The following is a 140,754-nucleotide window of genomic DNA, read 5'->3' on the forward strand; positions in this document are numbered from 1 at the left end:
CACAGCACACGTGTCACAGCACACACGTCACAGCACACACGTCACGACACACACATCACGCCACACATCATGACACACATATCACAGCACACACGTCACAGCACACATGTCATGACACACATGTCACGGCACACACGTCACAGCACACATGTCACGACACACATGTCACGGCACACACGCCATGGCACACACGTCACGGCTCACATGTCACGGCACACATGTCACAGCACACATGTCACAGCTCACATGTCACAGCACACATGTCACAGCTCACATGTCACAGCACACATGTCACGGCACACATGTCACGGCACACATGTCACGGCACACATGTCACGGCACACATGTCACGGCTCACATGTCACAGCACACATGTCACAGCACACATGTCACAGCACACATGTCACAGCACACACGTCACGGCACACATGTCACAGCACACGTCACAGCACACATGTCACAGCACACATGTCACGGCACACATGTCACGGCACACATGTCACAGCTCACATGTCACGGCACACATGTCACGGCACACATGTCACAGCTCACATGTCACAGCACACATGTCACGGCTCACATGTCACGGCACACATGTCACGGCACACATGTCACGGCACACATGTCACGGCTCACATGTCACGGCACACATGTCACAGCTCACATGTCACAGCACACACGTCACAGCACACACACATGTCACGGCTCACATGTCACGGCACACATGTCACGGCACACATGTCACGGCACACATGTCACGCCACACATGTCACAGCTCACATGTCACAGCACACATGTCACGGCACACATGTCACGGCTCACATGTCACGGCACACATGTCACGGCACACATGTCACGGCACACATGTCACGGCACACACGTCACGGCACACATGTCACGGCACACATGTCACGGCTCACATGTCACGGCACACATGTCACGGCACACATGTCACGGCACACATGTCACGGCATACACGCCATGGCACACACGCCATGGCACACACGTCACAGCACACACGTCACGGCACACATGTCACGGCACACATGTCACGGCACACATGTCACGGCACACATGTCACAGCACACATGTCACAGCACACATGCCATGGCACACATGACACACAGCACGCACGTCACAACACAATGTCACAACACACACAGCATGGCAAAACACCATAGCACACAAGTCATACCATACATTACAGCACACACGTCACAGCTCACATGTCACAGCTCACATGTCACAGCACACATGTCATGACACACATGTCACAGCTCACATGTCATGACACACATGTCACGGCACACACGTCATGGCACACATGTCACAGCACACACGTCACAGCACATATGTGATGACACACATGTCACAGCGCACACATCACAGCTCACATGTCATGACACGCATGTCACGGCACACACGTCATGGCACACATGTCACAGCACACACGTCACAGCACACACGTCACAGCACACACATCACAGCACACACGTCACAGCACACATGTCATGGCACACATGTCACAGCTCACATGTCACGGCACACACGTCACGCCACACACATCACGCCACACATCATGACACACATATCATAGCACACAGCACACATGTCATGGCACACACAGCACAGCACACAAAAGTAAAACTACATGCTAGTAACAGCACAAAGAAGTCAGGGTGATGACAGCAAGTTCAACTGCTTTTCCAAGACAAGGAATCCTGGCTCCCCAGCTGATTGCCTATCTTCCTCCCTCCTGTTTTCTCTTTTCTCATTTACACCGGATTAAGTTAAAAGGTCAGCATATCTGTGGCATCAACAGTGTTGAAAATAACGGAATATATTAACAAGCTTCCAAGACTGACAATTTTTGGAAGTAGAGAAGGATCGCCAGCTTACTCCTTCACGAAAATTCAAATTTGTGGGCGATTTTATTATTTGTTCACCTGTTTCTCCAAAAGGTTTTTCCAGAAGTCTTTCCACACCCAGTCAATCACAACTTTTCCTGACCTTCAATTCTATTATCTCAATAAACTTTATCGAATGCTTCATTCACCCAGTTACTCAGGCTAAAGTCTAGCCACCCCAGTCTTCTCTCTCCCATACCTCTATCCACTCACAGGTCCTATGAGTCGGCTTTGGGTTAGCATCACGGCTCCGTGGGTGAAGGTACGAGCTGTGGAATCCTCATGCCTTGACTTTTAATCCTGGAACCCACAGTGGAAGAAGAGAACTGACTCCTGACATTTATCCTCTGACCGCCACACATGTGCCATGGCACACACCTGCCCATACTCAAAATACACACGTCACACACACACAATGAATCACACACACAAATGATAATAAGATTTCTAAATGTCAGCTTTGCTTTCTTAAGATTAGAATGTTTAGAATCTAAACCACTACGCCTTGATTCAAGTGTGTCCAAAATTTTAGCACACTTTAAATTTATCATCTTCAGCCAAGCTTAGTGGTCCATACCTGTAATCCCAGCACACAGGAGGTGGGGACAGGAGGGTCAGTAGCTTAAAGACATGTCGACCACATAAAAAGCTTGAGGTCAGCCTGAGCTACATGAAATTCTGTTTTTAGATTTTACAAAATTAATAAAAATTTATCATCTTTAGTATAAATACTGCTTAACATAAGAAAACTCTTATACACTAGTCATGGGAATGCAAATTGGTGCAGTCATTATAAAAATTTCATAAGAAAGCCTAAAACACAGGCTCACCATACAAAGTACCCAACTATATTACTCCCGGGTACAGACTGGAAAGACTCTAAGTCAACACACCACAGCGATGCCTGCACATGCATTTTTTGAAGGATTATTCACCATATCCAAGCCAAGGAGTCAGTCTTGGTGTCCATCCACAGATAGAGGACACATATTATACATACACAGTGGAATTAGCAAGGAAGAACAATTAGCCGCAAAGAACAGTATTATGTTGTTTGTAACAAAAGGGTCGGGAGGCTGCAAAGATGGCGCAGCAGGTAAGAGCACTCACTGTTCTTGCAGAGAGGACGCTAGTTCAGTTCCCAGCGCCCACATGGTGGCTCACAGCCACCTGCAACTCCAGTACCAGGGGACCCAAGACCCTCTTCTGACATCTATGGGCACCAGGCATGCACATGATGCATGAACACACATGTGAAACACTCATACACATGGAATAAGACAATAAATCTTTAAAATGTCACAATGTTTGCTAGAAAATTTGATGAAACTGGAGACATTATATTAGTGAAAAAAAGCCAGGTTCAAAAAGAGAAATATGTTTTCTCTCACTTGTGGGCTCCAGATTGTATATAGATATATAACTTTCCCATCTCTCTCTCCTTCTGCTCCCTCTCCTTTTCCTTCCTCTTCTTCTCCTCCCTCTCCCTCTCCTTCTCCCTCTCCCTCCCTCCCCCTCTCTCTCTTTCTCTCTCTCTCTCTCTCCATGCCTAATACATAATAGTTAATCAAGCTGTAACTAGAGCCCTGGTGGATGAATTAGCCTCCATGTTCAGCTTAGTCCATCCTGCACCGTTGATGTGTGGCCTCACAGAGATCTGAACAACTCTAGCTGTTGCTGCCAGAAACCTTAATGCCCTAGAGATAAGCAGTAGTTACTTCCTTTTGTTTACTGTGTGCAAAAGCAGCTGGGTTAACATGCCTGTCTGTCAGAACCCCAGGGTCATACCCGTACAGATGCCTGAACACTAACAGACGTGGTGGCCAGCTTTGGGAGACCTTGAGCAATACCATGCAGAAGGGCATGACAGCAAGGCTGCAGCTACCTAGTTATCTTGTGGAAAGAGAAGACAAGTTGAGTAGACCCAGGACCCGCCACATGAATTTGGGCATCTGGAACAGCCCCTCGGGAGGGGAACAAGAGTCACGTGATGAGACACAAGCCCGATCTGTTGGGCAAATGAATGGAAGGCTTGCGTACAGTACAGCACTGTGTTTTACAAGAGCCTCCTCCACAATCCCCCATTCAGATCAGGCCGAGGGTCTGAATGACACCACTGAGGGCATCTCTCCTCTCACAGCAGCGAGCCAGCACAACACTCTGCGTTAGTCAACACGAAGCAGGGCACAGTTCATGGCTAAGCTTTAGAAGTTGCTTTTATAAGGCCACTTCCTGACCAGGAAGCTTTCACAACTGTACAAACATTTCCTTCTGGCCTATGGAATGGAGAAGGTCCTAGTGTGTGGGGCTTCTAGAACCTTCCCACAGTGTGTCCACCATAGCCTGGTGCCACATGTGCCCGGCCACTTTTCCGCTTGTAGTTTTTCCTAATAAATATGATTTCTGCTCCATGGTGGGTACCTGTGTTGATGGGTGGCCCATGTCCTGGCAGAATGGTGTCCTTGGCAACTGACTCCATTCTGGCTCTCCTTGAACCCAGAGGACAAGCTGAAGACAGCTATCTTGAAGACAGCTCCCAAGGCCACGGGGGAGTTGAGGCAAGAAGAGAGAGAAATATAAAGAAGGCAAAGAACAAAGGAGGAAAGGCAAGGCACAGAGGAGCGAGAGCCTAGTATTCTGGAAAGGGTGCGGTTTAGAATTAATTTTTAATCATTGCTAGTTCTCTCATGGGTCAGTGTGATCCAAAAATAGGAAAGGGGGAATGAGGGGAAGTGGGGAAGAGGAGAAGGGTAAGAGAAGACTCCCCGCATTGTTCACAGCAAGGGGTTCAGCAGAATGCACGGGGAAAGTTTATTTAGCAAGATGTTGGAGTAGCTGAGATGCTAAATGGGAGGCATGTCGTGGGAGTAACCCAGAGTCTCAGCAGCAACGTGATCCCTAGTAGGAAGGATAAGGCAGGTTGCTGGGTAAGATCAGGAAGCGCAGAACTGGAGTGTGGGTTGCTGGGTAAGAACAGGAAGTGTTCTAGTGAGATGGGCTGGCGTGGGGAAGCAGTGTCCAGAGGGAGCTGAGATGAAAGAGATGGGCTTCCTGAGACAGTCTGTATGTTTTGAAGTTTCTGGTCACACAAACACCCTTGAAATGATCACCTGAACAAAGGCAAGCAGAGCCTCTTCTCATAAGAGATACTGAAAGACCTCTGGATAGGGGAGACTCTCACTCAAGTCTAGGGATAACATGACCGCCCCCTCTCCAGGAACTCACAGGAGACCGTTTTTCCTGCAATCACACGAGGTTTATTGACAGAACAGGAACCAGTGCACTGGGGCCGAAACTCATTTCCCACGCAGGGTTAGAGTTCGGCCCAGAGTAGCTGGGAGAAGGGGTATTTAAGGGAAGAAACCATAACCCAATAACCTAAAGGGGGTAGGGAGGGCGTCATTGGAAAATTCCGAAAATACTAGAGATAATCACAAGAGGGTAACTCCCTGTTTCTCAAGATTATTCTCAAGATTACAATCTAACTTTATGGTCAGCTAGTTTATGGAACAGAGTCACTGAACTCGCTAACCTAGATTTTTTATTCTTCTCTCCCTGCTAGATTTTTTTGGCTCTACTCTTTCTGCTAGAGGGGTCTGAATTTATCTTGGTCTTTTAATACAGAACTGGAGGCCAACATGGGGGGTGTGGCGGGGAAAAGGACCACACAACTGTCTCCCTACCATTACCACCCCTTGTTTCTGTACTGTCTTGGCCTCTGGTGAATTTCCCCTGAGGTCATTCTGATATATGACTGACAAATGTCAGTACCGGATTTATTAAGGTTGATGCATGCGTCATTTAACTGAGTCAACTGTACACACTTCAAGCACTAAAGACAACAACCAGGGACCAGAATAGACCCCACCAGTTTTCAAGGTCCTGTGACTCAACCTCTGCCTTGACAGTTCTCCTGGTCAGAGATCAACCTGAGAAATTCTGCAGAACCCTACCGCAGAACTTGGTCAGGGAATTAGACCACTCTGAATATCTTCCAGAACTAGGGACAAATTCCATTCTGCTGGTAAATATCATTTCATTTGATCTCATTAATTATTATAATTCATGCATTTTCCCAAACAAATTTGATGTATACATTTGCTGTGATTATCCAACTATTGTACTATTCAACATTTACTATCCTGTGGTTACTCTTTTTTCCTTTTATTCTGGTTGTTTGAGACAAACTCTTTTTTTTTTAAATATTTATTTATTTATTTTATTACGTATATAGTATTCTGTCTGTGTGTATGCCTGCAGGCCAGAAGAGGGCACCAGACCTCATTACAGATGGTTGTGAGCCACCATGTGGTTGCTAGGAATTGAACTCAGGACCTTTGGAAGAGCAGGCAATGCTCTTAACCGCTGAGCCATCTCTCCAGCCCTTGAGACAAACTCTTAATGTATAGCCCAGTCCAGTCTCAAACTCAGGACTTCTCTGCCTCAGTCTCCTGAGTGCTAGGGTTAATGGTATCATACTTGGCTCTTATGTTTCTCTTAATTTGTTTAATTAATTTATTATTATTATTATTTTTGAAACAGGGTCTCACTTTGTAATCTTGGTTGGCCTGGAACTTACTATTGTAGATCAGGCTGACCTCCCAAGTGCTGGGACTAAAGGTGTTTACCAGCGTATCTGTCTCCACACCTTTATTTTTAATCAGACCAGGGAGAACATATTTGGAGCCTTCCTGAACCTGTATACTTCATTCTCACCAGGGCATTTGACAAGAACACAGTAGTTACTGTCAATTCAGTAATATCATGATTTGATAATTGCATTGCCTTCGAGTATTAAATTCTGTCCAAAGAAATAATCCTTAAATTCATTGGTAGATACTTACCTCCAGTGACATATATCTATGCAGATAGAAAGACAAACTGTGTATGTGTCTTGTGTTGTGTGTATGTGTGTGTGTTTCAGCCTTGATATTGTCCATTGAATGGGTCAACAGAAACACCCTTCTGCTATCTAACATGTCCCTAGGGCTTCAATCCTACCATTCCAACCACAAGATGAGAACTTCCCTACAGGGGAACAGGAGGCCTGGCCCTGTGGAAGTGGAGGAGTAGTATTCCAACTGTGGTGAAGATTCAAAGAAGGTTCAGCAGGTGGACTATATGAGACCCTGTCTCGACACCTCCATATAGATAGCGGTAGCCCACGTTGTGACACCATCTGTCATAGCCACACGTTGGGGTGACATCTGTCAGGGTGCAGCCTCAATGGGTTCATATGTTTCAGGGTAGGGGTGTGTGGATTAGAAATGTTAGACAAGAGGAACAGAAATAAGAAAGAAACACAGAGACACAGGATAGTACCGGAAGGGCAACCCAGTGAATACGGAATCTGCCTGTATTTATTTCTTACGATTTTTAAATACCCCAATCTACAAGAGAAGGAGAAAGCAAAAGATTTTTTTTTTTATCATGATTCAAGGAGCAAAAAAAGTGATTGCTGTCTTAATACCCAAAATATCAAGTAATCACACCCTAGGTCAAGATATCCTGTTAGTAGCCACACCTTAAGATAAATGAAGGAGCAAGACTAGACCTGAACTCTCTGACCTTTAGTCAAGGTGGAACAGATCCAATTCTATGGGCCATCTTAATACCCAAAACACCAAATAACCATACCCTAGCTCAAGATATCTTTGTTAGCAGCCATACCTTAAATCAAATCTCCTGTTGATAACCTTGAAGGAGCAAGAATAGGTTTAAACTCTCTGACCTTTAGTCAAGGTAGAACGGATCCACTTCTGTGCGCCCCCACAGATAGATAGATAGATGTAGGCAGACTTTCTCTGTCCTGCCAGTCAGCTCTATCCTGCCATCCGCTCCTAAATAATCACACATTATTATTATTATCATTATTATTGTTATTATTATTATTATTATTATAGCTCAGCCAATAGCTTAGGCTTATTACTAACTGGCTCTTACATCTTAACCCATATTTCTTATCTATGCTCTACCATGTGGTGGTACCTTTTTTTCAGTAAGGCATATTAATCTCCTGATTCCTCTGCATCCAGCTGGTAACTCCCTGTGACCCCACCCTTCTTCTCAGCATCCTCTCAGTCTGGCTCTCTCACCTAACCTCATCTTACCTAAATATTGGCCAGTCAACCCTCATTAACAATAAGAGTAGTACACCTTCACATTATACAAAAGGATTATTCTACAGCAGATAGACAGACAGACAGACACACACACGGGGAGAGAGAGAGAGAGAGAGAGAGAGAGAGAGAGAGAGAGAGAGAGAGAGAGAGAGGGAGGGAGGGAGAGAGAGAGAGAGAGAGAGAGAGAGAGAGAGAGAGAGAGAGAGGAGTAGTTCAGTAGTGCTATAGATAAGAGGTCCTGCACCCTCCAACCCTGAAGGGACAGTCTAGGAGTGTATTCCAGGCTCTCCCTAGCAAGACCCAGTTCAAAAGGATCTTACAGCCACTCAGTTAACCAAGCCACTTGTATTTGGAGGCTTGGCAAGGCTTAATGTGTAAGTCCTAGCTCATTTCCATTCATCTGTTGTTAATGTACATGTCCCTAAGTATACTTGTTGTCTAGAACTGTGCACTAGTTAAACTGGGATGAAATACACAATGGTTAACAGAGTCCTGTGTTGAAGTCCACAGACAGAGGTACTGCAAACACTCTTCTGTCTGCAGAAAAGACACAAACTGGTGATGTGTGCATCTGGCTGCAATTACATTCTTTGGTTTTTGATAATGAGCCTAGATCAGTTGCATGAACAGGAGGATATTAAAGATCCCTGATAGTTGCTGGGTGTTGGTGGTACATGTCTCTAATCCCAGCATTCAGGAAGCAGAGGCAGGTGAATCTCTGTGCATTTGAGGCCAGTCTGGTCTACAGAGTGAGTTCTAGGACAGCCAGAGTTATTACACACAGAAACCCTGTCTCAAAAAATCACACTCACAAAGAAAATCCCTGATACCAATAAACAGCAGCTCCCAATGGCCAAGGCACCTCTTTCGTACCTCAAGGGCCCTCTTCTCTTCCCTTCTCCAACCCTGTCTTTAGAAGACCATGATAAGCCTGAATTACTGCAATTTTGTGGTTAGGAAGACCTTGCCCTGGAGGGCAGACCTAGGAGCAACAAGGCAAGGGTCTGGGTAAGAGGTAGCAGGACTGAAGTCTTCCCACTGGGGGTATTTGCTCCCCCATGGACCTGATTCCAGTGTTTTCTCTGCACCAGGTAGTATGTTTTTGTCAGGCCTGCCAGCCTATAAATAACAATAGGGAAACTTATTATTAACTATGAAAGCTTGCCTTTAGCTTAGGCTTGTCTTAACTAGCTCTTATAACTTAAACTAACTCATTTAAAAGATTAGTCTATGTTCTGCCATGTGGCATTACCTCATCTCCAGACTGCCCATCCTGCTTCCTCTGAGTCTGACTGGTAACTCTGCCCTTCTTCCCAGCATATTTCTCTGACTGGAAGTCCCACCTATACCTCCTGCCTAACTATTGGGCATTCAACTTTTTATTGCACCAATCACAGCAGTACATCTCCACACAGTGGGCAAATATCCCACAACACTCCCCTTGTTTTCTAATTAAGGAAATGATTTAACTCTAATATATTGTATATTATAAGAACAATTATCAAGCAAGAATTACATTCAAAATATCCAGTTCATTTGTATTTGGCAAATTTGGAGAAATTACTCTATTATCTTGATGAGTCCAAAGTTTTATACCTAAACCATTTTCTATCATAACTTATATTACCATCCTAAAAATATCTTTTTGGACCTTAAAACATCATCTAAGATAAACAACCTAAGCTTCTATATTTCTCAACCTTATAAACTTTACATCTTTCATGTAAGGTTTTTTTTTCTGAATTTGGTAAGAAGGAAAACTGCAACTGTAACTACTTAGTCTTCAACCCCATCAGAGGCCTGAGAAGAATATAATATTACCTGAGTAAACAAGAAGTGTAGGGTAAACAATGTCCCAATCTATAGAAAAGACAGAGACAGCTGGCTACCTGGAAGTCACCCAAGGTTGCTCTGCGACATTGGGGCATTCATCTCCAGCCTACAGGACTAGAATATCTAATAAATTTTTCTCTGAAGCTAGAATTTTGAAGGTCTGTCCTACCTTGTCTTGGCAAAGTTCAGTGGTCACTTACTTTTGTGTTCTGCTTGTCCAATTTAAACAACATATTGTCAGCAGTCAAGGCAAGGGAAGTTTCTTGCCCAGTGGCTAACTTTGCCACAAATAAAAGCAAACTCCATATGGATGGTCTTTGATGCTCATCATCCTTTTTTGAAGTAGAATGGTGCTGTCAGGAGCAGATGTGTCTCATTGTCATGAAAAGCCTTATATTATTAAATATCTTAAATACAATATTCTGTAGGTCTCTGAAGTGTTTGAAGACAACCTAGCTATCTAAAATATATCTCTTTGACCTTGAAAACATACCTAACCTGGTCACAAATTTTATTGTTGTAGATGGCTAACTACTAAACTGCATTTCTTTATTATCCTAAGGATAATAACTCTCAAGGACTAGATCTTTACATTACATTTTTAAAGGAGCTGCATAGGCACAATACCTTAAACAAGAGTAGAAGCATATATACAGTATAATAAAAATAGCCTTAAATTTGTATCAATATACAAAAATCCATACCAATGTAAAACATTTGAGACTAGCAGTTGCTTTTTATTCTAAAAGTAGAGTCAGTAATCTATCCTTTTATTCTATCATTCCATATTCCTTCTTCTCTTCAGAGTGAGATTCCTGAATCCAATGTCCTTTGCTTAGTTCCCTCCCTAACCATGACCAATAACAAACTTGCAACTAACTCCCCTAAATGACGACAAACATCCACCCTACCTCTTGGGAATGTGGGCATCATATTCTCTAAACCGTTTTCTATTGTCTGCAGGTGATAGCATCTTTAGGGGACCCTGAGAAAAATGGGATAGTCAAGTCCTGTAGCTATATCATTTGTTGTCTAGTCTCTATGTAATGGGAAAGTACAGTTAAGACGTTTTTAAAAGATATAAGTTGATTTAATTTAGTAGTTTCCATAATTTGATGTCTTAGCAGCTATTGGTTTTTGTTCATTAGCATTTTAAAAACTTAAAGTTAACAAAGCAACCTGGGGATTCCTGTGGGGTTTTTTGTTTGTTTGTTTGTTTTGTTTGTTTGTTTTGTTTTTCTGTGGATTTCTCTGTGTAATAGCTCTGGCTATCCTAGAACTCACTCTGTAGACCAAGCTGGCCTCAAACTCACAGAGATCCACCTGCCTCCCAAGTGCTGGGATTAAAGGCATCTGCCACTGCCCAGCTTTATTTCCCGTCTTTATGTAGCTTATTCTTTTTACATTACTCTCTCTCTTTAAAGACTTTATTATTTTTAAACTATTATTTTTCTATGACTCTATACCTGTTTTCCTTTTTTCTTTCTTTAGCATCTAGGTATATTTTAAGACACACTGTAGGGCTGGAGAGATGGCTCTGCGTAAGAGCACCGGCTGCTCTTCCAGAGGTCCTGAGTTCAATTCCCAGCAACCACATGGTGGCTCACAACCATCTGTAATGAGATCTGGTGCCCTCCTCTGGCGTGTGAGCATACATGGAGGCAGAATGTTGTATACATAATAAATAAATAAATAAATAAATAAATAAATAAATAAATAAATAAATAGATAAATAGTTTTTAAAAATTAAAACACACTGTAACCTGTTCAGAGGGGTTTTTTTTGTTTTTTGTTGTTTTTTTTTTTTTGCCTGACCCTGGCTCTCTGTGTGTGTTTGTACATGAGGGAACATGTGCACACTCTCATCTGCTGCCATGTCTGACCATGTGAGCCAAATCTTAAACTGCTAGACTACCTCCATGCAGCTCCACTTAGCACACATGGCGCACTGGCAGCTGGCTCTGCCTCCCTTGGTTCCATGAGAGCCAAACCTCATGCTGGCAGATACCAGCCCTGGAGCCCTATTTACCTGCCCAGCTCTGGGGGTTTTTTGTGTCCTCTTTGAAGCAGGTTTTTGTACCCAGTGCTGGATGCTCAAGTACCTGGCTGTACAGCAGGGCCTCTTCCAAGCCACACCGCTGTTGCTGAGCCTACCCGAGAGCCCACTTTCTCAGGCCCTGTGTGGATATCTGAGCCTCCACCTTGTACATCATGGTAGTCGGACTGTTCTTTGGCTGCCAGTTCATAAATAACATAGAGGCTTATTAATTAGGAAAGCTTGTCCTTAGCTTAGGCTTTTAAAAACTAGTTCTTATAACTTAATTAACCTGTTTCTATTAGTATATTTTCTATCACATGGCTTAGTTATCTTTCCGCTGTCCCGTATATCCACTTGTCTTGTGTCTCACGGCATCTCCTCTTTTACTTTGGCTCTGCCCAGAAATCCCACCTATTCTCTCCTGCCTAGATACTGGCCATTCAGCTCTTTATTACACCAATCACAGCAAAATAGCTTCACACAGTGTACAAATATCCTACACCACCACCCAACCAGACCACAGGGTTGTTCTGAAACTGGGGGCTGAGGGAGGCAGCCAGGCTCACACAGCCTTGTTGCTGGGTTCCCCTTTGCCCAGACTGTGGCTTCTCTCCCCTCTAGAAAAAGCTACAAAGGGGCAGGAGAGATGGCTCAGCGGTTGAGAGCACTGACTGCTCTTCCAGAGGTCTTGAGTTCAATTCCCAGCAACCACATGGTGGCTCACAACATCTGTAATGAGATATGGTGCCCTCTTCTGGCCTGCAGGTATACATGCAGACAGAACACTGTATACATAATAAATAAATAAATCTTTGGCCGGGGCGATGGTGGCGCACGCCTTTAATCCCAGCACTCGGGAGGCAGAGGCAGGAAGATCTCTGTGAGTTCGAGACCAGCCTGGTCTACAGAGCTAGTTCCAGGACAGGCTTCAAAGCCACAGAGAAACCATGTCTCGAAAAACCAAAAAAAAAGAAAGAAAGAAAACAAAAACAAAAACAAAAAACAGAAAAGAAAAAGCTACACACCCCTGGCCCACTTCTGTTTGGCTTCCTCCCATCCAGTCGTGGGTTGAGGGATATCCCTCTCAGCAAATTCAGCCATGGATGTGAGGAAAGTGACGGCATTCCAGACTCCCCTTGTCTTCCTCTCAAATGGGCACCAGAGTAAAAGAATCTGAAACTCATTTCCAGCCTCCACTGCCCTGCCCACCCCTCAATTCCATGGAAACCAGATCTGAAATTCTATGGGGAGATGGATTGGAATCCTTGTCGTTACCCTTTCCTGCCCTCTCTCATTGACTGTACACCACTCTAAGCTAAGGAGGAAGGTTCTTGAAGAATCAGAGACAGTGCTTCCAACCTTGGTCTCCAGTAGTCCTCTCAACTGTCTGAGCCTCCTCTTGGAGCACACAGATCCCTCCCTGTAGCCCCAGACAAGCACCACATTGTGCAGCCCTGGCCACTTTGAGCACTTTTGTTGTTACTGGTCTGCATGAAAGAGGAAGGAGGTAGATGGAGGAACACAGAGAGGCTGGGAGCTGCAGTTTTACTGTCATCAGGGCTTCGTGAGATGGATTTGCAAATCCCTGGGATGAGGTACTGACTGAGAGAGAGAAGAGCCTCCCCTGGCCCCTCCAGCAAAGGGCAGGAAATTGAGATGCACTAGTAAAGACAAACACACACGACAGGATGCAGGCAGGGGCAGATGCACCAGTAAAGACAAACACACACGACAGGATGCAGGCAGGGGCAGATGCACCAGTAAAGACAAACACACACGACAGGATGCAGGCAGGGGCAGATGCACCAGTAAAGACAAACACACACGACAGGATGCAGGCAGGGGCAGATGCAGCAGACCCTGGGGGAGCAGGCTTTTGCAGGAAGTGCTATGGAATCAGGAAACCTGCAGGAGCATGGGTCGGGGTGGAGGAAGGGCACCAGGGACTGCAGAGCTACTAAAACAGATGGTAAATGTAGCCAGAAGGAAAGAAGGCAGAAGTCGTGACGAGTGGGCAGAGATTCAGGGCAGCCACGTGGACCGAGGTAAAGGGACTGGATTTGATTCCCGGTGCTCTGGGAAAGCTGCTGGAGGGCTTCTCAAAGCTCCCTCCTGCTGCTGTGTGGACAGCAGAGGCACAGGAGGAGCTAAGTCTAGGGTCTATTTGAGAGTGACCATAGCCTGGATAAGGATGCCTTCTGGAATAGAGAGAAGCAGATGTACTCAAGACTGGGTGGATGAGGACAGAACAGAGTTGGGGAGGGCGGAAGGAAGCACAGAGCACTCAGGACTTCTGGGAGCACTTTCTGGGCCTGTCGGGGATGAAGGGATGCTGGATTCTCAAGTAGAATAGGGAATGATATGCAAACTCTCTTTGCAAACTCAGAGTGGAGAATGGGCTCTGACTCTTTGTGACACCCCGGGAACCTTGCATATCTCCACACAGACCACTTAGGCAAGGCTCCCTGGCAGTCTGGCATGCGTTGGTGCAGTGCTCTACAGCGGCCCCTGGAATGAGAAGACAGAAGCTGGGAAGGAGACACTATGAGGCCTTAGAGTCCACCTTCATAGTTCCAGCTGATGGCAGACCTTTCTAATATATATACCATTACCACCACCAACATCTCCACCGTCACCACAACCACCACCATCATCTCCACCATCACCACAGCCACCACCATCATCTCCACCATCACCACAACCACCACCATCATCTCCACCATCACCACAACCACCACCATCATCTCCACCATCGCAACCACCACCATCATCTCCACCATCGCAACCACCACCATCATCTCCACCATCACCACAACCACCACCATCATCTCCACCATCACCACAACCACCACCATCATCTCCACCGTCACCACAGCCACCACCATCATCTCCACCATCACAACCACCACCATCATCTCCACCATCACCACAGCCACCACCATCATCTCCACCATCACCACAACCATCACCATCATATCCACCATCACAACCACCACCATCATCTCCACCATCACCACAGCCACCACCATCATCTCCATCATCACCACAGCCACCACCATCATCTCCACCATCACCACAGCCACCACCATCATCTCCATCATCACCACAACCATCACCATCATCTCCACCATCACAACCACCACCATCATCTCCACCATCACCACAGCCACCACCATCATCTCCACCATCACCACAACCATCACCATCATCTCCACCATCGCAACCACCACCATCATCTCCACCATCACCACAGCCACCACCATCATCTCCACCATCACCACAACCATCACCATCATCTCCACCATCGCAACCACCACCATCATCTCCATCATCACAACAACTACCATCATCTCCACCATCACCACAACCACCACCATCATCTCCACCATCACCACAACCATCACCATCATCTCCACCATCGCAACCACCACCATCATCTCCACCATCACCACAGCCACCACCATCATCTCCACCACCATCATCTCCACCATCACAACCACCACCATCATCTCCACCGTCACCACAACCACCACCATCATCTCCACCATCACCACAGCCACCACCATCATCTCCACCATCACCACAACCACCACCATCATCTCCACCATCACCACAGCCACCACCATCATCTCCACCATCACCACAACCACCACCATCATCTCCACCATCACCACAACCACCACCTTCATCTCCACCATAGCAACCACCACCATCATCTCCACCATCGCAACCACCACCATCATCTCCACCATCACCACAGCCACCACCATCATCTCCATCATCACCACAACCATCACCATCATCTCCACCATCACAACCACCACCATCATCTCCACCATCACCACAGCCACCACCATCATCTCCACCATCACCACAACCATCACCATCATATCCACCATCACAACCACCACCATCATCTCCACCATCACCACAGCCACCACCATCATCTCCATCATCACCACAGCCACCACCATCATCTCCACCATCACCACAGCCACCACCATCATCTCCATCATCACCACAACCATCACCATCATCTCCACCATCACAACCACCACCATCATCTCCACCATCACCACAGCCACCACCATCATCTCCACCATCACCACAACCATCACCATCATCTCCACCATCGCAACCACCACCATCATCTCCACCATCACCACAGCCACCACCATCATCTCCACCATCACCACAACCATCACCATCATCTCCACCATCGCAACCACCACCATCATCTCCATCATCACAACAACTACCATCATCTCCACCATCACCACAACCACCACCATCATCTCCACCATCACCACAACCATCACCATCATCTCCACCATCGCAACCACCACCATCATCTCCACCATCACCACAGCCACCACCATCATCTCCACCACCATCATCTCCACCATCACAACCACCACCATCATCTCCACCGTCACCACAACCACCACCATCATCTCCACCATCACCACAGCCACCACCATCATCTCCACCATCACCACAACCACCACCATCATCTCCACCATCACCACAGCCACCACCATCATCTCCACCATCACCACAACCACCACCATCATCTCCACCATCACCACAACCACCACCTTCATCTCCACCATAGCAACCACCACCATCATCTCCACCTTCGCAACCACCACCATCATCTCCACCATCACCACAGCCACCACCATCATCTCCATCATCACCACAACCATCACCATCATCTCCACCATCGCAACCACCACCATCATCTCCATCATCACAACCACCACCATCATCTCCACCATCACCACAGCCACCACCATCATCTCCACCATCACCACAACCATCACCATCATCTCCACCATCGCAACCACCACCATCATCTCCATCATCACAACCACCACCATCATCTCCACCATCACCACAGCCACCACCATCATCTCCACCATCACCACAGCCACCACCATCATCTCCACCATCACCACAGCCACCACCATCATCTCCACCATCACCACAGCCACCACCATCATCTCCACCATCACCACAGCCACCACCATCATCTCCACCATCATCATCTCCACCATCGCAACCACCACCATCATCTCCACCGTCACCACAGCCACCACCATCATCTCCACCATCATCATCTCCACCATCGCAACCACCACCATCATCTCCACCGTCACCACAACCACCACCATCATCTCCACCATCATCATCTCCACCATCGCAACCACCACCATCATCTCCACCATCACAACCACCACCATCATCTCCACCATCACCACAACCACCACCATCATCTCCACCATCACAACCACCACCATCATCTCCACCGTCACCACAACCACCACCATCATCTCCACCATCACCACAGCCACCACCATCATCTCCACCATCGCAACCACCACCATCATCTCCACCATCACCACAACCACCACCATCATCTCCACCATCATCATCTCCACCATCGCAACCACCACCATCATCTCCACCATCGCAACCACCACCATCATCTCCACCATCACCACAACCACCACCATCATCTCCACCATCACCACAACCACCACCATGGCCACAGTTACCACAACCCCCCCCATAATCTATAACCATTATCATCATCATCACCATTCCCACCACAATCACCACCGTCAGGTTTTGCTACAGGCTTCAATTGCCTGGCTATAATCTGGAAGTAGCCCTACAGTGGTTAGATAGCCCACTGCCTGTGCTATGGCCCTGGTTGCTCAATTTGTGTCACACAGTGGGACCGGGGCCTTGGGAGCTGACATTGTGCTTGCCACACTTCTGCTATCCTTGTGAAAGACAAACTGAACCCATGTGGGTCTTGTGTTAGTCAATGTCTCCTTGCTGCGGAAAGACACCGTGACCCGACATTTCATTGGGCTGGTTTACAGTTTCAGAGGGTTAGTTCATTCTCAGCACAGCGGCAGGCAGACATGGTGCTGGAGAAGGAGCTGAAGGAGCTAAGAGTTCCTACATTCGGATCTCAGGCGGCAGGAAGAGAGAGAGCCACCTGGCTGGCTTGGGCTTTTGAAAACCTCAAAGCCACCTCCAATGACACACTTCTTCCAACAAGGTCATCCCTACTAATCATTTCAAATAATGTCACTCCCTGGTGAGCAAGCATTCAGATCTGTGAGCCTATAGGGACCACCACGTGCACCATACTTGACACAATGACATCAGTGAAAGTATGCCTGCTGGAGAAAAGACACAAGATGTACTTCCTGCCTGGCTACTTGGCGTTTTATTGAAATGCAATTGACAGGGTACAGACCATTGTCCCACAGTAAGAAGAGGTCACAGCATCAGCAGAGTTGACAGCCAGGAGAGGAGGAAAGCAGGGCTCTCCCCAATCCCACCAATGGAGGAGTGTTTATAGGCTCACCACAGAGCCTAACTGGAACTGCTCCTCCCGAGAGCCAGGGCATCCCTGAGATCATCCCTAAAAGCTGCCCAGGCTCAGCAGCCAGAGGGATCATCCAGGGCTGGAGGAGACAGTCTCTCTTCCCAGTGGCACTCTGATTAGTGTGGCTCCAAGCAGCGGCTAGCTCTACACTATGGGGAGTGCTCCCAGTGAGGAGCACCTTACATGAGGAGGATATGACTATGAGACCAGTTGGTGACTGGGAGGGCACTGTGCTCCCTCGGCCCAGCCACATGATAGCAGGCATCACCTGTTGGTCTTCGTAGACCATCTCTTTCCTCACTGCAGGGGAACTGTATACAGTACAAGGTGGGATTAGGGACCACTCCACCTAAAGGGGCAGACATGCTGAAGGAAAATGGCCAAGAAGCTGCAGACAGCACTCCCTCTCAGGCCGCGGTATCTTCTGGAGCCTTCAGAATCGCGAGGGTCTGTGGTCATTCTGCAAATTGCGATCCCATGCAGGCAGCTGGCAGAACTCAGCAAACTCCCTGTTCAGTATCCCTAATTTGGGCACCTGACACAGGAGGACACTTCCTGTAGGAATTTCTACCGCCAGTAGCCTTTAAGTTACCCGCCCACTTGGGCGTGGCCTCATACACTATTTATGCCCATGTAAAGTGCCCATCCAGCCTCTTTTCCAGCGGTGAGATTTGGTTTTTGTTTCCTGTTCCAGCAGAGGATTGTGATCTGTGAGTCTACCTCTAAATAAATAACCCTCTATTATACTCAATTCTGAGCTAGTGTGGGATTTCTTTTAAGTGTCCTTCTTCAGACACTGAGAGATCAATCTTCTGAATTGATTGTTACCCTCAGCATCCTTGAGGTGAGTCTGTAGGGGGAATCCCAATAAGGTGGGCTGTGCCAGGCAAAAATTTGTCTTCAAATGAAAATAGAGCTAATTTGATCTTCATTGGGATATCCCACTTGTAAGAAAAGCCCCCCCACACACACACACACACTCCTACCTTCCACATACAGCCATTCCACAGTAGGTCTGTACAGCACCTTAGGCTCGTTGCAAACCCCAAGGTCCCCGAGAAAGCCTGGGCCTGACGTAGATGAGCTAGATTAAAAGGCCTACTAGGACTGTAGTTACAAACCAGAACTATACCAAGAAGAACTACCTTATGAGTAGAGGTCCGGTTGGCAATGTTTGCCCTGGAAAGGATCCTTCCAGAAAACACGCCATGTTCATTTTCACCAAGGGACAGCCAATAGCCAGTGGGCTGCCCAGTGTCAGCTGGTACCTGTCAGTGGAAGCCAGATGATGCAGGCCCAAACCATGCAAAGACAGACATTATGGCCCTAGCTAGCACAGGCCCACTCTCTGTTCATACCTCACACAGAGCCTATAGAGAAGGAGCCCCTGGCAATGAGTATCAGTGGAAGCATCAAGATGCCTGATTAGCTGGGTGGTGGTGGCGCACACCTTTAATCCCAGCACTTGGGAGGCAGAGGCAAGCGAATCTCTGCAAGTTCGAGGCCAGCCTGGTCTACAAAGTGAGTTCCAGGACAGCCAAAGATACACAGAGAAACCTTGTCTTGAAAAACAAATAAACAAGATGCCTGATTATGTAAGCCCAGGCAAGGACCACAGCCACCCAAACACAATGTCACGCAGGCATGGCAATATTTTGGTGTTCAAGACTGGACCAAAACCCAACACATAAAGTCCAGGGACCCTGACAAATGTGCCCAAACACCAGATTCACAGCTGAGTGATAAAAGAACACTAGATGCATAGTTCAACTCTACCAAGCTCTGGCAAACACTCTGTGGACCCTCTGACCTCCCGGAAGTACCCCTGAACACAGCACACAATACATACCCTTTGTGGGAAGGACACAATCCCCACTTACAGAGCGAAAGCAAGCTCTCTATTTCCAACATTACTGTTTCTGAACACGGCCCTTGCCTCTCTTATGTCTAAAAGTTCCACCAGGGGGCAGCTATCTGGACATTTGTGAGCATTGCATGCTCCCTGCCCCTCCCCACAGGCAGGAGTGTGCCATGAAAGGTGAAATGGAGGGTGGGGGACGCGAGGTGGCTCAGTCAGTAACGCACTTATGCAAGCATGGTGACCTGACTTCTGTTCCCAGCACCCAGTGGGCACAGAGGTAGGCACCTGCAGCCGCAGACCTGCGGTGGGTGGCAAAGAAACGACAGCCCCTTTGGCTCGCTGGTGAGCCAGTCTATGTGAATCAGTGAGCCCCGGGCTCAAGGTGAGACCCTACCCCCAAAAATAAGGTAGAGAATGATCAAGGAAGACGCTTTATATTAGCTCTTACTTTTATACACGCACACACATGTGCACACATACATACACACAAAGATGAAATGGATTTATTAAAAATCCCAAATAAGTAGACTGTAACTGTGACCATCCCCCAGAGGGGCAGCTAGCAAAATATCAAACCATTATGAGGCAGGGGGGAAATGGAGGCTGGCATAGATGTAAGAGACGCTAACCACACCATGTCCCATCTTTCAGTCTTCCCTCCGGACTCCAGGTCTACTTTCTAGGAAGTCACAAAGTGAGGTGGAGTGACATCTGGCCTACGGATTGGGTTCTCTTATGGCAGTGAGGGTACTGATGACAGCAAGCAACCGTGACCTCCCAAGACTGCCCTCTTGAGTGGCTCACATGTCAAAAGCCAGGAGGTGTTCTAGGCTGGACAGTTAAAGGCTATAAAAGAATCCATCACCGAAATGGCCCCGCCAGCCTCCGGATGCACCAGATGTGGATGACTGGTACCCACTTGCACTGTCGGTCAGTTTTCCTCCTGCATCCTCCTCCACGCTGATTTTATCCTAAGGGTCTGCTACAGCCCTGGCTGCTCCTGGAACCTCCCATGACACTGTGGAAACCCCGTGGACCCACAAGGACCAGAGGCCCAGGTTCAGTTAGTGTTGGAAGCAGAAGAGTGAGTGGCAGGGTTTTGTCAACAGCTGGACCGAGTCACAGGCACTTGGGGCTGCCTTTGAGGGAGGGGCCTCCATCAACGTGACCTTTCCAAGGACCTTCCTGGGGACACAAGTTCCTGGCAGAACTCAAGCCCAGGCCCTATGTTCACGCTGGAACATTTGGTGGATCCAGTCGGAGACGGCAGTGAAGGAGAACAACAGCCTCTCTTCACACAGTGCTCACACTTTCTGAGAGGCTCTGGAGGTGATCCTCCCTGAGGAGTGCTCACACTTTCTGAGAGGCTCTGGAGGTGATCCTCCCTGAGGAGTGCTCACACTTTCTGACGGGCTCTGAAGGTGGTCCTCCCTGAGGAGTGTTCACACTTTCTGAGAGGCTCTGGAGGTGGTCCTCCCTGAGGAGTGCTCACACTTTCTGAGAGGCTCTGGAGGTGATCCTCCCTGAGGAGTGCTCACACTTTCTGACGGGCTCTGAAGGTGATCCTCCCTGAGGAGTGTTCACACTTTCTGAGAGGCTCTGGAGGTGGTCCTCCCTGAGGAGTGTTCACACTTTCTGACGGGCTCTGAAGGTGGTCCTCCCTGAATAGTGCTCACTTTCTGACGGGCTCTGAAGGTGGTCCTCCCTGAGTAGTGCTCACACTTTCTGAGAGGCTCTGGAGGTGGTCCTCCCTGAATAGTGCTCACACTTTCTGACGGGCTCTGAAGGTGGTCCTCCCTGAATAGTGCTCACACTTTCTGACGGGCTCTGAAGGTGGTCCTCCCTGAGTAGTGCTCACACTTTCTGAGAGGCTCTGGAGGTGGTCCTCCCTGAATAGTGCTCACACTTTCTGACGGGCTCTGAAGGTGGTCCTCCCTGAGTAGTGCTCACACTTTCTGAGAGGCTCTGGAGGTGGTCCTCCCTGAGGAGTGTTCACACTTTCTGAGAGGCTCTGAAGGTGGTCCTCCCTGATGCTCCCAGGGGCCTCAGCCCTGGCCTCGGGTGTGTACCTTCCTTTCTCAATGTCTCCCTTGCCTCTTCCCACTCAGGCTGAATTCCCAGAGCTAGACACAATGACCCAGAGCCCAGCACTGTGCCCAGCCTGGCCTATGGTCCTGAGCCAGAGATGTTCATGTCAGGGCACTAGCAAGTCTAACATCCCTGCTGTTCCTGCTACAGAGAGGCCACAGTGTCTCAGGTATGTCATTTATGGTCACCTGCAGTCTGCTGGCAAGCCAGGCCAGGTGAGTGACTGCTGACGTCTACGTCCCATGCCTTTGCCAAGAGCAGGGCCTGACAGAGGCAACTAGGCAGCCTGTCACAGAGCTGAGGTGTTCCTGCCACAGGGTCCTCCTGTGAGGCCAGCTGAAGCCTGAAGCCCAGCAGAGGAGGAAGCAGGTCCCCAGGCCCTGGGAACTCATGGGAAAAGGAACGAACAGACAGCCTTCTGCTGCTTGGGACCTTCTAGCCAGGAGCAGAGAAACAGAAATGAGATGAACAGTAACGTGAGAATTTCCATTTCAGTCCAAAGAACGGGATGAAGCCAGACCTTGGGGAACGGCTGCAGCGCTCAGTGAACTGGCCTGGCAGAATGCTGGAATCATCTCCACCATCACAGGCACGCAGTCCAGACACTGACAGCTACTGAGCAAGGGCGGAGGCAGGGTGAAGCTGGGGCTCTCACCCAAGATGGTGCTACATCCAGGGACAAGATAATCAAAGCCCAGACCAGAGGCCAACAGAGAGCTATCAGCTATGGGGTCATACTGCAGCAGCTGAGTGTGTCCCTGTAGGAAGCAAAACACCATCTCTACAGCCTGCCTCGACACAGGCAATGGGAGGCAGGTGGGTAGTGCTTGCTCCACCAAAGTCCACGGCAGCCATGTGGCCCCTAGCTTTGCACTTGACCCAGAGTGGCCATGTCACCAGAGTTCCCTAGAGTTCCAGTGGCCAGGCAGGCGGTGAAGCCTCACGTCTTCCTTCCGGATGTGCTCGTAACAGGACTGGGGGAGAGATAAGCAAGGTTGGAACTTGCTGGCAGACCTGCTCCCCACTATACACATGGCCTTGGGCCCCCAAGAGCCATCGCCCCCACCCCCTTGTGCGCACACTGTTCCAGTTAGGCCCAGCTGTCAGCCGGATTCTGCAGAGGCTTTTCCTCTGCACGCTGCTCGGAGCTGCAGCCTGAAGGGCTGTACAGCCCATCTGCCCTGTGAACAGCACCAGAGACCCCCTCCCATGGAGACACATACAGTGGAGCTTTGAACCCTTTCTACCACGGTGTTGGGGGGCAGGGAGACATTTCCTTGGGCTCCCAGCCCTGGTCCCTCACCTCCAAGGCTGTGAGCAGGAAGTCATGGAGGCCCCCTGTGTGGATGGGGTCCATCATGTCACGGATCAGGTGGATCTCAGCTCCCAGATGCTGAATTCTAGAGAAAGTACCATGACAACAAGGGAGAGAAGAGGGGCATTACAGATACCCCACAGCTGGGGGAGCAGCCCTGGCCTAGAGGGCCAGACACCTCTGGAATGGCCCCAGCTCTGTCCTGTGTTTGGTGTAGACGGGGTGGGAACGAGTCTCACTTCCATCCACCCCGCTTCCCACTCACCGGGCTCGTGACACCACATAGATGAGCAGAGGCAGGAGGTCATCCATGGGGAGTTTGTATTCCCGGCCCAGCACCCGCGACACCGTGGTCTCAATTTCCCCATAGGTCTTCTCCAGCACCTCCAGCTTCTCGCGAGGGTCCACTGTGGTGCTGTAAGGAGGGTGTAGCTGGTCAGGGGGAGAAGGGACAGCACTCCCGTGCCCTTACATACCGCCACCACCACCACCATACACACACACCCCACACCCCCAAACCTGGGCAGACACTCACATGATCTTCTGCAGACACTCCGTGGCTGACAGGAAACACTTGTCCCGGACAAGAGAATATCTCTGTAAAGGTGAATAGGAGGGTAAAACAGGGATCCAGCGTGGCATGCTCATCCCCAGGGTCCCTTGCCACCCACACCTGCCCCACTGCTGACTTAAGTACAGCCCTGCACTATGGCTAAGTGGTCCAGGGCAGGCCCACGGCTTCACTGTGAGCTTCACTTTACACAGCTATAAAACCAGGGGACGAGGCTCCAAGAGGTTGAGAGGACCAAGATGGACAGAAAAAAACAATCATTCGAACAGCCAAGGTCACTTGGTGACACACAGCTCCAAAGCTGATGTCAATGGTCCCCAGACCCAAGGACTTGCTGAAACTCAGATTTCTGAGTTGACCCCTGTTTTTTGCCTTTATGGACATAAGGTAAGACCGTGAATATGAGTAGCTGGTAGATTTTGTCTAGCATTGCAAAAACTGTGGAGTGGAGCCCAAGAATCTCCTTCCCTAGGAGGCTCCAGAGAGTCCTGAGACAGCCAGGGGCCTCATGTGCCCTTGACCTGTCTTATGAGGTGGGTCTGGTGGAACTCTATTTACACAGGAAAAAACTGGCACTCAGAGCTAAGGTAAGCTACCTACAGTCCCAGCCAAAAGGAAGAGCCTGCAGTATGGGAGTCACTTGGGACAGGAAGGAAGCCTAGGGTCTCCTCCCTCACCTGCCTCTCCCCAGGCAATCCTGACTCAGAAGCTCCAGGCTCCTCCTCCCAGGCAAGCAGAGCCCTGCCCTCTCACCTGATTGCTCGTCAGCCAGAGGTCCTTGAGGGGCCACAGGTGCCTGAAATTGGGAGACAGATGGGAGACTTTGCAAGTCTGAGCTCAGAGGATGTGCCCTATTTCTGTGTCCCTCCCAGGAAGGCTAAACTCGCAATAGGAAGGAACCTCAGGTAAATACACACAGCCTGAGGCCAGGGGAAGCCATATGGTCCTGAAGGAAGTGATCCACTGCTGTGTGACAAAGGGGCCCTGGGCTTTGGAGGAGAGTGGGAGATCCCAGCAGGGCCAACCAAGCACCTGGGACATGCACGTGTCAGGGGGCACTGAGGAAAAAGGATGTGTTAGAGGCAGTAGGGGTGGGGGAGAGCAAGGGAGGCACCATACTCTAGCGACTGAAAGCATCGAAAGTAAGATATTCAAAAGGAAAGAAAGGTAAAAAGGCCACAAGGCAAAATGTAGATGAACAGAAAAAGATTAAGTTATAAGAGCTAGCAAGAAACAAGTCCAAGCTACGGCTGAGTGTTTATAACTAACAATAAGTCTCCGTGTCGTGAGTTGGGAGCTGGTTGGTGGCCCTGGTCCACCTCACAGTTGAGGCTGGGTAGAACTGCCTGCTCCCCTAGATCTCTGGCTGAGCGAGCAAGCAAGGGAGCGAGCGAGAGCTTACTTCTGCACATCCAGGAACTCCAGCAGCTTTGTGTCGGGAAACAGGCTGAGGTTGGCGATACCCTGGCTGTACAAGCCGTCCTCTCTCTCATGAAGAAGCAGGTAGAGTGTGAAGAGTTCTGAGTAGAAGCTGGGCAAGATGAGGGGCAGCAACAGCCCATGCACCTGCAAGTCCCTGAGGGGCCAGAATGGGTAGGAGACACTGCTGCCAGGGCCACCTCTGCATCTGCAGAACCAGCCGGGGTCTGTCCTGGGGACAGCTAACTCCTGCTCTATGTGCCTTTAGGTTTATCTCCTCCACACCTCAGCCTTGCAGTGCAAAGGAAGGAGGAAGCCACTGGCAACTGTTTCCCCCTCTGCCCAACTCAAAGATGAGGCTGGAAGGGCACATTTAAGACAAAGATCCCAGGACCAAGGTCATGGGTCCCTGTGATGTATAACAGTGTACCATGCCTGGTGAATAGCACACACGCCCAGTGCTTTCCAAAGAAGCACCGCCACCCAGACGGAGGCCCCAGATACAAAGGCCTGGCCAGGTACCTTGTCTCCACGTCCTCCTCCTGCAAGGTCTGGCCCTGGCGCTGTAAGGCAACCTTCAGCAGACCCCTGCAAGCCAATTAGGAGAGCGTAATGGGCTGATGCTCACAGAAACAGAATTCCACCCTCCCAGTCATCAAAACGGAGAGCAGAGTTCTCCCAGAACTGGCCACCTCGATCTGGATGGGATGCCTTCCGAGTCTAGCCTTTCCTGCCACTGGGAGTCCAAGGCTGGAGCTTCAGTGTAAGCGCTGGAGGGCGCTGGCACTCTAGTGGCAGCTGAAGCCCTATAGCTAATGCTCATAGGATCTAGTCTCTAGCTGGGACAGGATAGACAGATCTTGAAACCACCCTCAGCCTACAGCAGGAGTAGAGTTCTTATGGGGTCAGGGGTGTGCCCGGACTAGACAGGAATTGGCCCCTGGCCAGGAGCTGTTGGAAGCCCTTGCTGACATCTCTGGTCACCGTTGACACACTGACCAACCCCTGGTCCTGTACTGAGCAAGCCTTTGGAAAGGACAATCCTGGCCAGTGCTGAGGCCGTGCGTGTCACCCTGTGCACAGGCTCACCTGTAGGCAGCCCAAAGCTCCTGGGCATGCTGCTTCACCTCCTCCTGGGCCATCCCCTGTAGGTGTTTGTTGGCTCCTATGCCTGAATATGTAGCCTGGAAGGTCAGCATCAGGGTACGGAGTAACTTCCCCAGCGGGTGTCGGGGATTGCTCAGAGCCTAGGCCCGGGGAAGACAACAGGGATGCTCAGAGCCAGGATGTGGAGTCCAGGGAGCCCGGACCAGCCTCCCAGACCAGGAACACTGAAGCCCTCTGAGGACCAGGAGCACCATGGGCTTGTCCCCTCCAGTTAGCACCATGCCCCAGCCTGGACCCTCACCTTCCTGAGGTACTGCTGCAGGGCCTGGGGCTCGCGGTGCTGCAGCAGCTCCTTCAGGATATCTTCCATGCTGCCCGCACAGTCCTTGGGGTGGCTCCTGGGGCACCATGCACAGTGTCCCTCACCCAGCCCTGAGCCAGCACCCATCCCCAGCAGCTTCCCTGACCCCTCTCTGACCTGCAGGAACACCCAGAGGGCCAAGCTCACCTGTCACAGCACAGGTACTCCTGGGGTTCACGGAGCTCCCTGGAGCTCTGCACGTGGAAGCCCAGCAGGGCTTCCTGCAGTTCCCCAGGACAGCCTGACCGCACGAAGTCCTGGAAGGGTCTGTAGACTCCTTGCCAGCGGCTCTCCACAGGGAAGGCACCTAGCCCCAGCTGTCTGTGATTGGGGAACAGCAAGAGATGTGGAAGACAGGGGCAAGTCAGCAAGCCCCTGGGGCAGGCAGGGTTGGTGGGACCAGCCTGGCCTGGAGTCAGGTCCCAGGAAGGGGGCAGGATGGAGAATGCAGACAGAGTTGACCTCCAAGGCAAGTGGAAGAGAGAAACGAGGCAGAGGGTCACGGGGGTGTGTTGAGACAGAGGAGAGACAGGGTACCTTGTCTGCAAAAGGCCTCGGGAGCTGGAGGCCAAATCCAGACAGTAGGTCTTGGATCAAGACAGACCAGTGCCTGAAAGTCCAGGATTTCCCTGTTTTTCGCTCCGTCCTGCCCTCTCCCATCGCCTCCCTGCGGAGGGTCCTGCCTTGCCCACAGGCTGAGTGAGACCCAACTCTAAGTCTAACAGGCAGCGTCTCACAAGGGGAGCCCTGTCGTGCCGTCACCTCACAGGTACCACACCTGCACCCAGGACCATCGCCTCTACCAGCTCCTACTATGAGAAGCCACATGCAGGGACGATAGGTAAATGAGTTCGCTGGACCCCTTCCCGACCTCTGAAACTCCATCTGGGACCATTTTCCATTATTCTTCCTTTGACACACCCAGATTCTCAACAAATATGGCAAGAGTGACTTTGAGAACTATGAGTTTCCAATAGGGGCTTCTGCTTTCGTGGGAAAATAATCGTCTCCTCCTTGTGGAGGAGAGAGTTTCTTTCCTTCTTCATTTTGGCCGCCCGGGAAGTCAGAGCCAGGAAGAGGTACTATCTGTAACTGCGTGTCTATCTCTTTCTTTTAAGATCCACTCACAATTTTATTTTCCATTTTTTTCCTTGTGTGTTTGACTTAGAAGCTATCTTGAAGAGAAATGTATAGCTCAATGAAAACAATAAAAAAGAAAAGAAAAGCTAAAACCAGGATCAAAGTGAGACTTACAAATCCTATTTTTCTTCCAGTTTATGTATGGCAGTACATTCACCTAGCCCTAGACTTCAAGAGTCTCTGGCTGGAAGACCTGGGGTTCTGGACTCTGGTAAAAGGCCTCCACTGAGCCCTGGGGCCTTAGGTGGGAAGAGACACACACTGCCGAATAGGCTGGGCTCTTACCTCTTGCGTGTGCTGCTTGGGTTGGGCGGGAGAGCGGCTGTGTCCAGCACTCCCTGTGTGTACAGTCCTTTATCTGTCCCACCGCTGAAGGAACCATCCAAGGTGAAACCATTGGGGAAGGTGACCTTGCCCTGGGAGCAAAAAGGGAAGACAGGTATAACTGTGTGCCCAGCGAGCTGTGCCAGCCAAGTGTGTCAATGTTGACCCACTTGGGTCAGATGGAAATGTCCAACCATGAGTTCCACCTATCCATTCAAGGTGCTGGAATATTCTAGAAGTCTCACCCACCTCTGATGAGAGGCTAGGGATCTAGAGGGGCAATTTCTTGCTGTGCGGAGTTGCTCCATCCTTCTACATCCAAACTATCCCCCAGGTTCCCAAAGGACCCAACATGGACCCAACTGCCTTTTGCCACATCAACTTGAGCAGGAAGAAAGAAAGAACTGTTACCCCAGGGATAGCTGCCAAAGGCTCGGGTGGTGACGGCTGTGTAAGGGCACAGCATGGACACAGCCAGCCTGTGCCCTCTGGGCACGAGGCAAATCCTCCAGTCCCGTGTCACCTTGTTCTGCTAAGTCAGTACCGCACACAGCATGGCAAGGACATGGGACCCCTTGGACACCATGGAGGCGGGAGGGGTGTTCTCCAGCTGTCCATTCTTTACCTTCATCCTCAGCTCTGAGCCCTGGCTTTATGGGGTGGGATGGGAGATGCGGACGGCTCTCACCTTCCCTAGGAGCGTCAGGTCCCTGGTGAAAGTACCCTCGTACAGAGAGTCATCTTCACACAGCAGGATGCCTGGGCCCTTGAAAGGAAGTGAGAAAAGAGAAAGGGAGGTGAGTTTGGACAGAAAACCAGGATGGGTGGGCACTGACCCACAAGACCAAGAGCATCCAAGCTCTGTCACCGCCCTCCCCAGATGTGCTGAGTCCCACGAACCCCACCCCTTGTGTCCCCTAGTTAGCCCTCAGATGAGATTCCTCCACAGGAAGCACTGGCTGCCTCTGCTTCCCTGTTACTGCCCTGGATCCTCAGGGCCAATCACGTCCCCTTTCTACTGCACCTGCCAGGAAACCCAGACAAGTTCATTTTCAACTTGTTTCTGACTCTAGTTTGTGGGCCTGTGCTTGCCTTTCCTTCCCCTTGAGGTCTCCTTCGGTTCCTTACAGAACAAGGTGGGTTCTAAACAAACAACCCACAAAACCGTGCATAGCTTTTGGCCAGAGCCCCACCAGGCGTCAAGCCCCTGGCCAGCAGGGAGGCAGAAGGTAAGAGCTGGGGGACTAGGGTTTGATCTCGGTCTCAGCAGGATGTGAAGTTGGGCAGGTTCTCTGATGCCGTTAATAAACATGCCATTCATATGCTAAGAACAATGGCACCAATGGCAGGAGTCACACAAGGACCCCAGAGGGATGATGGAGATTCCGTGAGGGCCAGTGAGGAGGTCTATGGATGCCACTAGCTCACCAATGACACCCTTGGTTCTTCCTAGCTGATGAGTACAATAAGCATGGTTGACCTGAGCTGAACATAAGGGAAGCAGGGCTAAAAGGCCTGGATCCTGCCAAAGTCAGGGTAGACGGGTGGAGGAGCTGAGCGTCCCTTGCCATCCACTCTGCTTGTCTTTAGTTCAGCTACAGACTGCCCAGGGAAGGGGCTACCACTCACGGCCATCTTGTCCCCTTGGAATGTGCCTTGATAGCAGACGCCTGCCTGGGTGACCACGACCCCAGGGCCTTGATGCTGGTCAGCCTGCCACATGCCAATGTAGCGCTCACCCCTAAGGGAAGAGGGCATGAGAGGGGGCTCAGATCGGTTCCCTTGTGCCCTCTGGATGTTCTGCTGGCAGGGACTTCGGGGAGGCAGGGGGTGACAGGAGAAAATGAAGTCAGAAACCCAAGGAGAACAGAACAGAGAAGGGAATCCTCCTTAGGAGAAGGCATGGTGGGTGGAGCCCCCTAGAGGTAGAGGGAAGTACCACGGAGGCAGGCACCTGGGACAGAACAAGGGGAAAGGCTGAGGGGTCTCTCTGCCAGCACTCACCTCTCGTTGTTGTCCTCAACGCCATAGCCACTCCTCTGGCCTCTCTCCCAGTGGCCCGTGTACCTGAAGGGCCGGGAGGCCTGCGGGGTACTATCAAGGACACCAAATCCATGCCGAAGGCCAGCCTGAAAATAGCCCTTGTACACCTCGTCAGTGCCGTACCTGGAGAGATTCGCCAACAGTTGGCTCCACCTCGAGGAGCGCAGTCTAGAGGATGTCCCTCCCCGCTCCGCTTCCCCACAGGTCAAAGGTCACTTACTCACAGATGCCATAGCCACACATGCTGCCTTCCCTCCAGTGGCACTTGTAACAGTCAAACTTGTCCTCAGAGGCCTGGGGCACCAGGCAGATGCCAAAGCTGACCGTGTGGTTGGGTGGGATCAGAGGTGAGTATCCAGGCCACTTGCCCAATCAGAAGCCCCTGCCACATCCCTCCATGCTACCGAGTTGTCCTTGTCCCCCAGGAGTCCCTCAGAAAGCACAGATCTCAGAGTCCCCTTGCAGAAACCCTCAGGACAGCGCTCCCCACTCCTATGGGAAGCCAGTCTCAGGCCGAGACCCACATTCCTACTCTAGCCAGGTCTCCCTTCTCTGGGGAGAGGAGCTGAGCTACCTGCCCACTCCTGTTTGAGGTCTGGGGATTTGGGGCAACCCAATGTACGACAGCTCCTCTGATTACCCCATATGCCAGCATCTGCCCAGTCAGTCTTACCCATGCTCCAGGCCCTGGCAAAAATCCCCCACGTGGTTCCGCCCATCTGGCCACTTCAGGGTTCCCCTGGAACGCAGGTGAGGTCTACATCAGGCCATTAGACCCATCCCAGACAGCTGCACCCCCAGACTCTCGCCGTCCTCCCTCCCTCCCTCTACCCTAGGGTCTTCCAACTAGACTTTCTGCTCACCTAGTCCTCACTTGAGCACTGAAATCCCTCACAGAACCCCCCACCTCCTGCGCCAGCAGCCTTGCGGGGCCTTGGGGTACTCTCGGCACCTCCCATGGGGAGAACCCTGGAAACATCTACGTTCCTCTTTCCCCTTGAGCCACAAGAGGTAAATGCCAAGCTTGAGAAAACTCCTAGTCGATGGAGTGTCTAGTCTACTCCCTTCTGATGACCCGCTGGAAGTGCACACAGGAACGGTGACTCACTTGCCGTGGGGCTTGGCCCGACACCAATCACCCTCATAGGTAGCCTGGTAGAGCCGGCCCTCGCGGTGGAAAGTGTAGGCCACACAGCGGCAGTCAGGGGGTACAGCTGACTCCGGGCCTGACCCCAGCACAGGGAAGTCCTTCTTGCCACGCAGGGCCTGGCACACAGCATGGGTCACTTTCCACCGCCAGACAACCTGGTGGGGACAGGAAGGCAGTGAACATGTCATTGTTGCCACAGGTAACTCTGTCCCCAAGTACACTGCCCCTCTCTGGTGTGGCATCAGACCTGAGATCCTGTGCACAGTCCAGGGACTAGACAACCCAGAACGCTGCACAGGAGGGTGGGCACAGGCATGACTTGGGCAGCTACTTCAGTTAGGGAAATTCCTTTTCCTCTAACATCCTGACACTAAACCCCAGACATACCCCTGCTGCCCTCTTGAGTCCTGTAGGGCTGGCCCTCCGCCCTCCCCGGCTTCTGACTTCATCCCCACCATTCATGCTTCAGCCTCACTCACCTGGCCCTGGGGGTCTCTGGTGCAAAAGGAGAACTCTTCTTCGGGTGTGAGGATGCGAAGCACACACCTAGGAAGATGGAGATGACCAGTGAGCCCCAGTCCTGTCTAGGGTTGGCAGTGGGGCTCAGGTGAGAGCCTGGGGGTGTGAGCAGGTACCATGGGGCAGGCACAGGGAGGGAAGTCCGGGGACACTGGCAGAGGAAGTCACTCACTTGTCTTGGCCAGGATCTACCCACACCAACTTCAGGTCAAAAGTGTGGCTATTGTGGCCCTGGAAGGAGATGAGTGTTATCCAGAGCTGTGCCTACAGACACCTACCCTGGGGACCCCCCTCCCATGCCAGGGACGAGCATCAGCCCGATCCCCTTCAGCGGCAGCTTTTGTACCTTGGGAGCTGGCAAGGCACCTGGACAGGCCTCCCTTACCCCGTGTGTTTGCCAGGGTTTTCTTAGAAACACAGTCGGCCCCTGGTAGCCCCTCGCACCTGGGGACCAAGGCCGCCTGTAGAGCCTGCCCCGTGTCCAGGTTCATGCGCCTGTCTTCACATTCTCCATGCCGGAGCTGTCAGCTGTCCCTCCGTCACAGCCTCCTGAGCCTGCCCCAAGCTCTCCCCACTCTACCTTTCCTCATGGTGGTCCTCCTACCCTATGCTGAGCCTGACGGGACGTCCCATCTGGAGCGTCACCATCTCCCATTGGCCCAGCAGATCCTCACTTGACCAGGAAGTAGAAAGGCCACAAGGCCACAAGGGAATGGAGAGTTTATAAGACAGCAGAGCATCCCACAAAACGACAGCATGAGCAAAGGCCCAGCTAAAACCAAATCCTCCCTCCCTTCCTCCTCCTTCCATCTCTTCCTCGGGTTGTTTGTGTTAGACATTTTGTAGCAGCAACAAGAAAAGGAACTCATACAAGCAGGGAAGGACTAGAAACATCTCCAATGAACAAACTGTGATGTCAGGAGAGGAGGGCACGGGAACAATCAGAGGAGGCACAGACACAATCAGAGGAGGCACAGGCACAATCAGAGGTGGACACACCCCCCCAAACCAAGCCACCATGCTGAGGCAGGGGAGACATTGCTATGAGCCCAAGCGCCAGGTGAGTTTGGTCAAAGTTGCTGGCTGTGGGACAAACCCTAAAGCCCACATCAGTCTTCCACTTGACTTGTAAGCCTTGGCCTTTCAGCCACCACTCCCCCTCTCCCAGTCTCTAAGCCTGCGGCCTGTTCAGTTTCTCACCTGATCCCAGAGCCCCACCTCACGATAACCCTTCTAACCTGTAGCAGAACAAGGGCATCATCAAAGAGCAGCACACGTTCAGCCCGTAGTGGGGTGACCACCACAGGGATGTCCCGGCTGTCCTGTAGGAGTCGGTGGGCAGGGGTACACAGCACATCCTGGTGGGATGAAGAGAGAGGCAGAGAGGCAAGAGTTAGGTGTCTAGTGTGTTTACACTGGAGGCTGATGGAAGCCCTACAGGCCCTCCTGCGCCCCAGACACCTCCCAGAGACTATCCCAGCAGGCCTGGGGTAGTCCCCAGCTCGCTCGCTCGCTCTCTTCTCTCTTCTCTTCTCTTCTCTTCTCTTCTCTTCTCTTCTCTTCTCTTCTCTTCTCTTCTCTTCTCTTCTCTTCTCTTCTCTCTCTCTCTCTCTCTCTCTCTCTCTCTCTTTCTCTCTCTCACACACACACACACACTCCAAGATGGGGGGGGGGGTCATCCTTGGGCTAGCCCAGAAGGGCAGCACAGCTTCTCTCTCTGGGGCTTTCCTGGGTGTCTCCATACTGCATCCCTGTCACAGCCAGAGGTTCCTGTTACCCTCACAACCAGTATACTATCCCCTCTGTCTCCCATGGTTATTCTGGTCCTCCCTACTCCCGGTCCAAGCCTGCTATGTCTTCTGTGGACACGAGGACTCTCTTTCCTGAAGGGGCATTATATGTTGTGCTAGACAGTGTCAGGAATATGTAATTCATGACACCACCAGAAAGAAAGTCAGTTCTGCTGACCCAGCAGATGGCTACGGGTGACAGACAGCCACCAGGTTATATATAAGTCTTCTGTTGTTGAACGGGTGTGGGTTCAAGGTGGAAGAAGACTCGGAGGTACCTTAAGAAGGAAATAGCAAAAAAAGAAAAAGAAAAAAAAACATAAAAAAAGCCGGGCGGTGGTGGCACACACCTTTAATCCCAGCACTTGAGAGGCAGAGGCAGGTGAATCTCTGTGAGTTCGAGGCCAGCCTGGTCTACAAGAGCTAGTTCCAGGGCAGGCACCAAAGTTGTCTTGAAAACAAAACAAAACAAAAAAAGAAGGAAATAGCTTTTCCAGCTGCAGGAGGATTCAGCCTCCCAGGGACTGAGATTGCCTGGCCGCTTTCCCTTAGCTAATGGCTTCTTTATTGTTTTCCAATTTACACCTTAGCCAGTTGATTTCCATATCCCCAAACATCTTAATTAAGTTTCCAAAGGGACAATGACAAACGCAAATTCTTGATAAGGAATACTGGGATTTTCCCAGCCAAGTTTTACATAGGCTTTGCACCTTTAGGGAATTTTCAGATTTGCATTTGTTAAACAGAAGGTGCTGAAGACAAAGGGCAGATTAAGGCTGTGTGCCAACCTTCCGGAGCCAGCTGCAGCTGTGTAGGAATTCCCCCCAACAGTCTTCCTTCCAGATGGGGAAACTGAGGCAGGAGCTGCTCACCCAGCACAGCCTCACAGCCAATGTGAAACCCCCTTCCTAGGCTGCCCCAGAGCCCCAGACTCACCCTCACCCGGCTGCTGAGACTATGCCACAGGGCCTGTGTGGTCACAGCCTGGTCCACGGCCTGCCTCATGAAGGACTCCAGGTTCCCAAACAGAGTGACTGCATGCATCACCCTCTCCTGGGCTGGGTGGTGCTGTGGGAGGACAAGACAGGTGGGGAGGCTCTGAAGGTCTCGGCACCAGCCCTCATCCCCGTGGTGGCCATGAGGGCCCCAGCCTGGCCTAAGTTTAAACCACAGCTCACTTTTTCTCCCTGACTACTTTTTGGGGACAGGGACATTTCAGTGACACCAATAGCAAGGCCCTGGGTCATATGTCCTCACACCCAGTAGAAAGTCTATGTCTGCCCTTTGAGTGTCAACTGCCCCCATCAAGGAAGACGCGTGTGCCCAAAATTCCACAGGGCAGATGCATGCCCCCAGAACCCTCCGCAGAGCAAGGCTATGTTCTCTTGGGGCCCCTCCCTACTGTTTAACCTGGTCTCCCTGAGCCACGCTTCTCTCCACCAGCTCCTCCTTTACACACACCCATCCTACCAACCTCGTCAAGGGTGTCCCTGAGGCTCAGTAGGAGGAGCACATATTTCTGCACGTGCTGGGTGAGTGGCTGGCTGAGGGCCTGGCTCAGCATGGTGCCCATCGAGCCCTCAGAGCTGGCCCAGGACAGCAGCTGCCGCAGGGTCTTCCGCTGGCTCCTCCAGTAGTCGCTGCATTTAGGAAGGGTCACATACTACCTCCACCCCTTCCAGGCCCGCACCCACCTATCCCACCCTGTTCTAACCACGCTCTGGGCTCCCAGACCCAGGACCCCAGCCCTGTACCCCATTAGTCCAGCAAAACTTTGAGCTCTCTTTCTGGAGGTGTTGCAGCCACACCTTAGAGGAGACAGGGACACTGGCTGCAGACACCAGAGTGGCAGGTGGACATGACACCTGCTCCTTTGGGGTGGGCTTCTTAAAATCCCCCTCTTCTAGACAGCCACACACACATAGGGAACTACCATGGCAGCCCCAGGCTCACCTCCTCCTCTTTGAAACCTTCTGAAAGGCCTGCATCACCACACAGTCGGTATAGGACTTGATGTACCTATGGGGAACCCAAGATCACCTTGAAAGCCCAGCTCCCAACACACTCAGCCCCTGCCCTTTTGAAGTCCCAGATCCCACCCACAGAACCCTATGGCCCAAGCAATTCCTTGACACCCTCAAGCCCTGACTCAACAGTTGTATCTTATAGGCCTGATCCAGCTCTGACCCTGCTGCCAAGCCAACACCCAACCCAGGAACCCCACTCCAGGTGACGGTGACCCTTGACGGACCAAGTAGCGGAGGTAACACTTTGGCAGTGTGGCCAAGCCACAGACTGCCCCAGGGGGTCTTACTCCATGTGGGCCTGTAGGACATGGTCAGCATTCTTCAGCAACAGCAGGGCCTCCAGACCCATGGAGGGTGGGTGGTACAGCCTCTGCCGCAGCGAATGCAGGCTTTGTTCCGTCACCTCCCATAACCGCTGGGTACTTTCATGCAGCTGCTGCAGAAGTCGAAGGCACTCTCTGCCACAGGGGTCTGAGGGTTCGGGGTCTGTGGAAAGCACACCCTCCTTGAGCTGACATTGAGGAAAGATCCTGTAGCCCTGAGGTGCTCAAGATAGTACCAGAACCCCTAGACCCTAGGGCCTAGGGCTCCTCAGGGACAGGGCATGCTGGGGTAAAGGGCTGAACTCTGGAGTAAGCCTGGTTGTGCATATGCCTCCTACTTAACAGGACAACTCTAATTATCTTGGGGGAGCCAAGTTTCCTGGCTCCCCGATTCTCTGCCTCTTCTCTCTAGACCCAGAAGCAAACTGTGGAGTCTTCAGGGTCGGTCCCCAGCCACCTTACAGATACACAGTGAGAAGAAGGCGCTTGCCCAAGGTCACATGACAAGAGAGATGCCCCAGTGAAAGCCTTGTGTTCTGCCTTCTAGTCAGGCCTCCCCAAAGCACCACCAGGAGCCCTGAGTGGAAGCAAGAATTGAGGCAAGCAGTATAGCTAGGCCTGTGGTCTTCAGAGGCCATTTGGGAAGGGACCCACCAGTTCCCTGTGACCAAGGCTTCAGCTCCATCAAGAGATGGCAGTATCAAGTGCCACCACTCCCACGTGAGGCTGAGAAAGCTGCCTCAGGATGTCTAACAAGGCAGGACTCTAATCCCTGGGGGCCACCGAGGGCCTGACTCACCAGCTAAGAGCAATGGCTGGAGAATGAGACTGTTGGTACGGGCAAGGGTAGTTGAGAAGACCTCCTCCAGCCGAAGCAGGTCTGCCTCCTCAGAACTACACATAGCCAGGGTGTGAGGCAGGGGGCCTATTGGAGAGAAAGGACACGGGACACAAGACAGGGTCACAAATATCCTCCCTAGTTCCCAGGAGCAAGTCCCATAACCATCCACATCAGACTCTCTTAGTCCAGCTTCTCTCAAAGAGGAGACCTCTTCTGGCCACTGACCTCTGTCCTGCTCCCTCATGGGGCCCTGGAATAGGAGAGCTGAAAACTACCAAGGAAGCATCCCTTTCCACCCAAGAGCACGTCTTCTTCAGCTCAGTTTGGTCTGTTCAAACACTACCATGGGTCCCTGCACCCAGGGAGATGACTATCTAGTCATTCTTTGCCCTGGCCATCTTTCCACTGAAAGCTACTACCACTTGGGGACTGCGCAGTCATCGGGGAACCGGGACATGCATGCTATCGGAAGAGTTTAACAATATCATGATGGCCAGGCCCGGGCTCCTTGTCACTAGACAGAGCTGAGTAAGCCAGGAAGGACTTGAGGCAAGAGCCTCTGGAGGCTTCCTGCTGAAGCCACAATGGGGCGACAAAGATGAGCAGCATATCATGGTGGCAACCGCCTGAGGACCCAGCACTGGGGAGGCTGAGGCAGCAGGATCTTGCTGTAAATTTGAGGGCAGCCTGGGACCTTATCAGAAAGGAGGAGAGAGATGAGGAAAGACGGGAAGAGGAGGACAGCATAGTAGTGGGGAGACATAAAAGCCAAGGTGCATTGGAGTGTCGGTCCAGCCTGGGAGGACGGCCCACCTTCACTGGCCAGAGGACAAGCTTGAATTGGCCCCAGTCAACCTTGAAGACATGGAGGGCTTCAGAGCAAGGTAACAGCAGACCGAACGTCAGACTCCGCAGGACAAACCTGATGATAGGTGGCAGATAGAGCCAGGAAATGAACACGGGCAGGAGCCCATACTTTATATGTCTACCTTCCCCGACCAGACTAAGCTGGTACCACTCAGGAACAGGGTCAGTGGGGCAGGCGGGCAGGCAGGTCAGCTGGAGCCTTGAACGGTTTTGCTCTAAATGAGGGATCTTCTAAGAAAGCAGCGATGCAGCATCCTGACATGAGGCAAGGGTAGTGAGGGAGCATGCTTGACCCCCCTCCATAGTGGGGCTCTCTGTGACCCTGGGCCCAGGCAAAGCCTCACCCAGCAACCCCTGCTGCCCTCATTTGGCATGGATAATCATCTGTCCAAATGGCTGATCTGACAGATGCCTCAGGGTGGAGTTAAAGTGTCTTCACTCTGCCTAGCCCTTACACTCTGAAACACTTAGATTAGCAGACCTGGGTAAGGCAAGAGATGCCCTCAGGACAGTTGAGGATGGGCAGGGGACACCAGGCAGATCCCAGTAAATAGGAAGGGGATCAGTCTTCCTGAATCCACCCCAAAGATGCTACAGGGGCATCACAGATCTCTGGGAGAACCCAGGACTCCCAGAGAATTGGCTCCAGAAGAGAGGAGGGCGGGAACCTCAGGACTCTGGCCCTGATCCTGGGCCAAGGCATTCCTGCCCCACCTTTCCTGCTGCCGTCTGTGTGGGGAGGGTGAGGCTGTGGGAAGGAGAGTCAGGAAAAGGAAACCATGGGACACCCAGCTGCACCCATCTTTGTTGACCGTTATCGGAGTCCCCTGCACACAAGTGGAAGGAGAGGAGAACAGATACAGAGCCTCTGGTTCAGTTCCCACTGACCAGGAGAGCCCAGCTGAGGGGTTACAGTGAGCCACATTGCCCGGACCTCTCTGGCCCTCAACCATGCTTCCAGAAATTGACAGACTAGAAAGTCTATCACTGCAACCTTGAACTACCCTGGTACCCAGCCCACAACCTCGCCTGCTCACCAGAAGTGAGCATCTCGATCTGTTACATCACAGCGCACCCTCGTCCCTGGTCCTTTCTGAAATGGAGATCTAACTAGATACAAACACTTCAGACTACCATGGTTGCCCCTCAGAAGAACAAACTGTAGAAAGAAGCGTCTTTTGGCATAGAACCTGGGCGTTAAGCTTCACATCCCCAGACATCCCAAAGCATAGACTAGACCTGAGCTGATCCTACGTACCCAGGTTAATAGTATAGTGACTAACTCCACAGTGCTTTCCAGGCCAGTGGTCAGGGAAGGATTTCCACCCCCAGGAAATCTCATCACCCAGAGGAAAAGGGAGAAATTAAGCAAAGACAGTGAGAGAGTCTCAGAAAACTGCACTTGGGCCTGGGAGTCCAATGCAGAAGGTCTGGGCTGGGAGTGTTTGCGAGTTGAGTTTGCAGGGAAGGGCAGTGTGGAATAACAGAGAACTCTCCCCCTAATCCTGGGCCCACCGCCCATCCCATTCCCCTCTAATCGAGGACAGGACACGGCCTCCTTAGAGTCTCCCTCTTGCCAACTCTGGGTTCCTTAGTGGCAGGCTATGTGAAGGGAGAAACAGAGGCACAGACAGTCCAGGAAGCCAGAAGGAAGTGGTTCTGAGATGCTGGGTGACTCACTGAGGTAGGTACGCAGTGCATTCCCAAGGGCCCAGCCTCCTGTCTCACTCGAGGTAGACTGGATGCTGACAGATAGGGTGAGGCCAGACAAGTAAGTTGGGTCGTGCACAGGTGAGTCAGCTATTGTCCTTGTGGTCATCTGAACAGTAGTCTGACCTGCTCCCTTTAATCTGCATTCCTGGCCTCTGTCCACACCAGACTTCCCCTGAGCAGGGTCACTGGAGCCTTCTCCGCCCTCATCCAACCCTGACCCCTCAGGCCCCTCAGCCGCACCCTAGTATGGCACTCACTCTGGTATTTCCTGGTCTGGACTGGCATGGACCTTATTTTTGCTGGGAGGCCTTTTCCTAGACCACACTGGGGGCCCATTAATCAACCTACATACCAAGTGGGCTGTGGAGAGTGTCTGCCCCAAGGAAACAAGTGGGTAGAACAGTCGCACCTGCCCCTCCAGGTTTCAGGCCCAGCTCTGCCTCTCTAAGGGTCCAAGATTCTGGTCCTAGACACCTCCCAGTCTCTGCAGTAGTGTCTGTCCCAGCTTCCCCTTCCTCTGCCTTCCCTGGCGCAGTCCCGGGAGTTGTCCAAACTACTCTGCTCCAACCTTTGGGCATTTGTCTACGCTCCTCCCAGGCAAACAGCACCACCTTCTCGACTTCTCTGTCAGCCCTTCCGCCCTGACCAGCCAGGTCACCTCCTCCTGGCAGTCCCTCCCTCTGGGTGGTACACTGGCACACCGGTCCTGGCTAGCGCTCCTCACTGCTGCAGGGGTTAGGACCCCGCGCGGCGTTCAAACAGGAGCCGGGTGGCCGAGGGAGAGGGAGGAGGAAGCTAAGATCTCCGCAGAGACCGCAGATGGAGGGATCCTGACCGTGGCAGCGAGAGCAGGCGAGAGCCCCCACCCGCCGCCGAGCTCGTGGGGCAGCGGACCCCGCCCACCGAAGCGCGCCCTTACCTGCGCCACGCGCCGCTGTGTCCCGACTGGCCGCGCAGCTCCGTGCCCCGCCGCCCTCCCTCTCCGCGCCCCGCCCCGGGGTGTTGCTCGCACGGGGGCGCCTCCGAGGAGGCGGGGCGCGGCCTCGGATAGTCCCCGCGCCAGTAACACTCTTCAAGCGCGTCTCCTGCCACCGCCGGACTGGAAAAGTTCTGCTCCGGCCGGCGTGCACCCCAGGAGCGCACCCTGGCTGTCAGTCGCCTCTTATCTTCCCCTCCCAGATCCGAGGACGGCGGGCGGAGGCCATCCGATTTTCTTGCCCATCGACTCTGACCGGACTGCAGCCTTGGGACCTTGCCGACCCCTTTTGGGTCACCGAGCCCCCATCCTCACTCCCACACCCCCGCGAAGGAGTCCTTAGTATATTTGGGAAACTTGTTGCTTAGACCAATCGGCCATGATGACCCGCAGCCCCTAAGCTGGGCGTCCTTCGGTAGCAGCTACTGGCTGTGTGTGACCTTGAAGGAGGCCCCCTGCATCCATTCCGGGTACAGCCTGAAGCTGGCCAGTTTCCTGTGCCAAAGCCTTCGACCTTGGAAAAAGCGGCGCAGTTCCAGACCAAACTCTTGGAAGAAGGGATCATGGTCCAAACCTGTAACAAAGAGGGCTGCTGTCTGGCTGCCGGGCTCCCTTTTTGGCCGGCAAGTGAGTCACCCCTGCACCTGCAGGGGCACCTGGCCTCCAGGGGCTGACTAGCCTGGCTGAGTTGGTTCTGACCCTTTCAAGTTTGAGCACAGAGGGAAGAAGCCTGGGAAAGAAACAGCTGTGAAAGAGAGTAAGGATGGCCCACCTGCCCCCGACCCAAGTCTTGGACGGCCTCCATCCATCTTGCCGGGAAATAGAGGGACGTCCAAGAAGAGACAACTCCAGGAAGGGGCCTGCCAACTTTAGCAGCCCTGACTCCCTTCGGTTGTTTTTTGGTGAGAACTTAAGTTCTGCCAAGCTGCCCTACAGTGCCAGGCTCAGTTTGTTGCCCTGGGCCCCTACCACACAGGTGACACTCTCATTCACACCCCCCCTTTCCCACAATGCTCTACTCTCGGGTCTCCACCTCAGAACCCCTCCTCCAACCTCTTCTTCCCTCCCCATCTAGCCAAGACCTCTCCCTCTTTCCAGCCTTTGCTTTCTTTTTTTTTCTTTGAAATACTTTTAAAAAGGTAAATACATTACAGGTTTCTCTTTTGTGTGTGTGTAAGATGTGTGTGTATATGCAGATGCACATGTGTGGATGTGTGTACATGTGGCTGGATTTCCTCCGGTTCTGTCCCTTTTATTTCTGAGACAATCTCTCATTGGCCTTGACCTACCGCATTGGCTAGATTGACTGGCCAGCGAGTTTGGAGGCTCTGCCTGTCTCTGCTTCCCGGGTGACAGGATTACAAATGTTCACCACACACGGCTTTTTCACATGGGTTTTGGGGATGAAACTCAGGTCCTCATTCCTGCAAACAAGTACTTACTGTGCTTTCTGTCTTTCATATTTTTTTATGATTTATTTATTTGCTTTATGTATGAGCGCTCTATCTACAGGCACGACTTTATGCCAGAAGAGAGCATCAGATCCCACTGTAGATGGTTGTGAGCCACGTGTGGGTGCTGGGAATTGAATTCAGGACTCTGGGACAGCAGTCATCTCTCTTAGCCGCTGAGCTATCTCTCCAGTCCCTTACCCCGAGTTTTGCCTTCTGCACCCTCTCCTGTGCCCCCGAGGGAGCCTCGTTCCCCAGAGCTCTACGTCTTTACCTCTGCCTTCTGCCTGCCTCTTTTTAGCAGGCAGGGCAGCAGGCCATGAGCTAGAAAGAACCGGTCTGTGCCAGGTACCTCTAGGTCAGCCCTTTCCTTCTCTGGCCTCAGTTTCCCCATCTGCACAAGTGTTTGAAGAGAGGCCATACTGCCTGGGCTCCTGGCAGAAAGAAAGGAAGGACTGTCCCAGTCTTCTTCACCAGATATGACTTCCTGGTCACAAACTTGCCCCTGCGTGTGGAAGGCTACTGAGCTCTGGCTACCTCACAGGTATCAGCGCTCCCTGTTTTCTGCCATATGTGGCAAGACCTGGCCAGCATCTCTGCCAGTTAGTCCTTGACTGCAGATCCAGTTCTGCCCCCTTGGTCTTTCTACCAAATCACAAGGATCTTGCTTCAGCTCCCCACAGACATAAACACGTCCTGTACATACATGCAGTTCCACAGGTGAGAAATGAGCCAGTGAGCCTACTCAACTGGGCCATATGGAAAGGTGGGGCCCCATTCCGCGCAGCTCCTCGATGGCAGCCCCATTTGTACATCCATCTCCAAGGACACAGACTGACCAGACACACAGAGAGCAGCACGCGGAGTGCAATGCACTTCCCTGCATACCAGTGTCTTGGTACACAAGCTCCAGTAGTTCATGTACACACAAGTCTGTCCCAAGCTGGGCTCAGCCCTGAGCTATTCTGGGCAAGGCCCAGGGCCAACAACTTCAGGGACAGCCAGCTCCCAGCACACCCCAGCTGCTGTGTCACTGGCCCAGGCCTGCTGATTCCCACCCCCACCCCAGGCTAAGTCCATGGTGGCCTGGATCCTAGCCTGGCTCTATGATTGGGCGGGTGGAGGGTTTTCCGTTCACTCCCCCTCAGCTTCTACAAAGCTAAGCCTTGAGTTCCATTGTCTCAAACTCCAGGAGAGAAATGGCCACACGGTCTCCTGGCCACTGCTCAGCTCCCTGCCCATAAGCTTCCAGCCCGGAGACCCTGGAGGCTGGACTGAGTCCCCACAGGAAACCCATAAGATATAAAAATAGTTCAGGAAGGACAAGGAATTGTCTGCCTGCCAGCACTTGTGCCACCACACAGGAAGGGGATTCTGTTTTCCAGGGAGCCAGAACTCCCCCACCCCAGCCTTCATGGGCCCAGCTGAGGGGCAGCTACCCGGGCATGTTGGAGGAAGGCTAGAAGAAGCTGCAGCGATACCAGAGAGTGGAGAGAGTCCTGGATCAGAGGCAGAGGACCAACGCCTACGGACACAGCTTCTCCCTAGGACTCCTCCCTCACGACAGAACCGGGTAGATCTGGCAAGATGACTTAGCCAGAAAGGGAAAGTGCTGTACATACTGGCAACCTGAGTTCAGTCCCAGGAACCCATATAAAACTGCAAAGGGAAAACCACGGCACAAAATTGACTTCTGACCTCCACAGGCACGCCCTGGCACTCGGCATTCTCGCCACCCACCCACACATGCCCACACTAATAAACTCAGGGCTGGAGGGCATGGTGGCACAGTCCTTTAACCTAGCACTCTGGAGGCAGAGGAAGGTAAATCTCTTTGAGTTTGAGGCCAGCCTGGTCTGCACAGCAAGCATCACGTCCGTGTCACGTGGCAAGACTATGTCTCACAGATATAAAAAAAAAGAGAGAGAGAGAGAGAAAGGAAGGAAAGAAGGAAGAAAACAGGAGACAGTCAAAGCAAAGGCCAGCATTCTGGTAAGAATGTAAGTTTTATTTTCAGTGAAAAACTGGAAACACACCAAATGCTAATGGTAAGGCACTGGTCAAGAGAGATACATGGTTTCGTTCTTACTCAATACACTGTATTATATAACCTTCAGCAATGACAATACAAATAAAGACTAGCATTTAGAGATGGTTTGTCAGGTCCCTATTTTACATAGAAGGACTTAAGGTTAGGTAAGCAGCTGGAGGGCTCCCAGTGACAGTATCCTAAACTTTTTGTGGTATTGTTTTTTGCAACAGGTCTTATGGATTTCAGACTGGACTTGAACTTCTGATCCTCTCTCCACTTCCTAAGGGCTGTGTTTAAGCTTTTAAATATGTCAGATATTATATAAAAAATAAAGCAATAATAAATATAAATATATTCATATATGAAATATATTATATATAAATTAAACCCATTTTTATATAAAAATAAAGCAAGAAATATAATTTGAAAGCTTAATTATTTAAATTCTCTTATATTAACTATGTTTTGTGAATTTGGACTAACTTATCCCTTTTTGCCAACTTTTGCCAACTTCAGGGGGGAAAAATAAGAAAGAAAGACATAAATAAGCTTCCAAATGCTATCTCTTTTGTACTTCTGTGTGGACCTGGTTGGCCCAGAACTCACCATGTAGACCACAAACTTGCATGTTCCTCCTGCCTCTGCCTCCTGAGTGCTGGATTATAGGTGTGTGGGCACGGCAGTCACCAGGTGGTATTTATTATCAGTTCATAGCTTTATAATTCTCTGGTTATTAAAACTTAAAACTACCATACTAAGACGTTTGAGATACCCTGTTATTCTAAGTCAATTAATTGGACTTTGAAATCATTATGACAGGTGTGTGTGTGTGTGTGTGTGTGTGTGTGTGTGTGTGTGATGGGAGGAAGAATCTAGGGGGCACCGGATAAAAAGGCTTGGATTCAGAGGCCTGTGAGATTAACAGGGATTCATCAGCTCTGTTCAAGACCCTATCTGAGGTCAGCCTGGGCTACAGAGTGGAGAGACCCTGCAGAGATGTAGCCTGCTTTTCTCCTCCCTCCATTTACTTTATTTTTAATTTTTGCAGGGCTGGTGATCGGACTTTGTGAACGGTGCTTTGTGTACGCCAGGCAAGTGCCCCGCCCCTGAGGTATAATGCTGGCTGACCCTACTTCTTGGTGGACAAACAAGACAATGGACTTTAATTTTTTTAATTTATTTACTTTCTTTTATGTATGTGAATGTTTTGCCTGTATGTCCGCCACAGGCTTGTCGAGTTCCAGAGGGCGTATCAAGTCTCCCAGAACTGGAGTTACTGATGGTTGTGAGCCACCGTGTGAGTGCTAGGAATCGAACATGGGTCCACTGTAAGAGCGACAAATGCCCTTAACTGCTGAGCAGTCTCTCCACCTCTCAGACAATGAGCTTGGAGCAGCAGGTGGCAGGCCTATAGGGAGCAGTCCTCTGTGTGCTGCTAAGGTGGCTCAGCTTTCCAAGCCCACAGCCACAGTATCCTCCCCTCCCCACCCCCATTAGTCCTGTGATAGCCTCTGGCTACTAGTTCCATATCCAGTTCACCGGATCAAAACCCAGTCCTGCCTCTCTAAGCACCTGCCGTGAGGGTGATTATCCCCACCTCCCCAACCCCACCCCACCCCATCCCTGCCGTCAAAGCAGCTTTCTGTGGCCCTTCCGCTTGGCCTGTGGCTGAGGCCTGAAAAAGTCGGAGGCAGAGACCTGTTGCTAGTGCTTTGGTTTTAGAAGCATTCCTGGGGGGAGGGGTTATCCTGTTGTGTTGGTTTGGGATTTTCTTTTGCTTCTTGCTTGCTTTGGAAGAAGTGAGCCCTAGATTTTGCCATCTACTTACTGTTGAGACTCTCTTTAATAGACCTCGCCTGAGCCTGTAGTCTTTTCCAAACAGCAGCCATTTTCCTGCCTGCCCTGTCACCGGCAGCCCCTGAAGGACAGCTGGCCTTCTGCTCCACTTTGAGGCCTAACTCAGTTCTTATCTGTCAGTGATACAGCCAGGATAGCACCCTCTGAGACTCAGTTGTGAGGTCCTTGCTAGGGTGTCTCCCCCACCCCCACCCCTTACACAGCCTGGACCGGCCTCCAGCCTCCGCTGCAGTTCTTGGTGAGAGGAAGATGCTGGGTCCTGCTTCTGCTAGCACTCAGGAGGCGGAGGACAGCGGAAGAAGGAAGGAAAAGGGAGGAGTGAAGTGGGCCATAGGCTTCTCCAACCTCCAACTGCCCCACTCCCCCTCGGGCTCCCGCCCCTGCCTCGGGTCTTCGCAGCTACTCAGAAATTCCATCCCCGAGTAATTATGTTCCCACAGTGTAGGGGACCAACTTCAAAGACTTGCTAGAGTCAAGACCCAGGCTCTAGGACAGTCAGCAGGGTCAGAAAATGGCCCTCTAGGGGTAGCTGACTTTATCCTGTGGAGCAGAAGCTACTGGATCCTTCCACAATGCCAACATCTGGCCATCCCTGGTTATCCATACGCCTCCCTCTCCCGCTCTGGTGTCCAGGGCGACCAGAGCTGCCTCTGGGCAGGATGCCAGTCCAGAAAGGCCAGGATATCCCTCAGTGCCTGTCACCATGGTAACATGCCCGCTCTGCCCCCTCCCAAGTCCGGTACCATTTCCCCCCTAAACTCAGGACGTCAGAATGGGAAGGGCCTTCTAGATCAGTCGATTCCAGCCCCGCCCCTTGTCCCAAGTGGAGAAACTGAGGCCCAAGAGGGAAGGGACTGGGGTGGGGGTGGGGTCTTGTTGATCAAGGGCCTACCCCCAACCGGTCCCTTTCTCCTGGCTTTCCTTACTTCAGTGTCCTTGGAGTGGAGTGGGAGGTCCAAAAGTCCGATAGCCTGCGGGGGGAGGCGGTGCCACCCACACCTACCCTCACCCCAGCAGAGATGGCGCAGGTGGCGTCCCAGGAACCTGACACTCATGATGAATAAATGATGCGGGCTCAACCGCCCTCGGCCAGAACTCCCTGCCGCCGCCACCACTACCGCCAGCGCCTGCCGGTGGCCAGGGGCAGTCACCTGGCAGCTCTGTGCAGCCCTCTGCTCCCAGGACCTGCACCGGAGCGCGCGCGGCGGGAGAACATGGCCGGGAGGCAGAGAGGCACGGGGCGGCTCTGGGCTCTGGGCGGCGCCGCCCTGGGGGCTTGCCTGGCTGGGGTTGCTACGCAGCTGGTGGAGGTGAGGTACCGCATCACGGAGGGCACAGTCCAGGCAGGGGGCTGAGGGTGCGGGGAGCTGGCTCTATCCCCTCATCTTGCCTGGTGGGGTGGGTGACACCATCCCTTGCCCTTCACGCTTAGAGTCCCTGGTCTGTTGGCAGAGCCCAGTCTCTGACATCAGGGACACAAGTAGTGTCTCCCTCCCTGTGTGGAGGGAAACAGCCTTGCCATATGGTCTTTGTTTTCCTAGGGGATGGGGAGAAGGACTTTGAGCCCTTAGTTTTTCTTGACTCCTAGTCTAATAGGGGATATTTGAACCCTGGATTTAGGGTATGCTGGGGGAACTACTCTTCCTCTACACAAATTTTTCAGGGCCCCTACCGGACCCAGGGACTGGAAGATGCAAATAGGTCCTAGTGATTACAGGAGCTGGAGACGGTTTCTGAGCAGACACATCCGTGAACAGTTCCTGTTTGGAAGGAAGAGGATGAATGAGGAGGGGGTGCAGAGTGGGAGAGCTGAGAGGAGACAGCCCAGAGAGGAGGTGAAGAGGAGGGGTGGAGCAAGCTGGCCAGGAGCCGGGCAGGGGCCACCTGCAACCTCTTCAGTAGAAGGTAGCAGAACAGGCTTAGAAGTCAGCAGCTGGAGGCAAAAGGCCCAAGAGCCAGGGTCAAAGAGAGGCTGAGGGTGGAGCCTGGGTGACAGGAAAGCATGGAGGCCTGAGAGGCAGTTGCTAAGGGACAGGGAGGGATGGGGACACAGCACCAGTCACACTCAGAGGGTCTAAGGGGACATAGCTTTGAACTGAAGAGGCCGAGGGTGACATCTCATGGTATAGAGACCTGTACCCCTGTGTAGCATGTTCCGTCTGCAACTGACTAATGGAAGAGGCCATTAGAGTCAGGTGTCAGCTTCAGGCCCCTGTAAGGGAAGCCACTCTGGCTTGAGCCCCATGGAGCACACCAAGGCCTCTCACCAACTGCCCCGAGGCCCCTGTGCAGAAACTGAGCTGTCCTCAGAGCAAAGGCTGGGACAACAGGCAAGTCGGTTCTGAGGCAAGGAGCCCCCCCACTCCCAGGAGCTCATCTTCTTCCAGCTCAGCAGAGGAAATCTCATTTGGAGTCCATCTGCCTACATCTCAGGAAACAGGAGCGATGCCGGCAGGGCTGGGAACCACGTCACTTCTCAGTCCAGCCCTGCGGCGTCCCCTCTCCACCAGGCTGTGCCTCTGAAGGAGGCAGGGCCAAGTTTCAGAATTTCTACCTTTATCAGGGCCCACCATAAGATGCCTGGCTGTTGCCCATTACCTCCACCCAAGAGCCTGGTCAGGGTTTCCCAGTTAGACAGCCCGTCAACACACCAGGCCTGGGAGATAGGGGATGGTAACTGCCAAGTCCCCAGCTCCGATGATGCAGTCATAAACTTAAGCATAAACACACTGCTCCAACCACACATATGTCCTCTGCCCATTTGTGTCCAATCCAGCACATGTCATGTATCCACATACTTGCCTGCCTGCACAAGGGTCCCCCAATCCACCAAGGGGTGTTACAGATTTAGTGGGGTGTTATTGCCAATTTTGCCACCGGATAGGAGAGTTCTCAGAGGCAGTTGACATTACCACTCTGATTACATGGAGAGAAACTGAGGTCCAGAATAAAGGAAGGAGTCCCCATCCTCGTCCCTCTAAGTGAGGAGCAAAGAACTGGGAATTGTGTACTGGTGAATGGCTCAGAGATTCTGGGGTGCCTAGCACAGGTCAGTGATCCCCTCTGAGTTCCACCTGCCATATGGGTGGCAGTTGAGAAAGCACCTGGCTCCTGGCAAGTGTCTACACATGTTTACGAACCACAGTGGGGGTGTGGGAACTGCAGGCAGGTTGAGTAGCAGGTGGCTTCTCTTTCTCAGAGAGCCACAAGGAACTCTTAAAGCCTGTCCTTACAGATCATTTTGGAGATGTTGTATTACACAAACGCCTGGTCCCACCTCTTTCCCTGACCCTTAGCCAAACTTGCTGACAGAGACAGGATCATATCTTTGGTCAAAATTAGCCTCTCATATTCCACAAGGCATAGCTATATCCCATAGACACTCAGGACAAAGTCATGTACCCTCGAAACACCCAGGACAGGCTGAGGATGAAACTGAGTTGGCAGAGTGTTGGCCTAGCACACACAAATCCCTGGCTTCAACACTCAGCACAGCATCTATAAAAACGAACACACTCAGGGCGAGGCCACATCTCCAAAACACTCAGATCAGAGATGTGTCCACTCATTCCCCCAGAGAAGACCATTTTCTAGAAACTCACGGCAAGATGCTATTTTTAATACCCTGGGGCAAGTCCCCTTAGACCTGGGGGGTCACTATGTCTTCTAGAATACACAGACATGATAGTGTCCCTAAGCAAGGAGCCCGCAGATCCTCAAAGCAATGTGTTGTCCTCCTTAACCACACTTACATTTTCAGCCACTTGGTGGCGCTACATTACTATTTTTCTATGCCTAGCCCCGCTGGTCTAGCCTGCTGGTGATTCTGGCTTTTCAGTGTGTGAACACCTGTAGGAGGAGCCTCTTACCATGTAGCCCAGCAGTAGAGTTCTGCTGGGAGGTGAGAACAAAGCCAATCTACCTGTCCCATGAAACAGGCCTTGCCCTGTCTCTTGGCCTTGGTCCTGAGACCCCATCAGAGTTGGCTGGGCCGGGCTGTCCACATTTGCTCCTTTGATTCTTGCTTCACCAAGCACCAACCCCTCTTCTAGTCCAAGTGCCTGGTGCCACGGTCTGGGACTCTGATCACTGCTTTTAGTCTAAATCTGGAACTTTCTGAGGTCTAGGGTGTTGGTTGTGAATGTCTGAACCATTTTGGGGATTCGAAAATGTGTGGGCTGAGTCCTTGCTGACCCCGTCCCTGCCTGCTGGCCTGTGCCTGGCTCACTGCTTTCTCTCTCGACCCACAGCCCAGCACGGCCCCGCCCAAGCCCAAGCCGCCTCCACTGACCAAGGAGACCGTGGTGTTCTGGGACATGCGTCTGTGGCACGTGGTGGGCATCTTTTCGCTCTTCGTGCTATCCATCAGTGAGTAGCCACGCCCTGGTCTCTCCACCCACCACAGGAGGATCACAGCCCCTCTAGCACCCCTGACCCCTACAGTGCCCCTTGAGTTCAGAACAGCAGTCCCGGGCAGTTCAAGTAGGCCAGGCACTCACAGGAGGTTCACCATGGTCTCTGGCACCTCTTCAGTCACACAAAGTCCCTGCGGAGGGCTGACGGACCAGTGGTGACCCAAAGATTTCTGCTGGACCCGGGGAAGCAGCCACATGGCAATTATGTTAATTATAGGGGACTCCTCCGAATCCAGGACATGTCATCTTTCCCTTATGGCTGGCCTCCTGATGCTTTTCTTGCAGTTGGGCCAATTCAGAGAGCCCACACCCAGGGGCCCCAGCAAGGCCAACCTCCACCAGAGGCTCCCCAGACGCCCAGCAGATGTGGCTTCCAGGCCCTGCATCCTACTTCCTCCAGTGCCATTTTCCAGAAATGATTCATACCTGCTTCCTTCCAAAGCAGGGGGTCTATTCCTCTCCTCCAGTCTGGGTTCTTACGGATGCAAAGATGTAGCCGTGGGGGCCTTGGCATGCATCCGTCCGCCCCTTTCTCCATGAGAATTGAGGAGGGGGGACAGAAAGTTACATGAAAGGCAGGCCAGGTGGGAGAGAATACTGGGCACGAGGCAAGTGCAAGACAGAGGGTTGGGGAGAGACCCACTCTGCCTACAAAGGCCCCCGGAGGACGGGTCTTCTGAGCTGTGGACCAGAGGAAGGCTGCCTGGGAAGGACTCTGGAAGGGTGGTATAGGCAGAGGCTAGGAGGAAACTGGCCTCTATGCCAGGTCTCAGATACCTGTGGGATATCACCAAAATGCACCCAACATGGAGGCTAATGTGACATTTGAGATCTAGTGGCAGCTTTCCCATGAGGTTCCTCAGAGTGCTGGGTGGCCACAGAGAAGTCCGGTTGTGAGGGGCTCTCAAAACATGACATCTGATTTGCACATGCTTCTCCTGGCACCCAAAATGTCTTCCAGAGAGAATACCCCCTCCTGCCAAATCTGGGGGACTGTGTTCCAGCTAAGACCTAGAAAGAGTCAGGCAACTCAGTAAAGATCCCAGAGAAAGGTGTGGCAGAGCCTCTGCATCCTGAGGGAGACCAGCCTTGTTATCAAAAGGCAGGGTTGGGAGGAACTGACCCTAGGAAGCCAAGAACAGTGAGGGTAATAGCTCTGGGAAATCCCTGAGGGTAACAGCTGGGAACCTGAGGTCACCCCCAGGCTCCACTCTGGGTGAATGGTGGAGGGACCTGGAGCCACACCAGAAAATTGCAGTCAGATTGAAGAGGCCCATGGACATCAGTCACACAGAACTTCCCCACCCCTAACTTCATCTAGAATAGGAACAGGCAGGAACAGACGGTCCCTGGACAGCAGGTCAGCAGTGGCTACCTTCCATAGCTGCTGGGAGTGATGCTGGGAAAGCAGCTTCTCTGCTGGGACCTAGGCAGCCATCAGTGGAATACCCCCCTCCCCACATACACATAAAATCCCTCAGGGAGAAAGTGCCCTAGGGGGGTATCCTGCACCCCCAGATCTTTCACAACTTAGCCCCAAATTCCTTGCTTTTCATTTTATTTGAAGAAAAAATAATCAGGTCAGGCAAGGGAGAGCAGGCTTGGAGGGGTAGGCATATGTCAGCCTGTGATCCCTACTTTGCCTGTTCAGCATCTGAAGTCCTGAGCTGTGGGGACCCGGCACTGACCACATGGAGCCTGAACAGGTGGGGTCCTGAGGGTGTCAGTGGGGTGACAAGGGAAAGATGACCCAAGGAAGTCCAAGGCACCCACACAGGGGTCTGGGAAAGACCAAAGCACAGCACTTTGAGTAATAAAAGTCCATTGTCACCTCAGGTCTAACCCCAAGAACCATATGCTGGGGCCCTGGTGCAGGCAGCCCCGACCCACTCTCAGTGCATTCCTGAATGCCGTTCAGGAACCCAATCTGTTCCCAGCCGTGGAGGCTTTTGACCCATCCCTCCCATCTGTCTCTCTGCCAGTCCATCCATCCATCCATCCATCCATCCATTCCATTGCTTCTCCCATCTTGAAAGTCTGGGTGAGACACGTGGAACCAAAATATTTGGCTCAAGAGATACTTTGTTAAACAAGATGATCCCAGACTACCTAGCTATGATCCATTTCCTCAAAATAGACCTGGCTTGTCTTGCCTGGGCCCTTCTGCACCTCAGGAGCCTGCCAGGAAGCTCTGTCTGGCCATATTATTTATAATAGGAACCAGCCCCACGTCCTCCCCAGGGGCCGGGGCCACAGTGGTCAGATTGTGGGAGCCTTAGAAAAATAAACTCAGCCCAGCCAGCCAGGTCCTGGCAGCCCTGCCCAGCGCATCACTAGACAGGCCAGCTCTATGCTCTGTCCCAGCTGATGTGGGCACAGCTGCCCTTAACCAGAAAAACACTCCTAGGATCACATTCTCAGAAGTAAATATCCAGGACAGAGTTCTGGGCCTTCTCATCAGCCAGGCCCAGGCTTGTCCTCCAGGATGCTGGGGAGGAAGAGGATGCTGGGGATGCTGGGGAGGCTGGGGGGGATGGGAATGCTGGGGAGGAAGGGGATGCTGGGGAGGATGGGGAGGATAGGGATGCTGGGGAGGCTGGGGAGGATGTAGCCACATGCTTATGTGCTTAAGGTACCTCTGCCTCTGCAGTAAGGAGGCTGGAGAAGGAAACCCAGAGCATTTTAGGAGCACCCAGAAAGGCCTCGTCCTAAGTCAGAAGCACAGGGTGACTCTGGGTAGTTTGAGCCAGACCTAAGGCCTTCACTTTACCTTCCTCCAGTACCAGTGTGACCAGAAAGACTATCAGACTGAGAGTGGCTATAGAATTTGTGGGGCTAGTACAGTTGAAAATACCAGGATTCATGTCCAAGTTACTAAGAAGTTGACAGTGAAGTATTACACTGAGCATGCATGGGCCATACGCAACCGCAGAAAGTCAGCTTCACGCAGGAGGTCACCTCAGGCTTTTGCAGGAGTCTCTTATGAGAGACACGCCTAAGCAAACAGAGTCAGGCCTAATAGTTGGGTACCACACAAGCTGGCTGAGACCCTTCCCTAGCCAAACCTGCTCTGACATCCATGCAGTCATAACGCTGTGCTGTGTCTTCAACTGCCGTGTGCCACGGACACGGAAGGAGATTGAGGCCCGGTATCTACAGCGAAAGGCCGCCAAGATGTACACAGACAAGCTGGAGACCGTGCCTCCACTCAACGAACTCACAGAAATCCCTGGAGGTAAGTAGATTCCAGACCCACGGTAGCCAGCAATGAGTCCTGCAGCCGGCCAATTCCTCAGCCCCACTATCCTAAATCACCCTGTCTGTCCCTGCAGCTGGTTCAGAGAAGGGACTGGGCACAACCCCAAGAGACCAAAATGCAGAAACTAGTCACAGCTAGGCAACTAAAATAAGAAGCCCATTTTGTAGCAGAAAAATTTGGAGGGGAGGGTGCTGGGGAGGCTGCGGGATGGGTGCAGGGGCTGGGGCAGCCGCTCCATCAGTAAGATCTTTGCCATACAAGCACAAGGACCTAACTTTGCATCTCCAACATCCACAACAAAACAAAACAAAACGAAACCAGGCATGATCATGCACCTGTAAATCTCAGTGCTGGGGAAAGGGTGACAGAGGTTTCCTTACGCTCACCGGCTGGCTAGTCTTGCCAAATCGGTAAGCTCCAGACTTGTCAAATAAATAGATAATAAGGTAGAGAGTAGAGGAAGACACTCAACACCAACCTCTGCTCTCTATGGACATGCCCACACGTGCACACTCACTGACACAAACAGGCATGCAGACACACGCACCTCAGATAAAAAATACCTGAGAGGGAGGGGTGGGAAGAGCGGGTGAGGCAAGCTTCGGGGCTTCCTCCCATCTCACCACGGTGGCTTTGCCCCCTACCCACAGAGGATAAGAAGAAGAAGAAGAAGGACAGTGTGGACACAGTGGCTATCAAGGTAGAAGAAGAGGAAAAGAATGAGGCGAAGAAGAAGAAAGGAGAGAAATGAGCAGAGTCTCCTGGAGGTGGCAGTTAGGCCTGGCAGGCCTTGAAGTCCAAGTTCAGACCAGGATCCAGGCACCAGGACTCCGTGTTCAGACATGGACCACAGGCTCTTGTCTGAGAAGCCAAGGCCATGGCCATGACCTCATAGCCCAAAAGACGTAGGGATTAAGACTTCACGAGTGTCCATCCTGGACTCTGCTCCATTCACATCATTAGCCTGGCCACTTCTCTTGGGTCACTGTCCTCTGCAGATATAGAGTGGCCTCAAACTACCCCCCCGCATCCAGACAGGCTTCTGTCCCACCCTTTTTGCCAGGGGCAGAGGTACCTATGGAGGAGTCTGGGATTGGTGGTTTCAGATGCAGGATTGAACAAGTTCTGTGTGAACCCCATAAGTACGGAGGGAGGGCTGATAGAGGCATCTGTGACATGAGATTCTCTGACACAGCTAGATAGCAGCCCTGATAGCAAGGAAATCGCCCCAAACTTGGCAGGAATCTGATTCTGGCTGCCAAAGTGGCCCCATTATCAGGAGAGTTTCTGACCTGGCAAACGCCAAGTTCTGAAAACAGAGTGACAGTGTGTGGAGCTGGGGCCGCAGAGGGGCTGGCATGAGGCCCAGAGCCTACGGGCTTCTGGTTCAGGGGTGGGGTCTGAAAACTGAAGAGGGCTGAGGCCAGGGACTGAGCGAGCAAGCCTGGGTCTCCCCATCCACCTGCTGAGCACAGACAGCCATGGGCTACTCCTCTTCTGCCATGTCTACTAAAGGAAGTGTCTGCCAAAAAGACTATTCGAACAGCATTGAGAGGCTGAGTCTGGACAAGAGTCTTTCAACGTCAAAATGAGGAGCTCTGACCAGAGCTGGGGACAGGGACTGTGGGAAGACCAGGGGGGAAGCCCTGCTAGAAAGGTGTCCCAAAGAGATCTCTCAATCAAACTGAGTGCCTGCTCAGCCTCAGAATACAACTCCACCCTTGACATGTGCTTTGCCAAGCCCTGGAGGATTCCTGTAGAAGGTAACACAGTAATTCATAATAATAGGTGCCTCCGACAAGCCTCACGTTCTCTCCCTGACCCAGATTCAGACCAAAAGAGGGGGGATGGGGGAAGCTGGAGAGATGGCTGAGGAGTTAAGAGCACTGCTTTTCTAGAGGACCTGGGTTCAATTCCTAGCACCCACATGGCGGCTCACAACTGTCAGTAACTCCAGTTCCAGGAGATCCAACACCCTCACACATACATGCAGGCAAAACACCAATGCACATAAAATAAAAATAAATCTTTTTTTAAAGGCCCAGAGGCTGGAGAGCAGCTCCAGCCACTCCACCCCAGCAGGTGAACTCGGGTTGGGGAGGGAAACTGGGGAGGCTCACTGGAGCTCCCCTCCACTCTCCCTCCTGCTCTCAATGGGTCTCTAATGTCTTGAGCCTGGTGCGGCACTCAGGGGAATCATCCCATTCCTGACATGGTCCCACATCAGCATCCTACAAGGAAAAGCCTGCCAGGATGATGTGAGGAGGTAGTATTGAGGGGCAGAGGGGTCACAGAAGGCTCCATCATGGAAGTAGAGAAGTACCCTGACTAGTCAGGTACGGTTGGCTGATCTCTACCTTCAGGCTCCACAGTATGGGCTTCTCATTCATAGTGTTGACTGGGGTCCCTCTCCCCAGACAGACCAGAACCCCTTTGTGTGGCCAGGCATGGACGTCCAGGGGGCGGAGGTCACTCAAGGTCACTCAGAGCAGCAGCTGGTGCAGTCTGGGAGAAGTATATCAGTCCTACCAGGTCCATTTTGTATCTGCGTTCCCAGGCTGCAAGCAGGGCTAGAGGGTCAAAGTAGTGTATGGAACTTCAGGGAAGATATTCTGACGAGTTTCTGCCCCTGGCCAGAAGGCAGTCGAGACCAGGAAGGGAGCAGGGCGGGTGGTGCACAAATTTAATCCCAGCACTGGGGAGGCAGAGGCAGGCGGATCTCTGAGTTTGAGGCCAGCCTGGTCTATATAGCGAGTTCCAGGACAGCAAAGGCTCCACAGAGAAACCCTGTCTTCAAAAGAACAAATGGAATCTGTCATTCTCCATTTAGGGACTTGGGAAGGAGGTGCCAGCAGCCCCAGCTTTAGCCTGGGTAGTACAACCCAGTCGTCCTGCTGCCCCTTCACACACCCCTCTACTTTCTGCAGGAGTCACCCCAAATCTTTAGAGGCCTACACTTTTCAGTATAAGCAGCCAGAGTCCCTCACCCACACTTCTGTGTACGCCTGCTTCCCACTAGAGCGGGTTCAGAAAGAGGAGACATGGGGGAAAAAAGTGTTTAATTTCTGCTAGTCCTTGCCGATTGCCACACCCACAGCAGTGCTCAGCAGGAAGGGAAGGAGACCTGGCAGTGTCACAGAGTGCCAAGAAGGCTGAGGAGCAGAAGAAAAGCCAGGAGCAAGGTTCTGGAAGCTGGAAGGGCCAGGGCCTTCCCGCTAAGGCGGTTCCAGATCCAGGACTGGAAGGAGGAGACCTGCAGAAAGATGGGTGGGGCCTCGTTCTTCTTGCAACCTGGGCCCCAGCTCATCATCCCCACCAGGTACCATGTGCCATCAGAAGAGCAGACCAAGGGCTCGCCAGTTAGCTCCTGTAAGGAGGGAGGAAGTTAAAAGGGTCAGGGAGGGGAAGCTACGCCTGAGAGGGGCACAACTCGAGGAGCCAGCCCAGGGTATTTCCAGATCCTCCCAGTCTGAACATAAGTGATGAGTGTTCCTGACCCGTTATTTTCTTCTCAAAGGACACTCCTCAGCTTCAGCTCCACGTCTCTCATTTCCATCTGATCCAGTTCACCCCTTTCCAGCCGAACACCCCTGCCCTCACCTGCCCTCTCCAGCCTCCCCCACTCCCTCTCCACCCCTGCTTGTCTCCCATCCTCCCTCCCTCCCCTCTCCACAGCCTTCAGTTCTGCCTCCTGCACCCCTCAACCCTGGCCCTCGGGATAGATGAACAGGGGCAGAGGTCCTCACGTAGCAGAACTTCTCCCTGTCGTTGTCCGAGGCACAGATCATCTGAGAGGTGATGATCCGAACCAGAGAGGAGATTCTGGAGAACCTGTGGTAGAACCGCTCACACTTCCGGCTGTTCACGATGGAGACTTCCTTCTCCTGAAGGGATTGGAACTGGGGCCACCTGCCTGTGGGACAGGTCCCCATTCAGGTTTAGTCACTGGCTGTGACCCACAGCCACCAGCTGTCTCTTTTGCACTGTGGCCATAGAGATGTCTCCACGTTAGGGGTATTTCCCCCTCCGGCCAGTAGGTCCCAAGGATGCCCCCATACAGAGGTGCTGGAACAGACAGTCCACACCGATGGGCTCTGCGGGTCCTCTTCCCAGGGCCTGCCAGCACTCTCAGGACCAAAGCCTTTCTTTTCAAACCAGGCCCTAGAGCCACCTCCTCACTAAGCTTACCCCACCACACCCCCAGCCCTCAGCACCATCTTCCATCCCACCCAAAATGTGTCTGAGCTTCTGGGGGACAGGAGACTTCTGCTCATTCCCAGAGAGGTCACAGAACAGACTGTCTAGAGGGCAAATTGGATCCTCAAGCATACAGAGATGGGCATCTCTCTTATGCATTGGTGGCTCCATGAAGGGTGCAGACATTCCTAGAACCCACCAGGAAAATGATCCCTTGACACAGCTGCATCTGTTCTGAGAAGCCTTTTTGCAGCATCGAAAACCCATTCTCATGTACTCTGCTTGCGAGTGCCCTAGGGTTGTGTGGGGATGCCAAGACCTCCTTGCTTTCAAGAAAGTTCTGTTTACATATCCTGGCTCTATCCTGAGACTTCACGGGCAATAATGGCTATGATAAGTTCACTGACAAGCCCCTCAAAGGGGGAGGAGACTTCAGAGATGAGAAACCAACAAAAGGTTCCTGGCTCAGGGAGCTCCTTAAAGAAGGAACTCCAGAGATGTCCATCCATGGGGCACCCCAGCCACACCCAAGTCCTTCCTCCCACCATGCACCCTGGGCTGGGGGGTGCGGCTATGACTCACCATTAACCTTGGGAGATCCCCAGCCTGTCACAGTGCAGAGAGAATTGTCTGCTACTACATATTCCAGGCCAGGCAGGCAGATGGGCCACACATATTTGCTGTACTTGAGCCCCCACTGGAGTTTGAGGAGGCTGATGTCATTGGCCCGGCCGACCCAGGACCAGTACCGTTTGGCTTGGTAGTCGCTGTTTACGATGATCTGATGTACTGGCACATCGGTGCTGGTTTTGGTCGTCTGGTTAATCCATGGGCTCCCCACCCTCACTGTATACTTAACATCCTGCCTATGGGAACAGGGAGGGGGTGGGAACAGAGGGGGTGTGCCTTCCATCAGCTCTAGGCTCCTGCCTCAGTCCCCAGTCCTGCCCTCTACACCACTGTGGTCCTCCAAGCCAATCCAGGTAGGCCACCCTGGGCTTCATGGCCCTCTGAGCCTATTCCTCAGGCAGAGGCCTGCACACATTGTGTGGTTCTTTTCATTTTGTGCAGGAGGCAAATGGAGATTCAAAGTAGTGCCGTAGCCTGCTCAGGGATGCACACTTAGGAAGTGGTACAGCTGGGATGTGGACTCCATTTCCACTAGTCGAACTCTGGGGTTTTTCCCTGTGTGATGACCATGGCCTAGATCTCAAGCTACCTTCCCTGGGATACCTCTTGAAGTCACTGTGTTGATCCTTACGTCAACCCGGAACCTGTCCTCACTGGTCAGTCCCAAGGTAAACATCAGACACTACTCTTGGGAGTTCCCAGGCCCCGGAACATGGGCACACCTACCCTTTTATCTCTCCACACAATTTATGTCTGTCTTCTTGTCCCTAACCACTTTGAGAGGTTCTAAGTCAGGGCCTCTCTCAGAGAAAAACCAGAAACCATTGATTGACAGGAGGCAAGTGGGAGGGACTGGGAGCAAAGAGGGTGGAATGAAAGGCCCTCCTTACCTGTGGATGACCGCACAGGACTGTAGGGTAGGTAAAGGGGCAAAGGGTGGGTACATGCCAAAAGCCAAGTCCCAGGAAGGCATCTGTGAGGCTCAACCTTCCCTTGCTCAGAGTGAGGATGAGACCAGGGCTGGCGCTGTGGGCTCCACACAGGACCCAACTGCTACTTGATGGGTCACCTGGAAGAGCGCCTGGGTCTCCAGCATTTCGGAGGCCTTTCCACCCACCCACCTGGGCCCCAACTCACTGCGTCAAGCAGTGGGCCACGGTCAGCACCCACTGGGAAGCAATAAGGGTGCCGGCACAGACGTGGGTGCCGTTAGCCTGCACACTGACCATCCATGGCCACCGCCGAGTCATGGCTTCTGGATCCCTGAGGGTCGGGTCTGGCTCATGGGAGGAGCCACAGACTGGGAGGAAGAAAAGAGCTTGATGAAGCCATAAGCTCACCTGGCCACGTCTTATGGCTCTGTCCCTGTCCTCCCCGCCCTCCAGCCTCTCCAGCCACTCACCTGAAGCTACCCAACCTTCTCTGCCTGTCACTATGGAACCACAGCAACCAACTAGGGACATCTCCAGCTTTAGAGAAGCCTCGACACTATCCAGATACCTATCTCCTTGTTCCTACCGCTCGGGCTGCAGATTGGTCCCCCTCCTTGAGCCAGTGTGGACCCTGCCCCTTCTCTGGGAGTCCCCTCTTGGGATTCATGGAGATAAAGATAGATGACCCAACAGTAAGACAGACTGTATGAGGGAGCAGGGACATCCCAAAGGGGAGAGCAAATTGGCACAAGTCACAGAAGCTTGTTCTCTTTGGGACTAGGGAGGATTCAGCCCTAAGCTATATCACACGCCCATCTAACAAAAGCTAAGTCTGAACACCAAATGCTGGTGTGGATTCTAAGCCGTGAAGAGGCACCTCCTGAAGATGGGAGTGTCAACTGCTGAGGACACTTCGGGAAGGATTTTGAAATTGAAGATGGGGTTTAGAGAGATGGCTCAGCTGTTAAGGGCACTGGCTGCGGCAGCGGGTGGTGGTGCATGCCTTGAATCCCAGCACTCGGGAGGCGGAGGATCTCTGTGAGTTTGAGGCCAGACTGGTCTACAGAGTGAGTTCCAAGATAGCCAAAGCTACAGAGACCCTGTTTCTAAAAATCTGAAAGAAAGAAAAAAAAAAAGCACAGAAGATAGAAATTGGGTTCCCAGCATGCACATGTGGCCCACAACCATCTGTAGCTCCGGTGTGTGTGTGTGTGTGTGTGTGGTGGGGGCGGGGAGGTCTGGTGTTCTCTTCTGGCCTCCAGAGGCATCAGGCACACAAACAGTGCACAAACATACATGCAGGCAAAACACTACATGCATAAAAAATAAAACAAAGGAAATTGAAGATGCCCAAGTTTGGCTTCCACTCAAGTGTTTTCTAAACAAATTGGTGGATTGTGAAACCAAGTAAATGTGCTACAGCCAGCATATTTATATATTTGTTTATATATTTATTTATTCACTTGTAGTGCTGGGATGGTATTCCTGTGTTGTACGTTATCTACGTGCTTGTGTGGATGGGTGGAGACACACACTCGTGTGAACATGTGGAGGCCAGAGGAGGGGTCCGAGTGTCCTCATCACTCTCTACGTTATTCTCTCGCTGAACCCGCAGCTAGCTTGGCAGCCTCCTCAGACAGGGACTGGGGTCCCAGCACTCTCGAGGGGATGCAGGAGCAGGGGACCATACCCACCCAGCTGTTTAAGTAGGTTCCGTGGTTTTAACTCAGGTTCTCACGTGTGCTCACGGAGTAAGAGCTCTCAGCCACTGAGTTATCTCCCCAGCCCATCAGAGCATCTTCAAACGATGCTCAGCCAACAGGCTGTCAGCACGTACCACGCTCCGTACCTTGATGTCCCCAGCTAGACTTTTTGAATTGAATCCCAGGTTAGTAACCATTTCCTCCACGGGGCTTAGCTGCAGCTCCCTCCTTTTGTGAAAGCATGCTGGAGCACTGGTTAGGGTTAGTGGTCAGGCTGACACAGCATGGAGCCACCGGAAGGAAAAGCCTGCCCTCATGAGCTGTCTAAATCAGATCGGCCTATGAGCAGTTTAGTGTGGGGCTGTCGATTACTAACTGATGATACAGTACAGCCGTGTGTGTGTGTGTGTGTGTGTGTGTGTGGAACGGTACCATCCCCAGGCAGGGGCTCCTGGGCTACATAAGAAATCTAGCTAAGCATGATTCTATGCGAGAGAGAGCCAGCAAACAGCCTTCCTTCATGGTTTCTGCTTCAGGTTCTGGCCCCGGCTTTCCTCAGTGAAGAACTATGACCTGGAAGTATAAGCAAAATAAAGTTCCTGCCTGCCCCTTCAAGCTGCTTTATCACGGCAAGGGAATTAAAATGCCAGGTGGGCCTTGCAGACCCCACAAGAAGTCTCACGCGGCCTTCTTGGAGTTGTGTTGTAGGCTCTGGGCTGGGAACCGAGACCGGGAGACCAGGTCCAAGGAAGGCCTGCGGCTGCCAGAGAGGCAACTGGCTAGTGGCTTACTCTGGGCACCTCAACACCTTCACCTCACACCAGTCTTCTCACCTACTTTAACTTTCCTTGTCCCCTACTTACCTCACCAGGATGGAAGCACAGGGCCCCGACGGCAGGAAGGACCAGGCCTGGCCCAACCTTCTGTGCTCAGTAAACATTTGCACAGGACTTTTCCTTCCTTCTACTCTCCTCTGGGCCCTTGATCCCTTGACCCTTCAACCTCCGAGATCCCAAAGCCGAACTCACAGAGGAAGTTGCTGGGTTCGGTCCCCTGAACGATCCTGGCCATCCCTGTGGTCGCCGACTGTGTCGCCGCAGCCGGCTGTGTCGTTAGAACAGTGGTCGCTGAAGCGTCGACTTGCCGGGGAAGGCGAAGCCCGCCTGAGGGACAGGTGGCTCCGGGCCCACAGGAGACTCCAGGGCCGCTGGGAACTGAGGTGGACAGCGCCCCGGGGGATGATGCACCTGCAGCCAAGCAGCCTGCGGCAGGTCACAGAGGGTCAGAGGCGGCCCGGGGTGTGCGCGCGCTGGGGAGGGCGCCGGCAGCGGAGGGGGCTCACCTGCGGGGCGCCGAGGCAGGAGCAGCAGCAGCAGCAGCAACAGCAGAAGAAGGGCACGGGCACGGGTGCGGGTGCGAGAGGCCCCGGGCCCATGGGGACCCTGAGGACCCTGCCCACGGGCCCCAGCCCAGCACCAGGGCTCCATTGCTCCGCTAGGTTCCTCCGCAATGGCGCCCCCCATCGGGCGCTGCGGTGCCCAGCCTGTGTGGCGCCCCCTGGGCACCATTCGTTGGAGCGCTCCTGCCGAATGGCGCGCAAGCAGAGCATGACTCCGGGCTGGTGTCTTGCCTCAAACTTGTGGGCCCTTTTCTCTGGGTGACTTTGCTTCACCTCAGCTAGTTCCTAAGCTTCCATGTTATCTTCATCACCGTCTACAGTTTCCAGGCGGTGTTGGTGCATGCTTTTAATCCCAGCATTCGGGAGGCAGAGGCAGGCGGATCTCTGTGAGTTTGAGGCCAGCCTGGTCTACAGAGTGAGTTCCAGGACAGCCAGGGCTGTTATACAGAGAAACCCTGTTTCAAAACCCAAAAACAAACAAACCAAAATAACAAAAAACTACAGTTAAGAACGTGCACTGCTCTTGTAAAAGACTTCTTTGAGTCCCTATAGGCATATGGGGAGGCCTACAACCACTTGTAACTCCAACCAACTTGTGTCATCAAGGGGAAATTTGGCACTCTCACCTCCACAGGCACCTACACTCACGTGCACATACATACACATGAAAGGTTTTTTGTTGTTGTTGTTTTTCTTTTTAAAAAAGAGGAACCTACAGGGGAAACAAGGGGAAAAGCTCCCAAGATCATACAACCCGCCTATGACAGACACAAAAAAAGGCTATCAGAGAACACTCAGCTTGAGAAACAGTCAGGTTTTATGAGGAGAGCATTCTAAAGGGCTTTGGCCGAAGTCAGGAATGTGGTAACTTCAGATGGCTCAAAAGGTTCAAGAGCATCTTCATTGAACAACTGGGGAACAAACCCACAGTGGGTCTAGGACCCTTCCCCCAAAGTCCCTCTGTCCCGAAGTCCTGTTCAGCCTCGAGTGTCCGCTTCTGAGGGCCGAGTAGAGAGGAGGGAAAGGTACCCTCTGGGAATGACTGTTGCAGAAACACGGCTCACAAGAGCCACAGGGAGCCCAAGGAAACCAGCAGAATGTAGCCAGTGAGAATGAATGGGCTCAGGAAGGAAGGTACAGCCATACTGGCAAACCTCATGTCGCCGATATGTCTCTTGATCCATTGGGTGAAGTGGGAGGTGCTGGTGTAGATGCTCGGGAATTGGCGACGACCACAGCCAAAGTTCCAGCTCACCACCCCCATCTGGATCCAGGTCTTGTTCATCTGGCAAACCAGGGAGCTGCCAGATGTGTCCTGCAGCGGGAGAGGGAGGGAGGCTTGAGGTAGCAGCAATATTTGCTAGCTTAGGCCTTTGTTGTCCCCAAGAATGGGACCTGCCTATGAACCTGTTCTGTAACATATAAATTCTGTGCTAAGGTCCAAGCTTGCAACCACAGTGGCCTCTTCATTGTTCTACTAGCTCTCTGACTGGTAAGCCCTCCTGAAGACCCTCTGGGCCTCCAAGGTACAATTGTTCATCTTTCCTACAGTCTTGCTTACAGGTGGCAATCTTAAAAACACTAACCAGTCCCCCTGCTTGTGTGCAAAGACATGTGAATGCGGAAAAAGAACATTTACAGTGTCGTACATCAACGATTTAAAAAAAATCTTTTTATGGAATTACATTGCCTCTCAGTGATAGAACATTCACTTAGGATGCATGGGACCTTGGACTCTATCTCCAACACAAGAAAAAAAAAGGCCTATCTATATTCCTCAGTAACATTTGAAACTTTATGAACCAGGAAGAAAAAGTTCTGCCCAAGGACAAGAGCGGAGGCCTCCACCAGTGCACAGAAATGCTGTTGCTGGCCAGGTGCGCGCACGCCTTTAATCCCAGCACTCGGGAGGCAGAGGCAGATGGAGCTCTGTGAGTTCGAGGCCAGCCTGGTCTACAGAGTGAGTTCCAGGACAGCCAGGGCTACACAGAGAAGCCCTGTCTCAAAAAACCATTTAAAAATTCTGTTGTTCACAGAGGAACGACCTTAAACAATATACAAAGTCAGTTCACATATGAAAAACAAGATACCTAACAGGACCTTCTTGCTGGAAAAAACTAGGAATGTGGTTTTGGCTTTTTTAAAAAAGCATTTTCAAACTTTCTTTTTCATTTTCATGCATGTGTGCATGTATGCTGTACACGTTTGCATGTGTGAAATGTAAGCGTGCACATGGGTACAAGCGTTCATGTGGAAGCCCAAGCCTGAGCCTGGAAGCATCTGCCACCGTTTCCTCATTTCATTTCAGCAGTCTCTCAGTCAAACCCAGTGCTCCTCCCACCCCGTATTGCCAGTCTTATGAGTCAGCTTGCTCTAGAGATCCCATGCCCACGCTATCTGAGGCTGGAATTATACGCAGGTTGCCACACCAACTCAGCATTGATTCCAGGATTTGAACCCTGGTCCTCACAGTTATGCAGCAAGTACTTTAACCTCTGAGCCATTGCCCTATTTAAAAAACAAAACAAAACAACACTGCATTTAAATTGCATGCATAAGAGTACAGGAAAGTAAAGACTTCTTGAAGCCCCAAACTTGAATGGGAAGTGGGAATCCAGAAAGTCAGGAGAGCCCAGGGGTTAGCTTTTGGTTCAAAGCCTGTATCAAGTCCTATAAAAGCAAGTTTCAAGTTCACAGCCTTGTTCACAGATTCACAAGACCAAAGTACAACTTAGAGCCTTCCTTGCCATCATCCAGAGGAGCTATATGGACTTTTCGGAGAAAGGAGAGAAAATTGGAAGCATCAATGTGGGGGCAGATTTGACCAAGCAGACAAATAGATTCCAAGGCTTACCATGACAGAAACAGGATATGCACTGCCGTATAGGAAAGGCAGCCAAGGGGACAGCTGGGAGCCCGTAGCCTGATGAATGCACGTGAGGGGACTTGGTACTTGCTACTGAAGGTGAAGAAACTGGCTCTGGGAACAGAGGAGAATGAAGCTGAATCACAGCACAAACTCCAGAGCAAAACTTTAAACATAAAAAGCAAAAAAGATAAAGCTAAGTAAAGACATACAGAGCCATATATTTAAGTCTTGAAATAAAACACATTTTTAAAAGAGGTTTTAATAGGCTGGAGAGATGACTCCTAGGTTATAAGAATGTACTGCTCTTCCAGAGGATCCAAGTTTTCCCAGAACCCATATTGGGGGCTGCCTGTAACTCTAGTTCCCAGGAATCGACACCTCTGGCCTCCATGGGAACCAACAGTCATTCGGACAAACCCACACACAGACAACACACACACACATAACTGAAAATAAAAATGAAATCTTTTTCAAAAAGAATCTTCATAATCCCGCAATTCTGAAGAGGAATATGTTCACACTAATGACATCTAAATAGAGACCATTTGGGAAGTAAAGGACACCAAATACTGTTGAAAATAGATTAGAAATTAAAACGGGACATTTGGGGATAGGAACGTAGCTCAACTGGGAGAATGCACAAGGACCTGGGTCTGATCTCCATCATCACATGAACATGGTAGCGTTCTTATAATCCCAGCCCTCAGAATCATGAAGAGGAGAAGTTCAATGTCATCCTCAAATACATAGAGTTCAAGGCTAGTCTGGGCCACATGGATCCCTTCTCCAACAGACATAAACCACCATGTCCCGAGGAGAATATAGGATACTCTGGTTATGTAGGACAATATTGTTTCTATAGATTAAACTGTATAAGAGCCCTAAATATTCTCCAAAGACACAAACATCTTTAAGGCCATGCATTAAACAGAAGGGAGCAGACAGATGCCCATAACAGGAAAAACAAAGGAGAAAATCAAGCCTTAGCGATTTTATATTATAGTACAGGAGTCCTTGCCAGAGGTCTAGAGGAAAAAAGAGCATGTGCAAAGAGACACTAGAAGACAAGCAGACAGACATCTATTATATGTGGATACTTCCTTTTCATATCAAAATATTTTTGGTATATATATTTAAATAAGTATATATACTTATATAATAAGTATAATTTATATATATTTCAATGGAAAAACAAAAGTTAACCTTAAAATATGTTACAATGGAAACAAAATTTAAATCTATAATAAGACATAGAAGCACAGAATGCCACATATTGCAAAACCCATAAGATGTGGCCTAAATGTTGCAAATTTTACTTAGGGACTGCAATAAGTTTTAGCATCAAACAGAAGAAGGAAAATAAATTGTTCATTAACATTGACAATTATTTGTCCATGAATGTTAGGCTCAAAACACTTGAAAAGGATAGTAAGGACAATTGATGTATTAGAAAACAAAGAATTCATTAAACTGGGAAATGAAGCTGGTGGGGGGATGATACACACAATAGCCCTGAGGTTTGAGTAAGAATAGAGAAGAGAATCTATACCTAGAAAATGTTTTCACCCAGAACCTTAAGACTCTTTACGACTTCTATTTTGTGGATTTAAATCTGGTTGAGGTGAAAGTCTTCTAAGAAAATGCAATTGATTTAGATTAATTTAAAAAGGGACAGAGGGTCAGTGGGGTGAAAGCACTCACAGCCAAACCTGAGGACCTGAGTTCAATCCCTGGGGAGGGAACCAACTCCCATAGCTGCTCTTTGTGCACCATAGCCTCCACGCTCCCACCACACACAAATAAATAAATAAATGTAATTAAAATGTTAAGATTGCAGAGTGATAGGAAATTGACTAATCCAATAACTATGTGTGAAACAACTTAAAACATTGTCTAAGAACAACCCCGCAATAGAAAACATGTCTGTCTGTCCTCCTGGAAACGCCAACCCAACCTTCAAGGAGGAGGTAATTTCTGATTCCAAACATGAACACATTATTTCCCAGTGAAGTATATGTAGTTTTCATGCTAGAATTTAACAAAGAGAGTGACTTACTCTAAACACTTAAAAAAAAAAAGGAGAGCTTTGCCAGGAAGTGGTGGCGCATGCCTTAAATCCTAGCACTTGAAGGCAGAGGCAGGTGGATCTCCGTGAGTTTGAGGCCAGCCTGGTCTACAAGAGCTAGTTCCAGGACAGTTAGGATTGTTGCACAGAGAAAGCCGGTCTCAACCACCACTACCCCCCCAAAGAGCGAGAAAGAGAGAGAGTTATTTTATTTTATGTATATGTGTATTTTGCTTGCATGTTTGTCTGTGCACTGTATGTGTTCCTGTGCCCTTGGAGATCAGAAGTGGGTGCCAGACTCCCTAGAACTGGAGTTATGGACGGTTGTCAGCCACCATGTGGGTGCTGTGAATAAACCAGGTTCTCTGTTAGCACCAGTGTTCTTACCCATTGAGTCATTCTTGAAACTTCTTAAACTGAAGCCTGGCCTCACTGGGGTTAAAAAGGTTCATGGTTTATTCTATGTGACAATTGCTTGTTCCCCAGGATCAGAACCTTTCCTGGACCTGTCTGCAACCTAGAACCCAGCAATGTTTGTTGGATGTAAGAAAATTAAACCCAACTAGCTGTTTTTCTAGAATGTCGAGAAATCTAGATAATGTTTTCAGGTACAAAGCAGGTTTTAAAGGCAGAGCCTACATTGTCACTTCGCTTAGACTTGTGGGTAAACTTTCCAGTGTCCTTTGATGCAGTCGTAATGCATTCATTTCTTTTCACAGACGTCTTGTCAGGCATCACAACTACTTTTTAACTTACATAATTTTAGGCTTATAAACCTTTGGGTCAAGAGATACTTATCTTTTTTTCTTGTAAACAAATGTGTTTCACATAAAGAACCCTGTTGTCTCTCAGAGGAGTTCTGTCTTTTAAATTCAGCAGAATCGGGACTTCAAGAGGAAAATTAAAACATGTTCTCAAGAAGATATGAATCTGGGGGGTGGGGAGATTGCTCAGCGGTTAAGAGCATTTGTTACTATTTCAGAGGACCCAGGTTCAGTTCCCAGTGCCCATCTAAAGGCTCACAGTCATCTACAACGGCACTTCCAGGGGATCCAGTGCCTTTTCTGGCCTTTACAAACACCAGGTATGCATACAGTACACAGACATATATGCGGGTGAAACACCTATATACATAATACAAATAAAATATTTTAAATAAAAAATAAAGTATGCATTTCATAAACAATATTGACTAGAAGAAACAACTAGCTTAAGCTTACAGAATGCTAGCATTTCTGCAAAACTGTCTGCCAGTGCCTGCCCTGCAGGCATGTGGCTGATATTCAGGAGCATTAAGATGGCTTATAGAATTGGGCGAAGTGGCTTTAATCCCTCCACTCCAGCATGCAAAAGCAGGTAGATCTCTGTAAGCTTAAAGTGAGTCTGGTTTAAATGGTGAGTTCCAGGCCAGCTAGGGCCACTTAGTGGGATCCTCTCTAAAGAATAAAAATAAAAAATAAACACAAAGAACTGTCTATAGCAGGGACGAAAGCCAACTCACCCCTGCGCTGTTTTGAATGAGAATGGCCCCCAAGGGCTCACGTTTGAATACTCCCTTTGGAAGGATTAAGAGGTGTGGCCTTGGAGGAAGTGTGTTACAGGGGCGGGCACTTAGGCTTCAAAAGCCTCCCACCATCCTTAGTGTGTGTTCTGCTCTTCTTTGTGATTCTGGATGGGAACCCTCAGCTGCGGCTTCAGAGACCGGCCTGCCTGCCTACTGCCATGCTCCCTGCAGGGATAGAGATGGACTACAATCCCCCTAGAACCACAAACCCCAAATAAACTCCTTTTTCTGTAAGTTGCCCCATCATGGTGCTGTATCACAGTCATAGCTAACTAACTAATACATCTTTTTTTTTCCATACCGGAAAATGGAAACTCAGACTTTTGTACTGGGCCTCTGATGGTCACATGTAAAGGCAAACATGACCCCATACTGCCTGCCCCCCACTCCATCTGCACATTATTCCACACCTGACAAGTGTCCAGGCCCCATTCCGAACTTGTACACAGCATGTCGTTTTCAATGAACTTCTTCTGGTTCTTCTGCAGGAGGAACTGGTACCGGTGATTGCAGATTTCGTTGTTCACGATCCTGGCAGCCAAACCCTGGACATGGTAGGGGGTGTTCTGGGCCCCTGCAGAGAGAAAGATCTGGGCATGACCTCAACTTCAGAACCTAGTTCCAACTCAGGGTCAATCACATCTGTGCATGTGAGAGGCAGGGTTATGTCAGGAGGTGTTTGTTCATAAAAGCTACAGTTTGTTGCCTGGCTCTCAAAAATGTCCCCACTCGTTAAGAAAATTAAGCCAAGAACTGAGGGTGGTACACATCTTTAATCCCAGCACTTGGAAGGCAGAGGCAGGTGGATCTCTGAGTTTGAGGCCAGCCTGGTCTATAGAGTGAGTTCCAGGACAGCCAGGGCTATGTAAAATAATCCTTCCTCAAACAAACAAACAAAAACATAAAACAAAACAAAAACTAAGTGAAAGTCTCCCAGGGGTGTGGAATGAAAGCCAGGTATGAGTGAGAACAAGGAGATATTTCCCAACCACTCAAGAATAAGTTCCTTCTTATTCTGTGGGAATAAGCCTTGGCACACTGCTCCTAGAAAAGGGGGCAAGACCCTAGAGCCTAGATGTAGCGCTGCGGCCTTCTGCAAGGTTGGCGGGACTCCAGACAGCACCGACAGGGCTGCCTCTCTGAGCATTAGGGGTGCACATTGACTAGAAAGGCCACCTCAGTGTAATGTATCAGAACATATCGCGGTCAAAGCCCTCAGCGTACCTGCAGACACAGATCCCTATGAATCGCCAAAGATTTAATTTCCTGCTATGCTGGAGGCTGAGGACTTGGTGTAAGACCTAACGTAACTTTGGGGGTTGGTGAGATGACTTAGCAAGTACATCAAGCCTGATGACCTTGGCTTGATTCCCCAAAACCCACAGGATAAAGGTTGACCTCTGACCTTCAGGTACGCACTATGGCACTTGGACGCTCACACACATACACATAAATAAATAAATAAACAAACAAAAAATTAAATGATTTTAACTTTGGAAAGCAAGGTTCTCCCAGGCCTCTTGTTTCTCTGCTCGAGCACTGTGTATCTCTTTGGGCATATGAATGTGCCCAGGAAATGACGGCACAGAGTAGAGGAAGAAGGGAGTGGGTGACCCCAGGACAGTGTCCTGCAGGGTCAGGTGTCTCAAGACCCCTGCTCTATTGTACTCACCTTTAGTCTTTTCTTTTCCCCACCCGACGACCCAACATATGGTGCCTATGGTTGGCCTGAAATTGATGGTGGGGAGGCAGATTGGCTGGACGAGGGGGGACCAGAGGACAGGGTTCTTGAGCTTCAGGATGGCGATGTCGTAAGACATGTGATTGTTGAACTTTTCATGAATCACAATGTTAGTGAGCAGGAGCTCCGAGCTGTTGTCCGGGAGGTTCTGGACGCCCACCTTCACGGTGTAGTTAGCAGGGTCCTTGGATCTGCAGGCCCAGAGAAGAAGCAGCTCACCAGCAGTAAGGCCACGAATGGCTAGAGAGATAGGGGTCTGAGTCCAAGGATACCCAGGCTCATGTCCTCTAGTTCCAGAGCCCCAGGCCTAAAGCAAAGACCCCAGATGCTGACCTTTGCAGGCAGTGTGCAGCTGTAAGGATCCAGTTGTGGTGAATGAGGGAGCCGCTGCAGACATACAGCCCCAGGAACAGAATGCTTACTTGCCATGGCCACCTGCCCACCTCCACCAGCTTCCCGTTTACCACCTTGCAGGATATGTTGGTCTGACCACAGGACCAGAACCAGGGCCCTGAAGAAAGAGGTGGAGAGAGGGATGCAAAGGGTCACCCTCGCCCTGCAGGCCAAGGCAGACTGTCAAGGCGTCTCTCAGCCGTGACCCAAGCAGCCCCTGCCATCTGCACAAGTCAGGGCCTGAAGCTACTGCCTCAAAAACGGGCAACCACAAACCCAGAGGCACTAGGTGGTCCCCATTATAGAGAAAGCCCCCAATAATGGAGGTCAGACAACTCGTCTGACCAATGCTGTGAGCCATCACCCTATGCCTCATCCCTGCCCATAGTTTGCACATATGGCTTGGGGAGGAAGAGAGAACCTAGAGGGGTGAGGTAGTTAGCTAAGGGCAAGGAAGGGGCCTAGTGTTCAAGATTCCTGTTGGTTGTCTCTAAAAATACATGGACAGTGATGTTTTATTGTCCAACTACAGCCAAGTGCTGGGATTAAAGGTGTGTGTCATCATACTTGGCTCTCGGGTATTTTCTTATAACACAAAGCTAATGCACAGACCACGTGTGATGTTTGAGTTAATTCACACCATGTGTCCCTGGCTCCCGCTACTGTCCACTGTAGATGGCCTGTTCTCTTGCTTAGATTCCCGTGGGTGGAATGGTCTTCCTCTCAGCCAACCGCCCTTCCTCTGCAGGATCCTCTCTCAGCTACCCGCCCTCTGCAGGATCCTCTCTCAGCTACCCGCCCTCTGCAGGATCCTCTCTCAGCTACCCACCCTCTGCAGGGATCCTCAGCTCCCCACCCTCCCTCTGCAGGATCCTCTCTCAGCTACCCACCCTCTGCAGGGACCCTCAGCTACAGGGATCCTCAAGCACTGCAGTACCCCCAAGTCTCCACAGAGTCTTCCTTCCTCTTTGTTCAGCTTATCTCCTCCGTACCTTCCCCATGCCTGTCTCCTGTTTCCCTTATCCCTGCCCCTGGCCCAGAGAGCCGCATTTCTGGACTTTCTAATACATCATGGTGAGTTCATGGTCATCTTTTGTTGCTGCTGTTGTTTCTTCTTTACAGCTACTGTGGTGGTTTTAAGGAGAATGTCCTCCCCCCCCCCCCCCGTAGGTTCATAAACTTAAATGCTTTTCAAAGTCGGTACTTTTCGAGAAGGATTAGGAGGTGTGGCCTGTTGAAGGAAGTGTGTCACTGGGGGCGAGCTTTGAGGGTTCAGAAGCCCACACCAGGCCCAGTCTCTGCCTGCAAGTCAAGGGTCAGATGTGAGCTCTCAGCTACTGCTCCAGCACCATGCCTGTCTGTAGCCACGCTTCCCACCATGCTGATAACAGACTAACCCTCGGAAACTAAGCAAGGCCCAATTACATGCCTTGGTCATGGTGTTTCATCACAGCGACAGAACAGTAACTAAGGCCTTTTCACTTCTATCCCTGTCTGTCCCAGTCAAGACTGGTCAACATTGGTAGACAGGAGAGGGCTTAAGAAGTGTGCCCTTTCATTCCCCATAAAGCTGCAACCACAGAGAAAGCCAAGACTCCCCAAAAGAGCTCCGCCATGCCCACAGTAACAACTCTGGGGGCAAGGTTGACCCTCTCTCCAGGGTTCCCCACCCTCTGTAAGATTCTTGGGTCTCAAAGAACAGCTCTTTCCAGATCTTGTGCCTTGGACAGCACTGATCCTACCCTTCCTCTTAACCTCGTACAGGACTCATGGGATTCAGCCTGAAGATGCCAACACCAGGTCCCAGCAACAAGGAGGGAGCCTGGGGGGTTGTTTTCACATTTCATCATTATTTTTATCTCTGTGTGCATGTCTGTGTATGGATATGTGTTTATGAATCCTTGGGGGCTAGAGTTGCAGGCAGTCGTGAGCTGCCGCAGATGGGGGCGCTGGGAATCAAACTCGAGTCCTCTGGAAGAACAGCACACCCTCTTAATCCCTGAGTCACCTCTCTAGCTGTGATGGCTTATTAATAGGTGCAGTGTGCTGCAGATCAGCCTTGCCCCAGGCACAATGATGCCCTTCCGTATGTAGCAGACACTCGGGGATGCAGACAGAGTCCACTGCAGACCTTGGTACCCTCTCTGAAGTTCTAGATGCTAGGCACCATCACTTACAAACAGGATCCTGCTACTCTTTTCCATGTTCATAGATGGCCACCAGTTATAATGACTCTGAGGACTCCATTCCTGTAAGATCATAGCCGACTCCCGCCTCCTCACCAGAGGCACAGTAGTTAGTACCCATGCTGTGTCTAAGGCTGCTCATACCCTAACCACCCCCAAAACATCACTAATACTTGACAGGAGTACAGTGAAGTTCAGGGCAGAAGACTGCCCACTTCCTCATTCAGTCGCTCACTTAACAATGCACTAGTCCAGGAAAAAGGGTGTCACACAGTGATGAAAGAAGGCAAGACCCAAGTTGGGGGATATAGTCCCCATTTCCAGTTATCAACGTACAGTCAGCAGGCGACTTGAGGTAGGGCTCCCATCACAAAAACGACCTTTCTCAGGAAAAGCCTGGACATCTTCTGCCACCTGAATATTCTCAGTCCCAAAGCATCTATTGAGAACTGTTTTTGAGTTCTGATTCTAACGCTCACAAACTGTTAAAGCTGGACCCAGGCTTCCTGTGTGAAACAGAGACCCCTGTAGACTGTCTCACCAGGGGACACTCAGACAGCAGTCACTGTCACAAGTCCTGAGACTCCCAGACAAGCTCGTCCCTCCACGGATGTCAGTTTGTTTTCCGTTTTTTGTTCCTTCATCTGTTGTGGTCATCCAGCAAACAAGCTGGCTCCATACTGAACGGGTCATATGGGTCCCAAAAGGTCACAGCCCATGGCCATCCCAACAGTCGACTGAGGATGTACCCTTCCCAGTTCTGACAGGCAGAGGCCCTGCAGCCGTGAGGACAGCTGATGTAGACACCAGGCTGTCAGATCCCTCCGTCCCTCCTTCCCTCCATCCAGGCCTTACCTTCCACATAGGGAAGATTCTCAAATCTGACAGAAGAAAGAGGATGTGGGAGAAGACCCTGAGGATCCACTGATCCACACGCCATGGCAAGGAGAAGCCCAGCTCTTACCGTTCCTTAGAACGAGACAGAGTGTCTCCATGGTGCAAGGATTCTAGAATTCAGTTGTTTCTGCCTCGGGTTTGGGGCTCACCCTGCTGAAGCAGCCTGTTGTAGTAGGAGCGGCGGGGCTGCATCCCCGGCACCCAGCTGCCCACATGGCTAGCTCTAGCTTATGCCCCGAAATAATTACACGGAAACTGTATTCTTTTAAACACCGCTTGGCCCTTTATATCTAGCCTTTTCTCGGCTAACTCTTGCACCTGGACTAGCCCATTTCTAATAAACCGTTTAGCCCACGAGCTGGCTTACCAGGAATGATCTTAACCTGCGTCTGCCTGGAGTGGGAGAATCATGGCGACTCACTGACTCAGCTTCTTTCTCCCAGCATTCTGTTCTGTTTACTCCGCCTACCTATGTTTTAACTTATGAGGGCCAGCCAAGCAGTTTCTTATTTTTTAACCAATGACCTTCCTCCATCAGCAGCCTCAGGAGCTTGCCACAGCCATGAAGGGAGGCGATCAGAAACGTCCCTAGAACAGTGATTCTGGGGCTCTGCGCTGAGCCTGCCATCATGCCTGGCCCGTTACAACGTCTGCAGAGCCCAGCTCTCAGCAGCGGCCTTGATGGTGCCCTCACACCTAGCTCTGAGCCTGTGATCTTGTCCCTTGGCTGGCTCCTGACAGCACCTTGTGCTTAGCCTTTGATGCTCCCCTAGTGTTCATCTCAGCCACCTCTGAGGAGCCCCTAGAGGTGTGGGAACCAAGACTTCTTCCCACAGCATAGACTGCTGTGAGAGGTGGTTTTGCTCTCAGGTATTTTCAAAACAGAGTAGGTCCTGGGAGTGTGTAGGGTGGGGGCCTGGCCTGAGGCTTCTGGAGAAGCAGCAATTTGCAGACTTCCAGAATACATGGTGTCTAGGATCTCCTCCTCACCTCTCCACCCGAGGTACCCAGTGTTGCTGAAGGCACGGAGTGGCACACTTTCACCCGCTGCTGAGGGAGATGACCTGGCATGACTGCTGTATAGAGAACTATGTAATAAAGCAGACGTGTGGAAGCCACAACTGAACCTTCGCCCCTGGAAAGAGTCTAGAGGTGCCCGGAGGATGAGACTTCACAGGCGGCTTCGGGAAGGCTTCACGGACACTGTCCACCTGCTGTCTCAGAGAATGGAAACCCAGCAGCTCCGAGCACTGAGCGGTCTACGGCTTCGCGCTGACAGAAAGGGCTCAGAAATGAAGTGCACCTGCTGTGTGATGTCAGAAACAAGCAAATCAAACTTTTTTCTTGTGGTAGAAAACGCAGGAAATGGTGACTCCTATAGTCGGATGTCCTCAACATAGCAGAAAGATATTCAAAGTGGAGAGAGAACTCCAAAACAGAGAAACTCTTTGCCTCTGTGAAAAATATTTTATTTTATTTTATTTTATTTTATTTTATTTTATTTTGGTTTTTCGAGACAGGGTTTCTCTGTAGCTTTGGAGCCTGTCCTGGAACTAGCTCTGTAGACCAGGCTGGTCTCGAACTCACAGAGATCCGCCTGCCTCTGCCTCCCAAGTGCTGGGATTAAAGGCGTGCGCCACCACCTCCCGGCAAAATATTTTATTTTTAAAAAGATTTATTCTATTTTAGCATGTTTGCCTGAATGTGTGTATATATATAAATTATATATACATACACATACATATATACACTACACACACATACACACATGCACACACACATATTGCATGTGTTCTGTTCCCACAGAGACCAGAAGAGGAAGGCAGAGCCCCCACAACCTAAGTTACAGACTGTTATGAGTCACCATGTGGGTGCCAGGAACTGAGCCTGGGTCCTCTGTAGCATCAGCCAGTGCTCTTAACTGCTGAGCCATTTCTTCAGCCCCATCTTTTAAAACAATTTCTTCTGAGAAGGAAGAGGGCATTTGATCAATAAAACAAAGATAGCAAGACAAAAACTAAGCACATTTGTAATCAATTAATGAATCTATTTTATGAAAAATGATTAGGTATGTATGGGTAATTTTGCCTATTCATATGAAGGAAGTGATCATGCCAGGAGGCCAAAGAGGCATCAGAGGCCCTGGAACAGGAGTTACAGATGGCTGTTAGCTCCCACGCGGGTATCAGGTTTGATAATGATGTCTCTATCTGTTGCTGTTTGTTTTCCTACTTGGAAGCCTCACCTGAGGGGACTCAGCTGCCTGGGACTCTATGGATGTCCAGGACTGACTAAACAGTACTCCCTAGTCAATTTCTTTTTTTTTCTTTCTTTCTTTTTTTTTGGGGGGGGGGGTTCAAGACAGGGTTTCTTTTTTTTTTTTTAAGATTTATTTATTACGTATACGACATTCTACCTCCATGTATGCCCATATGCCAGAAGAGGGCACCAGATATCATTACAGATGGTTGTGAGCCATCATGTGGTTGCTGGGAATTGAACTCAGGACCTCTGGAAGAGCAGCCAGTGCTCTTAACCACCAAGCCATCTCTCTAGCCCCTCCCTAGTCAATTTCTGCTAGGTATTTTAAACACCTGATTCAATGGTGCTTCTATCTATCTATCTATCTATCTATCTATCTATCTATCTATCTACCTATTATCTATATCTATCTATCATCTATCTATATCTATCATCTATTTATATCTATCTATTTATCTATCCATTTATCATCCAACCATCTACCTATCTCTTACTATTTATTCTTTTCCTTTGGTTTACTAGATACTTAATAAATTCACTCATTCAAACCCTAAAGTATGGCTGTCATACATCATTCTCCAGACTATATAAAACAGAACCTTAAGAAGAAACAGACTACCCCTGATTTTGGGTTAACCCTCTCAGAAACCCACAGACTGTGCAGATGTAAAGTACATGAGGTGTTGACGAGATTTGAAGAACACAATTGACAAGCACGAACCAATTAGCTGTAGCTCAAACTGCTGGTGGCCCTGTCGGAGGAGCAGCAGAGAGCTATTGCTTCAGGAGATTGGCCCATGAGAATGCAAGGCACTGATGGGTGAGTCTCAGATATGCAAGGCCCCAAGGGCTTCAGCTCCAGAAAGTCTCTTGTTACTGCTGTGCCTTTACATGTTTGCGGCTGCCATTTTCTCTAGTATCTGGCATAGTGTGAATGGGTGTCGGGGGTCCCTGGTGCCTTTAGTGGATTATGATTATGTCACGGAAATATCCCGTTCTACTGGCATTTTTACCCGTAGATTATTATGAAGAGGATTTCCTCTTAAGCTGAACTGTTTAAAGTGCTGCTCCCCGTCCCCCCCCCACCCCCACTGATAAAGCAGGGGCTGCAGAGGATAGAAAATAGAACTAAGGAAGTGTCGCCCAGCTAGGAGTTAAGAGTTTCTCTCGAGGAGCTATATAGACAATGGTTTAGGCTAATGATTAAGGAAAACAATCGAGTCCCAGGAGTTAACACAAGTTCTTTCTGATTTGGGGAAATGTGTTCACGGGTTTCAGTGGGCATCATAGCTAAACAAGGCTTTAAACAAATGACTTCATGTAACTGGAAAACAAAGAATTGGATGGTTAGTTAAAATAATTGGACAGGACTCTTCAGTATAAAAAGTGAAACTAGTAACCTGTTTTCCTGGCAATTATAAAAACTACTGCCTATGTAAACAATTATGGCTGAAAGAGTTCTGGTCTGTGAAAAGTCTTGTTTTTCACCTGTAATATGTAAAATATTCAATCATGTAAGGGATATGAAAAATATAATTTTTACTTGTATTCATTGCAATCATTTACTTAAAAAATAAAATGTATCCACAGTATAACTTTTATATTGTTTGAAAGATTCTGCTGGGGTATATAAACTGTAAAGGAAAAAAAAAGACAAGAGAGAAGGAAGACACCAGGAAAGATGTAGAAAAAGACATCAGGGAAGATGGAGAAGAAGACATCAGGGAAGATATAGAAGAAGACACCAGGGAAGATGGAGAAGAAGACACCAGGGAAGATGTAGAAAAAGACATCAGGGAAGATGGAGAAGAAGACATCAGGGAAGATGGAGAAGAAGACATCAGGGAAGATGGAGAAGAAGACATCAGGGTAGAAGAACAGAAGAAAAAAGAACAGAGTAGAACAAGGACAAAAAAAAATAAAAGAAGAAGCTTTAATCCCTCAGAAAAAAAGTCTGTATGCTTCTTTTGCTGGCTCTGCATCTTGGTCCTAGTCTTTCCGACCTGCAGAAGGCTTGTCCCTCTGCACCAAACTTTGTTCAAAAAAAGTGTTTTCAAGCTGGGCAGTGGTGGCACACACCTTTAATCCCAGCACTCGGGAGGCAGAGGCAGGCAGATCTCTGTGAATTCAAAGCCAGCCTGGTCTACAAGAGCTAGTTCCAGGACTGGCTCCAAAGCTGCAGAGAAACCCTGTTTCGAAAAACAAAACACACAAACACAAATGTATTTTCAATTCAAATGCAGATGGAACACTCAGATTGGGCAATTAGGCTTTGGTGTGTTTTCTAACTCTCTACAGTGATCATATCACACTTTTAACAAGCAGTTTAAAGTGAAGAGAGAGGGAGGGAGGGAGGGAGGGAGGGAGGAAAAATTACCCAACTAGACTCTGAGTCTGGCATTCTAGCTGTGGACTATTCCCACTGTATATGTTTCAATTGCCCTAACACTCTGACCACTAAGCAAGTGACGAGACTGAGACCACAAGCCCAGGCTCTTATTTCTGTGCCCCAGTACTAGAAACACAGCAAAAACCATGAGTCCCCAAACTACCCCATCTACCCCAACCCCCAGAGTCACCCCCAAAGAACAAGGGGGAGAAGGGGGCCAGCTGATGCTCACACAAATTTAATCTCTGCTCTTGGTCTTAAAGTCCAGAATGTTGCTTCCAAGCCACACCCCGTTCTCCTGGCCACTCTAGGCCTCCCTGCAGGACCCACTCTCTGCAGGGACCACTCCATTCCCACCCTGACTCCTGTGGAGTGTGGACGTGCAACCTCACTCCATCAGCGACCTAATGCCATTCAGCAGGGGCAGAGCAGGAAGAGGAGGGGTGGAGCAGTCACGGGCCTGCTGGGAGCTGCAGCAGCCAGAACAGGGATAGGACGCAGGAGGCCTGGCAGGGCGCTGGCGGTGCTGCGTGGTTCACTTCCTCCTTGATCCATCTGGTATATTTGGTGAGGCGAGTGTATACAGCTGGATTCTGAGGTTTGATGCAGGCCTTCTCCCACGATAACACCCCGGCCAGAATCCATCTTCCATCAATTTCACAAGCCAATGGCCCCCCAGGGTCCCCCTAGGCAAAGACAAAGGGGTGGTGGAGGTCCTGCTGGCACCACAGGACCTACAATGTCCACCCCCTCAGCTCTGTTAGAGAGAATCGCTCCTGCAGGAGTTTACTAGCTGGGGCCCCTTTGGCTTCTCAGTTGGAGACCACACCGAAGAATTGCAGCCATTAGCAGTCAGAGAGAAAAGATGAGAGGTTAGTGATGGTAATGGGGAAAGAGACCATACCCCAGTACTCATTCAGAAAGAGAGCTGCCAGAAGCCCCCAGAAACTCACATAACATGCATTCTCTCCATAATTGGTGGCACACAGCATGTTCCTCCGGATGAGCGGGATAACTTGGGGATAGAAGGACGTCTTGTGGAAAATATGGTCACACTTCTTGTTGTCCAAAATGAAGACCTGGGCCTCCCGAAGCTCTGGAGTCAGTGTCAAGTTGTCTGTAGGGAGCAGAAGGGATAAGCTGTGATCCCCCGACTCCCTGCAGGTCGGCTGAGCCCTACCCCACACCTGTGCACCTCCCTCCGTGCGGTCTTTCCGGCACTGTAGGCCTGACACAGCGACCCCCTCACCGTGCCAGGCTTTGGTTCAGGAGCCTCTTCTCGAGGAAGCTTGTGTTGCTGAACCCAGAAGGCTCCCAAGTCCCAGCACAGCCACTTACAACCTGGAACCCCAACCCTGGGATCTTCCTTTCCATAGCATTTATCCCCTTAGCCCCAACTGTCAGGCACTTCTCTAGGTATTTTTGGTCATCTATCTACTCAGAGCTCAGCTCGCATCCCCTGAGCTTGGTTGTTTTTGTTTTGTTTTGTTTAAAAACAAACAAAAAAAACCCACAGTTGGGGCTGGAGAGATGGCTCAGTGGTTAAGAGCACTGACTGCTCTTCCAGAGGTCCTGAGTTCAATTCCCAGCAACCACATGGTGGCTCACAACCATCTGTAATGAGATCTGGTGCCCTCTTCTGGCCTGCAGGCATATATGCAGGCAGAATACGGTATACACAATAAATAAATAAATATTTAAAAAAAAAAACCCACAGTTTCAGACAGCCCAGGCTGGTATCAAACTTATGTACCTGAGGCTGGCTTTGAACTCATCACTCCCTGGCTCCTCACTAATGCTGGAGTTACAGGTGCAATTCATCCATGTACCTAGCGTCTTCGACACTTTGTCAGCCTCTGTATCGCCCACCCCTTTGCCCTACTCTGTGACTCCCTTCCAGGCATCGCCAAGGGTCCAGAGCATGGCAGCTGTCTCAGTTGTGGCCAGAGAAGAAGGGAGGGATGGCTTCCCAGCTCTGAGTTTCCCTAAGAGGTAGATGATTACGCCCAGCCAGCCCAAGCAGCTTTAGCCCGACTGCAGTCCCTATGGGAACCGGAACAATGAGCACCATATGAGGAGCGCTTAACACACTCCAAACCACAGACTGGAAACCACAGCCATGGCCTCCTCGAGGGTGCACAAGGGATGGGGCAATGCAGTCCCAAAGGGACATTTCCAAACCCATTCAACTTGCCTGAGGAGTGCTGCTTAGTCTTGCCCCAGCCAGTCACCCAGCACTGAGTCCCAGCCTTCAAGCTGAAGCCTTGCTCTGGGAGACAGATGGGCTGCATGTGCTTGTTGAAGGAGACAGGGGATTCGAGACGGAGAAGGGCAATGTCGCTTCTGATGAAGTTCCGGCCCCAGTACTTGGGATGCACAATGATGTCCGCCACGGGAATCTTCAGGGCCCTGGAAGAGCCCTCGGGATGCAGCTTGCTGCTACCCAGCATCACTGAGTATTCTTTGTTACTGCGGGAGATACAGAAGCACACCCAGCAGACAGAGTTTTCTACACAACGCACCTGCCACCTCCCAGGACCTTTTCCTGTCCCTGAAGACCTGCCTAACATGCTCTCTCCACTCAATCTGGATTAATCCAGCCTGGGACACTCAAGGTCAAAGGCATAGCAACCCTTTCATTCACAGTCCCGTTGAGTCGTGTGTGTGTGTGTGTGTGTGTGTGTGTGTGTGTGTGAGAGAGAGAGAGAGAGAGAGAGAGAGAGAGAGACTGACTCCTGGGGTTGGGGTCTGGGCTTTCCTGTTGCCCAGCTTAGGATACAGTCTCTGTTGCTTGGAGACCCATCCCAACGTAGTCCATGAACCTTGTGAGGTCCTGAGCCTGACTCTTCCCCTGTGCTGGATGCTCCTTCCCACTCTTCCTGGTTCTGATTTTCTTCATGGTTTCATGGGAGTACTGAGGAAGCTGGACCAGGCCCACTAGGGCCTTTACATCCTTGACTCATGGGCCACACTCACCCCCGGATGCAGTGAGCTGCAGAGACTACCCAGTTGATATCAATGAGGGCCCCTCCACACACGTGCTTGTTCTGTATGCGAAGGCTCACTTCCCAGGGCCAATGGCGGCTCTTCTTCAAGTTGTCTGGCCACCAGGGCTTGCCACAAACTTCAGAATAAGCATTGCAGAGAGTACAGTGTACACAGAGAGGACAATCAGAATGACTAGTAGCAACAAGTCTCCCTCTGGGGTCAGGTTGCCAGAGCTGTACCATAGGGGCTTCTTCCCGTTCCAGAGAGGAGACTGAGGGGCAGAGGACAGTGGACCCAAGGGCCCCGAACTAGACAAAACATGACAGTTACAGAGATAAGAGCATGGAGAAAGAGACAGAGGGACCCCACAGCTGGAGAGTAAAAATGAAATCCACAGAGGACAATCCATGCTGAACCTCAAAACAATGCAGAAACGGAGCAGGGGTTTCAAGAGGAAAAATGTGTTTCTGGTACTGGGCCATGTTGAAAAGCTGTCCTGTTGGCTGCATCTCTGTGATGTAAAAAGTCCCCACACTGGTCAGAGTGGGTAGAAAAATAGCTATGAATTTCTCTACGAGAGGTCTTTACCCTGCATAGTCGGGAGCCCACAGTTATTAGTTTGCCCACTGGTCTACCAGGCAAAGTGTATGAATGAATGAATGAATGAATGAATGAATGAATGAATATAGGTGCAGGGATTATAAATAAAGTACAAGGTGCTCCCAGGTGTAGTGGTGCACGCATTTAATCCCAGCACTTGGGAGGCAGAGGCAGGCAGATCTCTGTGAGTTTGAGGCCAGCCTGGTCTACAGACCTCCAGGATAACTCGGACCATGCAGAGAGATATCCTGTTTCTAATAAATAAATAAAATAATAAAAATAAAAAATAAGAAAAAAGAGAAAGGTTTTTCCTCAAAACATTTATTAAAAGAAAGGGCGGGTAAGGGGGAAGAATATGACAAAGCAAAATTACAAACATGTTTGAAAGTGTAACAAAGCTGATTACATACTAACTTTAAAAACAAGCAACGGACTAAAGAGAAGGCTCACGATTAAGAGCGCTTGCCGTTCTCTGAGAGACCAGGTTTGGTTCTCAGCACTACCATGCTGACTACAATCATATGTAACTCTAATTCCCGGGGACTTGGCATCCTTTGCTGGCACAAAGCATATACATTTGCGCAGGCAAACACACTACAGCACATAAAATAAAAATTAACAAAAACAATTTTATGCACAAATAAAAACATCTTTAGGTGCTGGGAGACAGCTCAGTTGGTAAAGTGCTTGGTGTGCAAGCATCAAGACATGAGTTCAATCCCTGGCACAGAGTAAAGCCAGGCATGGTGGTATAGGTTTGTAATCCCAAGGCTGGGGAGGCGAGGACAGGCAGATCCCTGGTGCTCGCTAGCCAGCCAGTCTACCCTAATCCGTAACCATCCAAACAATAAGAGACTCTGTCTCCAGAAACAAAGCGGGCAATGCTTGAGGAACAGCACCTGAGTTTGACTTCTGTTCTCTACACGCATTCGTGCACACACACACACAGACACACACACGCAGAGACACACACACACGCAGAGACACACACACACAGACACACACACAGACACACGCACACAGACACACACACACAGAGACACACACACATGCAGAGACACACACACAGACACACACACACACAGAGACACACACACAGACACACACAGAGACACACACACAGACACACACAGACGCACACACACAGACACAGAGACACACACACACACAGAGACACACACCCACACATGCACACCATCTTTAAATGAGACTGAATTACAGAGAGAAAGCAGAAAGCAGTAAGGCTTAGACAGAAGCAAGAATACAGCCAAATTAACCACATAGTCAATAGTGAACTGACAAGGGAGGCCTATGAACCCAACCATGCACCCCTGGGTATAAGGGGAAAGACAGGAAACCTCAGGAGCCAGGCTCTGTAGCCAGTGCCCCTGGAAGCTTGTTATGAAGCTGTAGAGAAGACTCAAAGCCAGAGCTGAGATCAGAGTAGCCCTGCATGCCCATGGATGACCCAGACACTCTTTCTTAGCACTCAGGGCTGTGTCCCGGCAGTGGTATACGTTGTTTAGGAAGTGCATTCAATACTTGCTTCCTACCAAGCCAGAAATGCTATTCAGGCAGAAACTTTCAGAATGCATTTTTCCCAGGAACTGGACCTTTCCCTGCCATGGGGCCCCACTGACCCACCTGGCTGGTCGTGGTCCTCTTTATCACCTGAAGGAGAGAAGGACAGTGATAACTTGTAACAGGATGGACTAAATAATTAGTTCACTCCCTCGTTCATCAAATAGTCCCGAATCTGATGCTGTTCCTAGTCTGAAGTCGCAGACTGGGAAACAACCGTATCAGACAGAACCTGTCTGAGGACACATGCTGCTCAGCTATTCAGACAGTAAACACATCGTCACCACGTGAGATCAGGACAAGGGCAGGGACTGAGATGTCAGGTCAACCTAGAAGAGGTGGCAGGTGTAAGCAACAGCTGAGAGGGGAAAAACAAATAAAAACTGATAAAAAAAAAAGTCCTCCAGGGAGAAATACAATAGAGTATTCCAGAGTCTTTGGAGGATGAAAATTATGTCTGTGGTGGAAGAGAAAAATGAGGCCAGCAGAGGTGTGGATCGGATGCATGGCGTGGATCGTATGGACGGCATGGATGGGATGCATGGTGTGGATCATATGGACGGCGTGGATCGGATGCATGGCGTGGATCGGATGCATGGCATGGATCGTATGGACGGTGTGGATTGGATGCATGGCGTGGATCGGATGCATGGCGTGGATCGTATGGACGGCGTGGATCATATGGACAGCGTGGATCGGATGCATGGCGTGGATCCTATGGACGGCGTGGATCATATGCATGGCGTGGATCGTATGGACGGCGTGGATCGGATGCATGGCGTGGATCCTATGGACGGCGTGGATCATATGCATGGCGTGGATCGTATGGACGGCGTGGATCGGATGCATGGCGTGGATCATATGGACGGCGTGGATCATATGCATGGCGTGGATCGTATGGACGGCGTGGATCGGATGCATGGCGTGGATCATATGGATTGTGTTACGAGGACAGTAGGGCAGAGACAGGAAAGTGACAAAATAGATGGGGGGCGGGGTTCTCCCCTGCATCTCTGCAGAACTCAGGCAAGCAGGGAGGGACCTGGACGAGGCTCTAAGGACAGATATGACGAGCTTGAGGGGCGACCAAGGGACATGGGTTAGTCTGGACTGGCACTGGTTTCTGAATGCAGAGAAGGACTGGCTGTCATTCACTTCACTAAGACAGACAACTAAGAAAGAAAGCCAGCTTTTAGGAGAATGAGGGTCTGGCGTAGACACCAGCAAAGTGAGATGCTTCAGGATGGTTCGGGGAAGAGGTCCAGCAGGTGGGTGCTCCTTCAGGCTATTGTCTTAGGTGGCAGGACACGATGCAGTCCAATGCCTGGGGTACCTGGGTAAGAGGGAAGAAATCAATAGCACCTTAAGTTGGAAACAAGCAGAGACTGGGCGGCACGATGTGGACACGGAGGAGGGGTTCTCCTGAAACAGGAGACTCAGGAAGCTAGGGAGGTGGTGTGTGTTTGTAATCAAGCAGAGACTGGGCGGCACGATGTGGACACGGAGGAGGGGTTCTCCTGAAACAGGAGACTCAGGAAGCTAGGGAGGTGGTGTGTGTTTGTAATCCCAGCACTTCGGACGTGGAGACAGGAGGTCCTGGACTTCAAGCTGTCTATCCTCAGCTACACAGAAAGTTCAAGGCTACCCAAGGGTTCATGAGACCTTGCCCTTCTCCCCAAATAAAAGAAGGAAAAATAAAAAGGGGGAAAGGGTTGTAGGAGAAGCCACAGGAAATAAAAAAGGAAGAGATTAATAAAAAATCAAAACGAACCAGGCGGTGGTGGCGCACGCCTTTAATCCCAGCACTCGAGAGACAGAGGCAGGAGGATCTTTGTGAGTTTGAGGCCAGTCTGGTCTACAAGAGCTAGTTTCTCAGATCTGATCATCATGGAAGATAAAAAAAAAAAAAAAAAGAGCTAGTTCCAGGGCAGGCAACAAAGAGACACAGAGAAACCCTGTCTTGAAAAACAACAACAACAAAAACCAAAACAAACAAACAAAACCGGGAACAATAAGGAGGAGAGGTCAGGAATGGGCTGAGGATTACATGGGAAATAAAGAGCCAGAGGGAAGCATGAAGCCATAATGACTCTTGGGGAAGGCTGGCAGCGCACTGAGAAGAATGGTGGAAGAAAACCAAGGAACGCCCTTGGGCGGATGAGTATGACTGATTGATGTAAGCAGCGCCTCTAAGCACGGAGGGGGGGGGGGGGGACAACCCCCACCCCACCCCCGGCCCTGCTGCAGCCCCAACTCTGCTCGGGAGGCATACTCCCACTGGCAAAGAAGTGGCTATGGGTACTGTTACAGAGCAGTCGGAGGATTCACGGGGGCTGGGGCGGGGGGGGGGGGGGGGGGGGGGGGGGGGTCTGAAAAGACAGTCAAAGGCTGGTGATGGGAAGAAGCCAATCATCCTTTTGCGAGGATGGAGATACGGAAGGTGCCTGGGCATGGAGGGAGAGGCCAGGGATGCTGTCTGCTGCTGTCTCCAGGAGACCACAGGGTAGTTGTGACCTAGGACTGGGAAGCAGAAGAGAGGAGACAGTGAGGGGAGAGTGGCCTACACAAGTTCCAAGCGGCTGGAAAGTAAACAGCCAACCTGAGCAAGACTAGAGAGAAGACACTGACAAAAGACACAGCAGAGAAGGAGAGAAGGTGCCCACCTCACCTAAGTTTGAAGGCGGAGGCAGCAACAGTAGTGTCACAAAACAGGTTAGGACCCAGTGCCTCAAGGATCCAGGCCAAGCGCCCAGGCCACACAACGACGACGACGCAGCCATGAAGATGTATGTACCTGTGGGCTGCGGAGACAGCTCCAGCGCGCTGTCACGTGCCTACATCCCGTACGTGATGACGTCTTAGACACGTGACATGATGGCCAAGAGCCTGACCATGCCTCTTCAGGGCCTTCGATTCTCGTACCTGGACCCAATCTGGTCCTTAAGGTGAGTTCAGATCCCTTGACTGGGACGGGATCTCGGATTACAGAACTGTGAAAACACCCGCAGTGTTCTCATAGTGTGGCAGGGCACCCAGAACCTAACTGGGGAAAGATTCCTGGGCCAGGAACGGCATCTTGTGGTCCAGCCTCGGGCTATTCTCTTGTTCTCTGGGCCTGTGCACGAGTTTCATGGTAACTCTTGACAAGGACCAGGAAAACCCCCAGACAGAAAATAACATCAGGAAGATGGTTCTGAAAAGGTAATAGATGAATTGGATCAAGACTAAATCAAGGAGGGGCACAGCTGGGGCAGGATGCTGAGTCATGAAGGGCAGCTGACCTGGTCCACAGACCAACAATATGAAGGACTGTCGCCACTTGTCTGTGCCTGGCCTTGGGCGTAAACCGGGCTTTTCACAGAGGGACGATCTCTTTGGATCTCCAGAGCCCAGCAGAGATTGTGAGATGATCACCAAAATTCCTGTTTAGTTCCAGGTGTCCAGCAGAACTCTCCAGACCCAGGCACCCAGACTGGCATTGAAACATTGTTTGTATGTTTGTTTTTGAGACAGGGTTTCTCTGTGCAACAGTACTGGCTGTCCTGGAACTCACTTTGTACCAGGCTGGCCTCAAACTCACAGAGATCTGCCTGATTCTGCCTCCCAAGTGCTGGGATTAAAGGCATGAGTCATTGCCACCCAGCCAGTATTTATTTATTCGTTTATTTATTTATTTAACGGCAGTGGCAGCAGCCAACCTGATTTACAGAGTGAGTTTCAGTAAGTCAGGACTGTTACACAGAGAAACCCTGTCTTGAAAAACAAAGATTATTAGTTTAATTTTATTTTATGTGCGTTTTGTCTGCATGCATGTCTGTGCACCATAGTATGTATGTGACGCCCACAGAAGCCAGAAGAAGGCTTCGGATTCCCCAGGGCTGGAGTTACAGACGGTTAGAAGCCACCAGTTAGGTTCTGTAAATCAAATTTGTGTCTTATGGAAGCTCACAACCACTAAATCATCTCTCCAGCCCTACCCCACCCCATCCCACCCCAGTTTGGCATTTAAATGCGTTTGGGTGAGTAATCTGTGCCATTTACACGTCAAGGTAGGCCAGAGAAGGCTGTCCTTCTGCCAGCATTTGGTTCTTAAAGTTAGGTCCCCAGACCAGCTGCACCAACAGCACCTGGGAACTTGATCTTCATCCTCACACCTTGGCCCTGGCTCCTGGGATTGAAAACTTCCTTGGTGAGACCAATAATGTGAATTATATTTCTTTTTAGACAGGGTCCCTCTCTGTATAGTCCTGACTAGCTTTGAACTTGTGGAAATCCTCCTGCATCTGGCTCCCAAGTGTTGGGATTAGATATGTCCCATCACTCCCAGCAGTAATGTGACTTTAACAAGTTCTCAGAGTGTGCTCTCACGGGTGAAGAATGGGCCATGAGGCAAGAGCGGAGCTATATAAAGGAGGAAGAGCTATCTACTGACACGGAATAGCTTGCTGTGGTAAACAATGTTAAGTGTGTGTTGTTAGTCTCTGAAGAGCCAGCAGTTGCTGGAGGGTGGAGGTGGTTTGGGAGCTTGCTGTCATTTTGTCACAACACCTCATACCCCAGTTTGTAGGATTAGCCTCAAACTCAGTGTGTAGCAAAGGAATCACTGATGGTCTTTGCCTCTGCCTTCCAAGTGGTGAGGACATAGACAAACACCTCCTCATCTATTCCAGGTCCGGTGGTTTCTTAACGTATCAGGTGATGTATGTATTCATTAAGAGATGAATCCGTCAGGGATACATAGTGGTGTCCTGTCTCAAAAATAAAAATAAATAGAGAGGGGGTTGATGTAAACTCCGTGAGATTCATCCATCCTTTGGCAGTGGTTAGAACTGGATGCCCACTGAAGCCAGGGGGAGCAGAGGGTGATGATGTGGGAGTGTCATATATCAATCTGTTGATTTCATTGGTTAAGCAATAAAGAAACTGTTTGGCCCTGTGGGTGGAGTAAACAGAACAGAACGCTGGGAGGAAGAGGAAGTGAGGTCAGACTCCGCAGCTCTCCTCTCCAGAGCAGACGCCCCAGAGAGACGCCATGCTACCCGCTCCAGGGAAGACGCACGCCATGCCCCAGCTCCGACCCAGGATGGACTTAGGCTAGAATCTTCCCGGTAAGCGCACCTAGGGGCGCTACACAGATGATTAGAAATGGGCTAAATTAATATGTGAGAATTAGCCAGTAAGGGCCAGAGCTAAGGGCCAAGCAGTGATGAAAAGAATACAGTGTCCATGTAATTATTTCGGGGCATAGGCTAGCCGAGCCAGGCGGCTGGGGTTTTGGGGACCCAGCCCCGCCGCTCATATTACTACAGGGTGAGACGTGGAGCCCTGGAAAGACAAAGGGTGGGAGGGGGGATTGGAGGAGACTAGTGAACACATTTATAGTGGAACCCTGTATAAGATGGAAGCTGTATAAAATGTGATGAATCTCTCTTCAAGTCCTCCTGACTTTGGGAACATGGCCCTTGGAAATAAAAATCAGATGAATAGTGAGAAGAGAAAGACAAATGAATAAATAATTTTAAAAAAGAGAGAGAGAAAGACTGCTTCTCAGGCCCTGGCTTCATTCTTTTTTTTTTTTTCTTCCGGAGACAGGATTTCTCTGTGGTTTTGGAGCTTGTCCTGGGACTAGCTCTTGTAGACCAGGCTGGCCTCGAACTCACAGATATCCACCTGCCTCTACCTCCCGAGTGCTGAGATTAAAGGCATGCGCCACCACCGCCCGGCCTGACTTCATTCTTACTCCCAGTTCCCACCTGTCCTGAGCCCTTCCTACCTTTGAACATGGTACAGCGCAGGTAAAATCCCTGCTCAGATGCTGATGACTACGCCAGGCATGTGAGGAGCAGGATTGCCTACCAAACCACCTCTAGGACTCAGGTCTGAGCTAGCCCAGCTCATCTCTTCTGTGCCTTACTGCCAACTGTAAGGAACTTCCTAGGCATATGGGGGTCCAGTTCTCTGAGCGGTGACATATCTCAGGTGAGCAGAGCTTCAGAACACACAGGACACTCTCCAAACATTTATTCGGTGCACATTTGAAATCCCCCCCCTCCAAACTGCCTCAACACAACTTGGGGTGACCCTGGATGTGGCCACTAGGAAACTGAGGAAGGGGTGCCAGGCAGGAGTATGAGGTACGGGTTGTGCATTCACTGACAGACCCCCACATGGGATACAAGGGAGTTTCTGCCAGCCTCGGATACTTAAGTCCCAGCAACATACTTCTGCAGGGAGCTGGCAATGCTCCTCTTTTCCTCCCTCCCTCTCTCCTTCCCTCCCTCCCCTTTTCCAGCAGTCACTGATCTGTGTAATGCAAACAGCCAGTCTAGACCAATGATGGCCTCTCTTCTTGACAGATGTCCTCTGAGATGTTATTAGTCATTGTATCCCTCCTAGCCTCCAGCTGGATCAGTTCACTCTCATTCCCACCAGGCAGAGAGCAATCAGCTGTGCCTGAGACGAGTGACCAGAACACCAGTCAGGACACCTTGCAGTCCCCAGTCACCCTGCCACGGTCCACTATGCCTCTCCCCAGGGCAATGGATCCTGACTGGAATCTGAAGAAAGGGCCGAGAGAGGAAAATGGGATTGGAGAAGAGGCCTAGTGGGAGGCTCAAACCAACAGGAAGAGAGTGTGCTAAGGAAGGCAACTGACCAAGGTGGCCAGTTGCAGCGCCAGAGACAGGTGCAGGACCAAGACTCCCATGGCGTCTGTACAGGAAGCCAGACTTAGAATATCTTTGAGCCATGAATCGTATTCAGCGACGTCTGTGTAAACCAAGGGGACAGGGACTTCGTCACAGTTGATGCCCCAGCTCACAATTCCCACCTGGGTCCACGTGTTCTCAGATTCACAGACAAGGGGGCTCCCAGAATCTCCCTGGAAAAGAGAAGAAAGAAACCAAGTGTAGGAGTGGAAGAGGTAGCAGGCTGGCTGCATGGCTGGGGAGACTTCCTCAGGCCCAAAGGCCCAAAGGCTCTTGCAGGCCTAGATTCTTCCCTCCCTCCCTCCTTCCTTCCCTCCCTCCTTCCTTTCTTCCCTCCCCCTTCCTTCCTTCCTTCCTTCCCTCCTTCCTTCCTTCCTTTCTTTCTTTTTTCCTTCCCTCCCTCCCTCCCTCCCTCCCTTCCTTCCTTCCTTTTTTCCTTCTTCTTTCTTTTTCTTTTTCTTTCTTTTTTTCTTTTTTTGAGACAGGATTATAGGGTTTCTCTGTGTAATAACTCCAGCTGCCCTGGAACTAGCTCTGTAGACTAGGCTGGCCTTGAACTCATAGAGATCCACCTGTCTCTGTCTTCCGAGAGCTGGGATTAAAGGTGTAAGCCACCATACCTGGCCCTAGATTCTTTTAATGGCTGAGACTTAGCAGATGAAAAGCTCATGTGAAAACTTGCCTATCCTCTGAGCAAGGATATACCTTCTCTGATGACCAGGCACAGACACAAGATGCACAGCCAGTCCAGCCCAGCGGAACAGTCATAGACTGACATTTACCTTGGGAGTCCCTAATCTACGGATACCAAACCCTTTCTAGTAAGTGTCTAAGCCTGTCAGAACTCATAATCCTGCAACTGTATTAGCCTTGGCCTCTAGAGTATGTAACCTGCAGAGCCCATTCCAGCATCATTCCCGTATCTAGTTAGACTGCTCTGTCCCGAGTCCTCAAAAACATTAAATACCTTGAGGACCATCCTTGCATGGAGGTCCTGGAATCTTTACCACAGTCTTAAGAAGTTCTCTCTGCCCTAACCCCATTGAGTAGCCTCCTCCGTGGGTCAGCTGTGCTGCCTTCAAGAGCCAAGCACGCCAAATTTCCCCTTCCAGTGCAATTCTGCACGGCCCTGACCCACCCTAAACCCAAGGTCCTACAACCTTGGTCACCTCAAACACACCTCCCTCCCTACCTCAGGCTCTGCTCAGGACTCCTAGATGTGGTAACTCTCACCACACCCGCCCAGCTTTGCCTCTCAGCCCTGGCTGGGCCAGTCTAGGAATTTGACACAGGGCTCCAGGCTGCACAAATCCCAACTCTAACCACTTGGGGTTTTTTTTGTTTTGTTTTGTTGTTGTTGTTGCTTTCAAGGCAGGGTTTCTCTGTGTAGTCCCGGAACCACTAGTGTAGACTACACTGGCCCCAAACCCAGAGATCCGCCTGCCTCTGCCTCCAGAATGCTGGGATTAAAGGAGTGCGCCATCACACCCAGCTTCAACTCTAACCAGTTTATCCCATTGCTACCAATGCAGACAAAACTTCCTTCAGCAATAGACCTCTGAACCCTTATATATGCCTGTGCCCCATCACAACAATGATACCCTCCCCTTTCCAAGAAATTCCAATGTGCATCTACTGACAGCTCCAAACCCCTTCTCAAGAATACAGTCTTCTGCAGAGGGAAGAAATGGACCTGGGGATCCTAGAGGCACTCATAGGAAGAGCTTCAATTTATCTCCCTGGACTTTGACTTCCAGAAATTTTTAATGCCTATGTTACAAGGCTGTGATATGGTTAACTAAGATTATAAAGGGCAAATGCTCACATTGGTAGGGTTGCGTGCTGCATAACACTCAGTACAGAACATGGTTTTGTATTATGCTCAGATTTAAATGCTTTAGCAGGGTCCCTAGGTAGCAAAGGCTAAACCTTTTAGAAGGACCAGTCCAGGCCAACTCATGGGAAACCTTAACTAAGGGGTTTGTACAAGATGTAGTGGCAGGGCTTAATGGCACATGCCTTCTACTCCAGTGTCAGAAGGCAGAGGCAAGAGGATCTCTGCCAGTTTGAGGCAAGCCTGGTCTATGCAGAGTTCCAGGGTTACTCAGTGAAATCCTGTCTAAGAACGGAGGTGGTGATGGCAAATAACTCGAGCCTTTGAGGTGGCCTTAAGGGGCCCATAAACTGACCCAACAAGGACTCTGTCCTGAGTCGTGCTGGCCACAGACCATCCCTTTCATCACGAGGTTTTCAGGTGTATTTAACCGGCTCTGGAACAGCTGATTACAAGGCTTCTGGAGAAGAATGTTTTGCCGGGCCTCCTGGAGGAGAGCTGAAGTGAAGACTGTATCTACAGAAAGACAATCAAGGATCTGTACCAGAAGATGGCAGGGGCTACCAGCATCTGCCCGGTGCCACCGCCTGTGTGAATATACAGTTGATCCCTTAAGACAGACAGGCCATGCACTGGACACCTGTCCCAGAGGAAACAGACAAGAAAAGTCTCGCCAGCTAGAAAATGACAACCAACATCCCCCAGAGTCTCTGCTGCAAGAGGGAAGGTCTAAGGTCCTGTGCTCTGCTCAGCCCAGGAAGGAGGAAGCTTAACCCTTTGGGGGAAGAACAGCTCAAATCGGTTAGTATCACATTACCCCAGCCCAAATCTAATTTGGACAGAAACCATCACATCACGTCTGTCACCCAAGCAACCAGGTCCTGACACAAAAATAAAAGCCTAACACAGTTGCAATGAGCTCGCTATCAGTGTATTCGCCTCCCCTTAGAAACTCGCCCCTCCCCTCACAGATCAACCTGAAGCACCAGGCCGTCCTGCCTGCCAGCCTTACCGTTTTCGCGGTTCCAGCCGGTCACCCAGCACCATGTCCCGTTCTCCACTTGGGAGGGCTTCTCGGGAAGGCACACAGGCTGGATATGTGAGGAGTAGTTCACAGCAAAGGCCAGCATAACAAGAGCAATGTCGCCCTTCATGGTCTGAGAGTCAAAATTGGCAGGATAAATGATGTCTTTGACGGGGACGAGAGTCTGATTTATAGATTCAGAAGTCAGCACATTGTCTCCCAGCATCACCTTGTATTCCTCTTGGCTGCAAGGAAAAAAGAGGTCCTGGAGGGCTTACATACCCCTACACAGGGTGCTTGCTCCCCAGCCTAGCCTTCTGTGGATGCCAAGTATCAGCCCTCCCCTTCCTCTCAAACCACACCCTTCTCCAGGACCCCTGACCACCTCTGACTACGCAGCAGTGCTCCAAGTGTGCTTCTTAGACCAGAATCATCTGGAAACTTGCTAAAAATGAACATGTTTAGGTGTCACCTGAGACTGGCCACGAATCCTGGACTACCACTCCTTTAACAGATGAGAAGGAAAAATCTGTGTGTGTGTGTGTGTGTGTGTGTGTGTGTGTGTGTGTGTGTGTGCTCGCTCTGTAGACCAGACTGACCTTGAACTCACAGAGATCCACCTGTGAGTGCCAGGATTAAAGGTGTGTACCACCACTACCTAGCTAAAATATCTTTTTGTTGTTGCTGTTATTTTTTGTTTTTTTGTTTGTTTTTTGTTTTTTTTTTTCCGGGACAGGATTTCTCTGTGTAACAGCTCTGGCTCCCCTGAAAGTTGCTTTGTAAACTGGGCTGGCCTCGAACTCAGAGACCTGCCTGCCTCTGCCTCACAAGTGCTGGCATCACCGCCCCCCCCCCAAAACAAAAATCTTAAGAGTGGGAGACAGGACACAGCTGGATCAGGGGCCCCCCGAACAAGGTCCCCAAACACTTACTCATATATGCAGTGGGCCGCAGTCAGCACCCATTGGTGGCTGATGAGGGAGCCTCCGCAGACATGCTCGTTTCTGCTCTGCAGGCTCGCCTGCCATGGCCACTTCCTCACGGCAGATGGCCTTCCGTGACTGAACTCCATAATTCTATGGCCACATGCTTCTAAAGAGAGGTTAGAAGTGAAGCCAGCGCTCCACACCTCCAACCCATTCCACATAATCAAGGTCATCCTCAGAAAGGACTACCTCTCCAGCCCTGCAAGGACCGGAGCAGACCCCGCCTTCCTAGCCAGACTGGTTTGCACTTTGACCTCCCAGACTGGCAGGTAGAGAGCGGGCACCGGTAGCAGTACCTGGAGCAAACGGTTCTTCTGGAGAGCTACTGCTGGATTCCATGACACCTTCAGTTGTGGTCGGTGAAGGAGTCCTTGATCCTGGAGTCCCAGTGGGGTCTGGAGACTCCGGAATTACTAAAGGATCTGAAATATTCAGGGGTTTCATGCGGTTCCACCGTGCCGGGACCTCTAGACTTGTGAGCATCACTCTGGAATCCTCCGTGGGTCCGTAAGTACTACCTAAGGAAGAGACCAACAGGAAACGTAAAGGCAGAGCCGTTCCTGCTTGCTGCTGGCTTGACTGCCCCAACAGCATCAGCTCTGCCACCAACGCCAACACCATCACCATAGTCACCCCCACCCAAAGCCAAGCTCCGTGCGGCCACACCTCCGCCACTGCTACCACCCGGGACCCCTGTTCCCAGCCAAAGCCTCACTGAACAGAGGCTGAAGACGCTGAAACCAGACAAGGAGGATCAGGAAGCCGCCCATTTAGGCCTTGGGCTAAGGCAATCCGTCTCCTGGCACCCCCGCCCCCCAGCAGTGGCTCGTGCAGGTCCAGAGCTTCTTCCTAAGATGGCTGATCCCTGACTCATCGTCATCAAAAACCTACCTGGGCGGCACCGTCATGGGAGCAATTTCGAAGGCGTTCTACATCTTAGCAATATTAAATACAAAAGGGGCCGGAGTTTTTGCTGCTCTTGCAGAAGACCCGGATTTGGTTCCCAGCACCCACATGGTGGCTCACAACCACTCATAACTCCAGTTCCAGGGGATTCTGTCTCTCTTCTGACCTCCTCAAGGTGCGTGCGTGTACACACACACACGAAGACAAAACTCTCATACACATAAAAAATAACGTTTAAAAAATATTAAATAAAAAGCCCATCCCAGTCCCAGGCAACATAACCTCCTGACAGTTTGATAATTTCCTTTTTAATCTCTGGTGGTAAAATAGGACCATATAGAAAACCACAGAAACACACAACTTTGGTAATCAATGTCAAGTTGACTGCGTGTGAATCTACAATCCAGGTCAAGACACACAACTCAGCGACAGTGCAGGTGCCCCTCCACGAACCGTCCATGACACAACTGGAGGCTGTGTTCATTAATGCTACTTTCATGCGACTATTTTCTGTAGTTCCCACACCCAAACATGCTTCCCTGCATGCTGCTCTCGAGTCTGGAAGGGCTGTTTTGCACTTCATATCTCCCTAAGAGACGCTGAAGACTGTACCTTCTCCTCCTGCCCATCACACCTCGTGTGTAGAGGACCCTGGATTGTTTGGCATGTAGTCTCTGCAAGTCTAGACTCTGAACTGCACTCTTTCTTATTCTTCTCTCTTTCCTGCAGGTCCCAGCCCCCTGTCAACCAGACAAGTGCTATCTATATTCTATTATTGGGAGAAACACAATGTCTACATGGTTTTCTTATTTTAATATTTATTTTTATGTATGAGTGTTTTTCCCATATGTATGTAAAGTGTACTGCATATGTGCCTGATGCCCATGGAGGCCAGAAGAGGGCACCAGATCCCCTGGAACTGGTGCTGTGGATGCCATGTGCGTACTGGGAACTGAACCAGGATCCTCTGCAAGAGTAGCCAGTGCTCTTAACGCCTTCTCTCACCCCACTGCATGGGTTTTTTTTTCTGTTTTTGTTTTTGTTTTTTGTGACTTTACAAATGGTTTGATGATTTTGCCTAGAAACACTAATCCCTCGGGGGGTGTTGAAAATAGTGATCTCACAGTTTCAGAATTTTCTTTCGTTTGTCAGCTGGGAAAGTTTTATCAAGAGTGTGGCTATTAACACGTTTTACAGGTTTTTAAAAATTGCAACTGTCTTCCCTTCTGTGGTGGATTAGAGAACTCAGCCATAGTATTTTGCATCTTTACCAACCAAGAAATGGAATTCATCCAGGTGTGGCCGCTCATGCTATAACACCAGTAATTAAAGGTAAGAGGCAGTAAAAAGTCGAGTTCAAGGCTTCCCAGTACTAAAGTCAGAACTTGCCTCATTCTCCCACCCTTGTTGGAGCTAAGATGGCTTTGTGATCTGCTTCTACCAACAGAAGCAAAGTTGTGCAACTTCTGAGCTTAGATGTTAAGAGTCCTTAAAGTATCTACCTTCAGTTGGGCGGTGGTGGCGCACGCCTTTAATCCCAGCACTTGGAAGGCAGATGCAGGTGGACTTCTGTGAGTTCGAGACCAGCATGGTCTATGTAGCAAGTTCCAGGACAGGCTCTAAAGCTACACAGAAACCCTGTCTTGAAAAGACAAAGGGAAAAAAAAAGAAAAAAGTGGCCGGCGGTGGTGGCACACGCCTTTAATCCCAGCACTCGGGAGGCAGAGGCAGGCAGATCTCTGTGAGTTCGAGGCCAGCCTGGTCTACAAGAGCTAGTTCCAGGACAGGAACCAAAAAAGCTACGGAGAAACTCTGTCTCGAAAATAAAAAGAAAGAAAAGAAAAAAGTGTCTGCCTTCACCCATTTTAGACACCGTCCTGCGGGCCCTGGTCCTTCTGGAGCAGCATCTAGACCATCCAGGACACCAAGTTATGCTTTATGAAGACTTTGTAAGCATTGAGTTAGCAAAAACTTAATACTTTATCATTGCTCTTATTAGAAAGTCAGGCTTCTGCTCCCGTGAGCCTCTGCACACAGGGTTCTCAGTCAGTATCTCACCCGTTTCTAAGTGTGTTGCTCTGTAAACAGCTCATGACATCCCCTCTGTTAGCTGACTGCACTCCAACCTGTGCTTAAAGAAAGCTGCCCTGAGAAAACGTCCCCATGCTCTCCATCCTCGCTCTCTCGCACTTAGGAAAGCTAAGTTATTGTTGAGGTTCTTTAAAATTGAAAAAAAACACCAGCAAACCCCACAAATATGTCAGAAAAATGTGGCGGTGAACACGTGTTTAAATCAGAGCCCAGAGAAACCCGGAAGTCATCATGCTAGTCAGCTTTCTCGAGGCGCATGCGTACCAGATGTCTGTTGCCCACTGCTCTGTGAATGTCCACAATAAAAGGTTGCACGTGGGGGGACACCACGCTGTGTGAGGCCATTTAGTTTGGGATGTTATGTCACCAGCAATGGATCCCTCAAACTCATTCTGAAGCTTACGTTATCCCATTTTTGCCAAACATGGCTCCTGGAATCAGTCTTGCCAGCGATGAGGGCAGTGGCTTGGGGTGTGATGTCATTGAGAGATCCCAGGTCAGAGAACAAGCGGGGCAGGGTTGGCAGTTCAGGGGAGTTGAGCTACAAGGAGCTGTGGCCCAGGTCTCTGCTGGTCACCCCAGAGGCCCTTCCAGAGTCTTCCCAAATGTAAAGGACTGGACCTCCTCCCCCCCCCCACTCTGCATACCAGTGATTTTTCTCTGGGCTGAGCCTGGGAGTCGATAACTGAGGGGGTGAGTTCCTAGCAGCTCCAGGTTCTTTTTCTGAGAAGCCAACACTGGGTCAGTTTCCCAGAAGTTGGTGGTAGGTGTGATTTCTCCACCAATGGCACCTCACAGGTTCACCACCGCTCACCACGGGGTGCCTGTTCTGACCTCACAGGTTCACCGCTCACCACGGGGTGCCTGATCTAACAGGTTCACCACCACTCACTACAGAGAGCCTGTTCTGATCTCACAGGTAAAGCACCGTTCACCTGGAGGGCCTGTTCTGATTTGTACATGACTCATTTGGTTAGGATCCCAGTGGTTCCTTTTTTTTTCTTTGTGTGAGTGTTTTGGCTGCCTGGGCCCATGGATGTCAAATAGGTCATCAGATCCCCTGGGACTGGAGTTTTAAGGATGGTTATGAACCACTGTGTGGGTGCTGGGAACTGAATCCAGGTCCTTTGAAAGAGCATTGAACCATCTCTCCAGCCCTGACCCCCATGGTCTTTACTAGTGATCTTGCTGTCTGTAATGGTGGGAAATACCATGTTTCTTTAGGCAATTCCTACTCACACCTATACATTTTTTCAAGCCTTCTCTCTGGGCAAGCCTGGGGGAAATGGTGTTTCAAGACCACAACATCTGACCACTAGAAATGATCAGCTGCCTCCAAGTGCGGGGGATCTGATGCTTCTGGTCTTTGTGGGCACCTGCAGACATGCAAGCAAAATATGCATGTTAAAAATATTTTTTAAATCTTAAAAAAGGTATCTGTAGATGATATGAGAGTGTACATAGGAATCAGGGGAGAGGGGCTGGAGAGATGAGTGAGCAGTTAAGAGAACTTCCTGCTCTTCCTGAAGGCCTGCGTTCGATTTGTAGCACCTACATGGCAGCTCACAACCATCTCCAATTTCAGTTCCCGGGATTTGATGGCCTCTAGCCTCTGTAGGCACTGCATGCAAGTGGTACACAGACCACACACGCAGTCTAAACACCCCTACACCTGCCATCTCGGCACTCAGGAAGCTGAGGGAGGAAGATGGGCACAAATCTGAGGTCAGTCTGAGCTATCTAGTAGGATCAGGTCAGCCAGGGTTGTAAGTCCCTGGAGGCCAGGCCCTGCCACGAGGACCTCCAGCCACCAGGCTCCACCCACAGAACACTCCAATGGCTGTAACTACTGGACTCAGTCCCTCAAGACAGAAGTGGCCAAGCTCTGCAGAGTAAAATGTCCAAGATCAGTTACAAAATTCCACCAATCCCAGGCCACCCTGGAAAGCTCTACCCCAAGAAGCCCTGTAGAAAGCCTACCTCTTGTTCAGCTCTTGCCTGTTTCTCTCCCAAGCATAGGCAGCCACCCATTTCCCCCAGTACATCTCTTGTGTGAGGTTTGTTGTGTGGTGTGGTTTTGTGGTATTCCTCGACCCCCGACTGCCAGGATACCTTTACCCTCAGAGCTGTAACACTTGCATTGGAGATAGCTTTCCCCTCAGAACTTTAACACTTACATGGACCACACAGCAAAACCTTGCATTAAAATACAAAAACAAGGCTGGAGAGATGGCTCAGTGGTTAAAGGCACTTGCTGTACTGCCTGAGGACCCAGATTCAGTTCCCAGTACTCACATGCTGGCTCACAACCATCTGTAGTTCTGGATCCAGGGGATCTGACACCCTCTTCTGACCTCACAGGCAACAGGGCACACACAGGACGCCCAGACATTCATGCAGGCAAAAGACTCATCATACTCACAGAATAAATGCAATAATGATTGCACGTGTATATGCCCATATCACAGCTTACTGAGCGTATTAAGTGAACACAGTTTATTGTCTGTTTATTGCATATAAAATAACAAAGCTGCTGAAATACATTTAATTACTACATATAAAGATGTTTGGTTATCAATAATACCAAAGGGAGAAATCAACAGCCTGCAGACCAATAAGCATTCAATAAATGATAGCAAAATCTCCGACCTGGCCCCACCCCAGTGGTTTCACTCGTGAGCATTGTCACCTTTTTAATTCATGTGATAGAGTTGACACACGCATCCAGACCAAGCAAACACGCAGCTTTGGCAGCCGATGCACAGTGACACTGCTTGGATTGCGGTCAGGGCAAACCACGCAGTCAGGAAGCCCTCCCGTGTGCCACCCTAACACAGTTCCATACCGCCCTCAATGAGACGTCAGTTATAACTGTTGTGTCATTAGACACGTTTCCTTGAATGCTACCCTCTAGTCTGTAGGACTCTTTTGTATTTCATGTATCTTTAGAACCACGACTACAAGGTACTCAGCCCCTTGAACATCACCTGTAGAAGACCCTGGACCCTGACCTGTGGTCTCCTACAGTCTGGACTTTGTGCGTTTCGCTCCAGGTTGCTCCTCCGCAACCTCTATTTCCTACTTGTCGACAGTTACGCTTCTACAGTTCTTTTCTCAACAAGAGAATTAATGCTGGATTCTGCCACTGAGCGACATGACATCAAATGGCCTCCTCTTGCGACAATGCAGCCAGTTTACCTAGAAACTAATTCCTTTGGGTTGGAGGTGCAGTCTCACAACCCGCCAGTTCTCTCTCAGTCGCTGCTGGGGAGACTGGGTCCAAGGATGTAGCTCAGTGGTAGTCTTTGCCTTGTGCGTGTAAAGCTCTGGGTTTGAGAGCCACTACTTCAGAGAGGAGGGAGGGGGGGCAATATTAGGGGTCCGTTCATTCTAGAGGTGTTAAAGAATTTTTTATTATCCTTGATGTGGTGGGTTAGAAAACGTGGGCATAGCATGTTGTGTCTCCATCTGCCAAGCATGTAAATTAGCCAGGCACTGGCCTTTAATCCCACCACTCAGAAAGCAGGGACAGGCAGATCTCCGTGAGCTCCAGACCAGCCAGGGCTGCATAGTGAGGTCCTGCCCATCCTCCCGCCCAAATCAAACAAACAACACAGAAAGAAAAAGAAAAGAAATGAAATTCATTTCACAGCTATTATTAAGTCTGGTCTGGCATGAAGACATTCTGGCTTTTTTACAATAGGGTGTCATGGAACCCTGGTTGGCCTCCAACTACCCAAAGTTGACCTTGAGTTTCTGACTCTCCTGCCTGCACTTCCCAGTGCAGAGAGTACATGTATACACCCCTGCGCCAAGGTTTAGGTCGTGTCAGGGATCAAACCCACAGTTTCACACCTGCTAGGCAAACACTCGACCAACTGAGATACATCTTCAGACCAACTGTGACTTATTTTGGATAAACAGAATGTAATAGAAGAAAAGTTGCCCGACTTCTTAATGAGACTAGGTATTGCGAGTCCTGGTAGCTTCTGCTTCCATCTGCCTGGAACACTGTCATAAGGCCAGCTACTAGAAGTTGAGAGCCCTCTCCCAGGAACCAGAGACACCCTTCCCCATACTCTCAGGGAGCTATTCACCACAGGACAAGACCATCGTGGGTATCATGGCCCTGATAGAGTGCCACACAGAGTGCCACAGGCCTGCACGCCCACCGGAGCAGCAAGCATTGCCCAGTTCCCCTGTACAGCTGTGAGATGCACAGCTGCCATCCACAGAAGTCACGTTTCAAACTGTCACGGTGAGCACCAATCCATTATTGCTCCTAGGAGAAAGACAGGTTTAAGTCCCGACAAGCTGCTGCAAACATCCTCATTAACCAGCCATCACACTCCACAGCCCGTGCACTTCTGCAACCTGCGGCTGTGTGCACTCTGTGAAATGACTGGATTCTTAGCCAACAGCATCCTGAATATCTGAGGGAAGCTGCTCCAATATACTCCTTTTTCTCTTTGAGCCCCGTACCTCTTGTCCTTAAGAGCCGTGGTAATCAGATTCATCATTGCTATGGACAAAAAAACTGAGAGAAACAAGTCAAGGTGAGCAATTATTCCAGTGGCTCCCAGTCTCCGAGAGTTCCACCTAAAATGGTGAGAAAGACGTGGTTGGAGCTGCACACACGGAGGCAGCGTGTAACAAACACTGGGAACACAGGGAGGATGTAGGGAAAGATACGGCCCTCAAGGACACACGCTCCACGGCACATCTCCTCTGGCTAGGCCCTGTCTTTCCCCACCTCTCAACAACACCGTCATATTATGGATAAATTTCTGGCCCTCATGATCTAATCCTCTCTGGGCTCGTTCTTCAGAGATGTGCTTCATCTCCTTAAAATGTATTAATTCAAGCTGTCAGTCAAAAGTGTCCTCCCTGTGCTAAGCAACATTTCAACAATATGGTTGGGGCCTTTAAAATCATCGGCAAAATCTACCATAAATATAAGGGAAATGACGTGGTTATAGAATGGAAGATGCTCATTTAGACAGCGAGCTGAAAGAAGCCGAGGAAGCAGCATGGCAGTCCATCTTCCCTGGGAGCATGGGTACTGGATGACCCAAAGGTCTCCACTGTTCCGTACACATCTATAGTGAAATGACAGAGACAGGAGCACCCTGATCTATACGGCCACTGAGTCTGAAGTGGTGTATCACAAATACATTAGATTCCTCAGGTCTGGTGACACTCCTATGGTCCCATCTTTTGCTGGACAGAGTACACCCTCTTATTAGTACCTGCATCTTACTGTGACCCCACGAGTCCCTGCGATGATAGAAAATAGTAGGCTCCTATTAGAAATTTCCTACTCCACACATGTGTATTTCAAGCATTTCTCCAGGGAGCCTGGTTTCATTTTGATGGGCCACAACTTTGACCACAGGAAATGGGCATTGCTGTCACTTGCCCTTTACGGCCAGAAACTGCATCTCTGAATGTTTGGTACTTTTGTCAAGTATAGTAAGTCCAGTAGACCCAACTACCACCCACCTCCTCTTCCTCTGCATCAGCCATCATGTCCTGTCCCCATGGGTCTCCCCAGTAAACCCCTTCCTACCTGTGACCCACATCTTATGTAGAGTCCTACACCAGTGCCTGACTTAGCAAAAGTAATCCACAGGCATTGGCCAGGAAGAGTAAAACTGTCAGCATTGGTATTTGGTATTCCGTTCCCTCAGAGTGGATGCCTATTTTTCCCTCAACAATGCTTGAGCTAAATTCTTATTCCCTATGCCTAGAAATCCCCGCCATAGCACAGACCAAAGGACTCCCTCTTTGGGAGCAGGGGATGTATCCCCAGAGGCTATACCTTTGCCTACTCTATTGTATTTTTCCCCTCACTAAAGCAACCTGGAAAGGAAAATGGGGCCAGAACAATGGGCTGAGAGAAAGGTGTAGGGCCACAAAGGACCCTTGAGAATTCATTTAGCCATCCTCTCATCCAAATGACTCCTCAACTCTTTGCTCTGGTCCAGGATCTGGAGGACAGAAGATAAACAAGGGCTAGAGGGTGCCCTTGGCTCAGAGCAACAAAATGTCAACCTGTGGAGACAGAGAAAATCAGGTACGGGGCCTCTAAAGTCAGGGGAACCCAGAAGGCACATTCCATGCTGATGGGCTGGTCTGAGATGTGTGCTGTGGGACTCATGGGCTCAGACCACCCACCAAACTTAAATGAGACAGAGAGCCTCCTCTAGGATTTAACAGAGACCAAATAACTTCCCTAGATAAATGGGGGCCCATGTCTCTTTAGAGTATGCTATAAGCAGCCAAACAGTTCAGATAGACAAAACTTCAGAACATATGAGACACGTTTATTCAGTTCATATCTAAAAATCTATCCTCTCCGAAACCGCATCAACACAACCTAGGTGGCCCTGGAGGTGACTGTAGGGTACCAAGGAAGAGGTCACCAGACAGGACTGCTCCCAGCAATCAAGGGTAGCAATAGTTTTGTACTCACAGATGGATTCCCACTGGGGTGCAGGGAACATGCTGTCAACCACAACTGAGCCAGATGTAGAAGTCCCAGGCTCACAGCTCTGCAGAAAATGTGCTGGGCCTCCCATCTCTTTGTGAGTGATCATAGAACTCAGGTACAGCAGAGTCTCGGGTAAGAACTAGGAAAGCAGTTAGGTCTAGTGGCTACTCAACACTGACAATGTTTCTCCTCTCCAGATGTTCTCCAAGGGCTCCATGAGTCATCTCCTTCCACCTGGCAGGTCAGAGAGTCCCCTATCTGGAAATGGTTCTCTCTCCTTCACTCCAAGCAAGGCACAGGCCTCGTACAGTGGTCACTGAGGCAGATGACCAGAGCACCAGGTCAGGAGATTTTGCAAGTTCCCAACTCCCTGCCATGCTCCACTGAGGCAATGGATTCAGAGTAGAATTTGAAGAGAGAGCATTGACAGGGAAGGAAGGTTAGAGGAGAAGCCTAGTGGAGGCTCAGAAACAAGAGGACAGTGGGCTGTGGGGATCACAGGGTCACCAGGACACCAGGTGAAGCACCAGACACATGCATAAGGTGAGGCAGCCCGATGAGTTACAATCCGGAGCTCGGCTCAGTTCTTTAACGATCCAGTTTCTGTAGTAACTCACTTCTGTATAAATCCCAGGATATCCTTTTCGGCCACAGCCAATGCCCCAGCTCACGATCCCCACCTGCACCCAGGTTTCATTAAATTCACAAACCAACGGCCCCCCGGAATCTCCCTGGAGAAAAAGAAAGAAATGACAGGAATGAAATTGATTCATGACACAGAAGAGTCCACCCCAAGGCACTGGAGAGATTGATACAAACCAGACATTCACCTGCTACTCCTTGGTTTCTATCAGATTTTAGAAGTACATCTTTTTAGCAAATGAACATTTCTGTCTATTCAAAGAGGTTAACCAGGGGATGGAGAGATGGCTCAGAGGTTAAAAGCACTGACAGCTCTTCCAGAGGTCCTGAGTTCAATTCCCACAACCACATGACAGCTCACAACCATCTCTAGTGGGACCTGATGTCCTCCTCTGGCATAAAGGCAGACATGAAGATAGAGCACTCATAAATGTAAAATAAATAAATCTTAAATCATCTTAAAATGAGGCTAACTGAATATAAACCAACATAATGTTTCTATTCTGAAATAATGAGTAAATCACCTACCCTGTGTGCATGGAATGTCCCACAGAAGAGGCTGAAAACACCAAATCTGTATTATTGCTGCCCTTATTCACCCCACCCCAGCCACTGCAGACAGCGTCGGCTGTTGGCTCCTGGACGGTCCTGTCAGGCTAGCCCAGGAACTGTGGCCGCTTGTCCTGACAGTCCATTAGCTTCAGAAACAACAAATGGAGGATGGGGGCATAGTCCAGGCCCTAATGTCTGGGAATTAGGGACTTCTGAGGGGAGGATAGCAGGGCAGTGTGGCAAGAGACCCATGAACTGACCTGGCAGGTGTCTCCTCCTTTCTGACTGTAGCCACAGACCACCCCTTCCTGGGTGATGGTAAATATATTCCCTGTCTTGTCCTTGAGGATCTGATTACATTTCTCATGACGAATAATGCTTAGCTGAACTTCCCGAAGAAGTCTTGATGAGGCACCTACACGGAGATCATTGTGGAGAGAGCGGATCTCCATTAAGTAGGAATGGCATGAGTCAGTGGTACCTCCTCTGGACCTCAACATCGTGTTCACCCCTGAGTACCCTCAAAGACATCAGCTATTATTCACATCTGACACCGGGGGGAAATGAGGCCCAACCTTGCCAAGAGTGTAAGGCGATACAAAGTCCAAACCATGGAATAGAAGGAAGAATAGTCTGAGAGAGAATAAAATATTGTTGCCCAAGAGTTGACAAGCATGTGATAAGCTCTTGCTAATACCAGTGATCGTATCCTATGCGCCAGTCCAACATCGTTACTTGTTAGAATATGAACACAAACTCTTAGACAGGTAATACCGCAAAGTACCAAACTATACTCTTCCCAGTAATAGGAGGCCTTAGAGCAGAGGTTCTCAACCTTTCTGACGCTGCGACCCTTTAATATAGTTCCTCATGTTGTGGTGACCCCCAACCATAAAGTTATCTTCATTGCTACTTCATAACTGTAATTTTGCTACTGTTATAAATCATAATGTAAATATCTGTGTTTTCTGATGGTCTTAGATGACCCCTGTGAAAGGGTCATTCGATCCCCAAGGGGTCACACCCATGGTTTGAGAACCACTGCCCTATAGACTCACCGAGTTTCCGGGCCTTTCCTCACATCCAAGATAAGTGCTTCTAGCTTATAGAGAGGTCTTCTCACCCTGAGCCAAAAATCTGCCCTGGTGAGCAGCCACTGTGTTTTGTGCCTAAGTCCTCCAATCCTGACAAGCCGATAGAAAATCACCAGTACTTGTTCCCGCATGGTGCCTTCTCTCTTCCCCTCCTTATCCACTTGCTAGAAACTCAGGCTGCCTGTCCCTCCCTTGACCTTAGAGACCAATCCCAGGCTACTAAGGAGGTTGTTCCCCAATCTGTGGTCGCTGAGGTCTTACTTTAGGCTCACCTCCTTCAACTACTCTGCCCCATCCGGTCACCCAGCACTGGGTCCCAGCTTGCACAAAGAAAGCCCTTCTAGGGAGGCACACAGGCTGGATGTTGGCACTGTAATTCACAGGGAAGGCCAGCAGAACAAGAGCAATGTCATGCACAATTGGTCCCATAACAGAGAAATCTTGATGAACAATGATGTCTTGGACTGGAATGTTGACTGCCCTGCTGGACCACCGGTCAATCTCTCCCATCGCCACTACGTAATCCAGATGGCTGCAAAGAGATCCTGAAGGGTCTACACACTTCCCTTCCACAGTGTCCCCGTGCTCCCCAGCCCAGTCCCATCCTCCTGAGGCAGCCATCAGCTATCCCTCTCCAGGACCTCTAACAACCCCATCCAGCCACCAGCTGGTTCTCCAAGTGTGTGTGGCCTCTGATCAGTATCGTTTGGGACTGTGTTAGAAATCCCAACATTCATGTGTCAACTGAAACGGAATTTTTTTTTTTTTTTTAGAAAAAAGCAAGCAAACAAAAAAAACTAGGACTGTCATCTCTCACTCTGTGGCCCAGGCTAGCCTGGAAATCACAAACTGGCCTCTAACTCCTGGCAATCCTCCTGCTTTAATCTCCTAAATGTTGGGATTATGGGCATGAACCAGCACCACAGGCTCCTTTTTCTCAAATAGAAAACAAGAGGGGCAGGCCATAGAACCTGGTCAGGGGCCCAAACCCAGATCCCCAGGCACTCACCCAAATACACAGTGGGCTGCGGTCATCACCCACCATTTGCTGATGAGGGAGCCCCCGCAGATGTGGCCTCCTCTGACCTTCAGGCTCACCTGCCACGGCCACCTCCTCTGCACCGCAGGCTTTCCAGCAACTATCCTCGCGATTCTGTGGCCACAACCTGGAGTAGGTTAGTGAAGTGAGGGGCTGATGGGAGGGGCTGCTCCACCGCCAGCCAGCTCCTTAGAACCTGCAGAACAAGCCTCTGTCTCTGCAAATCCTAGGGCAGGTGTGGATCCTCAAGGGATCTCGGGCCCACTCAGAGCCCACACTCCATACCAAGATCCTCCTATAAATCAGGGTCCCATCCCCCTAGGTCCAGGCCAGGTCTCTGGAGCAGACCATGGCCCAGGAACTTCACCTAAAGTGGTTGGAATCCATGTTGGAAATCGTCCCTGTGGCAGAGTCGTGGCTGAAAAAGAGTGACCAGGAGTAAATGTCACCGAATCAAGGGACATCGCGCTCCCCACAGGGTGCGGGACCTGAGAGGTCTCAGGCATATCTGTGCTTGACTTCTCTAGTGGGCTTGCACCCGGGTCATGGAGACCATCCTCCAAGGGGAGAGGAAGAGACAGCGTCCCTGGAACCATCCGGGCCTCCTCCAATCGCGTCTGAAGCAGCAAGAACCAAGCCAAGAGGCCCAGGCAGTCGCCAACTGGTAAGGCCATACCACCACCACGAAGGCCTCGGCCTCTGTCTCCAAGCCTCCTCATGGCGGTTACCGAGGCTGCGCACAGTTCTGGGGAAAACCGGTTCCATCACGCGGCCTCTTTCAGGCCTGACTTTGGCATATCACCTCCTTCCCAGCTCTCGGCTCTCTCCATCTGACCCACAGGCAGGGTGTAACCCAGACAGAGTGGCTAGCGGGAGGTGGGGTGCCCTGGCTGCAGGGAGCCCCTTAAGCAGAAGCTTCCACGATGCTAGGATATACAACCGAGCTTCTCATACCTGACCTGTTCTTTCCCCAGATCTCCCAGTGCCAGGGATCTGTTATCAAAAGTAAAACTCCTTAGCAGATATGTTGCCCCTAAAGTTACCAACCATGCATCAGGGTAGACATTGCTACCTTTTTGAAAAGTCAATACCCACAATATCTTCAAGACCCATTCGCTGTATTAGCACAACGCAAATTAAAACCACAAGGAGCCGGGCGGTGGTGGCGCACGCCTTTAATCCCAGCACTCGGGAGGCAGAGGCAGGGGGATCTCTGTGAGTTCGAGGCCAGCCTGGTCTACAAGAGCTAGTTCCAGGACAGGAACCAAAAGCTACAGAGAAACCCTGTCTCGAAAAATCAAAAAAAAAAAAAAAAAAAAAAAAAAAAACCACAAGGAGACATCAGTACAAGTCTATTGGGCTTTCAAAAACAAACCATTACAACCTCAAATGCTGACAGAGGTGCAGAGATAGGGGTTGTCCACACATTGTGGTGGGGATGTAAGTACAGTCACTGTGGAAAGCACATTGGCTGTTTATTAAACAATAAAAAACACAATTGCCATACACTTCAGTATTTATTTTCCTGGATATTTATCCCAAAGAAATAAGGATTTATGTTCCATTAACCAGTATAAATACTTATAGTAAATATCTTTGTTCATCAAAACCAATAGCTCAAAATAATAGGGCAGTAAAACTGTTTGCTCCCCAAAACACACGTTCCAATCCCTGGAAGCTGTGAGCATGTTACTTTACTCGGCCACTGGCAAACGGAATGGATCAAATGAAGACTCTTGACACAAGATGATCTGTACTATCCAGGTGGGCCCACTGCAATCTCAAGCTTTTTTATTTGTATCAACAAGACAACTGAAGTCAAGGGAAGAGATGAGACGTCAGAAAGAGGTGGGAGGAGAAGGGGCAGAAATTGTTGAGGCTTCACTGTGGTCTTCAAGGACTGAGGAAGATGTCACAAATCTAGGGATGAAGGTAGCCTCTAGAAACTGGAACCAGAAAGCAGATAAATTCCCCCCCCTTGTCAGGTGGCGGCCTATGCCATTAGTCCCACCACTCAGGAGGCAGAGGCAGGCAGAGCTCTGAGTTCGAGGCCAGCCTGGTCTACAGGGCGAGTTCTAGGACAGCCAGGGCTGTTACACAGAAAAATTCCAACTTGGAAAAAACCAAAACAAAACAAAATTCTCACTCTCAGTCTCTAGAAGGCAACAAGCTAATTTCTGATCTGCAAAAGTTTGAATTGCAAAATACAGTTGGGCTGTTTCAAGCGACTAAATTGGTGGCAAATCGTCACAGCTTATATCAGTCCAGATATCCTTCAGTGGGTGAAAGGTTAGACAGCCTTACAGTTAAACTGTAAACTGCAAACTGTTAAACCTGAGAATATGGAAGAGAAAAGACCAAATCCACAATTGTCCAAGTAAAGCAACTGTATTTTAGGGTATGCCTGGGACTGGCCCATCGGCTGTCTCACTGCAAGTCTGGATTTGAGAGAGTAGCCCCTGGTGGCCTCTTGAAGTCCCTTTTGTAACAGAGAAACAAGGTGTTCACAGGGGCAAGAGAGTTGGGTGTTACTTGTTAGAAAGATAAAATTAAATGGAAGGACCCAGGTCAATGGGTCAAAAGTTTTGTGCAGGTTGAGAAACACGTTTTGCAGTTTACAACAGATCTAGAAACAGGAACTCATTCCCCTTCCCGTGTGTGTGTGTGTGTGTGTGTGTGTGTGTGTGTGTGTGCGTGTGTGTGCGCGCGCGCGCGAGCACGAGTGTCTTTTGGGTTTTCTGTTTGTTTGTTTGTTTCTCTGTGTGGCCTTGGCTTCCTAGAACTTGATCTATAGACCAGGCTGGCCTCAAACTCACAGAGATCTGCCTGCCTCTACCTCCTGAGTGCTGAGATTAAAGGCGTGAGTCACCAGGCTCAAGAAATTATTCTTAATTACAAATAGAAAACTTAACTTGCAAGAACTTAACACAGGACAAGTGGGAACTTATTCTTTAAATATAAACAGAAACTTTAATCTGCAAAATATATTGTTCCCATTTTGGTTTCCCATTAACTTGCAAGGTATATTGTTCCTGTTTTGGTCTCACAATACCACAAAGTATGGAGCAACTGGAGCAATTGGAGTGAGGAGGAGGAAGAGTCGAGAGGGGGACAGATGAGAGAGTAATGGAAGTTTGATATAATCACAATATATTGTATCAATGAATGAAATTATAAAAAAACCTTTAAGATATGCATTTAAAATGTGTTTCTCTCATTGGTTGATGAGTAAAACCATTCAGCCAATGGCCAAGCAGAATGGATCCAAAGACACCAAGAGAAAGAAGGTGGAGTCAGGGAGACGCCATGTAACCACTGAAGGAGTAACATGCCAGAGCAGCACCGGTAAGCCACAGCCAGTTGCCAATACACAAAGTAGTAGAAATGGGTTCATCTAATTGTGAGAGCTAGTCAGTAATTTGTCTAAACCACTGGTCAAACAATTACAATTAATATTAAGCCTCTGAGTTGTTATCTTTTAAGTGGCTGCAGGGACACGCTGGCAGAGAGAAGCCAGCAGGACCAGGTGAGACAGAGAAAAAGTCTTCATTTACAGGTGGTGGTGGCACGCACCTTTAATCCCAGCACTCAGAAGGCAGGTAGGTAGATCTCTGTGAGTTTGAGGCCAGCTTGGTCTACAGAGCTAGTTCCAGGACAGATAGAGCTGTTACACAGAGAAACAGAGAAACCCTATCTCAAAAAACCAAAAAGAAAAGCTTTTCCTCTGCTAATTTCATATTGCTAGCATTTCTTAATGTTTTCTTGATTAACCTCTCAGTTGTCAAAAATTTGCTGCTTCTTTACAATTTTTAAAAATATTGAATGATTATTGAACACTGTGAATATCACATTGCTGTCTGAGTTGTATTGTCTATCCTTTAAGAACATTGAAATCGGGGCTGGAGAGATGGCTCAGAGGTTAAGAGCATTGCCTGCTCTTCGAAAGGTCCTGAGTTCAATTTCCAGCAACCACATGGTGGTTCACAACCATCTATAATGGGGTTTGGTGCCCTCTTCTGGCCTGCAGGCATACACACAGACAGAATATTGTATACATTATAAATAAATATTAAAAAAAAAGAACATTGAAATCTAGCAGACAACCTAAACATCCCTGTACTGAAGAATGGATAAGGAAAATGTGGTACATTTACACAATGGAGCACTACACAGCAGAAAAAAATAACACATCTTGAATTTTGCAGGAAAATGGATGGATCTAGAAAACATTATTTTGAGCGAGATAACCCAGACACAAAAAGACAATTATCACATGTACTCACTTACAATGGTTTTTAAACATAAAGCAAAGAAAACCAGCCTACAAATCACAACCCAAAGAACTTAGACATCAATGAGGACACTAAGAGAGACTTATATAGATCTAATCCACATGGGAAGTAGAAAAAGACAAGATCTCCTGAGTAAATTGGGAGCATGGGGAGCTTGGGGAAGGGTTAAAGGGGGGGAAAGGAGAGGCAGGGAGGAGAACAGAGAAAAATGAAGTGTTCAATAAAAAATCAATTAAAAAAAAAAGAAGTTAGGACTTTTCATGACAATGAGACACATCTGCTCCTGGCAGCACCAATCTACTTCAAGAGGAAGATGGTCATCGAAGAGGCTCCTCAAGGAGTTTGTTAGCCATCTGGGCAAGAAACTGCTCTCGCTTGATGAACTGGACTTACAGGACTCACAGAGAAATGACTGCTGAACTTGTCTAAAGAAGATGAGACAGTCGTTTGAGGTTCCTGCTTCATGAATGAGTCTGCCAGACATTCTGCAGGACACAGAAGAAAGAGACTGACACACTGCCAATGTAGGTGGAACTGTCTTTGAAATTTCCTCCTTCATGGAAAAGTCTGGTGGATACTATGGGCCTGTAGGCTGAAGATAGATGTTCCAACAATACAAAAGAACTTTGGGTAACTGTCCAGGCAATAAGATGTCTCTGTCAATTCTAGAGTTTTGGAAGTTGTGTACAATACACTTCCTGTTAACTTTGGTAATATTATATCCTTCTTGGGTCTTTGATGGAGTTGAAGAATAGATAGCTATAATTATAGTTGTCCTTAGTTATGATAAAATATAAAGTAAATATAAATATTGTAAATGTAATTCTTGCTTGATACCTGTTTGGCTATATGTAATTTTACTATATTGAAGTTAAAACCTTCCTTTCTATTTAAACAGAAAAGGGGAGGTGATGTGGGATTCCCCTCTGTATGCTGTGATTACCATTGATTAATAAAGAAACTGTCTTGGACCTATAGCAGGGCAGAACAGAACAAGGTGGAGAAAACTAAACTGAATGCTGGGAAAAAGAAGGTGGAGTCAGAGACACCATGTAGCTGCTGTCAGGAACAGACATGCTGAAACCTTGTTGGTAAACCACAGCCACGTGGAAATACACAAATTAATAGAAATATGTTAAATTAAAATGTAAGAGTTAGCCAATAAGAAGCTGAGCTAATGGGCCAAGCAGTGATTTAATTAATACAGTTTCTGTGTGATTATTTTGGGAGGCTGAACAGCCGGTAACAAACAAGCAACCTCCTACAACACTCCACCTCCCAAGTGCCAGGATTATAGGCATGAACTACCAAGTCCAGCCAACAGACTGTCTTTAAAAAAACAAAAACACTTATTTACCCATGTGTGTGTGTGTGTGTTGGTGTGTGTGTCACATATGGAGGTCAGAGAACAACTTGCAAGAGTCAGTTCTCTCCTTCCCCCATGTGGATCCCAGGCATCAAACTCATGTAGTCGGGCTTGGAAGCATACACCTTGACCTGCTGAACCATCTCACCCCAGCCTATGTCTTGAAATGCAGATAAGCCACGATCTGCCAACTCTCAGGCCTACAGTATTCTAACCTGAAACTGTCAGGCCTCTATCTGCTGTCAGCGCCAATCTCTGACTCTTTATATCACTCTCTTCTATTTGGGTTTTCACTGTGCCATCTGAAACCTGCCCATTCGTAGAAAGCCGATGTTGCCCTAACACTCACCTCACTTGTTTCTCTTCTTTCCTGGAGCGTAGTCCTCTGATGTCTGAAAATGTATTTATTTTATGCTGCCTGCCTTTTTTATTTTTTATGCATATGAGTGTTTTCCTGCATGTATGTAAATATACTATATGTGTTTCTAGTGCCAGAGGAGGTCAGAAGGGATCAGATGCCCTGGAACAGGGGTTACAGATGGTGGTGAGCCTCTATATGAGTGCTAGGACTAAATCTGGGTTTTCTAGAAAAACAGCTAGTATTTTTAACCACTGAAGTATTTCTCCAGCCTCCTACTCCTTGAAGACCATTTTGTCAAGATAACTACCCAGACTTAGGAAGAGAGGTACTGCATCTGCATGGTTGCTTCATTTCTTCTGTAGAATCTAGGGGGGGGGGGGCAGAAAGGGACCATGAGAGAGATCTCAAGGTAGGGAAGAGAGGGTAATGGAATACATTTAATATAAAAACAACAGGGGGACACTTGGGGAGGAGGAAGACGACCAACAGGAAGGGACATTGGAGCAGGCAGTTGAGTAAGGGGATGAAGAAAACTATAATGACTGACATATATGTATGTATATATCATGATGAAACAATACTTTAGTCACTAACTAAAAATTAGTTTTTAGAAATAGCAACAAAGAATGATGATGATGTTGTACACTTGCAATTACAGCACTCAGGAAACTGGGGCAGGAGGATTGTAAATTCAAGGCAAGCCCAGGCTACATGAGAACTAATGATGATGGTGGTGATAATGATGGTGATGATGATGATGATGGTGGTAGTGATGGTGATGATGATGGTGGTGATGGTGATGATGGTGGTGGTGATGGTGATGATGGTGGTGGTGATGCTGATGATAATGATGGTGGTGGTAGTGATGACGATAATGGTGATGATGGTGGTGGTGATGGTGATGATTATGATGGTGGTGATAGTGATGGTAATGGTGATGATGATAATGATGGTGGTGACGGTGATGAATGATAGTGGTCGTGATGGTGATGATGATGGTGATAGTGATGGTAATGGTGATGATGATGGTGGTGATGGTGATGATGATGGTGGTGATGGTGATGATGATAATGATGGTGGTGACGGTGATGAATGATGGTGGTCGTGATGGTGATGATGATGGTGGTGATGGTGATGATGATGGTGGTCGTGATGGTGATGATGATGGTGGTGATGGTGATGATGATGGTGGTAGTGATGGTGATGATGATGGTGGTGATGGTGATATGGGATAATACCAAGACTAACATCTCAGCTTCCTGAAGTTCCCACATTATCACTATTTTTTTAAGGAAATGTCAACTCAAAGACTAAAATTAGCCCTGGCTTTGGCAAATTTCTAACACGATCTAGTTGGAATTGGACTCTCCTTGGCCTTGCCCTTCTCTTCCCATCTTTCTTGCATGAGATACAGGATTTTGGAGGCTACAGTGCATCATAGACATGATGGAGAACAAACCCCAAGCAACACTAAGAACATCAATTGTGAGTCTGAGGGCAGTGGAGCAAACTTTAAAGTTAGAGTCTGACTCCCTCTGCTCAAGGCAGTGTCTAAAACTTCATCCACTGGGACCCAATATGGGCAGGTCTTCTCCTTTATCCTCTTCCTCCTCCTTTCCTTTATTTCTATTTTTATTTTATATGTATGGGTTTTTTTTCTACATGTGTATTTGTACACTACATGCAAGCCTGGTGCCCAAAGAAGCCAGAATAGGGTGTAGAATACCCTGGAACTGGAGTTACAGATGGTTGTGAGCTGCCATGTCGGTGCTGGGAATTGAACTCAGGACCTCTGAAAGAGCAGCCAGTGCTCTTAACTGCTAAGCCTTCTCTCCAGTCCATTCCTTTTCTTTTTTTTTTATTTGGAGGTAGGGGTGGGGAAGTGTTGAGATGGGAATCTTTATATAACCCTGGCTGTGTTGGAATTGCTATGTAGATCAGGTTGGCCTGAACTCACAAAGATCCACATGCCTCTGACTTTCAGGTGCTGAGATTAAAGGTGTGCCACCACGCCAGGCTTTCTTTACTTTTTATTTCATATTCCAAGAATGCTCAATTATACCTCAAGGACATGTGCTCAGCTATGTTCATAGCAGCATTGTTTGTCATAGTCAGAACCTAAAAACAACCTAAATGCCCATTGACCAAAGAATGGATAAGAAAAATGTGGTAGGGGCTGGAGAGATGGCTCAGTGGTTAAGAGCACTGACTGCTCTTCCAGAGGTCCTGAGTTCAATTCCCAGCAACCACATGGTGGCTTACAGCCATCTATAATGAGACCTGGCGCCCCCTTCTGGCTTGTGGGCACACATGAAAGGAATGCTGTATACATAATAAATAAATATTTAAAAAAAAGAAAAAAGAAAAATGTGGTACATTTACACAATGGAGTACTACACAGCAGAAAAAAATAATGACATCTTGAAATTTGCAGGCAAATGGATAGAGCTAGAAAACATCCTTTTGAGTGAGGTAACCCAGATCCAGAAAGACAAATGTTATATGTACTCACTCATAAGTGGTACATATAAAGCATAAGAAAACATAAAGCAAAGAAAACCAGCCCACAAATCACAATCCCAGAGAACCTAGACAATAATGATGATTCTAAAAGAGACATACATAGATCTAATCTACATGGGAAGTAGAAAAAGAAAATTGGGAGCATGGGGACCTTGGAAAAGGGTTGAAGGGGAAGAGAGGTAGGGAGGGAAGCAGAGAAAAATGTGTAGTGCAATAAAATCAATTAAAAAAAACAAAAACAAAACTATTCATGAGTGGGTATGCACCCAGAGGATTTAAAATAGAGCTGACTGATTCTTTTTCATATATATTGATTTGTGATTCTTCTAAGATTTCTTATAAGATTCTTTTTGAGGTAAATAATAAAATGATTGATCCTTTCTTTGTAACTGCAAAATGCAGTCCACCAGTAAAATAGCTGGCTGAGAAAAATACCTTGCTTGCTCACACTCTGTTAATCTTCGGCAAGTTGTTTGGACATGAATGTACGTGAGTTCTTGGGACAACTTGTTTCTCATCTGTAATACGTAAAATGTTTATTCTTGTAAAGGGTATTGAAAACGTGCTGTTTTTTACTTAAAGTCATCGTAATCATTCATCTGAAAACTAGAATGTAACCATATTGTAGTTTTTATACTGCTTGAAAGATTTCTCTGGGACATATAAGCTGTAAGGAAAAAAATAAGAAAGTTAGAAAAAAAAACATCAGGAATGAGAGAATGAAATCACCATGAAAGATGTAGAGAAAAAATAAAGATACAGAAGAAAAATAAAGGAAAGATCAGAAGGAATCCGTTAGGGGAGTGTGTGTCTTTTTCCTTACTCTGTCAGATAAAAGCTCCCCGGCTCCACAGATCCCCACTGAGCCCGGCACCGCTGGAGGCTGGCTGGTGCTCAGGGCAGCGGTGGGGTCCCAGGCATGAATGCAGTCCTCAGGCTTGGTAACCGGAACTTTCACCCACAGAGCCTTCTTGTCAGCCGGAGCTCATCCTTTTAATGCCCTGTGTAAAAGATCTTTGCCTACACAAGAACCACGGGTTCTTTTCTTCTGGCTTTCTTTAGAAGTTTTATAGATTCATTGTTTATATTGATTTCTATAATTTATTTTTAATTAACAGAATAAAATATCTATACATTGCCAGGTGAAGAGCAAAGGCCATTTCCTTTTTATTTCTTTTTTGTTTGGTTGGTTTTTGGTTTTTGGTTTTTTGAGACAGGGTTTCTCCGTGTAGCCCTGGCTGTCCTGGAACTCACTGTGTAGACCTGGATGGCCTCGAACTCACAGAGATTCTCCTATCTCTGCCTCCCCAGTGCTGGGTTTCTTTCTTTTTTTTTTTATTTTCGAGACAGGGTTTCTCTGTAGCTTTTTGGTTCCTGTCCTGGAACTAGCTCTTGTAGACCAGGCTGGCCTCGAACTCACAGAGATCCGCCTGCCTCTGCCTCCCGAGTGCTGGGATTAAAGGCGTGTGGTGCCACTGCCAGGCACAAAGGTCATTTTTCTAACACCCTTCGTCTTTTGTGGCACTAGGTATTTAGCCAAGTGCCTCATGCACACCATACTGAGGTCCACTCCTAGCCCCTCAGCCCCATTTGCTAAATAAAAAGACTGTCTTTCCCCCATTAGCTTACATTAATATACTTTGACTAAAATCATCTGGCTATACAGGTGCAGACCTCTTTCTAGATCTGTTCCCCTGATCGATATTTCTGCCCCAATGCCAATACAACCCTGTATTGATTAGCGTATCATTTTAAAGTCTTGAACGTGTATTGTTTGCATCAGTTATACTGTGTCCTTTGATTTTCCCATATACAGTTTTTAAAGCTTCATTTTATTTTTATTCATGAGTATGTATGTGGACACATGTGCAGGTGAGCTTAGAGGCCAGATACTCTGGAACTAGAGTTACAGACAGCTCTGAGCAGCTGAGCACGGATGCTGGCAACCAAACTCAGACCCTCTGCAAAACCAGCAAGCACTCTTAACCACCGAGCCATCTCTCCAGGCCCTCCACATACATGTGTGTGTTGAGTGTGAACAGGCACCCATGCACAAGTATGAACATGAACATGCAGGACAGAAGTACTTGGGTACTGTTCCTCAAAAGCTGCCCCCTTTGTATTTTTGAGACAGAGCCTTTCAGCGGATCTAGAGTTGCCTGTTAGGCTGGTCTGGCAGCATAAGTGGTCCCAGAGGTCTGCTGCTCTCTGCCTCTCCTGCACCGGGATGACAAGTGCGTATCACCATCCTGGCTGGGACTTGAACTCAGCTCCTCGTGTGAGCATGTGCAGCGAGCACTTGATAACCAAGTTATCTCCAGAGTCCTCAGTTCCAAGAGGCTGGAACTTGCAACAACGTGAATGGCTTTGTAGGTATACCACCAAATTTCAAGACTAGAAACAAAATAATTAGGGCAGAGTGGCATTTTATTTAAGAATATGTAGGTGGACAGGGAGCGAGTGGAGTCAAGAAATAGGTGCTAAAATTCACTGTCAGTTGGCGGTGTAACTCGACGCTGAAACACATGCATTTCAACAAATCATGTTGTAAAAATTTAACAAACATACTTTGATTTCTATCTTATGCCACGAACAAAAGTTAATTTGTTGATCACAGGCGTGTCAAGGCTAACATTAGAAACCTTTTTAAGGGGAAAAAAAGAAGAAAATTCTTCACAACCTCCATTTAAAAACAAATCAAGTCACAGATTTAATACTTTTATCAGAACACATGAAGAATGGCTTTTAAAAATCAGCAATTAAAAAGTATCTGAATCAAGCATGGCACAAGCCTTAAAGAGACAGTTGCAAAAAGAATGTGTGCAAGCCATCAATCGTGAGGGAGGCTGAGAGCTAGTTCAGACTTGAGAAGAAAAAGAAAAGCCTCGCCCAGGGGCTAGTTTGTGTTTCCTGCGGGCTGAGAGTATAAAGTGTCTTTCACACAATCAAAACCAAGAATTATTTGTTCTTCTTAGAGATACCTCAAACAAGAGTGTTAAACGCTACAAACACACCATGCTTGCTCAGGGCCAAGGCACAGGACAGTTGAGTTTAACGTTACCCACCATCCTCTTGTCATTAGGCCTGACAGGGCAGGGTACTTCATACACCCCCATAGTTTTACTTAGAAAAGGAAATTCTTCAAGAGAAATAAGGAAATCTGCTCAGATATTTTCTTCATTATTTTCAAATTTCACTTTATCTTTGAACATGGTTGCAAATTACATTCAATGAGAAATGTAACTTCACAGAATCATAGATTGAGAGAGAGAATGGTCATAGTTAGGGCACTGAAAGTCCTCTCTCTCTCTCAGTGATCACCAAGCTAACTCTAGTACGTCAGAGTCTGAGGTGAGAGCCTTTAAGCCAGAGTCGGGTCTAGCTCCCGCTGCACCGCTGATGAGGTCCTCTCGTCGGGCACTGTCGTTCACCTGGCAGGCCAGTTTGCCCTCGAACTGGAATGGATCCACCTTCATTCCCGCCAGGCAGAGCACCGCTCAGGAGCAGCATGACCAAGGACGGCCGCTGGAGCACCAGGCCAGAGCACTTTGAAGTCTCTCAGATCCCTGACACATTTCACTGTGACTCTCTCCAGGGAAAGGGATCCCAAACGGAATTTGAAGAAAGGACATTGGGAAGGAATGGAAAGGAAAGGGAGAGGCTCAGAAAGAGGACGGGATGAGATACAGCGGTCCGCACGTCCACAGGATGTCACAGGGTCAGCGAACACAGTGGTAAGATGAGGAAGACCCATGGAGAGAAGCAAGCGGCCTGGTTCACCACCTCGGTCAGCCACTTGCTGTAGAAGGCAACATCGGTATAAACTGCAGGATGTCCTCGGCGGCCACAGCCAATGCCCCAGCTCACAATGCCCACCTGTACCCATTTATCAAAAAACTCACAGACCAAAGGACCGCCAGAATCTCCCTGAAGAGAGAAAGAAAGATATGGCAAGAATGGAATTGATCCCCCATTGGATTGGGCTGATGGCACTGGAGGACATGAGGGAGACAGGCTCATGCAGGGTTTCCTCGGGAACCCCAAAGGCCCAGCCGGAGCCAGGTGCAGTGGTATACGCTTATAGTAGCAGCCTTAAGGAGATTGAGGCAGGAGAATTTTGAGGAGTTCAAGCTACAAACCAATACACTGTCTCAGAAGAGAGGGAGAGAATGGAGGGGTAAGGGAAGCATCCTTGCCAGACCCAAACTTCTATCAACGCACAAACGCCAGAACTAGGTATATCAATATGGCCACCGAAAAGTTATGGGAAAATGATAATATCCCCTGATGTTATTATCATCATTTCTGGAGCCACAGTGGTGGTTGCTGCTGAATTCTACTTCCGAGGAGGGGCTGGAGAGATGACCCTGTGGTTGAGTACACTTGCTGCTTATGCAGTGGACCCTGGGTTATTTGAAAACACCCACATGGTGATCCAGAATACCTGTGACCCAGTTCTAGGGGATCTTACGCCCTCTTCTGGCCTCTGGAGGCATTGCGTGCATGTGGTGCATACACATACATGCAAGCAAAACACTCACACACATTAGATAAAAACAAGTGCCAGGCAGTAGGGGCACACGCCTTAATCCCAGTACTTGGGAGACAGAGGCAAGCAGATCTCTGTGAGTTTGGGGCCAGCCTGGTCTACAGAGAAACCCTGCCTCGATAAATGAATAAGTAAATAGATAAGCAAACGAATGAATGAATAAATAATAAATAAAATCTTTTTTTAATCCCATTAAATATCACTTTTATGTAGGAGCTCCTAATTCCTTACATTTAACCTGAATTTCCACTGATGCCCTTAACCTACACAGCAAAACCCTTCTACATGAGTCCATTCCTGCATATTCTTCTCCCAAACCCGCTGCCACAGAGACCCTGTCAATCAGTCAGTGATGTTAGCTGCAGGGTTGTAGTGTAGGTTAGCTCAGTTAACACAGGTTGATGCTCCCTTTGTCATGGTAACTGCCACAGAGGATGCGGTAGTTTGCACGTAGTTGGCCCCCAAACCTCTAGTAAGAGGTATGGCTTTGCTGGAGTGGGTATACCCTTGTTGGAAGAAGTGTATCACTGCAGGGGTGGCCTTTTAGGTTTCCTGTGCTCAGGATATTGCCTAGTGTCTCAGTCAGCTTCCTGTTACCTGCAAGCCAAGATACAACCAGCACCACGTCTGCCTGCACGCTGCCATGCTCCCCCTCCATGACGATAATGGGCTGAACCTCTGAAGCTTAAGTGAGCCACCCCAATTAAATGTTCTCTTTATAAGAGTTGCCATGTTCATGGTGTCTCTCCACAGCAATAAGAACCCTAAAACATAGGAGAACTCAATGCAAAACGTGATTAGACTATCCATTCCCAAACTCAACTGGTAAACAAGAACCCTATGCAGCAACCTACACCGCAGGCCACATCCTTCAGAAAGAACCAAACCAGATGGACAAGGTAGTGTCTCCCTATAATCTCAACGCTTGGGAGGCTGACACAAACAGATCTCACTTTTAAGGTCATGCTGTGCTACACAGAAAGACCAGGCAAGGTCAACTTCAGGAGCCATAAGGAGTGTGGCTCCCCCCATGACTGTCTTGAGTAAAGGAGGTGGCAAAGAACTGGGGCCTTGCCATCTGAGGCCGAGGAAAAGGCATGCACTTACCTGGCAAGAATCCTTTCCTGGATCTTTATAGGCACAGATCATCCCTCTCTTGACTAGGTCATTAGAAGTCGATGTAGCCTTCTTCAACATCTCATTGCATTCGGCATAATGGATGATATTTTGGTCCACCTCCTGGAGAATTTCTGCTGGAACATCTAATGCTAATGAAGAAGATCAGCAGTGTATGAATCTTCACAGTGGACAGAGAACCCAGTGAGCACATTACTGAATGCCAGTAGTAATAGTTACAAGATATCCTAACGTCTTTCTCTTTATTTTTTGTTTGTTGGTGAGACTGAGGTGTTTATGTAAATCAAACTAGTTTCAAACTGTCCATACTTGGGCACAGAACACCACATCCAACCATTTTTCTTCACTCTCTAGAACATAATCACAGGCTCGCAGAGAGATAGGACCCCGAAGGTCACAGGTGACTTCTTCTCAGGCATAAGAAGCATACCAACAGAGGCCTCTGGCTTTCCCAGTTCCTCTAGGCATAAGGAACTCCCTCACTACCAAGATAGGTATTTCTATTGAGAAGCTGGCAGGCAGCTCATTATCTCCTAAGCAAAAATCTCTCTAAGGTTCTGGAGAGAGAAAGCTCAGCAGTTAAGAGCACTTGTTTTGTATTGTTTTGTTTTGTTTTGTTTCCCAAGACAGGCTTTCCCCTACGTAGCCCTGGATATCCTGGGACTCATTCTGTTCAAACTCAACTGACTTTGAACTCACAGAGATCCGCCTGCCTCTGCCTACCAAATGCTGGGATTAAAGGCGTGCGCCACCACTTCTCATCTAAGAGCACTTGCTCTTGCAGAGGACCAGACTTTAGTTTCCTCGGCAACCATATGGAGGCTCACAACAACCCATAATTCCAGTTCCAGAGGACATGACACCCTCTTCTGACCTCTGAGTACCAGGCAGGCATTTGCTGCACAGACAGACAGACAGGCAAAACACTCATGCACATTAGGTAAATCTGAAAATCCACCCAGGACAATTCCGTCGCATCTAGCCCTTGTCCACTGGGAATACCCATAATCACTCAGTACGTGTCCCCACAAAACTGCAAAAGGAGATCTGACAAAGTCTAGTTCCCAGGAGGCTGTCATCAGATACTCGTGTTGCAAGAAGGACCTCAGCACGAGAGACTGGGATCACCTAAGCTCACCAAACCGCCCATCACCCTGTGCCAAGGAGTCTGTCTCCCTTCATCCTTTGTTTCTACTGTAGGAATAAGGCCACGCTTCTTCCTGAGCACCAGATCTTTCTACCTGGGTCTTTTTTGCCCCATCCCGTCACCCAGCACTTGGTCCCAGTTTTCAAAATAAAATTCTCTGGAGGGATGCAGATAGGGTGAATCTGAGAGGTGAAATTCACGGGGTGCTGGAGCTTGAGAAGGGCTATGTCGTTTGTAACAACAGTAGCTGACAAGAACTGGGGGTGGACAACAATTTTCTGGATGGGAATCACCAGACTTGTGTTTTCATGGTAGACGCTCCGATCGCCCATCTTGACATTGTATGCGATTCGGCTGTGGGAGAGAAGATACGACGCCTTAGGAGCCATGACCCTGTGTTCCCCTTGTGTTCCGCTTCTCGACATGGCCCCTGCCCCTTTGCCCGTGCTTGAGCTTTCTGCCTCCATAACCACAGCCCCCTTTTGATCTCTCGGCTGTTTCACCTGTGCCCCTCCTTACGCATTTCCAGTAACAAGATGATCACAGCAGGTCACCCCCGCCCACTCTTTTTGTGCGGTCTTGTTTTCGGGACTTCCTCACCTGTAAATGCAGTGGGCTGCAGTCAGCACCCACTGGGCACTGATGAGGGAGCCTCCGCAGACATGCATGTGTCTGACCCGCACGCTCACCTGCCAGGGCCACTTTCCCTCCTTAGCGTCCACGCCTCCCATGATTTTCATCAGGGGTTGGCCACAGCCTGAGTGAGGACAATTTGGGAAGCACTCAGAATCAAGCACTCTCTTCTAGCGGTTCCACAGAAAGCATCTCGAGGACCCGACGACCAAGGAGGCTGTCTATGTATGTCCTGCTGAACACCAGCAGTGCTGCGTATCCTCCCAGCTGTGGTGTCACACACTCCCCACTGGCAGTCACATTCCCCTCAGAAGCCACAGGCAAGGCAACCAGACTGCCCAACAATGGCCTGGGCTGAACCCACGTCCCTAGAATTCAGGGTGTCACTAACTCCCATTCTGGGCCTTGACACAGCCCTCCCCTTGCCACAGACATCCCTTCACAAGTTACCGAAGGAAAACGGCTTGAAAGGAGAGGATCGCTCCTGATGAGCCATCCTGGTCACCTGCACCTGCCTGGGTGGCAATGGGTCCACCATTGAGGTCTCACTGTGCCCTGAGGAGAAATCGGAGGTAGAGAATACAGCAGCAGCTGCCCAGGCCTCCCAGAGCTCTGACTGAAACAACAAGAGGCAGGCTATTAGACCCAGGGAGCCACCTCCGGACGCCATGCCACCAAGTAGGCCACCACCCCTCTCCCGGTAAGTGGCACCCGCTCCCCAGGCTCGCGTGACCGCCCTCGGTTCTGTCGGTTCTGTCGGAGAAACGGAGAAACCGGCTCCTGGAAGGGAGGCGCCAGTGCGTCAGAGGCGTCAAGGGAGGGTCCTGGCTTCCTGGGTGGGAAATGTGTTCTTGCTTACACTCAGATCTTCACACCACACTGCGCACACCCAGAGTCCTGCCTGGGACAGAGGGGACAAACGTCCTTGCTGGAGACCTCCCACTTCAGGACCCGCACTTCCTGCGGGACCTGGTGTGGAACTGGTACGGGGGGGGGGGGAGGGAGCCCCTGGAATTAAAAAGGGGAGCCCTCGTACTCCAAAAAGGCACCTCAAACCGAGGTTCATCCAGCAGACCTAGACTTGTAGGCTATTATTCTATCTCAGTCACAGCACAAGCTGGAACAAAATTAGCAATGTCCAGCCTGGAGAGATGGCTCAATGCTTAAGAACACTCGATGCTCTTGCAGAGGACTGGAGTTCAATTACCAGCATCCACATGAAGACTGGCACCATTCCTAACTCCAGGTCCAGAGACTCCAGTGCCCTCTTCTGGCCTCCGTGGGCACCAGGAATGCACATACATACACACATACATACATACACACACATAACGTACATAGTACATACACACACACATTCGTACATACATACACACATACATATATACATACACACACATACATACATACCTACATACATACACACACATACGTACATACATACACACATACATACATACATACATACACATACATACAGGCAAAACATGCAGACATATAAAATAAAAATAAATGTATTTTTAAAAAATTAGCCTCCACCAAAGATACCTGCAAGCCAGCCATTTCTTACTGTTCCACGTTCCTGATGTCTTCTGTGGTGACTCATGATTTTCTCCTCTTTGGTGCCCATAGGTCTCTTCCTCTATAAGCATCATCCGTGTTGAAGTGGGAGAATGGAGGGACCATCTGTGCTTTTCATGCTTTCCCAACGGAAGGAGGAAAGCCATAAAATTTTTTAAGGATGATGGTACTCCACTTCCCTCATCAATTTATTTTTAAAAGTGGCACATTCTTTAAGATACTCTTTTGGTCATAAGAAGAGTGGGCAAGGCCGGCCGGTGGTGGCACACGCCTTTAATCCCAGCACTCGGGAGGCAGAGGCAGGCGGATCTCTGTGAGTTTGCGGTCAGCCTGGTCTACAAGAGCTCGTTCCAAGACAGGCTCCAAAGCTACAGAGAAACCCTGTCTCGAAAATCCAAAAAAAAAAAAAAAAAAGAAGAAGAAGAAGAAGAGTGGGCATGCAGGTACATACATCTTGAATACATTCCAATAATCACACCTCCACCCATAAAAAAACTCTACATGAAGTAATTTTCCCCTTAGAGACAGGGTCTTATATATGCAGAGAAGCCTCTTGGTTGTGGCTTCCTTCTGTACACTGTGAGGTTGTGTTGCTCTCATTGTTGATAAAATGCTGATTGGCTGATGGCTAAGCACGGTTTCGGAGGCAGAGTGAATGCTGGGAGAATAAAGGTGGAGTTGAGTCTGAGGAGTTGCCAGGAGACACGGAGAGGGCAGGATAGGAAGTGTGTACATGAGGAACCCCAGGGCAGCACACAGATGAATAGAAATGGGTTAACTTAAGGTATAAGAGCTAGCTAAAACAAGCCTCAGCTATTGGCTGTGCTGCAGCACGCTGGGATCTGACACAGGTCGTTAGATCCAGGGACCGTGCAGACTGAAGAGACAGGCACAGAGCTGTCATTCTTTGTAAAGCCCCTTCTTCAGGTCCAGTTAAGACGGCAAGAGCCGACCAATGAGCCCGTGAGGCCGACTGCTTCCATTAGCACGAGAGGTTAAACGTGGCTGAGAAGTCAGAAGCGCCCCCATTTCAACTGTCCCCACTTTTCCCCATGCCATGCCTTAACTTTCATCCAAGAATTCTCATGAAGCCATTGCTCTGTGTCGAAACTGAAGCAGCCAAGGTTAAACAATACATCTTATTTCAAGTACATTGATGGATGGTACTTGATTGTAAGAAATGTGGAAATACCTTAGAACAGTTCCATCACAGGGGTAAAAATCATAGAGGTCAAGATTAGAGATTGACAGTCAAATAACCTAGGGGCGGAGGTACTTGCTATCCAAGTCCCACTGCCTGCAAGTCCAGAACCCATGTTAGAGGGAAACACCCACTGCCGAGTTTTCCTATGAACTGCACACACACACGCTCACACACATGTGTATACTGTGGTTGGAGCCCAGTACCTCATATATGCTAGGCAAGGGCTCTTTACTATTGAGTTATACCCTGTGTTTTGGCCCAATGAATTGTCTTAATATATAAAAGACAGAGTGTGGCTTCCTGCAAGACTCTAGAACTTCTAGTAGCTGCAGATCCAAAGTAAATTTTCGCCTTTTCCTGGGCTTTCTTCATAAACTTCCATCAAGTGTTTACGAGAAAGATTAGAGGCAGGGCAACGGACCAAAGAAAACCTTGCTTGTAATGTGGCTTCAGGGAAGTCGAGCAAAAGCCAAACACTGTGCGAAAGGAATGAAGTCAGTCTCAGAGCCTTCCACCTCTTTTCTCACCCCACCTCCCCAAAGACAGCCCTGTACTGAGAGGAAGGAGGGTCGAAAGACTGAGTTGGGGACATGTGTCAAGGCATATGGTAGTTAGGCAAAGATAACATAAGACAACCTATGATAGGAGAAGACCCCATCTTTACCTGCCCCAAACATGCACCTGCCTAAGGGGGTAGCTCTTAGAAGTAAAGCATGCATACACGCGCGCACACACGCACACACACACACTAGCAAGTGTCCAGGAACAAGTAATAGCAATCTTCTGCTGGCAGAGAAGTTTACAAAAGCAGTTGTAAAGAAACAACCTCTCCGAGGCATAGGCACAAAAAGAAAGCCAGTAACTGAAAAGGAAACAGTCACCAAGAAAAACTCAATAGCTCTCCACCCACCAATATAATAATAATAATAATGAACTTTAGAAGCATTTGAAACCTGTATTTATCAGAGGAACCATGGCAATCAGTCATTTGATTTTCTCATTGCTTTCCACTACTCAGAGTTGGAATTGCAGTTCAGTGGTGAAGCACTTGACTCCCATAGGGAAGAAAGAAAGGGAGGGAGGAAGGCAGGGAGGGAGGGAGGGAAGAAAAACTGACGGGAGGTGCCTAGTGTTCATCACACACATACAAAAAACAAAAAGAACCAAAACAATGACTAAAGAACTGTCTCTCAGGCACAGTAGTGCACACCTTTAACACCAGCACTGGGGCGGGGGGGGCGGCAGAAGCAGGCAGATTCTCTGTGAATTCAAGGCCAGCCTGGTCTACGTATTGAATTCCAGGACAGCCAGGGCTACACAGTGAGACCCTGTCTTGAAAATAAAACAAAAAGAAAAAAATGAATTTTGTTTTAAAATGTCTTTAGTTAGCATAGAGAAGAACTGATTTCATTTACTCTGGAATTTCCATGCATATGTAAAGGTCTGTAGTTAGCATAGAGAAGATGTCATTTACTCTGGCATTTCCATGCATATGCATCTTTGTGCTTTGCTCTCCTCAGCCCCCCCACTCCCCCCCCCCACCCTCTGCTGGCTTCCTGACCCTTGCTTATCTCCTTCCAACCTTCCTCATCCCACATTCGTTCTTTTGTTCTCCCGTCCTCTGTGCAGACCTGTTTAAATCAAGATTCAGCCTAAAAGGGAAAACATAATACTTTGTTTTTCTTCCCTCCACTGCCCTCTTCTTTTTGTTTGTTTGTTTGGTTGGTTGGTTATTGTTGTTTGGTTTGTTGTTGCTGTTGTTTGTTTGCTTGCTTTTTGAGACAGAGTCTCTCTGCATAGCCTTGGCTGTCCTGGAACTCACTATGTAGACCAGGCTGACTTTGAACTCATAGAGATCCGCCTGCCTCTGCTCCCCCCCCCCCCCGCCCCGAGAGCTGGGATTAAAGACGAGACCACCATGGCTAGCACAGTGTCTCTTGAAATCAGTCCACTCACACTGCATCTCTCCGTGTGTGAGGTGCCGCCATCACTGCACCATGATCACATAAGCAGCAGCTTCCTAACCCTGGAAACTCAGCGCCTAGGCCCAGAGGAATCACCCTGGACTGTGAGCCCATGGGGCATCCTATTCCCAATGAAACACAGTGAGTCTGTGCCCCCAAGGTAGTGGACCCACCATGCACTCACTGAACATACGAAGAAGCCCTGTGTTAAAATAGGAGCGGCAGGGCTGCGTCCCCGGTACCCGGCCGCCCACATGGCTAGCTCTAGCTTATGCCCCAAAATAATTACACGGAAACTGTATTCTTTTAAACACTGCCTGACCCATTAGTTTCAGTTTCTTATTGGCTAGCTCTTACATATGGATCTAACCCATTTCTATTAATCTGTGTAGCCCACGAGCTGGCTTACCAGGAATGATCTTAACCTGCGTCTGCCTGGAGTGGAAGAATCCTGGCGGCTCCCTGACTCAGCTTCTTTCTTCCAGCATTCCATTCTGTTTACTCCGCCTACCTAAGGGTGGGCCTATCAAATGGGTCTAGGCAGTTTCTTTATTAATAAGAAATCACTCCCACATCAGCCCTGCATCCTGCTCCTCTGAAGGCTGTACCTTCCACCACCACAAACTCCTACAGTCTAAACTATGGTGCCTTTGACCATGGCTGATGCAGATCCCAGCTGGGAAAAGTAGAGGCTACACCACGGCACCCGCCTAGATTCAAAGCTAGTGCATGCCACCAGGAGGACTGTCCCTCTACAGGCAAGAGGTGTCACTATAAAAGTTGACACAGAAACCAGAAGAGCCAGCCGCCCGACTAAACGTGCAATATCAGTGTAGGGACACAGAATGAGACATTAAGTTAGCATGTCACCAAAGTCCCCACTAACTAACCCCAGCTCAAAGGAAAATTATGAATTACCTCTAAAGGAATTAAAACAATTACCTTCAAAAATTCAGCAAAGTGTAGAAAAGGCAGACAGATAACACGGTATAATCAGGAGAACAATTTATTTCATCAGGGTGTGTTCAGAGACAGACATCATGAAAATGAACCAAGGAGAAATCCTGAGACCAAAGAATTCGTGAATGAAATAACCACAAACTGTTTTTTTTTAATATTTATTTATTTATTATGTATACAATATTCTTTCTACTTGTAAGCCTACAGGCCAGAAGAGGGCACCAGACTTCATTACAGATGGTTGTGAGCCACCATGTGGTTGCCGGGAAATGAACTCAGGACCTTTGGAAGAGCAGGCAATGATCTTAACCACTGAGCCATCTCTCCAGCCCACAAACTGGTTTTTATAACAGCATTTTATCCTAAACAAACAATTGTTTAAAAAATAACTTTATAATGTCTGTATTTGGTATATTACTGCTTATCTGTTTATTGAATTTATTTGAATACACAACTCCAAAAATTAAAAAAAACACACAAACACATAGACAGACCCAGGGTTTCAGCCATAGACAGAGTAAAGCAGAGAAAGGATTTCTGAATGTGAAGAACGGCCCTTTGACATCATCCAGAGGGAATCTTGGCATGGTGGCACAGGCCTGTAGTCCCAGCAGCACTCAGGAAGAGGCAGGAGGATGACTACCAGCCTGCACAACAGAACTGAGTGCCAGGCCAGGTGGGGCCGTACAGGAAGTCCTTCCTCAAGAACAAGAGGTGGGAGGGGCTAAGGAAATAGCCTAGTAAAGTACTTCAAATACCAGAGTTCCATCCACAGAGCCCACTCAGAAAAAAAAAATCAACACAGCAGTACACATTGTAATCCCAGCACTGGGAAGACAGACAGACAGACAGACAGATCCTAGCGACTCACTGGCCAATGGCTCTGGTCTAATTGGTGAGCTCCAGGTCAATAAGACAGCCTGTCTCAACAATCTAAGTGGATAGCCCATGATGAATGACCCCAAGGTCAATCTCCAGCTTCTGTGTTCATGTGCATGGCCACACACACACAAAGTGAATTATTCTAAGCAACCGGGCAAATCGTGCACATTGTGGGAGTTGAGAGAAGGAAGAAAGAACACTTATTTAATAAAACAATAGCTGAAAACTCCCCAGATCTCCACAGGGATCCAGACAGCTTCCAGATCCAAGATGTTTACAGGTCCCCAATGTATTCAACCCAAAGAAGTCCTCTAGAAGGCACATTTCATCACACTGTACAGTCTGAAGGTGAAGAGAGAATTCTAAAAGCAACAGTAGAAGCCAGGTACCCGTGAACCCGGCATTTGAGAGGAGAAGGAGGAGAACAGAGTTCAAGCCCAGGTTGGGCTATGGGAGTCCCTGTCTCAAAACTCCTCGATAAATAAATGTGGAAGGAAAACAAGCTAGACACGGTGGTCACGACTGCAGTTCTCGCATGTGGAGGCTGAGATGGAAAGGTTTCCATCAGCTGGAGGTCAGTTTGGGCCATAGCCTGAGACCCAAAGCAGCCTCAGCTACAGAGTCGGACCCTTTGTCTGGATATGGAACTCAGCTGGTGGAGTGCTTGCTTAGCGTGCAGCAAGTTTGGTCCCTCGCGTGTTATAAAACTACAAGTAGTGGGATGTGCCTGTAATCTTAACACTTGGAAGGTAGAGGCAGAAGTTCAAGATCATTTACTACACATTGAGTTCAAGGCCAACCTGGGCCACATAGCAAGACCCTGGTTTTTCTTTTTTCGTTTTTTTTTTTAAAAAAAAGAACAATTAATTAATTAAGCTATCTCATAGAAGAGGAGAGCAATGATTATCTGAGGTTTGGGTGACGTGGGAAATCCTTCTGTATATGTGCTGCTCTTATTGGTTAATGAATAAAGCTGCTTTGGCCTATAGCAGGGCAAAATATAGCCAGGCTGGAAGAGATCTATAGAGAGAGTAGGCAGAGTCAAGGAGACACCCTGTAGCTGCTGAAAGAGAAAGACCAACCTCGTGGCAATACACAGATTAATATAAATGGGTTAAATTAAGATGTAAAATCCAGCTAGGAATATGCCTAAGCTATTGGCCAAGCAGCGTTGTAATTAATATAGTTTCTGTGTGATTATTCAAGGCTGGGCAGCTGGGAAACAAACGAGCAGTCTCTGCTTCCATTTGGGTGCTAGTGAGGAGGCAGAAAAGGGAAGAAGTAGGCTGAAAGATATATAATTACTGCCAGAAAGTATGGAGAAAGAAATTCCAAACTAGGCAAACACAAAGAGACATAAATAGACAATGACTGCCAGGAGAGTGACAGGGAAAGGCGAGGTGGGTGGGGAGAGTGAGAAACTGGGAATGGTTACTAATGGTCCTGGAGTTTCTTTCTTGGGTGCTGAAAATGCTCTAAAATGTGCTGTGGTGACAGTTGCCCAACTCTGGGAACATACAAAAGCCGTTGGAATGTGCACTCGAGATGAGTGAGTTGTGTGATATGTGAATTATATCCCAATAAAGATAGTTAAGAAAACAGAAAATGCCCAGCACCGAAACCACAACTGTGGAAGGCAGAACAAACAGCTCTCAGACGCGGGTGGAAAGAAGCCAGTTAGAAAATACGAGCCAAAACCCAAGCAAGCACAGGGAAAGGGGGAGGAATTGCTGCACCAAAGCTACAGAAAACAATTAGAAAAATTGCACAGAAAGGCAGAGAATAGCTCGTTTAGAAGAAATCAAAATCCTGAGCCAGGAATAGTGGCTTACAACTGTATTCCCAGCACTTGGTAGGATGAGAGAGAAGGATAGAAGTTCAAGACCAGCCTCAGCTACATAGCAGGTTCAAGGCCAGCCTGTACTACATGGACCCCTGTCAAAGAGGCGGGGGGGAGAGAGGGAGAGAGAGAGAGAGAGAGAGAGAGAGAGAGAGAGAGAGAGAGAGAGAGAGAGAAGAATCATAAGTCCTGTCAGGAAAAGGACCACATTCATCAAATAGTAGAAGATTTGAGCAATATGGTGGTGCACACCTTCAGTTCCAGCACTCAGGAGGTAAAGGCAGGGGGAATCTCTGAGAGTTAGAGTCCAGCCTGGTCTTCATAGTGCATTCCAACAAAGTCAAGGCTATACAGAGAGACCCTGTGTTAAAAAATCAAAATAATAATAACTAGAAGTTTCAAAAACAAGATAGTAAAAACATAAAACAAATGGAAAAAGAAAGTTTCCGGACTAAAGGAATAAAAGACCGAAGCATCTTGTACACGACTGTGTTCAGGTGTGGGTACACACACAGTCTCAGGGGTCCTTCCTTCCTAGAGCTGACCAAGTAGGCTACACTGACTTTGACTCTGCCTCCTCAGTGCTGAGATTACCAGTATGTGAGCTGTTTTTACACAGGTTCTGGTAGTCAAGGTCCTGGTTTCAATCCCCCCAATCTCCCCCAAATCCCCAAACATCCTTTCTGAAGCCAAAAAGAATGGCAAAGAACAGATTGTGTTCTTTTTTAATTTCTTTTTTAAAAAAAGATCTTTAAAGTTTTGTTATATGTGCATATGTGTTTTGCTTACATGTATGTCTGTCCACTGAGTGTGTCTGGTGTCAATGGAAGCCAGAAGAGGACATCAGATCCCTTGGAATTGGGGTATGAATAGTCGTGAGTCACCATGTGGGTGCTGGGAACTGAAATCAGCAAGAGCTCTTAGCTGCTGAGCCATCTCTCCAGCCCATGGACTATTCTTAACACAAAGAAAAAAAAAAGATTTTCGTCATCACAGAATGCATCATTATAAGGAAAATGAAGCTTGAATTAATTTGGATATCATTAATAAACACACAAGACTATCAACAGTAACTCAGTCAAGGGTAACTAAGGTCTCTAAAATACAGGTTTTAATAAAAAAAATATAAGAGTAAACATGTTCTAAAATACTGAGACAATTCCTTAGGGTGGCTGGAGAGATGAGCCTGCACTTCCAAGCAGTTACTGCTCTTGCAAAGAACTCAGGTTCAGTTACCAGCACCATAATGATGGCTCACAACTGTCTCTAACCCCAGCTCCAGGGAATCTGACGCCCTCTTCCGGCCTCCAAGGCCACCGCATGTATGTGATGCACATATATGCATGTACTAATACCTATAACACAAAATAATAAATCTAAAAAATTCATACCCAATGTAGAAAGTTGTGGGGTTTGTTTTTTGTTTTGTTTTGTTTTTGTTTTTTGTTTGTTTGTTTGGCTGGTTGGTTTTTGGTTTTTCAAGACAGAGTTTCTCTGTGTAGCCCTGGCTGTCCTGGAACTCACTTTGTAGACCAGGCTGGCCTTGAACCCACAGAGATCCACCTGCCTCTACTCCCGAGTGCTGGGATTAAAGACGTGTGCTATCATTGCCCAGCTATGACTTTTAATTGCATATTGGGGCTAAAGAGATGGCTCAGTGGGTAGAAGTATCCACTGAGTTTAGCCCTGAGTTTAGCCCTGGGACACACAAGGTGGAAAGCAGAGTAGATTCCTATAAGCTGCCCTCTGGCAATCACCCTCACACTGTGACACATTCACATCACATAAAATAAAGAAATGTAAAAGGGAAAAAAAGTTGAAAAACTTGCCTGTGGGAAGACCGTACCACATTCACTGGAAATCGCTGCCAAAATGCCCAGCTGGAGGCACGGTGCCCTCAGATCTCTTCAGGATCAGCGTCTCGGGAGCCTTCCCGCCTTGGTTTAGGCGTTGTCCACTGAGAGACTAGTCTCTAAACCAGGCATCCCAAATGCCTTGCTGGGTTGTTTCCTTCCAACACACCAAAGGTTCTTGCTTCCTTTTTTTGTTTTGTTTTGTTTTAATCGTGTATTCATTGCCTGAAACATTTATCCACACTATGGTGTTTTTTTTTTTTTAATGTTCTATGCTTCTTCAGCTGGGATGGCAGAGGACATGATTTATTGTTCACACATGACATTTGGCTGCAACTGAGGACAGAGCCAGCCCAGAATGCTGCAGGTCCAGGGCAGGGGACCAACAGGAGCTGTTTTAGTTATGAGCAAGGCGGGGCTCTCAGAGGTGGTCTTGGTGACTGGAGGGTGATGGAGGTCAGACATCGACTGGAAGATGTTATCAGCAGTCACGTGGAGTCCAGAAGTCGTGCCAGCGTCCTGGCCTCCGTGGGTGAGCAGGCTAGCTTTCCTGGGCCTCTCCCCAACCTCCTTTCGCTCTTCAGCCTGTATATTACCTCCCTCCTCCAGCTCACTGCATGGTACAGAGGGTTCTACGGGGAAAGAGGACAAGATTACAGTTGGTCTTCTATGATTATCTCAAAAGAAAAAAATAAATTTCATTAATTTTGTTGGGAGGCAGAGGTAGAAGGGTCTGGAATTCAAGCCCATCCTTGGTTATGTAAAAACTCTAGGCCAGACTGGGCTACATGAGATCCTGTCTCAAAAAATCATAAATTTTGAAAGTACATGCAATATAAAATGAACAGAAGTCTGTTAGCAGGGGTAATAGGAATCTTTTTGACATCAGGGCTTTAGTCAATATTGTCCTGAGTCGGAAATGTAGTTAAAACATCAATAACTTAGTATTCTTTTCATAATCTCTCACTTTTTCCAACCTCAGAGGGAACTTGTGTGTGTGTGTTTTTCTTTTTTTGGTTGTCCCAAATGAAAGGCTGGAGGCGGCTGTGTGGTGCATGCCTGTAATCCCAGCCCTCAGGAGGCTGGTGGAGGAGAGCCGGTCGCTGTTTGTGTCAGTACTGCCTTGAGAAATGCACTTAAAATATCAATGGCAGTATTTTATACTCCTTCACTTTTTCCAACCTCAGAAGGAACTTGGTTTCTTCCCCGCCCTCGGTTGTTTCAGACAGACGGCTGAAGAAGCACACACCTGTAATCCCGTAACTAGGAAACAGGAGCAGCGCCATGAGCTCACAGTCAGCCTGTGACAAAACGTTCTATCACAAGAACAAAACAAAAATGATACAGCTGAAGGGGTTTGCTCTTGTGTTTGTCTTTGCTTTTGTTTTAGACTGGTGGAGTGATATTTCATTTGTACATTAATAAATAAAGCTTGCCTGAAGATCAGAGAGTAAAACAGCTACTCTGGTCAGCCTTACAGACCAGGCAGTGGTGACACACAACTTTAATCCCAGTAGCCACACTAGTTTGATACAGAAGTCGAGCCGTAGTGGTTCAGGCTTTAATCCCAGTACTAGAGAGGAATATAAACCAGGATGAGACAGGAACTCACTCTCTTTTAATCTGAGGATTTTTTAGAGGTAAGAGTTCTCTGGGGGCTTGGCTGCTTTGCTTTTCAGATCTTCAGGTTGAACCCCAATATCTGTTTCTGGGTTTTGATTAATCGTGCTATAGACTGGGTCTCACTATGTAGCCTAGGCTGGCCTACAACTTGAGGTCCTCCTGCCTCAGCCTCCTGAGTATTAACTAGCGTTACAGGATCACACCAAGTTCTAGAGGGAATTTTAATATATTTATTATTTAATATAATATTATACATATTTGTATAACTTATGACTGGCTTTAAAAATAATGGTTTAAGAGGCAAGTGGATCTCTGTGAGTTCAAGGCCAGCCTGGTCTACAGAGCAAGTTCCAGGACAGGCTTCAAAGCTACAGAGAAACCCTATCTCGAAAAAAACAACAACAAACAAACAAAAAAGATAATGGTTTAAAATCATCATCTCTGGCAGCAGAGAAGGAGAAAAAGCCATTGGACAGTTTATATGCCACATTCTTTAAAAAAAAAGAACCGTGTCAGAAAGGATGAGGAGAAAGGGGAACGCAAAATGTCAGCAACTGCGCAAATTAGCTTAGCATCAAGAAGTTAAACACAGGGTCCTATGTGATCCCGTAACCCCAGTTTCAGGGAGATACCTCCAAAGAGCTGAAATTGTGCATGGTGACCCCAGCTACTCAGGAAGCTGGGGCAGGAGCATCTCAGGCTGCAAGGCAGCCTGGGTAACTGTGGTGGTTTGAATGAGAATGACCTCAACAACCTAGCATGTTTTAAACCTTGGTCGTCTGGTGGTGGCGCTATTTAGGAAGGCCTCGCTGGGGGAGGAGTGCCATTCCCAGCATCTGCCTCCTGCTTGTGAGACATGCGCTCTCGGATACTGCTCCAGCACCTGCCACTATGTTTTTACTTCAGAGGACTCTAACCCCTGGAACCGTAAACCCAATTAAACAATTTTTTTTTTTTTTTGGTTTTTCGAGACAGGGTTTCTCTGTGGCTTTGGAGCCTGTCCTGGAACTAGCTCCGTAGACCAGGCTGGTCTCGAACTCACAGAGATCCGCCCGCTTCTGCCTCCCGAGTGCTGGGATTAAAGGCGTGCGCCACCATCGCCCCGCTAAACAATTTATTTTATAAGTCACCTTGGTCACGGCATTTTGTCACGCTAATAGAAAAGTAACTGAGAGATACACAGTGAGACTTTGCCTTGGAACAAAAATTAAAAAGATCTGGGTGGGGGGGCGGGGGGCGCTGGAGAGATGACTCAGAGGTTAAGAACACTGGCTGTTTTTCCAGAGGTTCTGAGTTCAATTCCCAGCAACCACATGATGGCTCACAACCATCTGTAATGCGATCTGCTACCCTCTTCTGGCATGAAGGTAGAGCACTGTATACATAATAAATAAATCTTTATAAAAACAGCTGGAGGTATAACTCAGTGGTAGAGAGTTTGCAAAGGCCCTGAACACACACGTACATACATGGACACGCACACTCCCACACGAGGGACTCAACTACACACTTGTGTCTAGTGTTTATATCTGTCAGACCTGGGAATATATTACCTTACACTGGAAAAGAAACCTTGCCGTGAGGAGACAAGCGTGGATCGTCTGGGTGAGCCCCAATAAACCAGAAAACACCTTCCGTGAGACCTCTGGAAGGAACAGACCCTTGTGACACCTGGATTTGGCAGACTCTGGCCCTCAGAACTGTAGCATAACCACGTCGTCTCAAGCCACTGAGATTATAGTCATTTGTTGGAGCTGCAACAGAAAACTAGCAGATATCTGAGTGCGGTGACTTCAGGCCCCCAGAATGCTGGGATTGCAGTTTAGTTGTGGCCGCAGAGTCCCCACCCCCATGAGGAGACCCATTCCAGGGACTGGCCTCTCCTACCCCGGTCTCAAGGAAGCCAGCAGGACTCCATGATGGAGACCATTCTCATGAAGACTCGTTTGCAAACAAAAACTATCAGGAAAAGGAAGATTCAGAAAGGGAATAGAAGAGATAAGAGGAAAAGAGAGAGAAAGAGAAGAACAGGGCCAGGAAAGAAGGAAAGGGAGAAGGGGAGAAGGGGAAAGGAGAGGAAGTTCAGGAGACCAAAGTAGAGAGGTAGTGAGCAGGGAGTGGAGAGAGGGAAAGAGAGGAATTAGAGCTGGAGAAATAACTCAGTGGTTTAATGACATGGGATTCCCCTTGGTATGCTGTGAATGTGTGTTGTTAATGAATAAAGCTGCTTTGGTCCTATAGCAGGGCAGAATATAGCCAGGCTGGAACAGATATATAGAGAGAGTAGGCAGAGTCAGAGAGATGCCAGCGAAGGAAACAGATGCTCAGGAACTTTACCGGTAAACCACAAGCCTCGTGGTGATGCACAGATGAACAGACATGGGTTAATTTAAGATATAAAAGCTAGCTAGAAAGATGCCAAAGCTATTGGCCAAGCAATGATTTGATTTATACAGCTTCTGTGTAATTTTTTTGAACCAGATGGTCAGGAAATGAACAAGCAGCCTCCGCCAACAGTTTTAGAGCACTGGCTGCCCTTACAGAGGACCGAGATCAGTTCCCAGCACCCACGCCAACAATTCACAATCACCTGTAACTCCAGCTCCAGGAGATTCAACATCCTCTTCTGGCCTCTATGGGCACCTGCTCTCACATGCATAAGCACACAGACACACACACAGGCAAACACATAATTAAAAATAAAGTGAACCCTTTTTAAAACAGTTATATGTAGGTAGTACACAAGACATGCAATCTGAGGAATGTGCGATCTTCTAACGCAATGCTAAGTAACTGAGCAAAACATTAATAAAGCCAAGAAGGCTGGGGAAAGAAATCAACATACAGGCCAGGCAGTGGTGGCACACGCCTTTAATCCCAGCCCTCGGGAGGCAGAGGCAGGCGGATCTCTATGAGTTCGAGGCCAGCTTGGTCTACAAGAGCTAGTTCCAGGACAGACTCAAAGCAACACACAGAGAAACCCTGTCTCAAAAAACAAAACAAACAAAAAAATAAAGAAAAAGAAAGAAAGAAGTCAGCATACAGACAAAATACAAACAAAGACAATAAGAAATTAGAAACTATGTTACATTAACAGAGTCACACACTCTTTTAAGAGCTCAGACTTCAGTGTCCTGGAACTGGGTTCCTCTGTTCTTATCACCCCCCCCCACACAGGGCTCTAGCCTCACTAGCTCCTGACTCTGGGCCTTTGTACTGACCTTTGACCCCAAATAGTCATACAATTCATTTCTTCTTCTCCTGGCCATAATCTGCAAACTTTTTTCTGTCAATAGACAGCAGTATTTTAGACTTTGTGGGCAAAAGAAGAAAATTAAGATTAAAATGTAGGTTTTTTACATACAAGAGAGGGGGAAAAAAACCTTAATTTCTCCAAAACATTTTTCTGATTAAATTCAAAATATAATAGGGTCCGAGCTTTTACGTTGTTTTGTTTGGCCTACAGGTCTGCTAAGAAAAAGAATGGAAATTTTTTAAGAGGATAAGATCAAAGTGTTCCCTACCGTTAAATTAATTACAAATGTTCCGTAAAAATCATTTCAGCTAAGTGGCAGTGGGGCCAGGTCTAATATTGCCTCTTCGGTGAGGCCTTCCTTGGGCATCCTCAAAAACTGTGTTCCCCTGAGGAGCTCAGTGGCTTATCCCAGCACTAAGGAGGCTAAGGCTGGTGGATCTTAAGTTACAGGCCAGTCTGGGTTACACAAGGAAACCCTGCCTTTAAATAAATAACCGGGCTGGTGGCACAGGCCTGACATCTCATTGCTCGGGAGCCAAAGGCAGAATGATTATGTTGAGTTCGGGGGCCCAGATTGGTCTACGTAGCAACACTCCATTCTCCCCTCTTCAAAAAAAAAAAAAAAAAAAGACCTGGACGTGGTGGCGCACGCCTTTGATACCAGCACTCAGAAGACAGAAGCAAGAGAATCTCTGAGTTCAAAGCCAGCCTGGTCTACAGAGCGAGTTCTAGGACAGCCCGGGCTACACAGAGAAACCCAGTCTTGGGGGAAAAAATTCACGCCGCCTCCCGCCCCCAAATGAGCAAAACTATATCCATGTCCACCTTTCCCTTCCCAATTGCCCTATCAACTCTAATTTTCCCTGTGGTCCTTCATCCAATCTGACACACATAATTTGTGTATATGTATGTGCACGTACATGTAGTGCTACCTGAGGCCAGAAGAGGGCTCGAATCTTCTGTGGTTGGCGTTCGAGGAGATGTGGCAGCTTTAACTTGGGCGCTGTGAACCAAACTCAGGTCCTCTGGAAAAGCAGCAACCACCTCGCCAGAACTACTATAAATTCTTAAACTCCCATGTGTATTTGCTGTACTTCTGGCCCATAAGTTCCCCCACACCCCTAAACCTTATGAAGCAAATGGTTTTGTCTCTTCTGCTTTGCTCACTTGCGTAGTCCCAACACCCCGGTACCTTTGCTCTTTCTCTGGCCCCAGAGCTCCATTCCTCACCTAACTGGACCATATGGGCCCTCCGGATCTCACACTTTGTCCACCATCACAGATGAGGTTCCTGGCCTAAGGTCCTTTATTCCCCCCGCAGTGTTTCACAGTCCCCCTGGATGCACACAGTAGACACACAAACAGGCAGATTTTTGGACGAGCAGGCTGCAGGGCCCTTGTGAGTAGCCAGAGCTCCGCCTCCGGGCCGATGCCTCTGTAAATCCAAGCGTCAGGGGCTCACCCGGGAGCCGGCTCCCGCCCCCTGGCATGCCGCCACCCGTCATCCCCATGAGGTCAGCCAGGGCCGGCGATTTCGGGGAAATACCAGCTGCTTATTAAAAACAGGCGGTGGTCAGGCCCCCGCTGCTTTCCCAGTAGAAACCCGGGTGTTTGTGCCAAGAGGAGCAAAAGCGGGCAGGGCAGGACCGGGACCGCCAGGCGCGGGGAGAGCTTCAGGACCCGATCGGTCGGCCGGGGAACACTAGGGGCCGGTCACCCGCACCGGGAGGCTCAGCCTGGCAGCGAGGGGCCGTGACCCCAATGGGTGGAACTCAAGCAGCCGACAGGCCGAGTGGAAAAGCCGAGATGCCACCCGGCCCTATGTCGAGGTTGCGCGGCCAGGGCCCGCCATGCGCACGAGGCCCTGTAGGGGGCGCCAGAGGCCCGCACTCGCCGCATCTGGAGCTGGTTAAGGCTGCGCTGCTTGGCGGGCGGCGGCGTGAGCTCATCCCGGCCCGCCCCGCTGCGGTTTCCCAGCCGCTGAGAAGCGGACTCCACACAGAAGCGCCGCGCCGAGAGCCCGGGGAGCTCAGCGCTGCAACCGCTACTCCGGGCTGTGGG

General features: G+C 49.3%; 8 protein-coding genes across 11 annotated transcripts; 1 reads left to right on the top strand and 7 right to left on the bottom strand.

The window, feature by feature from the left end:
* Positions 1 to 20,651: 20,651 nt before the first annotated feature.
* Positions 20,652 to 40,909, bottom strand: Als2cl (ALS2 C-terminal like). 3 transcript variants are annotated; one of them, XR_012909946.1, is made up of 27 exons: positions 40,688 to 40,745; positions 37,147 to 37,272; positions 36,312 to 36,510; positions 35,951 to 36,016; positions 35,472 to 35,637; positions 34,934 to 35,065; positions 33,446 to 33,565; positions 32,380 to 32,438; positions 32,168 to 32,234; positions 31,647 to 31,843; positions 31,212 to 31,277; positions 30,759 to 30,857; positions 30,500 to 30,661; positions 30,125 to 30,236; positions 29,184 to 29,261; positions 28,457 to 28,587; positions 27,179 to 27,352; positions 26,972 to 27,068; positions 26,653 to 26,810; positions 26,086 to 26,151; positions 25,547 to 25,720; positions 24,898 to 24,940; positions 24,109 to 24,170; positions 23,839 to 23,988; positions 23,562 to 23,658; positions 22,075 to 23,232; positions 20,652 to 21,849 (listed from the first exon to the last, which is right to left on the bottom strand). XR_012909946.1 is itself a non-coding variant. In XM_075964419.1 (27 exons), exons 3-27 carry the CDS (start codon positions 37,247 to 37,249, stop codon positions 23,152 to 23,154), a joined length of 2,859 nt encoding a protein of 952 aa, XP_075820534.1. In that variant the 5' UTR covers positions 37,250 to 37,272; positions 38,002 to 38,110; positions 40,688 to 40,747; the 3' UTR covers positions 22,725 to 23,151. The 3 variants fall into 3 exon arrangements, 2 of the variants coding, with proteins under 2 accessions (XP_075820535.1, XP_075820534.1); XM_075964419.1 differs by lacking the exon at positions 20,652 to 21,849 and adding an exon at positions 38,002 to 38,110 and having other exon boundaries at positions 22,725 to 23,232; positions 40,688 to 40,747; XM_075964420.1 differs by having other exon boundaries at positions 20,652 to 23,232; positions 40,688 to 40,909.
* A 6,170-nt stretch (positions 40,910 to 47,079) lies between these two features.
* Tmie (transmembrane inner ear) lies at positions 47,080 to 57,564 on the top strand. 2 transcript variants are annotated; one of them, XR_012910093.1, is made up of 5 exons: positions 47,111 to 47,394; positions 50,335 to 50,452; positions 53,585 to 53,734; positions 54,409 to 55,521; positions 57,434 to 57,564. XR_012910093.1 is itself a non-coding variant. In XM_075967699.1 (4 exons), exons 1-4 carry the CDS (start codon positions 47,149 to 47,151, stop codon positions 54,507 to 54,509), a joined length of 615 nt encoding a protein of 204 aa, XP_075823814.1. In that variant the 5' UTR covers positions 47,080 to 47,148; the 3' UTR covers positions 54,510 to 55,561. The 2 variants fall into 2 exon arrangements, 1 of the variants encoding a protein (XP_075823814.1); XM_075967699.1 differs by lacking the exon at positions 57,434 to 57,564 and having other exon boundaries at positions 47,080 to 47,394; positions 54,409 to 55,561.
* Prss50 (serine protease 50) lies at positions 56,892 to 62,707 on the bottom strand. Its single transcript, XM_075967538.1, has 6 exons — positions 62,563 to 62,707; positions 62,249 to 62,482; positions 59,723 to 59,885; positions 58,538 to 58,821; positions 57,505 to 57,671; positions 56,892 to 57,125 (listed from the first exon to the last, which is right to left on the bottom strand). Exons 1-6 carry the CDS (start codon positions 62,705 to 62,707, stop codon positions 56,892 to 56,894), a joined length of 1,227 nt encoding a protein of 408 aa, XP_075823653.1.
* A 972-nt stretch (positions 62,708 to 63,679) lies between these two features.
* On the bottom strand, positions 63,680 to 74,377 carry LOC142846934 (serine protease 46). Its single transcript, XM_075967700.1, has 5 exons — positions 74,293 to 74,377; positions 71,192 to 71,369; positions 70,790 to 71,049; positions 69,528 to 69,691; positions 63,680 to 63,934 (listed from the first exon to the last, which is right to left on the bottom strand). Exons 1-5 carry the CDS (start codon positions 74,375 to 74,377, stop codon positions 63,680 to 63,682), a joined length of 942 nt encoding a protein of 313 aa, XP_075823815.1.
* Positions 74,378 to 79,437: 5,060 nt separating this feature from the next.
* On the bottom strand, positions 79,438 to 86,934 carry LOC142846703 (inactive serine protease 45-like). Its single transcript, XM_075967539.1, has 6 exons — positions 86,823 to 86,934; positions 84,218 to 84,244; positions 81,962 to 82,109; positions 81,180 to 81,454; positions 79,939 to 80,102; positions 79,438 to 79,671 (listed from the first exon to the last, which is right to left on the bottom strand). Exons 1-6 carry the CDS (start codon positions 86,932 to 86,934, stop codon positions 79,438 to 79,440), a joined length of 960 nt encoding a protein of 319 aa, XP_075823654.1.
* A 3,857-nt stretch (positions 86,935 to 90,791) lies between these two features.
* LOC142846704 (serine protease 43-like) lies at positions 90,792 to 95,613 on the bottom strand. The gene is made up of 7 exons (XM_075967540.1): positions 95,597 to 95,613; positions 95,330 to 95,439; positions 95,002 to 95,223; positions 94,652 to 94,811; positions 93,708 to 93,964; positions 93,051 to 93,211; positions 90,792 to 91,034 (listed from the first exon to the last, which is right to left on the bottom strand). Exons 1-7 carry the CDS (start codon positions 95,611 to 95,613, stop codon positions 90,792 to 90,794), a joined length of 1,170 nt encoding a protein of 389 aa, XP_075823655.1.
* Positions 95,614 to 104,698: 9,085 nt separating this feature from the next.
* LOC142846705 (serine protease 44-like) lies at positions 104,699 to 108,241 on the bottom strand. The gene is made up of 5 exons (XM_075967541.1): positions 107,890 to 108,241; positions 107,493 to 107,649; positions 106,756 to 107,015; positions 105,650 to 105,804; positions 104,699 to 104,926 (listed from the first exon to the last, which is right to left on the bottom strand). Exons 1-5 carry the CDS (start codon positions 108,239 to 108,241, stop codon positions 104,699 to 104,701), a joined length of 1,152 nt encoding a protein of 383 aa, XP_075823656.1.
* Positions 108,242 to 119,775: 11,534 nt separating this feature from the next.
* Positions 119,776 to 124,200, bottom strand: LOC142846935 (serine protease 42-like). The gene is made up of 6 exons (XM_075967701.1): positions 123,981 to 124,200; positions 123,498 to 123,654; positions 122,992 to 123,251; positions 122,870 to 122,878; positions 121,721 to 121,875; positions 119,776 to 119,991 (listed from the first exon to the last, which is right to left on the bottom strand). The coding sequence occupies exons 1-6, from the start codon at positions 124,198 to 124,200 to the stop codon at positions 119,776 to 119,778; spliced, it is 1,017 nt and encodes a 338-aa protein (XP_075823816.1).
* Positions 124,201 to 140,754: the final 16,554 nt, after the last annotated feature.

Source organism: Microtus pennsylvanicus, chromosome 3, assembly GCF_037038515.1.
Source record: "Microtus pennsylvanicus isolate mMicPen1 chromosome 3, mMicPen1.hap1, whole genome shotgun sequence".
Taxonomy (NCBI): Eukaryota; Metazoa; Chordata; class Mammalia; order Rodentia; family Cricetidae; genus Microtus; species Microtus pennsylvanicus.

Bases quoted from the DNA above. Each gene is read 5' to 3' on its own strand.
- Als2cl (XM_075964420.1), bottom strand. From the start codon at position 37,249: ATGTGTAGTTCTGAGGAGGCAGACCTGCTTCGGCTGGAGGAGGTCTTC. The intron at 32,235-32,379 runs GTGAGTGACTTC...CCATCTTCCTAG, and splicing joins GTAGATCCTGGCCAAGACAA to GTGTGTGCTTCGCATCCTCA. The intron at 28,588-29,183 runs GTGAGAGCCGTC...TTTTGCTCCCAG, and splicing joins ACCTGACGCTCCTAGGGAAG to GGCAAGGTCACCTTCCCCAA.
- Tmie (XM_075967699.1), top strand. From the start codon at position 47,149: ATGATGCGGGCTCAACCGCCCTCGGCCAGAACTCCCTGCCGCCGCCAC. The intron at 47,395-50,334 runs GTGAGGTACCGC...CTCGACCCACAG, and splicing joins TTGCTACGCAGCTGGTGGAG to CCCAGCACGGCCCCGCCCAA. The intron at 50,453-53,584 runs GTGAGTAGCCAC...ACATCCATGCAG, and splicing joins GCTCTTCGTGCTATCCATCA to TCATAACGCTGTGCTGTGTC.
- Prss50 (XM_075967538.1), bottom strand. From the start codon at position 62,707: ATGGAGCCCTGGTGCTGGGCTGGGGCCCGTGGGCAGGGTCCTCAGGGT. The intron at 59,886-62,248 runs GTGAGTTCGGCT...TCTTCCTCCCAG, and splicing joins CGAACCCAGCAACTTCCTCT to TCTGTGGCTCCTCCCATGAG. The intron at 57,126-57,504 runs GTGAGGACCTCT...CCCTCCTTACAG, and splicing joins ACAGGGAGAAGTTCTGCTAC to GAGCTAACTGGCGAGCCCTT.
- LOC142846934 (XM_075967700.1), bottom strand. From the start codon at position 74,377: ATGGCGTGTGGATCAGTGGATCCTCAGGGTCTTCTCCCACATCCTCTT. The intron at 71,050-71,191 runs GTCAGCATCTGG...CTGGGCCTGCAG, and splicing joins GCTGCACACTGCCTGCAAAG to ATCCAAGGACCCTGCTAACT. The intron at 63,935-69,527 runs GTGTGGAATAAT...CTCCCGCTGCAG, and splicing joins GGGGCCTGGACACTTGTCAG to GACACATCTGGCAGCTCCCT.
- LOC142846703 (XM_075967539.1), bottom strand. From the start codon at position 86,934: ATGGCTGCGTCGTCGTCGTTGTGTGGCCTGGGCGCTTGGCCTGGATCC. The intron at 81,455-81,961 runs GTGAGTGTGGCC...TATCTCCCGCAG, and splicing joins GCAGCTCACTGCATCCGGGG to TAACAAAGAATACTCAGTGA. The intron at 80,103-81,179 runs GCAAGTTGAATG...TGCTCCCTACAG, and splicing joins GACTAAGCAGCACTCCTCAG to ACAACTTGACACTGACTCCA.
- LOC142846704 (XM_075967540.1), bottom strand. The intron at 95,224-95,329 runs GTGATGGTGTTG...TCTCTTCCTTAG, and splicing joins TTTGGGTGGGGGTGACTATG to GTAGTACTTACGGACCCACG. The intron at 93,212-93,707 runs GTAAGGCTGGCA...GTCTTTCTGTAG, and splicing joins CGGCTGGAACCGCGAAAACG to ATACAGTCTTCACTTCAGCT.
- LOC142846705 (XM_075967541.1), bottom strand. From the start codon at position 108,241: ATGAGGAGGCTTGGAGACAGAGGCCGAGGCCTTCGTGGTGGTGGTATG. The intron at 107,016-107,492 runs GTGAGTGCCTGG...ATCTCTTTGCAG, and splicing joins GCAGCCCACTGTGTATTTGG to CCATCTGGATTACGTAGTGG. The intron at 104,927-105,649 runs GTCAGTTCATGG...CTTTTTCTCCAG, and splicing joins AAGGAGGAGACACCTGCCAG to GGAGATTCCGGGGGGCCGTT.
- LOC142846935 (XM_075967701.1), bottom strand. From the start codon at position 124,200: ATGGCGTCCGGAGGTGGCTCCCTGGGTCTAATAGCCTGCCTCTTGTTG. The intron at 123,655-123,980 runs GTAACTTGTGAA...GTCCTCACTCAG, and splicing joins TTTCAAGCCGTTTTCCTTCG to GCTGTGGCCAACCCCTGATG. The intron at 119,992-121,720 runs GTAAGTGCATGC...TTCTCTCTTCAG, and splicing joins CAGGAAAGGATTCTTGCCAG to GGAGATTCTGGCGGTCCTTT.